General features: G+C 38.9%; 1 long non-coding RNA gene across 1 annotated transcript; it reads right to left on the bottom strand.

The window, feature by feature from the left end:
* Positions 1 to 29183: 29183 nt before the first annotated feature.
* LOC112441999 (uncharacterized) lies at positions 29184 to 32812 on the bottom strand. Its single transcript, XR_003029955.2, has 2 exons — positions 31672 to 32812; positions 29184 to 29316 (listed from the first exon to the last, which is right to left on the bottom strand). It is a non-coding gene; the product is annotated as an uncharacterized lncRNA (long non-coding RNA).
* Between the last annotated feature and the right edge of the window lie 111367 nt (positions 32813 to 144179).

Here is a 144179-nt window from a genome sequence, read left to right on the forward strand (position 1 = left end):
TATACCATGTTCATGGATCAGAAGAATCAATATAGTGAAAATGAGAATACTACCCAAAGCAATCTATAGATTCAATGCAATCCCTATCAAGCTACCATGGTATTCTTCACAGAGCTAGAACAAATAATTTCACAATTTGTATGGAAATACAGAAAACCTCAAATAGCCAAAGCAATCTTGAGAAAGAAGGATGGAACTGGAGGAATCAACCTGCCTGACTTCAGGCTCTACTACAAAGCCACAGTCATCAAGACAGTATGGTACTGGCACAAAGGCAGAAATATAGATCAATGGAACAAAATAGAAAGCCCAGAGATAAATCCACGCACCTATGGATACCTTATCTTTGACAAAGGAGGCAAGAATATACAATGGATTAAAGACAATCTCTTTAACAAGTGGTGCTGGGAAAACCGGTCAATCATTTTTAAAAGAATGAAACTAGAACACTTTCTAACACCATACACAAAAATAAACTCTTCTTATCTTTTGGATTTCGATTTTGTGGTGGTGTTGTAACATCTCCTCTTTACTTTCTGATTTTATTTACTTGAACCTTGTCTTTTTTTTTTTTTTTTTTGATGAGTCTGGATAAAGGCTTATTTTTCAAAGAATCAACTCTTAGTTTCATTGATCTTTTCTATTTTTTATTCTTTACTTCATTTACTTCCATTCTAATCTTTATTATGTTCTTCTTTCTATGAATTTTTTATTTCATTGCTTTTTCTAGTTTCTTTAGATGTAAGTTTAGATTATTTATCCACATCTTTTCACGTTTCATGTGTGTGTGTGTGTGTGTGTGTTAGAGCTGTATCACTATAAACTTCCTTCTTAGAACTACTTTTGCTGTGTCCATTAGATTTAGGATCATTGTAATTATATTTTAATTTGTTGCAATATATGTTTTGATTTCCTTTTTAATTTATTTGTTGATCTATTGGTTGTTTAGTATCATGCTGCTTAGCCTCCACATTTTTGTGTTTATTCCCCCAGTTTTATTCTTTTAATTAATTTCTAGCTCATTACTTTGTGTTTGGAAAATATGCTATTAAATTTATTGAGACCTTTCATGCTTTAACATGTGATCTATCCTGGAGAATGTTGCATGTGCATCATATGCATTTAAAAAGAATGTGTATTCTGCTGTTTTAGCTTAGAATGTTACATATATATATAAATTTGGCTAAGGCATCATTTAAGGACAGTGTTTCTGTTTACTTTCTGTTTGGATGATCTATCCATTGATATAAATGAGCTGTTAAAGTTCCTTACATTACTGTACTATCAACATTTGCCTTTATATCTGTTAATATTTGCTTTATGTATTTAGGTGCTTTTATGTTTGGTTCATAGATATGTATGTGTTGTATCCTCTTTTTGGATTGATCTCTTTATCCTTATGTAATACCCTTCTTTATCTCTTGCAATTGTCTTTGATTTAAAGTCTATTTTGTCTGATAGAAATATTTCTACCCAAGCTTTATTTTTGTTTCCATTTGTGTGGAGTATTATTTTCCATCCCTTTACCATCAATCTGTGTGTCTTTGGATCTTGAGTCTTTTGTAGGTAGCATATATGTGGGTACTGTCATTTTTATCTATTAATACATCCTATGTCTTTTACTTGAAACATTTATTTCATTTACATTTGAAGTAATTATTGATAGGTGTGTACTTAATGCCATTTTGTTCATTGATTTCTGTTTGTTTTTGTAGTTATTTTCAGTTCCGTTCTTCTTTTATTCTCTTTCCTTGTGATTTGATGACTTTAATGCTCTGTTTGTATTCATTTCTCTTTATTTTTTTGTGTATCTGTTATAGGTTTCTGATTTGCATTTACCATTAGATTCATATATAATGATCTATGTATATCACAGTCTATTTTATGTTTTTATGTTGATGATCACATACTAGTGCATTCTAAAAGCACATTTTTACTCTCACTGCTGTCTTTTTTCCCCACTAATTTTTATAATTTTGATGTCATATTTTACATCTTTTCGTTTTATGTATTGCTTAGCTAATTGTTTTAGTTATAGATGATTTTGCTATATTTAATTTTTAATCTTCATTCTGACTTTATAGATGGTTAACCCACTACCTTTAATATGTATTTTCATTTACCAGTTAGATTTTTTTCTTTCATAACTTTTTGTTTCTAGTTGTGACCTTTCTTTTCTATTAAAAGTAGTCCCTTCAACATTTCTTGTAAGGCCAGTTTAGTGGTGATGAACTTTAACTTTTGCTTGTGTGGGAAACTGTATATCTTCTGAAATTCTGAATAAAATCTTGAAGGGTAGAGTATTCTTGGTTGTAATTTTTTTTCCCTCCTTTTAGTACTTTGGATTTATTATGCCAGTGCCTCTGGCTTGTAAAGTTTCTGCTGAAAAATCAGCTTAATGTGGGTTAATACTAATTGTTTTTCTTTTGCTAATTGTGACTAATTGTGACTAATTGTTTTTCTTTTGCTGCTGTTAAGATTTTCCCTACCTTTAAATTTTGACATTTTAATTATAATGTGTCTTGGTATGAGTCTCTTTGGATTTGTCTTATTTGGGAATCTCTGTGCTTCCTGGACCTAGTTGTCTATTTCCTTTGCTGGGTTAGGAAATTTTTTGACCATTATTTCTTTAAATATGTTCTTAGCCCCATATTCTCTCTCTTCTCCTCCTGGGACCCCTATAATGTGAATGTTTGTAAGCTTGAGCTTATCCCAGAGGTTCCTTAAACTGTCTTCAATTTTAGCTGTTGAGTCCCTTCAGGGTATTTTCATTTCAGTTTTTGCATTCTTCAACCTAATTGGTTTGTATTTTTTTATATGTTCTAACTCTGTTGAAGTTCTCACCAAGTTCATTCATTTTTCTTTGGAATTCAGTGGGCATCTTTATACTTCAACTCTTTACTTGGTAAATTGCTTATCTCCCTATTGTTTAGTTCTTCTCTTGAGATTTTGTATTATTTTCTCATTTGAAAGATATTCCTTTGTCTCCTCATTTTCCTAAATCTCTTTTTCCAACAACACTTTGTTTCTATGTATTCAGTGTTTTAGCCATATCCCCCTGTCTTTAAAGAGGGACTTTAAGTAGAAGATGTCCCATGGGGCCCAGTGGTGTAATCCCACCCCGGACACCAGAAAAAGGGATGTCCCTTATGTGGGAAATGTGTGTACACTTCTGTTTCCTCTTTGATTGCTGTGGGCATGCTGGTGGGCAGGGCTAGCCCCTAGCTGACTCCTCCAGGCCTGGAAATAACCACTGTGGGTAGGTTGATATGTGGGGTTGGTACCCAGCATTACTGGTTGCAAAGCTTGATCATGGTTATTATAGGTCTGCAGATGAATGAGACTGTCCCCCTCCACAAGTGGAAGCAGCTTTGGAAGAGTGCCAGCGCTAACTGAGGCCACCCATAGGGTGGGGCATGGCAGGAGCAACTGTAGAGTTTTCAGCTATATTAGCACCTTTCAATCCAAGGTCAACATGCATGCTCAATGAGCAAATTTGTTGACAACATAGTATTTTTTTATTCTAAAGAGTTAAATGTCAGAGTTCATAGTCTTTTAAGAAAAGGATTGGGTAATACCTGATGCCATATGTCTGCAAGATATGATGTCTCTCAGGAATATATTATTTTTAGTGAAGAGATGGCTATCCTAATAAATAAACATAGTATAAATTATGTCAGGTTCAAAGAGGTCTTGAGGGTAATTTTGTGTGAGTTATGTCCAAGATTCCATCCAATTTTAACAAATTAAGATAATCTTTCATCAGGAATGTCAAAGTTGAGGTTTGAGAATTATATTTTGAGAAAAAATCTGTTCTTCCTATTTCTTTTTCTTTTTACCTGGTTATTTAAACAATAATGTGATTCTACATTAACTGAGAATGATTTTGTTTATCACAGTGTTTCAAAAAGTAATTGGAGACAAACTTCTCAGTACATTTTCCTGTATGGGCTACAATTTGTTTTAGAAGTGTAATATATGCATATTTTTTATCCTTTGCCTATTGATTAACCTCCATATATCTGTTGGAAGGGTTTAACTGCACATATATTTTTAGACAACAGCAAAATCTTGGAGATTAGGTCATCTTGAACATAAAATAAAAACCAAGTTAAGATAAGCCATTCTCAAGTGGACCCTGGAAGGATCCTTTAAAGTGAAAGTTGCTCAGTCATGTCCAGCTCTTTGTAACCCTATGGACTATATAGTCCATGGAATTCTCTAGGTCAGAATACTGGAGTGGGTAGCCTTTCCCTTCTCTAGGGGATTGGGAACAACCAATCCCCCTGGGTTGTTCCCAGGGATCGAACCCAGGCCTCCCGCATTGCAGGGGGATTCTTTATCAGCTGAGCCACAAGGAAGGATCCTTTAGTAAACAATTTTTTCAGCATCCCAATCATACTCCTATCAATTCCACTACCAGAATGTAGTTTTACTATTAAGAATCCTTAAAAAAAAAAAAAAGTCTAATATGGTAGATTTAATCCTTGGTGGACACAAAAGCATGGTCTTTCTTTCCTTGTATAAACTCCAGTAACTCAGTGTGTTATCAGTTATGATATCTTCCCTGCCAGAGGAGTGGGAAATTGATATTTACTGACTAATAACAGTCCTGTCCCAGTAAACCTGGGGACTGTCTAGCTTGGTCACATGATCCAAGCAGAACTAATCAAGGCCCTTTTAGGGATGATTATATGTACGCTGAAAGAGAAAGGGTTTTTCTCCTTCTAGGACTGTAGATAGTAAGCACCATACAAAGCTTACTGCTTTCTGGATACTTTTTTGCTCTTCATAGGTAGAACCTGCTTGACAATAAAAAATAAATAAATGATATATGTGAGACGAAGATTCCTAATGACATCACTCAAAGTACTAGACCCTTCTGTGCAAAAAAGTTATACAACCACTTGGATTTCCCATAAAAGAGCCAGTAATTTTTCTTTTGGCTTAAACTAGCTGATCAGGGCATTTATTACCAGAAGAGCTGGAGGGAGAGGTTATCGCAAGCATGCACATTGTCCAGTAAGGGTATTCTGGAGAATTCATTGGATTGGGAGCCTTGAAGAATCTGAGGTAGACCATGGAGATACTCCTTGGGTTTTGGGTACCAGAAGAAAGAGGAGGAGTAGAGAAAGGAATTGAAGGAGCCATGAAAATCAAATTTTGGTATAAACAACATGCTGCTATAAAAAGCCTCAGAGAAATCCTATATATTTTTCTTTCTCTGCATTTCAGATACTTATCAAATAGTAAATACTGTGCTCTTGTAACTTGTGCTTTTAGAGTTGTCTAATTCTCTGAATTTTGGCAATGAGCAAATAAGGAATAAAAATCATATGGATTGTAACACTGTATTCCAGAATTTTTGTTGTTTTAACATTTTTTTTAATTTAAGAAATTTTGACAATTTAATCGGGAAAATTCCATCAGCTTCCTTATTTAATAAGATGGAACCTTTAGTATTTCAATTAAATATGACTTTTTTTTTACATCTGAGGACATATTAAGATGATAAAATTATTCAACAGAATGTACATGAAATGTATTCAATAACCTAATTTCAGTAATAAAAAGTTTAATTGTTATATTCACAGAAATTGTCACCTTTATCATATAAATAAGTATTCTAAAGCTAATTTTAAATTGGTAACATCTTGTAAGAAAAAAAAAAAAAACTGCTTTTAGGTCCTCCACCCAATAATACTGTGAAAAGCATAAAAGTTATTTTTTTTCTCTAACAAAAATATGTTTCAAACAATACATGTAGCCATTCAAAATCTACCTTTTATTACTATGTGTTATGTATTGCTTCTAATTGTCTAGATGTTAAGCAGAATGCATTCCTTCTCAGAGTGTTGACAAACGGGCAGCCAGAAGCAAAGGCTGAGATTTCATGGGGAGGATTAGCATTTGGAGGAAAATTTAAGGGAGCGGAAGATAATTAAACCAGAGCTAATAGCAACAGAATCGAATTTCAGCGGGCCACCCAGATATCTTATTCTCTATCACTCTCTCTAACGTTTCACTTTCTCATTTGAGAAGGTTACCAGTCAAAACTTTTCTTGGCATGTAGGCAAACCTTTGCATTCACTTATTTGTGTTTAAAAATCACAAGTTTTATTTTTAGCATTTAAAATATTTAGCTTTTTTCTAAACCATTTCTTCTTGCCATTTTTTTCTTTCTCCATCTTGTTTTTATTTTATTTTTTTAAGTTGAAATAGTCTGGGAATCATTAAGTGCCAAACATGTTTCTCAGGCCCATAAACAATACAAGATTCCATAGCAAATCCAGTTACTTCTTGGGAAGTTTCAACAAAACACATTTTTACTCATTCAGAGCTGGGGGAATAAATCTTGAGGTCTTTCAAGAAAGGTGCACTTGAGACCCTAAGAGGCTGACATAGTACTGGATTTCACGCAAAAAGATCACAAAGCTATCCTGCAGGCTCAGTAAATTCTGGAGGTTCTTGAAAGATTTGACATTCATCTCAGTGATGGAGCCATTTCTCTTAGCTTTACTGTTTTTCTCTTGACCTATCAACTTGGATAAAATGAGAGAGCAGAGAGCAAACTTTCAAGAAAATATCTAGCTTTAATCAAAGAGAATACAATTGAGGTCAGGTTATCATCTGAGGGAAATGTCAGATTGATGTGTTATTATTTTTCAATGTCATAATTTTACACTTACTTTTCTTTCTGACAAGTATATTATGTACTTTTATCTGTGGCTTGTTCTACATTATGATAATTCTGTGGGTTCTAATGTGCAAATTAATGCCATTTCAAATTTTTACCTGCTCTGATATGGTAATTAGGGGCACAATTATGCAGTAACTAATAAATGAAGAAGTAAATACCAGTAAACAAGTTAGTGCCAGTTTATATGCTGATGGGACCATCAGTAGAGGAATGTATCCTGAAAGTAGATTCTTCCCAATATTCTCATGATAGAAATCACCACTATGCTTTCTCCTGATAGAGCCTCTACTGATTGCCTAAATGCACAGGAATAATGATGTGAAACTAAGGAAAACATGATGACATGCAGTACAGGTGAGAGGTCAGTAATTTTCACAGTGTTGTAATTCAAAGACCACCTATCTCAAAAAATCTGTGGTACTTTAAAAAAATTTTAGACTTCTTATCACTCCAAACCCTGTGATTTGATGTTATCAAGTGCTTGGTACCAGGAATCTGCATTTAACAGGCTTCCCCATGTGATCCTGATTTTCCTCAAAGTTTAAAAGCTACTAATGTGTATTGGAGGAGAAGGCAATGGCACCCCACTCCAGGACTCTTGTCTGGAAAATCCCATGGGCGGAGGAGCCTGGTAGGCTGCAGTCCATGGGGTCACTAAGAGTCAGGCACGACTGAGTGACTTCACTTTTACTTTTCAGTTTCATGCATTGGAGAAGGAAAATGGCAACCCACCTCAATATTCTTGCCTCGAGAATCCCAGGGACGGAGGAGACTGGTGGGCTGCCGTCTATGGGGTTGCACAGAGTCGGACACCACTGAAGCGACTTAGCAGCAGCAGCAGCAGCAATGTGCGTTGGTGGTATTGTTATCAAGGTTGGTTGGATTTGCCATGTCTTTGAACTGGTATGCCTTTGAAGGAGCAGTGAATAAGAGAGCAGCTAGCCTCAGAGAGTCATGGTTCAGTGGCTATTTGCACATGTCCTTAAGAGTCAGTTCTGGATTTCTTTGCAGTAGCAAGGTGAACCCATGAAGCATTAGGCCTAAAAAGGACATCAATGATTATGCCCATAGTAACCTCTCAGAAGTGCTTCTCAGTCCACTTTCTTCCAGGGATAAGTTGGCAGCAAGAGAGAACAATCTGATCTACTAGTCTGGAAACCCTGACTACAGAGAAGCTAAGAGTCCAGGAGATGGGAATACCAGACCACCTGACCTGCCTCTTGAGAAACCTATATGCAGGTCAGGAAGCAACAGTTAGAACTGGACATGGAACAACAGACTGGTTCCAAATAGGAAAAGGAGTACGTCAAGGCTGTATATTGTCACCCTGCTTATTTTACTTCTATGCAGAGTACATCATGAGAAACGCTGGGCTGGAAGAAGCATAAGCTGGAATCAAGATTGCCAGGAGAAATATCAATAACCTCAGATATGCAGATGACACCACCCTTATGGGCAGAAAGTGAAGAGGAAGTCAAAACCCTCTTGATGAAAGTGAAAGAGGAAAGTGAAAAAGTTGCCTTAAAGCTCAACATTCAGAAAATGAAGATCATGGCATCCAGTCCCACCACTTCATGGGAAATAGATGGGGAAACAGTGGAAACAGTGTCAGACTTTATTTTCTGGGGGCTCCAAAATCACTACAGATGGTGATTGCAGCCATGAAATTAAAAGATGGTTACTCCTTGGAAGGAAGGTTATGACCAACCTAGATAGCATATTCAAAAGCAGAGACATTACTTTGCCAACAAAGGTCCATCTAGTCAAGGCTATGGTTTTTCCTGTGGTCATGTATGGATGTGAGAGTTGGACTGTGAAGAAGGCTGAGCGCCGAAGAATTGATGCTTTTGAACTGTGGTGTTGGAGAAGACTCTTGAGAGTCCCTTGGACTGCAAGGAGATCCAACCAGTCCATTCTGAAGGAGATCAGCCCTGGGATTTCTTTGGAAGGAATGATGCTAAAGCTGAAACTCCAGTACTTTGGCCAGCTCATGTGAAGAGTTGACTCATTGGAAAGGACTCTGATGCTGGGAGGGACTGGGGACAGGAGGAGCAGGGAACGACAGAGGATGAGATGGCTGGATGGCATCACTGACTCAATGGATTTGAGTCTGAGTGAACTCTGGGAGTTGGTGATGGACAGGGAGGCTTGGCGTGCTGTGATTCATGAGGTTGCAAAGAGTTGGACACGACTAAATGACTGAACTGAACTGAACTGAAGAGTCCAGAAAAATAGATGTTCAGAATTATTCCCCAAATAGTCCTTCCAGAAGACACAAATAGGTACATCCAACTGAAGAGTTTATGACTGAGATGAACAACCCTAAGATGCAGCCAAAATCTCAGAGTTTAATTGAGGATACAAACAAATTAATCATTCAGTGTATCATCATCAGACCAGGGACATAAGACAAGACATTCTCATAGAAATGGTAGCACACTGAACTAATGCCAAAGTTACTTCACCCTATAACTATTTGTAGAAAATGGTTTCAGCTTGTTTCAGGCAAAGATTTAATGTTGAGGGCAATGTAAATTCAAGTCAATTAATTGAAAAAAGAAAAAAAAACTAGAAGAAATTTCACAGAGTATGTGTGGACATGAGAGTTAGGAGGATGACAGGAGAGAGGCATTGGGGGGTTAGTGCTTGTGCAGGAAGTAAAGGTTGGAAATGAGGGTCCATGACTTGTGATATATGTTTGTTCTAAGAATTTGCCAGAACTTGCAACTTTGCTTTTGAAAAACGTTCATACTTAAGCATCCATGGCAGTTAATCTGGTTATTGCTTGACTTTATCATTATCATTACTATTTTTTTACAGTATGCATCTACTTTCCTGGACATTCTTGGCTACAAAAAAAAAAAGTTCTGGTTTTCTTATGTGTCTACTTCAGGAAGGGTCCTTGCCAAATATTTGATAATGGGTTACAAGGTCATTTACATGGAAAGCTATTACTGTCACACCTTAAAAAAGTGAAAGTCACTCAATCCTGTCTGACTCTTTGCAACCCTGGGGACTGCAGCTTGTGACCCCATGGACTGTAGCCTGCCAGGCTCCTCTGTCCATGAAATTCTCCAGACCAGAATACAGGAGTGGGTAGCCATTCCCTTCTCCAGGAGATCCTCCCAACCCAGGGATTGAACCCAGGTCTCCCATATTGTAGGCAAATTCTTTACGGTCTGAGCCACCATGGAAGCCCAAGAATACTGAAGTGGGTAGCCTATCCCTTCTCCAGCAGATCTTCCCACCCCAGGAATTGAACCAGGGCCTCCTGCATTGCAGGCAAATTCTTTACCAGCTGAGCTACCAGAGAAGCCCTCACCTTAGGAAAGGGATAGTCAATGGAAGACAAATGATTCAAAGTTCTCAATGCAATGCCAGACTTGAATGAAATAATTTATGGGCAGGACAGAGGCCACATTAAAAAGCATGATTAGGTGGGAATACTGCCCACCCAGGAGCTAACACAGAATTTGCAGTATCGATAAGAAGAAGCATTTCCATTGCATGAAATTTGTAACATCCTGTATCTCGAGCTTTTTGTAATTTTAAGAGAAGATAATAAATCCTCCTTTCTTTTCTTTCTCCCTGTGCCTGAGTTTTCTTGTATGTGACTCTGTTTTATGAATGTAAATGTGGTGTCTGATATGCAGCACTAGACCAGGAGTCAGAGATAGGCAGCTTCCCTGAAATTACCTGTATCATCATGGTCTAGTCACTTTGTCTTTCAAGTTTGAGTGGACTTCCTCTTGAGAGGAGGAAGACTTGAATAAACCTCTTTCATTAAATCAGATAAGAAATTTCTGAGTAGCAGGTCATAAAATGAGCAGGAAACACGCATTCCGCAGGAAATAACTTTATGACAAGAGATAAACACGACAGTAAATGTTTTTCTTGAAGAATGTCAGAGCTCTTAGAACTGAAAGTGAAAAATTCTGGTTGCTCCTATCACATCCCATGGGAAAGTTCCCACCTCTCCCATTTCTGGAAGATACATGTCAACATGGTCAGTTTTGGTCTCAGGTTTGGGGTCTGAGTTCCTATTCCTTCTGAACACTTGATTTAGCCTAAATTTAATCTCCTGCGTCTATTCTGTCTGCTGAAAGGCAGCACACAGAACTTGTTTCATTACAGTCTCTACTCAAGACTCAGGTCTCAGCCACAGCACTGACAACATGTGTGAACTAGCCAAGGACCTATTTCTTAATTCTCCAATTTGTAAAATGGGATAACGGTTGTTTCAGTTACTAGCGTTTTGTGAAAAGTAAATGTGATTGTTCAAATACTTAAAGTAGAACATGACATATTATAAATACTCAAGATATTTTTTTGCTCTCATCTTTACAAGTCACTTATACTGGCATTTGTGTACATAGCACATACTCTTGGGGCAGGGCGAGTTAGGAGAGTTTATTACTTTGTAGAAACAGAAACCCTGGGCTGTTATTAATAGATATCTTTGTTTGCTAAGGGCACATCTGTTGAATTTTTTAACTACCCCACAAAAGTCCATTGTAAAACATCCAATTGTACAAGATACAAAAACAGAGGGAGTGGTGGTAATTAACTGCTTTGGGAAATGGGAGATGAAGGATTCAAGTGATATTTGCATTAGGTTTTGATGGGTGAATAGGAGTTTATCAAGCCAGAAAGTCACAATAGAACATTACGAGTAGAGCTAAAGTACTATACAAATGCTGTAAATTTTTCCTTCTCTTAATAGTTTCATTGAATATTCCTTTGGCATCCAGCATGGGGAAGGCACTTTTTAACAGCTGGGGTTTCAGCAGAAGATATAATACACTGATCCAAACTCTGAAAAGGGGCTTTCTTTACAAGGACAGAGTCAGGGCCCCTGGGAAGTGTACCAGGAGGTCCTAACCTGGTCTGAGGTCAGATTTCCTTGAGGATGTTACACTTAAGTTGGGCACTCATATCCAATCCCTCAATCAGTCCCATCTGCTCTACTTTCAAAATATGCAGACTCCTGCACTGTCTCATCACCCCCAGCACCACCACTCTGGTACCCCAGACCACCATCTTTATGGATGCAGCCTCCTAAGCCCTCTCTGGCCCCTCCTTGCAGTGTATCCCCAATATGGCGCCCGGCCCCTCAGGAGTCCTGGTGAAACCTGGAGTCAGTTTATGACACTTGTTGACACAAAGCCCTCTGACGCCACATGCTTTACTCAAGCAGTCAACCCAATGTTCAGAGCACCCATCAGGGTCCTTTGCAGGCCACGTGGTCTTGTTTCTTCTCTGGGTGTTCCTCCCCACCCCCTGCTGCATGCTCCTCCCTTGTGCCTTTCTCCACCCATCCTGCCAGCCTCCCAAATCCTCAAACCTAACAGCCAGCTCTAGCCTCAGAGACTGTGATTGCTAGAATGCACAAGTGACTGCCCCCATCACCTCTCTGTCAATGTTTTCCCAAATCATCACCACTGTCCCAGTATATCATCTCTCCGCCCCCAAATCTGAATCATCATGGTACTTATGACTCTTGTTTATCTCTATGGGCCTCTGTCCCTTTCCTGGAATGTGAATCCTATGAGCTCCCTGGTGCCACACCTCCATCCCCACAGTGCTGGGATACAGAAGGCTCTCCTGAAGTGTTTGCTGAGTGAAAGGATAGAGGCATGGGATGTGCTTGGTAGGTTGGCTCTGGACACCTGAGATAGAGAGACCAGCACATCCATTGATTCAGAGATGGTAAAGATCTAAGGAACTGGAAGGAATAAAAAAGCTCAATGTGGATGAAGCACCAAAAGCAAAGGAAACAAAGCTTAGGTGACCTTCTCATCTCTACGATTCTGCTACAGTGATGAAAAATGAAATTCTCTTATCATGTTTTAGATTTTGTGATGGGAGGTAGAAGAGGACACAGGCTTAAACAGTGACGAAAATATAACTATACAGCTGAATATTTTCATTGTAAAGAAATGCTGCCATATTTTGCTGATGTTGTAGATTCAGTAAACTTTCCTGGAATAAATTGATGTTCTTATTTGATGGCGAATACTCTACTGGGGATGAATCTTTTAGATTGCCAAAATGGAAAATGTGGCTCTCTTAATCCACATTTTTCTTCTGTCCAATTTTAGAGACTGTCCTTTCATTGTGTTTTGTACTCAATGTCTGAAAGCATTTTTGGAACGGTTTAAAATACATATTCTCTTTTCTTGTCTGTGAGAGTCTTTCTTTGCCTCTTTCTTTCAAGTAGCCCAAGGAGTTTCCTTTGAGGGAATGGCCCCCTTGGCCAGGTGATGAATGCATCCTGTCTGGTTTGGGGACCAGAATTCAGAGCCTTGCTGGGGAATCATGGCACTTGGGCTGGTCACCACTTGAAATGGAAGTTCACTTTGAAAAACACATGGTGAAAGAAACAGTTATATTTATTTAGGCATGCAGGTAAAACATAAGAGAAAATATATTCTCCCAAATGAGAACTCTACTGAAATTACTGAATTAAGGGGAAAATAAATGTATACATTTGCTCATGAAGCTAGGGAGTGTTGCTAAAATAAAGTATACTGAGAACTTTTGAGTTCCATCATATTATTTCAGAAATGCTTACTGGCTACTTTACTTGAGCTTAAGTAATTTCTTCATGGAGCAAAAACTAAATGCTCTTTGATTTGGAAATAATTGCAATCTAGCCAAGAGAAGCTAGAGGGATCAGAGAAATTGAGCTTTAAGTCCTAGTTTTGTCAGTTTGTCCATAAGTCTGCTGGGATCTCACCTGCAAGGCTGCCACTGCTAATGCTGGTGAGCATGGGCAAAACCAGGGTAAAGTGAACAGAAATCTGGCTATAAGGAAGGGGTTGAACTTGGTCAATGTGTCTTAACCCAAGGATGTGGCAGACCTGACTTTCTTTCTGATAAATCACTGTGATAAAAAATCAAGAATTGCATATGGGATCCAGCATCATATTATACCAGATAAGTTATTTGTAGATAGTTAGAGTTTGCAACCAGAGAAGGTAATGGCACCCCACTCCAGTACTCTTGCTTGGAAAATCCCATGGACGGAGGAGCCTGTTAGGCTGCAATCCATGGGGTCGCTAAGAGTCAGACATGACTGAGCGACTTCACTTTCACTTTTCACTTTCATGCTTTGGAGAAGGAAATGGCAACCCACTCCAATGTTCTTGCCTGGAGAATCCCAGGGACAGGGGAGCCTGGTGGGCTGCCGTCTATGGGGTCACACAGAGTTGGACACGACTGAAGTGACTTAGCATAGCATAGAGTTTGCAACTGTGAAACTCACATACCTGGTGAGTAAAGCCCATCCACAGTGTGAGGGGATCATTCTGGGAAAGTTGGCCAGAACCTGCATAGAGCTCTAAGATTAGTAGGGAAAGATATTGTAAAGGAGGAAACAAATTAAGTCCTGAGATTTGGCAGGAGGGTGAAGGATGGGGTGGGAAGAGATGTATACCTGAATTATAACATAAAGGGAGGACAGAAAAGATACTGTTTTTTGAGAAAAAACACCATCACTGAGAGTGGACATCATAATCAGATCTCCATTTTACTTTATTTACTTCATAAGCAACTCAAAGGCAGGTTGTTTGGACAACCCAGAGAGGTATAGAATGAAGAGCAGACGTTTTGGAACTGGTTCTTTTCTCCAGAAGTAATAATTTCATATTCCTCTTCTTACATAATAAAGATTTAAGAAATACTCTAATTCTGCTTAGTAGATGGAGATTCAAGCATTGTGCATAAACTTAAAAAAATAAGAGAAAAATCAAATCATCATCATCACCACTGTCATTGTCATCATCATAGTAACAAAAGGGAATGGGCTGGGAGACAAAAGTGTCTGATTATTAATTCACAGCAGCAGACCAGTAGATAATTTGGAATGTATAGACTGAGGTTTAGAGGTGAAATCCAATTATATGGCTATATGAAGTCATAACCTGGAAAACTATACATTAAAGAGCTGTAGATAAAGTTGTGTTTAGAAATCAAAGTGGAGAATGGAGTGAGGACAGGAGGAAGAAACCTGAATCAAGACAGGAAGTCTGGTGAAAAGGAGGAGATCTTAATCTGTGACAGTGTAATATGGATCAAAGGTGGGCATGGTTCAGCGTGAAGTCAGAGGAATACAGTCTGACTGAGGTGTTGAAACTAAAAGACCAGTGTATTAACATGATGATCTACACAAATAATGATGTGGTTCAAGGTGTTAGGCAGACTAAAGGAAAGAAAAACAGACTCTGAGTCTCATATCAAATATGTTATGAGACATAAGGAAGATACTTATAGTCAAGTATGCAAGAGGATGCAGGAGAGCAATGACAAATTCAAAGCCAGTGTCATGTTGCTGAAAACAGGGACTAGGGATTGAAGACTGCACCAACCTTCTCACTCATATCTCAGACAGGAGACAACTGCAGGTGACGATGCTTCCCTTTGAAAGTTATGGGAACATTGCTGTTTCTTGACTCATCTAGAGTAATTAAGTAGACGATTTTAAACTGTGGTGCATAGCATTTCTTAAAATCTTAGCTTTGGATGGAAGGAGAACTGGTTAAGTGCTTGGATGAGGGACCAGGAATGAGAGAGGGTATGTCAGGGCTGAATTAATCTGAAGTGAGAGTGGAACACAGGACAACATGTGATATGCTCAAATTAAGACACAGAAAACTTGACCTGTACTTAAGACATCATCCTGGTGCTTTGACAATGATGTTTTATACATATACAAAAAAGTTTCACTCATAGTTAATTTTGAAAGTGAAAGTGTCAGTTATTCACTCGTGTCTGACTCTCTGCGACCCATGGACTACAGCCCGCCAGGCTTTTCTGTCCATGGGATTCTCCAGGCAAGAATTCTGGAGTAGGTTGCCATTACCTTCTCCAGGGGATCTTCCTGACCCAGGGATTGAACCTGGGTCTCCTGCATTGCAGGCAGATTCCTTACTGTCTAATTTGCAGGGAAGCTCCATATTTAATTTTACTCATGGGTTATCAATTTAATAATTTCTTGATTTCTAAGTTCTTAATAACCTTACCTTTAATATTGCAATTTTTAAACTTAATTTCCCTAGAATTTAGGGGAGAGAGAGAAAGGACTCATGCATACAGATGGGCATGGTAACTACCCTATGAAAATAATTCTGTGACCTTTTAGACAGGTAGACAGACATATTTTGCTAGGTATCTCAAAACACTTTTCTTGTTGTTCTGTAAATTAAACAATAAAAATACTTAGATTTTTACTGACTTCAGCTACATTTTCTTTTCTCGTTGTGATTTAAATCTTTCCAAGTCTGAAGTTTATGGTTTTGGTGCCATTTAATTTACATGAGTGGAAAGAAAATCTTAACAGTATTTTTTATAACTGGAGAAGCATATTTCTTCTATGCTTCCATAACTCACAAACAGCCAGACAGATTTTGCTTAAGCTTTCAAAAGAAATTCCATTTTAGACTAGACACTAATATGGAAAATCTGAAGCCAAATGATTCCACTACTTCAGGTCTTATAACTCAGAGAGAAAGACAGAGAAAGAAAGGAGATAGAGAAAGAGAGACCAAGAGAGAGACAGACAGAGAGAGACACAGAGAAACAGAGTGAGATGGTGGAGTTAGGGGGAGGCAGACAGACAAAGAGAAGTCAAGTAATTTATGAATTAATTGGAATGCTTTTCTGAATCATTCGTCTAAAGTTTACATATGTATGTATATTTTAACATTTCCTTTCCAGTCCTCTGAGACGCTTATCATGCTTACACGAGCATAATTTTCTTAAGACATTGTGCTTTTCATTTTAGTTGAATATTTTTGTTTCTGGAAAGTATGCAGGTTAACATTTCCTCTGAATTATACCATTTAGATGCAACTTCTTATAGCAGTATGAAGAAAAGCAGAAGATAAAACAGGGATATATATTAGTTCAACATTAAACCTTTACAGAACGTGGGGGGTTGAGGGAAAGTGAAAAAGCGAAGACCAACCTCACCAGACACAATTCCTTCTGAGTCGAGCTCCTGTGGACTTCAAAGGGTTTACTGCTCAAAATCCAGACACACCACTCAGGGGAGGGAGTGAAAACCAGCCGACAATTGCCAGTCACAGAGTCTTGGCCAATTTTAACTTGGAAGTTGTCCTCTCTGATTTTTTATCAGTGAAAAATGTCTGGAATGAAGGGAGACACTTCTAAAGTTTTTCACTTCTTTATGTTTTTGCAGACTAAAATAGGCTGGAAAAACTAGAATTTCATTAAACAGCTCCCAATTATAATGTAAAGTGTTCATCTCTGTATTTTCTTCAGGGACAACTAAATTAAAAAAAAAAAAAATCTAGGTATAGTATATATCAAAATCATAGTATTTTAGGCTTCGAAAGCTTCTAGCAATTACAGTGTAAAGTTAGCATGTTTTATAGGAGAAAGTATTCGCAGCTGCCTTTTCACTTGTGTTTTCACACTTCGTTCCTTCTTCCTGCCCAGGGTGCAATCTGCTTCCCAACTGTGGTCTGCTTTCCACCGGGGAAACAGGATCCTCAGATGTCCTCACCAACTGCTTCCCTTGATTTTGAGCCAGTTACTTGACCACAGTAGGAGAAGAAAGGTGAGTTTGACCTACAGGCCACGGGGAGGGTTAGTCTTGGTGGAAACCATCCCCATGGAAGTCTAGAACAACCAAGCCTGTGTTCTGTTTTTTTTTCTTTGGAACACAAGTACCTATAGAAGGACCAAAGAAATCAAAATGATAAACCTGAGAAAACCTAAATAGACAACAAGAACAAACATTGTCATTGTCAAGAGGTTATCTTATTGACCATCACATTTGCTGGACAAAACATGCTTGAGAGAATTATTTTTTTGGAGTAATTTACCTAAATCACAGTTAAACATAAATGTGTCCCTGTTTTTTATCATAAAATGCTGCTCCCTGTGTGTTTTCAGGTCTGTGTTTGTGTGGAAAGTTCAGAATAGCTTAAGGTGGGTCTGTGGTAATGGCATTTATAGAAACAACTGATCTCTCTTGCCTGTAAGCCTAATGGATTCATGCAAAGCCAATGAGAAGACAGAAGGAGATACATGTCTATGTTTTAGGATGCCAAAACAGTTTATTGGAGCATAATGGACTGGTTACTAGTTTAGCCTATAAATTGCAAGATAAACAGCTAATTTCATTTTTGTCCCTTGAATTTGGAGTTTTCTTCTCTAACCTGCAAACAGTGCAATATATATATATATATATGTATACATATATATATATATATTTTTTTTTTTTTTTTTGTAGAGAGAGCTTTAGCAGGTTCCCTCTCCTTCTGTTGTGTTGATGGCTGTGGTGAGTACACACATCTGCCATATTGTTGTTATGTGGTCCACAGGCACCCATCATAGCAGCTGTTATTGGCAGATCATTTCAAGTATCCTGGTGCTGAATGGAATATAAATGATCATTGCACAATGTGTATGAATCTGGAATTATGTCTTGTGACACTGGCTTATTATCAATATATTCTATGTTTTATTCCTAGTACTTCTGTGATGCTAGTATTTGCTTCCAAAAAAAGGTTTGTTATCTAATTACTCAAACATTCAAGAATGCTCCAATGTTGCTGGTGTGACAGGTTAGTGCCAGAGAACTGTTTTGCTATAAAACAGTTTTTGTGTATGGTGCCTACTTGAAATATATCACAATCTGTATTTCATAAATATTATTTATTTATTATTATTATTATATATTATTATAATATATTATATTAAATAATAAATATTATTTATTATTTTATAAATACAGATTATGTATATATATATACACACACATAAATATACATTAAAATATAAATTATATATAAATATATACTATATAAATTATATAAAATACAAAATAAATATAATATATTATACAATATATTGTGTATATTATATATAATATAATGATATATGGTATTATAATATAATATATAGCAACATATATGTAGTAAAATATGTAAAAGTATACAAAATAATTGGAAAAGGAAATGGCAACCCACTCCAGTATTCTTGCCAGGATAATCCCACAAAGAAAAGGAGCCTGGTGGGTAACAGTCCATGGGGCTGCAAAGAGTCGGACACAACTGAGCAGTAACTGAATGTACACACATACAAAATAATATATTGAAGTTAGTACATTGGTAAAATTCTAGTGTTATATAATAGGCCTAACACTGCTTTAATGTTATTTAAAAAGTCCCTCTCTCCCCACTCTGTCTCTCTCTCTCTCTCCCTGTCTCTCTCTTAGACCAGAGAGAACCATCCTAAGCTATTGGGTATCCCAAGTCCTGTGTGTGTTTTGTCACAGCTTTGTTTCTACAAAATCAATGGTTTTGAGCAAAGTTAAGAGTGTTTCAGGAGTTCACATTAAAATGGGAATGTATTAAAGACACAACCACACCGATCTATAGGGCTTATAAGTAGATTTATTCAATTTACTTATAACTAAAGAAAGCCTTTAAGTGAAACCATGGGTTAGGTGGATGAATTACAAAGACAGGAGATATTTTGGGGTAATTATTAATTAAGGAAGGATTATTGGAAGTAATTATGTGCTTTTGTACATATAATTCTTTTCACCGTTTACCATTCTTTGACTGACATTATCACAATCAAACATTAATTTGTGAGAAAATCTTCCATAAACAGATATCCCCAGAACTTAGAATTTTTAACCCCTTGCCTTTTAGCCACATGTGGGAAAAAGAGATACTTTATGAAAGGATGATGCCAGGTTTAATTTGTCTGGTACCAATTCTATAAGAATAGCATATTTGAATCCATGTTATTGTTCAGTTGCTAAGTTGTGTCTGACTCCTTGTGACCCTGTGGACTGCAGCATACCAGGCTTCCCTGTCCTTCACTATCCCTTGGAATTTTCTCAAACTCAGGTCCATTGAGTTGGTGATGCTATCCAACCAGCTCATCCTCTTTCATCCCCTTCTCCTCCTGCCCACAATCTTTCCCAGCATCAGGGTCTTTTCCAGTGAGTCAGCTCTTCACATTAGGTGGCCAAAGCACTGGAGCTTAAGCTTCAGCATCAGTCCTTCCAATTCGTAGGAAATTCCTATCTTTGAAACTGTTGCTTCAGAACATGTTCATGAACAAAGTCCATGCAGTTCTGAGTTCCCGTTTGTTTTCTCTAGCTCACAATCTTTTTTGTGGTCTTGTCCAATCCTCTGTGTGCTAATAATTTGGATGTTTATTTCCAGCCCTGACTTTCTTATAAACTAACACCTTCGTCTCACTATTTATAAACTCGAACCCAAAACAATAAAGTAAATGGCAACGGGATCATACTTATCAGTAATTACCTTAAACGTAAATGGGTTGAATGCCCCAACCAAAAGACAAAGACTGGCTGAATGGATACAAAAACAAGACCCCTACATATGTTGTCTACAAGAGACCCACCTCAAAACAGGGGACACATACAGACTGAAAGTGAAGGGCTGGAAAAAGATTTTTCATGCAAATAGGGACAAAAGAAAGCAGGAGTAGCAATACTCATATCAGATAAAATAGACTTTAAAACAAAGGCTGTGAAAAGAGACAAAGAAGGTCACTACATAATGATCAAAGGATCAATCCAAGAAGAAGATATAACAATTATAAATATATATGCACCCAACACGGGAGCACCACAGTACGTAAGACAAATGCTAACAAGTATGAAAGGAGAAATTAACAATAACACAATAATAGTGGGAGACTTTAATACCCCACTTACACCTACGGATAGATCAACTAAACAGAAAATTAACAAGGAAACACAAACTTTAAATGATACAATAGACCAGTTAGACCTAATTGATATCTATAGGACATTTCATCCCAAAACAATGAATTTCACCTTTTTCTCAAGCGCACATGGAACCTTCTCCAGGATAGATCACATCCTGGGCCATAAAGCTAGCCTTGGTAAATTCAAAAAAATAGAAATCATCCCAAGCATTTTTTCTGACCACAAAGCAGTAAGATTAGATCTCAATTACAGGAGAAAAACTATTAAAAATTCCAACATATGGAGGCTGAACAACACACTGCTGAATAACCAACAAATCACAGAAGAAATCAAAAAAGAAATCAAAATTTGCATAGAAACGAATGAAAATGAAAACACAACAACCCAAAACCTGTGGGACACGGTAAAAGCAGTCCTAAGGGGAAAGTTCATAGCAATACAGGCACACCTCAAGAAACAAGAAAAAAGTCAAATAAATAACCTAACTCTACACCTAAAGCAACTAGAAAAGGAAGAAATGAAGAACCCCAGGGTTAGTAGAAGGAAAGAAATCTTAAAAATTAGAGCAGAAATAAATGCAAAAGAAACAAAAGAGACCATAGCAAAAATCAACAAAACCAAAAGCTGGTTCTTTGAAAGGATAAATAAAATTGACAAACTATTAGCCAGACTCATCAAGAAACAAAGGGAGAAAAATCAAATCAACAAAATTAGAAACGAAAATGGAGAGATCACAACAGACAACACAGAAATACAAAGGATCATAAGAGACTACTATCAACAATTATATGCCAATAAAATGGACAACGTGGAAGAAATGGACAAATTCTTAGAAAAGTACAACTTTCACTATTTAGGAGACATTTTCCACTAGGATCTAGACGTAGCTCATCAAACTATCCTTCACCTAGCCCACAATTTCTATGGATTTCCTGTTTCTCAAAGGGAAAAAGCCTGTTGTACAGATTTCTTGGGCCAAACAATTTAGATTATTCTTTATTCATTTTTAAATCCCATCCAATCCACCAGGAAGCCACATTGTCTCCTCCATGAAAATATACCCAGCAGCAAATCACTTCTCAGCCCTGGCATCCTGCTCCTCCATCTCTCCTAAGAAACATTGCAATGGCTTTCTAAAGAGACATTTTCCCTTTCACAGCAGTCAAAATTTTAGAAAAGCTTTCATTCAAAAACTTGAGTCAGACTGAGTCATGCCTCAGCTTATCACCTTGTAGCTTCCTCTTTTATCCTGTAAGTAGTAGCCGGAGTTTACACCACAGATCATGGGCACCTGGATGCTGCATGAAACCCTTCTTTATTCCCTGTTTTTCCTTAAATATGCTGGGTGTGTTTCTGCCTCAGAACTTTTTCACTGCCTCTCCTTCTGTCTGAAATATTCTTTCTTCTATTATTGAATAGATGGGTTTACTCCTTCCTTTGTGTTTACAGGTGTAAGATTTTCTCTGATTCCTGTACCCAATTCAGCTCCACCCCCACCACCTTACTTTGTGCTATTACTTGACATTAAACTCTCTGCAACATCTTTTTAACCACAATCTGTTGCCATAGTCTGTATTTCTTCACCAAAATAAAAATTCCATGAGTCTGGATTTGTTTTGTTCTCCAATATAACTTCAGAGTCTAGAAGGGTATGTAGACATTCAATAAATATTTGTTGATTTAAATTAAGTTTACTGTTTTAATGGAATGCTCTGAGTAAGAATACTGGAGGGGGTAGCCATTCCATTCTCCAGGAGATTATCCTGACCCAGGGATTGAACCCGGATCTCCTGCATTGAAGGCAGATTCTTTACTGTCTGAGCCACCAAGGAAGCCCTTACTGAATGCTAAGTGTATTCAAAAGATTGCTATAAGAAGAAGAAATAAGTAGTTTTGTCAAGTTCTCATTTACAACAGAACAGATGTGGACTTTTTTCCCCAGTAAAGACAATAGTGGTCTTAATTCAATCAACACTCTTCTTGCTGGCAAAGGAAAGTTTTCTGTGCAGAAAGAAGAGGCAACTTGACCTCTAAAAATTCCTTCCCCTATCCCTCATAAACCAAAAAAGAAATGTATTTAAATCAACTACACTTCAATTTAAAAGAAATGTATCACAGAAACACAAATTTTAGAATATGCCCAATTGAATTAAAATCTCCAACGGAAAACTGAGATTAAATGTTTTAAAATACTGGGAAGAGTCAATATATTCCTGTATGTTTTGCCTTTCTTTCCTATCAATGTAAGATAATTAATGATTTTTTATCAAATACACTATTTTAAATCTGGATCATAAATAAACACTTTCAGGCAAAGAATGAGAAAGAGGAATAAACATACTATAGTATTATAAGGGCCAAGATAAGTATATTTTAAAAGTTTTATATTTTATCATCAAAATATATGGATTTTGTCCCTCATGTCTCTGATTGATAATTTCTGAGATAAATCCAGGAATAAAATAACTCTGAAGTGTGAGGTCAAAATAACCTGATTTAGTGCAGAAGGTGAATAATAGAAACATTTTTTGACACTCCGAATTCTGTTTTTTGGATCAGATAGATACTTTCCTTTTCAGACACCCTCCTATGCATGCTGTGGGGTGTTTTGGATTTTGCTGCAGATGATGTAACCATGGTAAGTTACCTATTGGTGCATCCAGAGTACAACTGACTCACAGGAAGAGATTTACCATTTGAATGCAATTATTCACCACATGTGCATGAAATTAAAGGTCCCAGATTGCTCTGATGATCCATGTAAGATCAGTTTTTCTGAGTGTAGAAAGTAGCAGAGTTAAGAGGTTTTAAGAACATGTAAAAATGATCCTGATGACTTCTAGGGAGTGAAGACATAGTCTCAGAAGTGAAGGAGCCTGAGGACCTGGATCCAGGGTTCATCCACATAACCTCTTAGTGACTGCCTGGATAGCTTCCCTTCCCAGTTGCTGCTGCTTCATGTCAAAATGGGGACAATAATCATTATCTTGCTTAACTACAGGTTATGGTGAATATTAAAAAGCGTCATAAAATATTTGGTAGGTGCTAAGAAGGGATCTGTACATTTTTATATGAGTACAAGTTCACAGCAGACAGTAATATGGAGATTACCGGATGTTCTGGAGTTTACTGGAGATTACTGGAGTTCACAGGATGGAGAAATACCAAAATTGCAAGTTGAATGATAAAGCCAATGCACAACTGATGTCTGCAAAAGCAACATAGACAAACTATTTCTAGCTGGAAACAAAGCAATCCTGGTCAAATGAGCTTGCTTCAAGCCAGTCAAGGAAAGTTCATTTCAGAATGTGTTCTGCATGGGAAGTCCGGTGTCTTGGCTGGGGTTCCCCAAAAAAGACCTTAGATGAGGCTTCCCATACTAGTTACCCATTGGGAAAATTCCCTGACAATTGTGGAGGCATTGGGTATGTAAGATGCATGGAAAAGAGGGGAGGCAAAACTGTGCCATCAAATCAAGACCCATAAGGTTAACTGCACTGAAGCCAACAGCAGAGGTTTGAGACCCGCAGGTCACACGTGGGACTTGGGGAGCAGGGGAGTGAGACAGCAGTTCTGTTAGAGTGCACCTCAAGGGGACACACTGCACACAAGTCTGAGCAACTGAAGTCAGACCCCACTGATGATTTTGTAGCATGGTTGTAGAGATGGATGGACGTTGTTGACTCCTCATCCACAGAGCCCTCCATACAGTCTGTGGAATGTTATGAGTCACACTCTGGGGGAGGGTCCAAAGGGTACTGGAAAAACTCAGCATGTGGCAGGGAGGATGAAATTAGAGGAGGATTCATAACAAACAAGGCTGAATATTATGGTACCTCCAGGGCGTTACCTGGATCCTGCCATGTATTGCTGCTGCTGCTAAGTTGCTTCAGTCGTGTCCAACTCTGTGCGACCCCATAGACCACAGTCCATCAGGATCCACCGTCACTGGGATTCTCCAGGCAAGAACACTGGAGTGGGTTGCCATTTCCTTCTCCAATGTATGAAAGCGAAAAGTGAAAGTGAAGTCGCTCAGTCTTGTCCAACTCTTAGCGACCCCACGGACTGCAGCCTACCAGGCTCCTCTGTCCATGGAATTTTCCAGGCAAGAGTACTGGAGTAGGGTGCCATTGCCTTTCCCATGTATTACTGAAGAGATAGCAAAGCAGGGAATAACCTTATAGTGCTCCCTTGGTTTCAAATTCTGACTCCATCATCCAACCTTGTGTCACCCTGGTCAAATGCACTAACCTCTGTGCATCTGTGTTCTCATAATGCCATGGAGATGACTCCCCCTAACTAGTTTGTTTTTTGTGAAGATTGAGTGACACAATGCATTGAAAAAGAAAAAAACAGAACACCTTAGAAGACTGTTAGGAAGTTTATGTCTATTTCTAATGAATATTCACCATATACAAACAATCTTCACTTTTCTGATTCTGCATTTATGAAGAATCCTGAGTTTACAATGGATTTTTCATCCGCATCTGCAAAGTGGAGGAAAGCAGACTGGCGAAAGGATACAAAAGGTTTCATCTCCCAGCATCTTTCTTGCTCTAAATTGAACTTTTTTTTTACATACCTGTAGCAAACTAAAAAAAAAAATGCATATATAGATATAGATATAGATATAGTTTAACATCTTTACTGAAATCTACAGCAAGATGTGTCTGGGATTTGAAGAACAATTTGCTGCTTGATGTGCACACTGGAATGGCCTTGAACAATACTGAATAACTATATAAATATTCTTTTTCAGATTATTTTCCTTTATAGATTATTACAAGACACTGAGTATATTTCCCTTTGCTGTACAGTAGGTCCTGGTTGGTTATCTGTTTTATATACAGTACAGTGTATATGTTAATCCCAAACTCCTAAGTTATCCCCCTTCCCCTTTCCTCTTTGGGACCATAAGTTTGTTTTCTCTCTAGGCCAAGTTCTGATTCACTCATATTATCTTTTAAGATTTTACCTATAAGTGATGTCATATGATATTTGTCTTTCTCTTTCTGACTTATTTCACTTAGTATGATAATCTCTAGGTCTATCCATGTTGCTGTAAATGCCAGGATTTTTTTTTTTTTTTTATGGCTGAGTAATATGCCATTGTGTATATGTACCACATCCTCTTTATCCATTCATCTGACATAGAATTGGAATTCCAAGTTAAGTTTACTTTTACTGAAATTCACTCACCACCTTTCCTCTCTGGTATTTTTCACTGGGTCGGATTTTTTCATGTCTTTCTTTGTAACTTCTTTACAGGTTATACAGCAGGAAGCAAATCTTTTAGAACATGAGTTACCTGGCTTTTCCATTAGGTATTTTCATAGAATTTACTTTGAGTAAGATTTTATTCTTAATCAGATTTTTATCTTTCAAATATGCATCTTTGACCTTGAGTTATAAAATTTTCTTAAAAGAGCATCACTACCATTTCCAAGAAATGCATCTGTGATTGCTTTGAGGTAAATGAGAAAGAGAAAGCATGGCAGAATAAGACCCTGATTCTTATTCTTTTCAAAAATATTCAGAGGTGAGAGGCAGTGCACAGCTCTAACATCAGAATAATGATTTCATGCATATTCATAAAACCATTTCAAAAATCCTCTCGAAAAGCCTACAGTGTCTCCAGGAGTAGACCATGCCTTCAAAATATATTGAACTATAGAGGGAAGAGTAGGGAGATAGTAAAAGGCAGTAGAAATTCTAAAGCACAGATGTTAGAGAAAGCTCAGGGTAGAGCCTCAGGAAAATGTAGGTTTCCTGGTTGACTCTTTTTATTCTTTACCTTTTAAGGTGAAGTTACTCTTTACCTTTCTGCCAAAGAGATCTTTTAAGTTTATTTGACTCAGCAACATTTTTTTTCCAAACTTCTCAGAAACCCAGTAAGTGGTGAGCTCCAGTGGTGCACAGTTGACCCACAGTATAATTTAAAAACCCATTAGTCTTAACCTTGATCTATTTTGGCATTTCCTCCAATTCTTTTCTGAGGATGTGGTGAGCGTTTGCCATTTCAAGATCCCAACCTCCCATCCCATGTTTGTGGCAATGGTACCTCATCTTGCCTATGATGAATGACTCCATTCTCCCCTCGTCACCACCACATGCTATGAGTCGCTTATATTTATGTAATCCCCTTGAATATCTGCATTACACTTGGTTATAAATTATGCCCTTGAGGTAAACCTACTCTTTTGTCCCATTTGTACATTTAACATTAAGTACCTTGGACAAATGGTACCTGCTCCAGTACCCTTGCCTTGAAAATCCCATGGATGGAGGAGCTTGGTGCAGGCTACTGTCCATGAGGTAGGAAAGAGTTGGGCACGACTGAGCAACTTCACTTTCTTTCTTTCACTTTACCTTGGAGTAAAGAGTAATCTGAAGTCCTCTCACTCCTTTTATTTGTGGTGGGAGTGCAGCTGGGAGAAAGAAAAAGAGGTGGGTGATACTCTCTGATCTCTTAGTCAACTTGACCTCTGGGTCATAGGCTAATGTTATTTGATAGGAAGAAAAACCCTTAACTCTGAGGTGCTATTCATAGGATGCCCTTAGGTAAGGATGTCCTAGAAAAGTAAAATCCAAGATCTGCCTTCTGAGAAATGTAGGTGATTCACTCCCTGGAGTCTGTGCATATTTTAAATGTTCTAGCTGTATGAGCAAGCCCAGTTGTATAATGTATCTATTCTGATCCAGAGTCTAGGGATCTGCCATCAATGGCTCAGGTGCCTTGCTGTTTTGTCTGAACTATGTGCTTGCCTGCATCCTTGGAATTACTTAGTAAAGCTTGATACCAAATAACATCTTTGATTCCTGTGAGTTGGGTTTGACAAGCAGTTCTGTGAGTTAGTTCAAAGACCTAAATCGGTAAAGAAAAGTTTGACTGTATCATTACAGATGCCAGCAACCATGGTGTACAAGGGAGTTCAGCTCAGGTCTCAGAGTCTTGTGTGAGTAATGGAACATGTTTCTTTTGTGTCTCCTAAGAGCATGACTGATTAATATGTATGGCTTCTCTTCCTACCTTTCAAATGTATAATGTGTAGAACAGCTTGTTAAAGTGGGATTATTATGGCCACATTGTTGAATGAGGCATAAAGCTCACCAACAAGACCATCATGGCAAGGAAGGTACCACTACTTTCCAAAGTGATATGCTGGTCCACCCATACAAGACTTGAGAAAGAGATGAAGACACCTGGCTTGGGACCTCTGACCCTTCGTTGATTTAGAGGATGTGAAGTTGGAGCTGAAAGTCTGGAGATGTTGGAAACCAAGTCTTTCTTTGGAGAACACTGGGTCCTATAAATTCCCATGGGAAGGAAACATGTCTCCCTCATCTCAAGCCTAGTGGGAAGGCTTCATAGGATTAGTCAGGACATACCTGAGGCTGCAGAGGATGGTGGGAGTGGGGGGATGAGGGGAAGTGGGGCTTGCTGAGTGCTCAGAAGCTGCACTTCCATCTACACCAGAAAAGCTCTGTAGACCAGATGTAGCCCGTGTGGAGAGAGAGCTGGCTTGCCACCACCTAGGTCTTCTGAAGGGTTAACCACTTGTGATGCTGAGAAGAAATCAATAACAGCTCAGTGCTCAGGCAAGTACAACTTCCCATTACTTTAACTCTTCTCCTTGCTAACTAAGTTGCTCCTGAACTCTCCTGTGTTCCTGCCCCTTACCCTGAAAACAGCAGAAGTCGGAAGCAACAGACATCCTGGGGCTGGAGATGGGGAGAAGCCAGCCTAGAATAAAGAAAAATGAAGTTCACTCATTTTTCTTCTCTCCTGCAGGTAGCTCATATGAAGGGAATAATATTCTGGGAAGGTGAGAATTTTAACCCTAAATTAAACTCTGAGTGTTTTTTTTGTTTTTAATGGTATGAATCTTACTCTATGAATTAGTGAAATGGAATCGAAGTGCAACAGCAACTAGGAGCGACCAGAGGACATTCACATTTGCTGAGGGCGACCTGCCCATGTGTCAGCCAGGTTATGTTCCTGAAAATGGAGGAGCAGTGCTGTTGGTGGCAAAGGAGCTGTCTGAACTTAATATGCTTTTTTTTTTCCCCCTTATTGTCACCAATCAACATATACTTGTTATCTATTTCTTTCTATAATTTTGGCAGCATTGTCCACTGTAAGAAAAGACAAGTGAAATGTAAGTGTACACATGGGGTAGGGAGGTAGGTAGAGCTAACTGTTATAGCTGAAGGGCTCAAGGTCATGTCCTGTCCCAGGAAGTTCAGTGCAATGACCAGCAGACATGGGCTATAAACTTCTGAATCCTCCTGCCCTGTGGGGAGATCCAAGAGGGGCCATCTGAGCCTTAGCGCTCCTCAGGGGCTGACGGAAGACTTTGCTGGAACTGTAGGGTCCCACCACCTCCTTCGGCCCCTCCTTTTTACTTCCCTGGAGTCTAACAGGTGTCGATCACAATGGCCTGTCCTCATGTCCCTCCTACATCCTGACTTCTACCTTTCACTCAGAATCTGCTGCCCAGGAACATGAACCATGACCGTGGTCATCCTGATGTTTGCCTCAAGCTCAAGAAACTCACAAAGAAGCAGGAGGCATGTTGACTCTTAGATGTGTTAAATAACAATTTGTCTAGTTTTTAAGGATTATATTTATTTTCCTAAATGCTTCCTTAAAGATCATGGAAGAAGAACATATTATGACAAGGTCATAAATTATTTTATGAGAAAGTATTTCAGAGGAAAATTAATACCAATGTCATATGAAATAAAAACATTTTTCTTTTTATTGCCTTAAAAATACATAATCATACATGATGTCTTCCTGGGTATATACATTATTTTGTTTCTTTTAGCCAGCATCTTGTTGTCCTCAACTCTGTCTGAAGAAAGAAAGCTTGCAAGAAAAAAAAAAAACAAAACTGATTTACCCGAAGCCACAAATAACAGAAAGTTAATAGAAAAACTGTCCAAATAATCTTCCAAGGATATATCAGTTACAAATACTATTCTGTTGTTTCTACAACAGCAAAGACAGTACAGTAACCCAGTTTCCCTGACAAAGGCAGAAAATAGTTTTTGTGTTGAGCTATATTGATCTCTGAAACACTAGCAGCCCCTGAACTGAGAACCATAACAGAATTAAGGAAAGATGTTTCCATCCTGGAGACCAGACATTTGGAGGGCAGCCACGGTGAGCGTAAAATGTGAACCTGGCCGATAGCTTTACTCCTTATTGAATTCCTGATGGTTTCTGATGCTCATCAGGTCATGAGTCATGACTGACTGTGTATTTGCCCATCTGCAGACACTGCTTCTGAGGGAAATCTCTCCGGGGACCCATGCTGCTTTCTTTTGAACACATCAATGTGGGGCGGGGATGGGGGTGGGGGTAGGGACACGTCAGCCCCAGAAGCTGCAGAAGCAGGGGTTCTGGTTCTACCTGCCCAGTCAAGGGCCGGAGTCACATGGAGAGAGTTTGAGGTGGGGCCACTGGTCACTCCAGAATTGCATCACAAGCCCTGATGATCTTGAGAGCTTCCTGGGAAGCAGCATGGAATTGGGGTTAAGGTTATGGTTTGGTTAGGGCTTTCCTGGTGGCTCAGAAGTAAAGAATCTGCCTACAATGTAGGAGACGTGTGTTCGATCCCTGGGTCAGCACGATTCCCTGGAGGAGGGAATGGAAACCTACTCCGGTATTCTTGCCTGGAGTATCCCTATGGACAGAGGAGCCTGGTGGCTCCGGTCCACGGGTCCCAAAGAGTCAGACACGACTAAGTAACTAACACATTCACTTTGTTACAGTTATGGTTAGGGTTCTGCAAAGGACACAGGACGGGGCGTCAGCAGCCCTGGGTTTCAGTCTTGGCTCACTCCCATCCAGATGTCAAGTTGGGCAAGTCATGTAAGTCCTCCACCCTCAGGGTTTCTTTCGGTAGATGGGGGAGTGCCATAAACCTGGTGGTGCAATGAGTGGACATGTCAAGGACAGTGGGAGTTTTATGTGAGATCATCTAGTTTTAAGTGCTCTATTAAATTTAACTTTTGAACTCTACAGAACTAAAAAAGGCATCAGATGAGACTCCTTCTCTAGGGCAGGCCAAGAACCATTCCATATTCCTTCCTTGGCCTTCCTTCCTCGACTTCTTAAAACAGCCTGTCTCCAGTCTGTGTCTGTTTTTCAATCTTCACACACCTTGCACTGAGTTTGGCTCCATCCCCCTGTTAAAAGCATCTCTGTAAAAATCCGCAGGCAGGCAGTTCCCTAGACACGGTGGATATTTTCAGTGTGGATCTTCTCTGACCTCGGAGGGCACCTGCACATCCCAGGCAGCCCTTCCTTCTAGAAACACCCTTTCCTGGGCTTCCTGGACACAGGTCCAGCTTTCTCTCTCTGGAAGAATCCCTTTAGGAAGGCGACTTCCTCCTTCCTCTGATCTTTGTACATTATACTTTAAGGCTTCCTTCCTGGTCTTTTCTTTTTTCACCCTCTATTCTCTTCCCACACATAAATTGTGTCCATGCTCACGGTTCCACATACCTCTATGCCACTAATGACTCCCAAAGGTATATCTGTGGGCTACTGGAGTCAACTGTTTTCTAAATATCTCATTTTTAGGCAATTCAAGCTCAACATGCCTTAAAAAATTATGATATTTTTCCCTAAAATCTGGTTTTACCTCAGGGTTTCACATCTCTTTCTGTGCTCAATATCATTATAGTAATTATCACATATTAATGTTTATCCTATATTATTAACTTTATAATAATTTGATTATACTAGTATTAACCATGTTAATATATAATGATAATATTATATTATTATCTATTATTATCCAGTCCTGAGAGGTAGAAGCTGGGGAAGAAACTAGCATTCCCAACTCCCTCTTCCCACCTTAAATTTCCAGTCTCTGGGCTGACACAACTCTTAAATCATCTACACTTCTCCATCTTCATGTTGTTCTCTTGATCTCAGTGACAGTCCCCTCTGTTGAGATAACTGTTTCCTTTTCCCCTTCAGTGCATTTGACAGCCAGATTGATTTGTTAAACAAAATCTGATTATGTCCTTTTCCTGTTAAAACCACTCACGGATTGTTAACTTTCCGGGGAGGTGAAAGCTTTTTCAATTTTATGGCTCTAAGACCAGTTTACGATGCAGTCTGACCTTCCTGTCCCTCAGGAGCTTTTTTATGGATTGATCTTCATCTTTCCCTCCACCCTCTGGCCCTCTTTCTGTTACTGAAACTCACCAGGGAATTTTTTGCTTTTTTTCACCAGCACCACACACTTAGTCCTTCAGATCCTTCATCTCCTGAACTCACCTTGCTGACATGGTACAAACAAGACTTTCAGGGCGAGACTTGGCTGCCCCCCCCCCCCAGCCTCTGCCTTGAGAGGCTTCTCCTGGGTCCGCAGGGCTGTTCCCCTTTGGGCACTTGCTGTTGTGTGATGTCACACTGATGTCACTGTGTGGTCATCCTGCTCTCCCAACTCATCTGGCAACTCCACTAGGAATGGTAATATATACCTTTTTGTTCATAATTCTATGCCAAATGCTTATCATAGTTCCTGGTATTTAGAAAAACATTAGTAAGCGCTAACTGTGGGAATAAATGCATGATTTTGAAGAAGTTTACTTTTACAGGTTAACATTTTACATATATTTAGAAATCACAAAGGTTTTTTAGTGGCCCATGATAATTACAGGCTGTCCCCTCTCCCAGCAGGCCTTGCAGTGGATCACAATTCACTCTGCTCTGCTTGCAGCAGGCTCAGCACCTGGAGCCACATATATTTGGACATTAGATAATCCTTTCCTTCTTTATTAAGGCCCTGACCTTGCAGAAAGTGTTTCGTTATTTCAGAGTGTGGAACAAGTGTCCTTGCTTCAGGAAAGAATCAGGGCCCTTTCATTCAAGTGTTCATGTTTCAAATACTCAACGTTCAAGCTTCAGTGTTAATCTGATCTGCCTGTATCCTCCTCTCTCCCTTCACTCTCTTCTTCCTAACAAATAGTTTTCTCTCTGCCCCCATTCATAGGTATTTTGATGGAAAACTTTCATTGATTCACATTTTTTTCATAAAAGTTTTCAGGCTCTTGAAACTGCCTTATTACCTAGTGACCTTCTTGGATCACTTTCTTACAAGCCCAGTTTACATATTTGGTCCATGATTTAAAAGAACCCCCACCACGAGTTCAAATCACCTGCTTCCTCATCTTCATGCCACCTTCCTGATGTAACCTTAGCATCTGTATTACTATGATCATTACTTGTGAGGATCCAGAAGGACATTTGGAAGCATCTCAGCCCGAGGCTGGATCTCAGCGTGGCTGGGAAATACCTGCGTGTGGCCATACTGACACCCTTTGCCTGCAAAGCTTGCCCTCCATCCTGCCCTCAGAAAATGAGAAGGTCACTCTTCTTCTTCACAAAGGAAAAACATCTACACTTGATTAGATTTTTCCACATTAAACACAAAGAGCTCTGCCTGGGGTCTTTGTCCATCTCTAATGTTTAAAAGACGATTATTCCTTGGAAGGAAAGTTATGACCAATCTAGATAGCATATTGAAAAGCAGAGACATTACTTTGTCAACAAAGGTCCGTCTAGTCAAAGCTATGGTTTCTCCAGTGGTCATGTATGGATGTGAGAGTTGAACTGTGAAGAAAGCTGAGCGCCAAAGAATTGATGCTTTTGAACCGTGATGTTGGAGAAGACTCTTGAGAGTCCCTTGGACTGCAAGGAGATCCAACCAGTCCATTCCAAAGGAGACCAGTCCTGGGTGTTCTTTGGAAGGAATGATGCTAAATCTGAAACTCCAGTACTTTGGCCACCTCATGTGAAGAGTTGACTTTTTGGAAAAGAGTCTGATGCTGAGAGAGATTGGGGGCAGGAGGAGAAGGGGATGACAGAGGATGAGATGGCTCGATAGCATCACTGACTCGATGGACATGAGTCTGAGTGAACTCCGGGAGTTGGTGATGGACAGGGAGGCCTGGCGTGCTGCGATTCATGGGGTCGCAAAGAGTCAGACATGACTGAGCGACTGAACTGAACTGAATGTTTCGTTTTCTTGCTCTGCTGTCTGTCAGGGAAGTGCCTATATTTTAATGCATTGTCCGTTTCATTTTCTCTTCCCAACCAGCTACAATCTGACTTCTCCTGCAATTTTATTTTCCAGTGGAGGTCACTTGTATTCCCCTAATTGCTGACTTCTGCAATATATATATAGATATTGACCTCTGAACTATTTTAACACCTACTCCAATGTTCTTTTTTTAAATCTCTCCCTTCACCTGAGATCTTTGACATCAATTTTCTACTAATTTTCTTTTAAACTCTCAGCTGCTCTGTCTTCTAAGTCTGTCTCTTCTACCTTTTTTTTCCTTTTTAACTGAAGCCAAGAATCTGTATATTTATTTACTTATTTTATTGTACTAATAGTTGACTTGCAATGCTATGTAGTTTCAGGGATATAGCAAAGTGATTCAGTTATACATATTGATACATATATGTGTGTGTATATATTTATTCATATCCTTTTCCCTTATACTCTGTTGAATAACACTGAAGAGAGCTCCCTCTGCTACACAGTAGTCCTTGTTAGTTATCTGTTTTAAATATAGCAGTGTGTACATATCTATCCCAAACTCCCAGTTTATCTCCCCACCTTTTACCTTTGATAACCATAAGTTTTTTTTCCCCCAAAGTCCCTGAGTCTATTTTTTTTCCCATATAGAAAGTTGTTTTTTTTTCTTTTTTTTTAAATTTATTTTATTTTATTTTTAACTTTATAATATTGCTTGGGTATGGTGCACTGGGACGACTCAGAGGGATGGTACGGGGAGGGAGGAGGGAGGAGGGTTCAGGATGGGGAACACGTGTATACATGAGTCTATTTTTGTTTTGTAAATAAATTCATTTGTATAATATTTTAAAATTCCACATATGTAATATCATATTTGTCTCTCTCTGTCTGACTTACTTCAGTTAATATGACAATTTCCAGGTCCATCCATGTTGCTGTAAATGGCATTATTTCATCCTTTTTGTGACTGAGTAATATTCTAATGCAGGTATATGTGTGTGTGTGTGTATGTGTGTGTATGCATATTTTCTGCTGATGGACACTTATGTTGATACCATGTCTTGGCTACTGTAAATAATGCAGCATTGAACTTTGGGGTGCATGTATTTTTTTGAATTATGATTTTAGCCTGATATATGCCCAGACATGGGATTACTGGATGATACAGTAGTTCTATTTTTAGTTTTCTGAGAAACTTCCACACTGTTCTCTGCCCCAACTTATATTCCCACCAACAGTGTAGGAGAAGTCCTTTCTCTCTACCTGCTCCAGTATGTCTTATCTTCTACTTTTAAAACACGGGACTTGTATTGCTCTTTTTCAGCTGTCCTGTGGTCTTACTTTTACAGAATCCTGCACTTTCCTTCCCTGTGTCTGGTGTTTGATCACTTACACCTGTGGCTCTGCAGTGTGTCTAATAAGGCTTGCTCTTCTGGTAAGGTTTTCTCCCCAGAAAGTATTCTCTACAAGAATACTTGTGCTTCCACATCTTTGCTGAACGCTCTCCTGCTGCTGCTAAGTTGCTTCAGTGGTGTCCGACTCTGTGCGACCCCATAGACGGCAGCCCACGAGGCTCCCCCGTCCCTGGGATTCTCCAGGCAAGAACACTGGGAGTGGGTTGCCATTTCCTTCTCCAATGTATGAAAGTGAAAAGTGAAAAGGAAGTCGCTCAGTCATGCCCGACTCTTAGCGACCCCATGGACTGCAGCCTACCAGCCTCCTCTGCCCATGGGATTTTCCAGGCAAGAGTACTGGAGTGGGGTGCCATTGCCTGCCATTTCTCTGAGCAGGTCATATTTGAAATGGGTTATTTTATTTATCTTTTTAGCACCATTGGGCAGCTTTAGTCTCCAGAACCCAGACAACAGCTTTTCTAATGTTTCTTTAATAACGGAGGGTACAGGACACGGGTGGTGCAGTGGAAAAGAATCTGCCTGCTAATGCAGGAGGGCTTCTCTGATGGGTTAGCAGGTAAAGAATCCATCTGCAATGCAGGAGACAAAGGATATGCAGGCTTGATCTCTGGGTCAGGAAGATCCCGTGGTGTAGGAAATGGCTACCCACTCCAGTATTCTTGCCTGGGAAATCCCATATAGAGAGGAGCCTGGCAGACTACAGTCCATGGGGCTGCAGAGAGTAGGTCACGACTGCGTGACTGAGCATGTGCACATGCCCAAGAGACACCCTGCAGCAGCTGCTGCTGCTAAGTCGCTTCAGTCGTGTCCGACTCTGTGCGACCCCATAGACGGAAGCCCACCAGGCTCCCCGTCCCTCAGATTCTCCAGGCAAGAACACTGGAGTGGGTTGCCATTTCCTTCTCCAATGTATGAAAGTGAAAAGTGAAAAGGAAGTCGCTCAGTCGTGTCCGACTCTTAGCGACCCCATGGACTGCAGCCTACCAGGCTCCTCTGTCCATAGGAATTTCCAGGCAAGAGTACTAGAGTGGGGTGGGGTGCCTAGACTTTGCCAGTCTGACTATTTCTCCAAGCCCGTGACTCAGAGTAACAGGATCCTCTGGCAGTGGTGTGTGGGGTAAGGAGTGGGTAAGGATATCCTTTCCGGATGCTTGTGCAGGAGTTCAGACCGCAGCACAGAGGTCTGGCTCTTCCGAGAGTTTGGGTGTTTGTGGACAGGTCTGCCCTGGGAGCAGTAGCTTTGTCTCAAGCGCAACTTTTACTCCAGTGAATCTGGGGCCCTTGAGCTTGTGGTTTGCAATGCTGATGCCAAGCCTACCAGGAAGAGTGAGAAGCTAATAGCTCTTAGTGGATCCCTTTTCTGCTCAAATAGCGAAAGTGGTTTTGCCGCAGGAAGTTGCCCTTCCTCCCTGATTAGATGCTTCCTGTCTTGCTCCTCAAGCCTAGAATAACATCGCCTAAAGCAGTCAACATGAAAGGGGAAGGGAGATTCTCCCAACGACATTATTTCCCTAAAACCACCTTGAAATCTTTAGCTCTAGAGCTAGAATCAGTGCCCTGGGGTAGCTGTGGAAGTCTTTAGAGAATAAATCGAGAACGACAAGGCTTGCACACCTAAGGGTTGTGCAGCATTGTCAATTTATATAACAAGAGCCTAGGGGTGATGTATGGGACAGGTTCTGTGCCTATTAGGTCAAGAGAGAAGCTTAATGTTAAACCAGGTTAAGTTTACTGATAGAGGCTCACATACCAGCACTGGGAGTGGTTCTAATTGTTCCATTCATTGATTGAAGTCTTGACTTGGCCACCAATGCCAAAATAATTCCATGTGCCAAAAATACCTGGCATCACCCAGACTGAGGGTCAGCAATTTATGCCCCTGGCAGCCCAATTTGATCACTGGCTTGTCTTTGAGTTTTACTTATATATATACTTTATAGCTCGTGAGCTCAGATTGGTTTGTATGTTTTAATTTTATTAATTTATTTTATTGAAGTATAGTTGACTTACAATGTTGTGCTAGTTTCTGCTGTACTGCAAAGTGATTCAGATATATATATATATATATATATACACACTCTTATAGGTTATTATAAATTACTGGGTATATTTCCCTGTACTATACAGTGGCATCAGTTTAAATGATTATATAAATATCCATGTTTTATCCTTAATTTTGTCTTGTAGTCTAAAATGTTTACTATCTTGTCTTTTAAGGAAAAGTTTCCCGATCCCTTATCTAGGATCCAAAGGAGGAGTCCCAAATTCATGGCAATGGAGAAGATGGACTGGCTGAGTTCTCCACAACTCACTTACTTCCTGCTCTGATTTGTACCCCAACAGGTCTTGCTTCCTGTTACCAACATGTGTGGCTGGTATGTAAATGGGGCAGGAGGGACTGAGTCCAGAACAGAGGGTGTACCATGAGAAGGTCCAACGATAAAAATTAGTAGAGCATTATAGCATGAAGGCAGGACCTCTTCACTCTGACCCATGAGAATGAAGGTCTGGGTTATCTCACTGGGGAAAGAACCTGAATTTACTGAGTAGCCAGCTGAGGACAAAGTGGCTCAGAGAAAGAAAGAGACAGGTATGAGAGTCTGAGCCTTTTGACCACTTGCAGCATCTACTATTTCCTTCATTTATGTGTCATGTACGCACTTAAATATTCTAACATCTTCCTCTTGACCTGTCTATTTTATATGTATGGGCAGGGGTTGATGGTGAGAAACATTACATCTTGACTTGAGTTTATAGAATATCAAGCAATAAGAGAGGATCATGGTGGAACTACAGAGAAAAAGCATGGTTCCAAGATCCTAGACTTGACCCTATTTGATGAGATTTTGTACTCTCTCCCTTTGTGGTGTGTGGTAGTTATCATTTGCAGAGTGACACTTTTTTTTTGTTTTCCCCACATTTAAGAATATTGGCTCTTCTGTGGCATCTCAGCTATCAACATTTGCAGTGTAGGCAACCAGGCCCAAAACTTGGGGTCTTAAAAGAACAATCATTTCTTAGCTCACTGTTCTGAGTCTGAATTTTTCTCTTAGCTTCACCTGGGCTTGTCTATATGCAGTCATCTGGCCTTTCAAAAAGGGGCTGATTGTGCCATATTCGATAACCTCCCAGTGGCCAAAGCAAGTCACATAGTAAAGCCCATATCTAATGGGTAAAGAAATAGAATCCACCCCTTCTAAAGTCACAGCACAGATGCTGTGCAAATGGAGATGGAAGAATTTGCTACATGGTTTGCAATCTCACTTACCAACATAGAATGTTTTCTTTCTTTCTGTTTGTTTTTTTGTTTTTAAATTGAAGTATAGTTAATTTACAATGCTTCAGGTGTACAGCAAAGTGATTCAAAATATGTACTTTTTTAGATTATTTTCCCTTATAGATTATTTTAAGATATTGAGTATAGTTCCCTGTGCTATACAGTAGATCCTTGTTGTTTATTTTATATATAGTACCGTGTATCTACAATACACAGTATAATAATGTGTACTGGCCGACTTCACTTAGTCTGATCATCTCTAGGTCCATCCACGTACCATGAAGTGTTCTCTGTATATTTAACTGTCAGAATTTTGAACGGACCTTCTTAGAACTGTCTATACCTCTGAACATGTTTTCTCATCTAGATTGCTATTTCTCCTTAATCCTCCTGGATATTTGCCAATTTAGTCTTATTCCTACAGTTCAAGATTCCATCTCTTCATGACATAATGAATGCATTGATTTTTATCTCAGTTCCCACAAAATGTTGTGGATCTATTACTTAGAGTACTGATTCCATTCCACTCCATCATTAAAAGTCCTAGTCATTAGTGAAAGTCACTCAGTTGTGTCTAACTCTGTGACCCCATAGACTATACAGTCCATGGAATTCTTCAGGCCAGAATACTGGAATGAGTAGCCTGTCCCTTCTCCAGTGGATCTTCCTGACCCAGGAGTCGAACCAGGGTCTCCTGCATTGCAGGCAGATTCTTTACCAACTGAACTATAAGGGAACAATCATTTCTTCCCTAGTCATTAAAGGACAGCAATTACCAGAAAAGGAGATCTCCTCACATCCAGCACAATGGTAAGCTACTCATCTGCTAAACTTCTGCTGAACCAGCTTAATCCCACACTGCTGAGTTCTCTTTAGAGCTCTTGAGCCATGACTTGTGTCCTGGCAAATCTGTCTGCAGAACTGCAGTGCTTGAAGGTTTCTGGGAGGAATTCCTATGCTAAGGCCATGCTAGCATGGTAGCTATGGGAGGCATAAACTTTTTTTGTGCTCCTCACAGTGTTCATCCAGCTTCTTTTTTGTTTTCTTAATTAGAGGATAAATGCTATGCAATGGGTTGGCTTCTGCCATACAACAATGTAAATCAGCCATAAGTATACATATGTTCCCTCCCTCCCATCCTCCACCCCATCCCACCCCTCTAGGGTGGCACAGAGCACTGGATTGAGCTCCCTGTGTTATACAGCAATTTCCCTCTAGCTATCTATTTTACATGTGGTAATGTATACATTTCAGTGCTACTCTTTGAACTTGCCCTACCTTTCCTTCCCCCATTGTATCTACAGTCTGTTTTCTATCTCTGTGTCTCTATTCCTGCCTGCAAACAGGTTCATCCATTTTTCTAGATTCCATATATATATGCATTAATGTATTTGTTTCTCTCTTTCTGACTTACTTCACTCTGTATAGCAGGTTCTAACTTTACCCATCTCACTTCAACTGACTCAAATCATTTCCTTTTTATGGCTGAGTAATATTCCATATATATATATATATATATATATATATATATATATATTGAAACTTTTGTATCCATTCATCATCCAGCTTTTCAGCTATAGCCAAATCATTGAGCTAGAGGTTTTGACCCTAGAATACTTCTGAAGCATATTCTAATCACCACAATGATTCTAGTCCCTCCTTAATAAATCAAGAGAGACTATAAAAGCCAATCCCATTGTCATACACCCATCCAGATGATTTGGGTAGTTGTGGCTTAAGCTGAATCTTATTTTTGCCTAGATTTATTTCAATGTTTTCTATTTTACTTCTTGTTTTAGAAAAGTCCAGTTTATTTCTTCTAAGAAGGACAGCCTGCTTGTAAGCTGTTTATTTACTCTTTTTCCTTTCTCTGAACTCATTGAAGTTGGTGAGATACAATCCTTTCCAAAGAATTAAACTAAAAATAAGATTTCATATATCCTGGCTTCTCTCTTACCCCAAACAAAGACAGGAAACCATTCAGAAATCAGAAGGCCGTTAAAGGGACTTTCCCATTTTCCTAGCGTAGCCAAAATATTTTGTTCCTTTCCCCTTTCCCTTCCCCCATCTTTCCTCCAAATCCAAGTCAAATCAGACAGTTGTGGACAGAGAAGATGTCCTTTCCTCACCCTCCTTTTAATGGGAAGATGGAAAACACTCTGTTGGTCAGGTTTGGGCTCCTGGCAGCTGCTGTGTTGGCAACAATCAGGGGAGATTTTGAACTGAATGTCTGGCTGCTGAAAGTTTTTGGATTGGGGGTTTGATGTTATCAAAAAATCCATCTGGTGAGTTGCAAGGACATATTGTTTAATCTAGCAGGAATGCCAGCAGGTTGTCCTGCATGGAGCGTTTCAGAGCACATGGTCTTTTTTGTGGTCAAGCCTACAGCAATTGCTCTGTGTAATCTGAGAAGGGTCTGTCTGGGGACCCAGTTCTCCAGTGCATTTCAGTGGAGTCTGTTTCAACCCTTAGGCAGATTCTGAAGCAATTTCTCAAACGAATGAGACCGTGGTTAAGTTTCCTAGTTTCTTCTGCAGAGTCTAAATTGTTATACCTAACTTAAGCTAATCCTCTTGCCTAATAAGATTTCAAATATTTAGTTCAGGAATCGTTTTCACACACACCCTGAATGACCTTAATATGGGGATTCATTTATTTTACTCAGGCAAAGTAGTTTTATTGGTTGAAAAAATATTATTTCTAATAATAAACTATTTTTACCCAAATTCACTGATTGTTTATGTCTGTTCTGTTATTTAACTGTATCATTTTAATTGTTAATAAATGTATAGAACTCACCAATTTAGTATATACTATCTTGATTGTTTTTAACTTAAAGATTATAGTGCATTGGACAAATATCTTTTCTAAACTCTGAAGCATACAATTTTCAAGTCTTTATTAATGAGAAAAGCATTGCTAACCTTATTTATGAGAAAATATCATGCCTAGATTAATGCGTCTTCAGATATAAGATGTGATTGGTAAGAGCCAGAAGACAGGTTATACTGTGAGAAAAAATAACCCTGACACTAACCCTAACCCCTAATATATTTATTCCTTGATCATCTGAACACAGATGTATCTAGCTTCTCTTTTACTGTTTTTTACTTTTCCTACAGTTAAAGTCATAACATAGCTAAGATGTTTGGTTCTTTATAATTTCTACAAGCAGGGTATTTTTTTGGACAGCATCAATCTTCATGTGTTTAAGTATGGTTTCTTTTGTAGTTCAGGGCATAGACTATCTTTAAACTTTTCAGGCCATTTAATTATGGCTTAAGAATTGGATTAACTGTTTTTTTTTTTTTTTAAACTGCAAGAAAATTTTTCCCCACTTACATTTGACTCTGTATCCTTCTCTCTGATTATTTTTCTTTTAATCTGGTATTTGATAGTTTTATTTGGTTTATTCATTAAACAACCTTAATTGGCCTGCCCTTTATATGACTGTCTGTGCTGGTTCATATTACTAAAGCAGTAAGATCAAAGTCATCTGACAGCTTTTCTTGAAGTATGTAACTTTCATATGGCCAAAGATGTTTTTAGATTCTTTATTGCTGGCTCTTCATACCAATGGCCAAATAGGACATTGTGGAATGTCGGAGGATCCATTTCAGCTGTGACTATAATTTCTGGTTCCTATAGAACCAAAAAGTTAAAGCATAGAAAAGTTAGACCGATATTATTCTTTGATCTCTCTACTTCTGCTACAGTAGTATGCAACAAGATGAAAAACATAAGCTAATGGTTACTTGAAGTATTTAGAAGTATCAAATGTCTGGAGAGTTTCTGAGAAACTGCAACTCTGAAATGGAAGGCTCTGTGTGTCTTACAAAGTACAATCTTGAAAAACAAAGTGTATGGGTGTAGCAGTAACTTTAGGAAGGTTTGATTGGGGTTAATTGTTGCATAAAGCTGCCTTATGCAGCTCAACCTGTCCAAATTTGAGTTTATTTCCCCTCCCCCCCACTTTAAAACAACATTTTTCTTATAGTAAATTCCTTACTGTTGTTAGTGGATCACAAATTCCTCCAGCTTTAAACCTCAGATTTGATTTTGATTCTGTGATATCCATTCATGATACTTATCCTAACATCAATTCTTGTTCATTCCTGTTTTGAAATATGTTTTAGATCCCCAATTCTTTTCCTCTTGTCACCATCCATTCAGAACTCTGTTGAGTCCTGCACCGATTAGCATAGCTTCATCATTCTCTTGCTGTTTTCATTGGTCACTTTGTACCTTCCTCCAGTTTGATCTTCCTAAAGTGTTCTTTGATGACATCACTCCACTGGAATGATGTTAATGTTCCACCCTTGTGTTCCCCTCTTTTTTTGCTTGATAGACCCCTTTAGTTGTTACGCTCCATCAATTGTACTTTTTAACTCAATTTTTATTTTATATTAGAGTGTAGTTGACTTGCAATGTTGTGTTACTTCTAGGTGTACAACGAAGTTCAATTATACATATATCCACTCTTTTTCAGATTATTTTTTCCCCATATAGGCCATTAGAGAATATTGAATAGGTTTCCCTGTGCTATATAGTAAGTTCTTTTTGGTTATTTGTGGTATTATTCATGAACACCTTCTGCCAAATGGTCACATTGTCCTTTCACACCACACAGCCTGTCAGATTAGTCTTTTCAATCAGCTATGAGAGTATGATTTTCAGTGGATACACATAGAGTGCATCGCATTGTCTGAGGCTTCCAGGGCGTCTGCCTCACTGAGGGTGCCATTCACCCTTGTAGACTAAGCATTCCGGGCAAACTCAACTCTCAAGTTTTGCCCCTGCTTCCCACCTCAGCACTTCTGCTGGGCTGTTTCCTCCACTCAGAATGAGCTTCCTCCCAACACCAGGTCTATTTTCCTTTTTACTGTCTATGAACTGCCACTGTTCATAAAATTGCCCTCTTATCTTCAAAAATCTCTACTTTTTCTGAAGTCCTGTAACATTTATTTTTACAATAATAATTTTCTATCTTCTATTATAGATATTTGTGATTAAGGTATATCTTCCCTATAAGCTCCTAGTTCTTAGGATTTGGGATCTTTTAATCTGCTCTCTCTTTATGATTCTTATCACAACTCAACTTTGAATATGACAGATATGAAGTACATTTAATGAAATTTTTGGATTAATATTTCATAATACCTTCACTGCCAATAAAATAGACTTCATTTCTATTTTATTTCAATTGCAGTATAGTCAGTTTACAATGTCATGTTAGTTTCAGGTGTATAGCACAATAATTCAGTTATACACAACATATATTTTTTCAGATTATTTCCCTTATAGTTTATTAAAAATATTGAGTATAATTCTTTGTGCTGTACAGTAGGTCTCCTTGTTGGTTAATATAGTTGTGTATATATGTTAATCCAAAGCTCCTAATTTATCCCTCTTCCACCCCCTTTGGTAACCATAAGTTTGTTTTTTATGTCTGTGAATCTGTTTCTGTTTCATATATAAGTTCATCTGTGTCATATTTTAGGTTTCGTATATAAGTGATATCATATGGAATTTGTTTTCTTTTTCTGACTTATTTCACTTAGTATGATAATCTCAAGGTCCATCCATGTTGTTGCAAATGGTATTATTTCATTCTTTTTTTATGACTAAAAAGAGTTGATTTCATATCTTCAAGGCCATTTGGAGCCAAATCATGTCTTCAGCTTTACTTTTTTCTACTCTTTTGACAACGAGGGCTTTCCACAATTAACAAAGCCTGCCAGTCTCATTTTCTTCTGGTTTCTGCCCTCTTACTCCTGCTTGAAGCGTTGCATGTCATGCACATAACGTGCTTCCATCCTACATTCTCTTCAGTTCAGTTCAGTTCAGTCGCTCAGTAGTGTCCGACTCTTTGCGACCCATGAATTGCAGCACGCCAGGCCTCCCTGTCCATCACCAACTCCCGGAGTTCACTCAGACTCACGTTCATCGAGTCAGTGATGCCATCCAGCCATCTCATCCTCTGTTGTCCTCTTCTCCTCCTGCCCCCAATCCCTCCCAGCATCAGAGTCTTTTCCAATGAGTCAACTCTTCACATAAGGTGGCCAAAGTACTGGAGTTTCAGCTTTAGCATCATTCCTTCCAAAGAAATCCCAGGGCTGATCTCCTTCAGAATGGACTAGTTGGATCTCCTTGGAGTCCAAGGGACTCTCAAGAGTCTTCTCCAACACCACAGTTCAAAAGCATCAATTCTTCGGTGCTCAGCCTTCTTCACAGTCCAACTCTCACATCCATACGTGGCCACAGGAAAAACCATAGCCTTGACTAGATGGACCTTTGTTGGCAAAGTAATGTCTCTGCTTTTGAATATGCTATCTAGGTTGGTCATAACCTTCCTTCCAAGGAGTAAGCGTCTTTTAGTTTCATGGCTGAAGTCACCATCTGCAGTGATTTTGGAGCCCAAAAAAATGAAGTCTGACACTGTTTCCATCGTTTTCCCATCTATTTCCCATGAAGTGATGGGACCAGATGCCATGATCTTTGTTTTCTGAATGTTGAGCTTTAAGCCAACTTTTTCACCCTCCTCTTTCAGTTTCATCGAGGCTTTTTAGTTCCTCTTCACTTTCTGCCATAAGGATGGTGTCATCTGTATATCTGAGGTTATTGATATTTCTCCCAGCAATCTTGATTCCAGCTTGTGTTTCTTCCAGTCCAGCGTTTCTCATGATGTACTCTGCATATAAGTTAAATAAGCAGGGTGACAATATACAGCCTTGACATACTCCTTTTCCTATTTGTAATCAGTCTGTTGTTTCATGTCCAGTTCTAACTGTTGCTTCCTGACCTGCATACAAATTTCTCAAGAGGCAGGTCAGGTGGTCTGATATTCCCATCTCTTTCAGAATTTTCCACAGTTTATTGTGATCCACAGAGTCAAAGGCTTTGGCATAGTCAATAAAGCAGAAATAGATGTTTTTCTGGAACTCTCTTGCTTTTTCTATGATCCAGTGGATGTTGACAATTTGGTCTCTGGTTCCTCTGCCTTTTCTAAAACCAGCTTGAACATCTGGAAGTTCACAATTCATGTATTACTAAAGCCTGGCTTGGAGAATTTTGAGCATTACTTTATTAGCATGTGAGATGAGTGCAATTGTGCGGTAGTTTGAGTATTCTTTGGCATTGCCTTTCTTTGGGATTGGAATGAAAACTGACCTTTTCCAGTTCTGTGGCCACTGCTGAGTTTTCCAAATTTGCTGCCATATTGAGTGCAGCACTTTCGGAAGCATTTAATAAAAAGTGGTTAATATAACTGGTGATGAGGTGCCTGGGTTCAATCCCAACCCTTCTGCCTGAGCACTGGTTTAATAACAGCCCCAACCTGTAGTGTTTCATTTGTTAAAATAGGAATTTCATAGTATCTACGTATTATATAGGAAAACCATTCAGCATAGTGATTGGCCTATACTAATACTAAATAAATAACTTTAAACTATTTATTCTCTTGGCTCTTTGTCCTCTTTATTTTCCCCTCTATCTTAATGGGAAAGAAAGATTAAGAAATATGTATCAGTACTATGCTCTAAGCCTTATTTTATCATTAGGTGAACATATGAACAAGCCATGGTCCCTGCCCTCAACCTCACTCACCATTTTTAAGGGCTTATGTCCTCAGTAAAAGATGGACGATTTAAAAACTAAAAATAGAGCTACCGTATGACCTTTTAATCCTACTTCTGGGCATATATCCAGAGAAAAGCATGGTCTGAAAGGATACATCCACCCAGTGTTCACTGAAGCACTGTTTACAGTAGCCAGGGCATGGAAGCAACCTAGATGTCTATCAACAGATGAATGGATACAGAAGTTGTGGTACATATATGCACTCAGCCATATAAAAAGAATGGAATAGTGTCATTTGCAGCAACATGGCTGAACCTAGAGATTGTCAATTGCGAATTAACTATCTCTATTGAATTGAGAAGAGAGAAATAAACATTTGAAAGATTAAAAGGCTTGGAGTGAAAGCTAGAAAAAGCCAAGAAGTCATCTGAAGTCCATGACCATGATAGGTCATATTGGTGATGATTATAAAGAATACTGTGTTTACATGTAATTTGACAACTACACAAGATTAAATGTGAGTTCCTAAATGAAAAAAAAAAAAAAAAAGATGAACAACTAAACGTTTGTAAAGGATGGGCTTGAAAGTAAAGACGCTTACAGGTGTGTGTGGCAAGGGTGGAGGGACTTGAAATATAGGAAATTGAAAGAGTTTCTATGTTCTTTGTGTTGCAACATACTGGAAAAGTTTACGAACACCCTGAAGGTAACAGAGCTCAGTTTGGACAGAAGCATGTAGGAAAGTCAAGGTGAATTGGAAGAGGAGTGTATTATAAATAACTAGGAGGGATCTCATGGAGACCACAGTAGAGATGGAGTCTGTGACAACATCCACCACTGATAGGAGCAAGAGAGGGGTGACCAGCCTCAGAACACGAGGGCAGGGCCAGGATGGGAGCTCTGGTTTAGTGAACCATTCTAGGGTTTGGGGCACTTGCCACAGAAATGCTGGAGTGTTAGTTAGACCAGGAAGATGGATTTAGTTGAACCAGCATTTCTTGAGCTTCCTCAGCATTCTGGACTCAGCGTCACCACAGTGTGATCCATGATGGAATGCCCTAGGGGTTAGGTGGGGGGTGAGGGCTTGGTGCAGGTTGAGAGTCAGGAAGGACCGCTGGGAAAGATGGACTGGGGCTGGCTGCCCAGTGGGCTGTGAGGAGACAGAGGCTAACACTGTGAGACCCCAACTCTTACAGTGGCTCTGGGAGAGGAGCAGAGGTCACTGGGGTCATGAGAATGCTGGGCTTAGCCAGGGATGCACTTTCACCACGGATGCCTCCGGCTTTTGATTGGGATAAAGTTTATCCTGTGAGTCAGTTGAGGAAGTCCTGGTAGAAGGGGAACTTAGAATTTGAGTAGGAAGAATAAAAAATTGGAGAACATTGCCAAATGGCCAGGGCATCAAAGAAAGGCAGCCTGGGGACTCCCCTGGAGGCCCAGTGGTTAGGATTTTGTGCTTCCACTGCAGGGAGCATGACTTAGATCCCTGGTCAGAAAACTAAGATCCTGCAAGCCAGTCAGCACAGCCAAAAAGAAAAAGATGGACTTTTTTTGTTGGAGGGAGTGTGGTGGATATTCTGATTTTGGTGCTCAGAGCGATGATCTTTCCCTTCTGTGACTGCATGTAGACCCTCAGCGATCCTCTGGGGCACAGCCTCCTGCTCCTCCAAGGCTCCACACTTTCCCTGGAGTTTAGTCTGGGGTGACTTACCCATCTGGATGTGTACTCAGGCCCAGCATGTTTTTGACCATGTCATCACTGAGCCTTTTGCTTCCTAAAGCTGTGACTTTCCTCAGACACTGAAGTCTCCATCCGATTCTATGGAATTTGGTGCTATTCACATAAACCTTATATTCACTTCATCCCTCTGAGCCATTAGGGTGTCTGCAGCCACGCCAGCAATCAGCAGGCAACAGACAGAAGGATCAAGACAACTTGGAAGCTAAGAACATAGAATTAACAAAAAACCAGGTAGAAACAGGTTAGAACAAAAGGGGATATTTGCGTTTTAGGAGAGATTTGCAGAATGATGGAGTTGGAAAGAGGCCCAGACTGGTTTTTCTGGCAAAGTGAACAGTCCTGGGATCAATGCTGCGTCTTCTTGCATGGTAAGGTATCCAGTTACTAAGGGGGCATATTGTTTTGGCCAAAAAGTTCATTCTGGAATGTTAAAAATTTTTTTACATCATACACTTTTACTTTTTTTTAATTGGAGGAAAGTTGCTTTACAGCGTTGTGTTGGTTTCTGCTGCATAAAACCACCAGTCGGTCATAATCGTATCTTAACATGCAATGGAAAAAAAATCCCAGTTGAACTTTTTGACTAACCCAATATAATAAAATGTGTTTGAGAATTTCATCAGATATACTTGAGTCTGAAATGGGCTGGTAAAAAGTATGGCAGAATCGCCATTCACGAGACAAGTGAGGTATTCCTGGATGCCTATTAGGATTAACTGGCTATTCTCCTTCAAGACACTAAGAAATAAGCTAGGTGTGCTCTTGAACTCATGAGCATTTTATTGGGAAGTCTGTGAGAACAGAATTTATAATTCATGTGACTAGTTTTCAAAGTATTTGCTATCCCCCTGTTGTTTTTCTGAGATCATCCCAGATTTACTACCTCTGTAGAGCATTGATCTCCTGGTATGAAACTGAGAGGGTCTCCCTGCCGGGTGAAGTAATTGTTGTTTATTAAAATATAACTGGGTAAGTTACAGGATGATTGATCCTTTTCAAGTGGAAGCAGGCTGTCTGCTAATGGATGCCTGATTTCCTCCTAATTCCTCCTGAAAGCACAAAACCATGCATGTTGCTCCTCCGGCCACTAAAATGCTCTGATCATACTGTCATGACCAACATGTAGACTTTATTTTGCAATGGATGACATTTGCTATATTTAAAATGGATAACCAACAAGGCCTAATGTGTAGCACAAGGAACTCTGCTCAGTGTTACGTGGCATCCTGGATGGTAGGGGAGTTTGGGGGGGGAATGGATAGATGTATTTGAATGGCTGAGTCCCTTCACTCTTCACCTGAAACTATCACAACATTGTTAATCTGCTATACTCCGATACAAGATTAAAAAGTTTAAAATATGGGTAAAAAGGATTAACTTTTATGGATTGTTCTTTCCCATTTTTACCTCTTAGACACCTAGTTTCTGGAATACTCACTCCCCAATGAAAGGGAGGCTTGTGGTTTATTTTAATCCAAGTTTGCTAGTTCTAAGTGACTCTAACCAGGTGTTTATTATATTTCTCCTCAAAACTCAAATGTAACTCCAAATGTGTTAAAGGATAATGTAGAGTTTGCTAAATGTTTCATGGAAAGGAAAAGAGATTTGCATTTCACACTGAGTATATGTATAACTGAATCACTTTGCTGTACACTTGAAACACACACAATATTATAAAGCGACTATGTGCACGTGTGTGTGCATGCTCAGTCACTTCAGTCGTGTCCAACTCTTTGTGACCCTACCCTGCCAGGGTCCTCTGTCCATGGGATTCTCCAGGCAAGAACACCAAATTTGGTTTGCATGCCCTCCTCTGGGGGAATCTTCCTGACCCAAGAATCAAACCAGTGTCTCTTGCGTATCCTGAGATACAAGAGAATTGGCAGGCCAGTTCTTTACCACCAGTACCACCTGGGAGACATGCTACGTTCCTTGTTAAGTGGCCTTTTCACTTGCAGCTTGCAACACAGTAGTTTCTTTCAGCAGTACAAGCAAGTGTAAAGAGACTGGGAGAGGACAAGCAAGACAGAAGTGGCAGACTTTTATAGTAGTCTTAACTCAGAAGTTACACTTTCTCACTTTGCTATGTGCTGTAAACTTCAGGAGAGCGTTTGTTACCCATTGGTATGCAAGCCAGAGTGGATCCAGTATTTCAATTACATGTTGTTTAAACCATCTGACATCCTTTCTCCTGATTTTTTTTTTAAACTTGTGATTAGCACATCCATGAAACCTACTAAATTTAATCGATCCCTGTTCAGGGAACTAAGGTTTCCCAAGCCAAGCCACACGGCCAAAAGTAATAAAAATAATATTTAAAAGACTGGATTAGACAAACATTCAAATTACTGATCTATAATTATAATGAGTAAAGTCAATATGTCATGTCATAATAAATATTGTTTTCCTTTCAGACAGCTTCTTTAGAAATAAACTTCTTTTCACTGTGGACACAGACTTTGGTTTGCTGCTGTATTTCTCATGTCTGAAACAGTGCCTGGCACCTAGGAGACACTCAATAAATCCATTTGGAATGAAAAAAAAAAAGAAATAAACTTCTTTTAGTATATTTTGCCATTAAAAATTTTTTGACGTATAATTTTTTTCCCTTTGGGTTTAATACTTATTCACCTACCCCTTTTCTCCAGTTTACTGTTGTTTTTTAGTCACTAAGTGAAAGTGAGAGTTGCTCAGTCATGTCCAGCTCTTTGGGAACCCATAGACTATACAGTTTATGGAATTCTCCAGGCCACAATACTGGACTGGGAGCCTTTTCCTTCTCCAGGGGATCCTCCCAACCCAAGGATCGAACCCAGGTCTCACACATTGCAGGCAGATTCTTTACCAGCTGAGCCACCAGGGAAGCCCAAGAATACTTGAGTGTAGCCTCTTCCTTCTCCAGGGGATCTTCCCAACCCAGGAATCGAACCAGGGTTTCTTGCATTGCAGGCAGATTCTTTACCAACTGAGCTATCAGGGAAGCCCATTTAGTCACTAATTTGTGCCCAACTCTCTGCGACCCTATGGACTGTAGCCTGCCAGGTTCTTCTGTTCATGGGGTTTCCCAAGAAAGAATACTGAAGTGGGCTGCCATTTCCTTCTCCAGGGGATCTTCGTGATCCAGGGATTGAACCTGCCTCTCATGCATTGGCAAGTGGATTCTTTTTTATTTTTTTTAATTTTTAATTTTTTTTTTTTTTTACTTTACAATATTGTATTGGTTCTGCCACACATCAACATGAATCCGCCACGGGCATAGGTGTGTTCCCCATCCTGAGCCCCCCTCCCACCTCCCTCCCCATACCATCCCTCCGAGTCATCCCAGTGCACCAGCTCCAAGCTTCCTGTGTCAAACCCAGACTGGCGATTCATTTCATATATGATAATATACATGTTTCAGTGCCATTCCCCTAAATCGTCCCACCCTCTCCCTCTCCCTCTCCCACAGAGTCCAAAAGACTGTTAAGACTGTTCTATACACCTGTGTCTCTTTTGCTGTCTCACATACAGGGTTATCAATACCATCTTTCTAAATTCCATATATATGCATTAGTACACTGTATTGGTATTTTTCTTTCTGGCTTACTTCACTCTGTATAATAGGCTCCAGTTTCACCCACCTCATTAGAACTGATTCAAATGTATTCTTTTTAATGGCTGAGTAATACTCCACTGTGTATATGTACCACAGCTTTCTTATCCATTCATCTGCTGATGGACATCTAGGTTGCTTCCACGTCCTGGCTATTATAAACAGTGCTGCGATGAACACCGGGGTACATGTGTCTCTTTCAGTTCTGGTTTCCTCGGTGTGTATGTCCAGCAGTGAGACTGCTGGGGCGTAGATCAGATCAGATCAGTCGCTCAGTCATGTCCGACTCTTTGCAACCCCATGAATCGCAGCACGCCAGGCCTCCCTGTCCATCACCAACTCCCGGAGTTCACTCAGATTCACATCCATTGAGTCAGTGATGCCATCCAGCCATCTCATCCTCTGTCATCCCCTTCTCCTCTTGCCCCCAATCCCTCCCAGCATCAGAGTCTTTTCCAATGAGTCAACTCTTCACATGAGGTGGCCGAAGTACTGGAGTTTCAGCTTTAGCATCATTCCTTCCAAAGAAATCCCAGGGCTGATCTCCTTCAGAATGGACTAGTTGGATCTCCTTAGAGTCCAAGGGACTCTCAAGAGTCTTCTCCAACACCACAGTTCAAAAGCATCAATTCTTCGGCGCTCAGCATTCTTCACAGTCCAACTCTCACATCCATACATGACCACAGGAAAAACCATAGCCTTGACTAGATGGACCTTTGTTGGCAAAGTAATGTCTCTGCTTTTGAATATGCTATCTAGGTTGGTCATAACTTTCCTTCCAAGGAGTAAGCGTCTTTTAATTTCATGGCTGCAGTCACCATCTGTAGTGATTTTGGAGCCCAGAAAAATAAAGTCTGACACTGTTTCCACTGATTCCCCATCTATTTCCCATGAAGTGATGGGACCAGATGCCATGATCTTCATTTTCTGAATGTTGAGGTTTAAGCCAACTTTTTCACTCTCCACATTCACTTTCATCAAGGCAGTTCTATTTCCAGTTTTTTAAGGAATCTCCACACTGTTCTCCATAGTGGCTGTACTAGTTTGCATTCCCACCAACAGTGTAAGAGGGTTCCCTTTTCTCCACACCCTCTCCAGCATTTATTGCTTGTAGACTTTTGGATCGCAGCCATTCTGACTGGTGTGAAATCGTACCTCATTGTGGTTTTGATCTGCATTTCTCTGATAATGAGTGATGTTGAGCATCTTTTCATGTGTTGTTAGCCATCTGTATGTCTTCTTTGGAGAAATGTCTATTTAGTTCTTTGGCCCATTTTTTGATTGGGTCGTTTATTTTTCTGGAATTGAGCTGCAGGAGTTGCTTGTATATTTTTGAGATTAGTTGTTTGTCAGTTGCTTCATTTGCTATTATTTTCTCCCATTCTGAAGGCTGTCTTTTCACCTTGCTTATAGTTTCATTTGTTGTGCAGAAGCTTTTAATTTTAATTAGGTCCCATTTGTTTATTTTTGCTTTTATTTCCAATACTCTGGGAGGTGGGTCATAGAGGATCCTGCTGTGATTTATGTTGAAGAGTGTTTTGCCGATGTTCTCCTCTAAGAGTTTTATATTTTCTGGTCTTACATTTAGATCTTTAATCCATTTTGAGTTTATTTTTGTGTATGGTGTTAGAAAGTGTTCTAGTTTCATTCTTTTACAAGTGGTTGACCAGTTTTCCCAGTGCCACTTGTTAAAGAGATTGTCTTTTCTCCATTGTATATTCTTGCCTCCTTTGTCAAAGATAAGGTGTCCATAGGTGTGTGGGTTTATCTCTGGGCTTTCTATTTTGTTCCATTGATCTATATTTCTGTCTTTGTGCCAGTACCATACTGTCTTGATGACTGTGGCTTTGCCGTAGAGTCCAAAGTCAGGCAGGTTGATTCCTCTAGTTCCATTCTTCTTTCTCAAGATTGCTTTGGCTATTCGAGGTTTTTTGTATTTTCATACAAATTGTGAAATTATTTGTTCTAGCTCTGTGAAAAATACCATTGGTAGCTTGATAGGGATTGCATTGAATCTATAGATTGCTCTTTACCACTGAGCTAACAGGGAAGCCCTTCTCTCCAGTTAAGTTGTTCAAATACAATAAGTTTGCTTTTATAATAATAAAGAAATTGCAGACTTTTATAATCTCATGGCAGAAGTGATTGCTTCTCACTTGGTTGTGTGCTGTTGAGAATAAAGGTCCAGCCCCCAGGAAAATAAAGGGATTGTGAGAGAAGGTTGTGACCATTGGGATCACTTGGAGGTGCATTTTAAAACAACCCTCCCCCCCAAATATAACCCTAGATATTTTGGCTACACATGTCTATTTGTGAGTTAGTTTAGAGCACCCACATACATGATAGGGCTTTGACTGTCATCATGTCTCAGGCTGTAACATCCAAGTGGGAAACCAGGATGTCCATTGGCTCATGCTATACAGGTCTTATCACAGCTTTGTTAATTATATGAAGGCAGGAATAGGATATCTTGTCATCATAAACACAAAAGCTAAAACCAGAATCCAGAGGGACAGATGTGAAAGGGCTTACATGCTGAACCAAAAGAAAAGGAACTTTAGCTAATGAGGAATTAAAAATTTATAGGATTATGTGTTGGTCAGTGCCTGTTAGTCTAAACAACAGAGCTTGTTTGGAATAATCTAAGCAGAAAAATGTTCTATTAGAGGTTACTGCCAGGTTGACCAGAGAGCCAGATTTCAAAACTACAGACAAGGCTGTTTCCAGCCACAATACAGAGACTTCCCAAATGGAAACACTGCTGTTGTGTCTGTGAGAACCTATGAATGCCAGCAGCTGTGCACTTGCAGATCCTGAGGAGCAGAAGCTCCCCCAAAATCACTGGTTAGACAACCAACACTTCCCTCAGTATCTCCTGCATGAATCCAAGTATCACCTGGGCAAGTCTGATCAGCAGGACCTAAGTACTGTGCTGCCAGGGAACCCAAAGATGTGAGTTTTCTGGTCTTCCCTTGGGAAGGTGGGACTCAATGTGGAAAATAGCCAATGAATCAAGGACATTTTATTTCACAGATGTTGAGCAGCTTCAAGTGATGGATGTAAAGCTTGCCACATGAAGTGGAAAGGGCTAAGATTGCTTCATGGCTGCCTATAACTGTGGTAACCCCTGTCCATGCATAAATGTGATCGTCTTGATTTCCACAATCTCAAGGACCTGATCACCAGGTCCTTCCCTGATGCCAAATCCAAGCCCTCTTGGTCTGGTATATTTTGATTTGAAATCTGATGAGTTTTTGGTTGGGAAGCACTTCTGTTAAAACCAGATTAAAGAAGAATGCAACATGCTTGGAAGGAGTGAGTGTTCTTCACCCTCTGGTCAACCACAATACAGAAATAATATTCTAGATGAGCCTAAGTGCTCCTGAACTCACATAAATTATGGCAGAAACTGTGTGACATGTTCTGGAACATCGTTTCCCCAGCTGTGATAAAAGAGCAGTCGGTTTCAGAAGCTATAGGTTCCTTTCAGGTTCTAGACTGAGAAACCAGTTGCCCATCCCTGCAGCAGTGGACAGGCTTAGCCTGGAGGAGGAGATAGGGAGTAGCTGTCTCTCAAGCTTAGCTATGTCAGGAGAAAGAATGGAGGGCCTTTCCGAGGGGTGTTAAGGATTGCATCACACTTCAAGTGCATGTTTTCTTTATCCCTCTGTTCTTTTTTCCTTTTCTTTGAGGAGGTAGGTAGGGGCCTGTTAAACATCATTCAGTGTGTCTTGAGCTTTATAGAATTTCCAACTAGGATGTTAAATTCTTCATCCAAGAGCTTTTTTTAATTTTTATTTTTCTTCTCCTTCACTTTGCATGATGAGCTTGGGAAAAAACCTGCTAATCGTCTCTCACAGTCCCTAAATTTTCAAAGTGGTCTATCATATATATCATTTTCTGCACATAGATTTTTCTAAGAAAGGAACGATCTAACCACAGAATAATTGTACTACATGAAATATTTTGCTATGTTCTTAATACAAGAAAAATGACTCTGCCATGCCTAGAGAGTCCAAATATGGGTAGTAATGCCAGGAAGAGAAATAGTAATTCACTGATATCACGTTGTCAGATGTTGTTTTCCTGGGGAATGTTCCAAAGTGGACTCAGCTGCATCTACTGTGACTCATAAAGCAGCGGGAGGAGCAATTGCAGGTGAGGGCAGGCAGGTCAGGGTGGAGCCTGGAGGAGGAAAGCATAAACTGTAAGGGGAATTTAAGGAGGAGGAATGGCTGACCATCACAGGGAGACTCTGCCCTCAAAGGTTCACTGCTCTATCTGCAGAAGCCTCGCCTCTCTGTACCTTCAGCTCCATCCAGGAGCAATTTCCCTGAGTTCTCAACATGTCTAGTTCCTGAGAGAGTTCTAATTCCTGAGAGAGTTCTAGGTCTCTCTTGGAAGGAAAATGGGTGTGATTTGGCTTTGTGCGACTCTGTTTAATTTGCTGGAACTGCCCAAAAAGCATGAGTGCAAGACATGGAAGGACAGGGTTCTAAGTGGTGGTATGTCAGCCACTGCAGCAGACTGGGGGCTTATCTGGGTGCAATGGCTCCCTTTCCCCAGTACCCCCTGTCATACTTCATGGCCATTGTTTGTCTTCTAGAACCAGTACAGAGAGCTGCATTTCAAAGGACAGGTCAAAGAAGAATGTGATCAGGAGCTGTATAGTCAGAAACCAGAAGAAATGCTTGATTCTAAGATTCTCAGTCATCTGACTCATGTTGATGAGAGTTGTAAGTAGGAGTTGGTTCCAGTCGACTGATGATTATTAATAGGACAACCAACTGACCTACTGAGAGTCTGATGGTGTATATGGTAACAGGATCCTGTATTTTCTGTTACATATTTTTTTCCCCCAGTTCTAGTTAAAGTAGATATTTCTCAGCAGGAAAAGGCAGCTTTTGGAGTTGCAAAACTGCATTGGTCTACTTTTATGAACAGTACAAGTGTGAATTTAAATATCCCTTTCTATCAAAAACCCATTGAATTTTGTATTCTTTTTTTTTTTTTTTGAGGCACATGAACTGTGAAGGATGATGTATTTTTGTTTCAGTAGGACTGATGTTCATGCTTTGATAACAGGACAACACTTTAAAAATGGGATTTGCCCACAATGCTTCACTTCTATCACCATTTTCATCCTTGATGCTGGGTAGGGAAATCTAAGTGTGGAAGACGTAAGTGAATACTGGGAAACATGCTTATCTTTCTGAAAGGAGTATATTTTAAATACTTTCAAGTTATGAAAAAATAAGAATATAAAATTATTGCTTAAATATATCAAGTTCTAAAGGAAAATATATGTTGGTGAAATGTCTGTCATAGTTTAAATGAAAATAATTAAATGGTTAAATTAGGCTTTATGTATTAGCTAAAGGATAGATTTATTTTCCAATATCAATTGATCATTAAATAATAATAAAATATATGATTAATAGTAGTTAATTCATGGTTAATGTCTTATGTGGACCATCTTCAGTGTATTGGGGGTAGAGGAACACCGTTATTACCCTTTTGGTTCTATGGTAACTTTGGCAAGTGACCAAGCCAACTTGCCTAATAAATTTGTCATTGTAGGGCTCATCATCCCTACTTTTTCAATACTGATTTTTCCTTTTGATTGAATGGTGCTTATGGCCAAACTTCATAGAAAGTGGTTATTACATGTGTAACATTTGGCTATATTTATGTTTTCCAGTTTGGAGAGCCTATGAATTTGCTAATACCTCTTGATTTTCTGCTGAATTCTTAAACCATAGGACAGAAATAGCTTTTTGTCTTATTTTGGTAGTTACTTTTCCTGGCACAAGTTGAGACAGGAAGTGCTGGAGCCCATGAAAACATGATGGAGAAAAAAACAAAAACAAAGTGATGCCTCTGAATTTCTGGGACATTTGCAAATATTTAGTTTATGTCAAGATGTGGTTATTGGGAAGACTATTAATATGCACCAAACTTTCTTAAAAAATATTCCCCTGAACACAGGAAAATAAATCTTCAATTGGAAGGGTGCCACAGGTGTTAACTTATAACTTTGTTGACATCAGATCAATTGAAAACATCATTATGGATGATTTCCCATATGAGAAAATTGACGGAAAACGCGGGATCATATTTAAATGTGACCAAGAACAGTTGTAGAAACAACAGTTTAAAAAATAATGGCAAGGGACTTCACTGGTGGTCCAGTGGTAAGACTTCACCTACCAATGCAGGGGGTGCAGGTTCAATCCCTGGTCTGAGAGATAACCATAACTTGAAACAGAAGCAGTATTGTAACAAATTCAATTAAAGACTATAAAAATGGTCTGTGCTGTGCTGAGTTGCTCAGTTGTGTCCAACTCTTTGCTACCCCATGGACTGTAGCCCGCCAGGCTCCTCTGTCAATGGGGATTCTCCAGGCAAGAATACTTGAGTGGGTTGCCATGCCCTTCTCCAGGGGCTGTTCCCAACCCAGGAATCGAACCCAGGTCTACCGTATTACAGGCAGATTCTTTACCGTCTGAGCCACCTGGAAAGCCCAAGAATACTAGATGAGTAGCCTATCCTTTCTCCAGGGAATCTTCCTGATCAGTAATCAAACTGGGGTCTCCTGCATTGCAGGCGGATTCTTTACCAGCTGAGCTACGAGCAAAGCCCTAAAAATGGTCTATGTCCATAAAAATACACAAAAAAATAAGTAACAACAAACATTATTATGATAGTGACACCCTAGTGTTTGGGTATTTGGATATTATATGCTTTCTTATCATACTGTCCATGGGGTTCTCAAGGCAAGAATACTGAAGTGGTTTGCCATTCCCTTATCCAGTGGACCACATTCTGTCAGATCTCTCCACCATGACCCGCCCATCTTGGGTTGCCCCACGGGCATGGCTTAGTTTCACTAAGTTAGACAAGGCTGTGGTCCTAGTGTGATTAGACTGACTAGTTTTCTGTGAGTATGGTTTCAGTGTGTCTGCCCTCTGATGCCCTCTTGCAACACCTACCACCTTACTTGGGTTTCTCTATAGGATACTGAAAGAGGAACTCCCCAGGTCAGTAGGTGCCCAATATTCTACTGCAGATCAGTGGAGAAATAACTCTAGAAAGAATGAAGGGATGGAGCCAAAGCAAAAACAATACCCAGCTGTGGATGTGACTGGTGATAGAAGCAAGGTCTGATGCTGTAAAGAGCAATATTACATAGGAACCTCGAATATCAGATCCATGAATCAAGGCAAATTGGAAGTGATCAAACAAGAGATGGCAAGAGTGAATGTCGACATTCTAGGAATCAGCGAACTAAAATGGACTGGAATGGGTGAATTTAACTCAGATGACCATTATACCTACTACTGCGGGCAGGAATCCCTCAGAAGAAATGGAGTAGCCATCATGGTTAACAAAAGAGTCTGAAATGCAGTACTTGGATGCAGTCTCAAAAATGACAGAATGATCTCTCTTCATTTCCAAGGCAAACCATTCAATATCACAGTAATCCAAGTCTATGCCCCAACCAGTAATGCTGAAGAAGCTGAAGTTGAATGGGTCTATGAAGACCTACAAGACCTTTTAGAACTAACACCCAAAAAAAGATGTCCTTTTCATTATAGGGGACTGGAATGCAAAAGTAGGAAGTCAAGAAACACCTGGCGTAACAGGCAAATTTGGCCTTGGAATACGGAATGAAGCAGGGCAAAGACTAATAGGGTTTTGATAAGAAAATGCACTGGTCATAACAAACACCCTCTTCCAACAACACAAGAGAAGACTCTACACATGGAAGTCACCAGATAGTCAACACCGAAATCAGATTGATTATATTCTTTGCAGCCAAAGATGGAGAAGCTCTATAGAGTTAACAAAAACAAGACCAGGAGCTGACTGTGGCTCAGATCTTGAACTCCTTATTACCAAATTCAGACTTAAATTGAAGAAAGTAGGGAAAACCACTAGACCATTCAGGTATGACCTAAATCAAATCCCTTATGATTATACAATGGAAGTGAGAAATAGATTTAAGGGCCTAGATCTCATAGATAGAGTGCCTGATGAACTATGGAATGAGATTTATGACATTGTTCAGGAGACAGGGTTCAAGACCATCCCCATGGAAAAGAAATGCAAAAAAGCAAAATGGCTGTCTGGGGAGGCCTTACAAATAGCTGTGAAAAGAAGAGAAGCAAAAAGCAAAGGAGAAAAGGAAAGATATAAGCATCTGAATGCAGAGTTCCAAAGAATAGCAAGAAGAGATAAGAAAGCCTTCCTCAGCAATCAATGCAAAAAATAGAGGAAAACAACAGAATGGGAAAGACTAGAGATCTCTTCAAGAAAATCAGAGATACCAAGGGAACATTTCATGCAAAGATGGGGTCTATAAAGACAGAAATGGTATGGACCTAACAGAAGCAGAAGATATTAAGAAGAGGTGGCAAGAATACACAGCGGACCTGTACAAAAAGATCTTCACGACCAAGAGAATCACGATGCTGTGATCATCCACTTAGAGTCAGACATCCTGGAATGTGAAGTCAAGTGGGCCTTAGAAAGCATCACTACAAACAAAGCTAGTGGAGGTGATGGAATTCCAGTGGAGCTATTTCAAATCCTGAAAGATGATGCTGTGAAAGTGCTGCACTCAATATGCCAGCAAATTGGAAAACTCAGCAGTGGCCACAGAACTGGAAAAGGTCAGTTTTCATTCCAATCCCAAAGAAAGGCCAATGCCAAAGAATGCTCAGAGTACCACACAATTGCACTCATCTCACATGTAGGTGAAGTAATGCTCCAAATTCTCCAAGCCAGGCTTCAGCAATACTTGAACTGTGAACTTCCTGATGTTCAAGCTGGTTTTAGAAAAGGCAGAGGAACCAGAGATCAAATTGCCCACATCCGCTGGATCATGGAAAAAGCAAGAGAGTTCCAGAAAAACATCTATTTCTGCTTTATTGACTATGCCAAAGCCTTTGACTGTGTGGATCACAATAGACTGTGTAAAATTCGGAAAGAGATGGGAATACCAGACCACCTGACCTGCCTCTTGAGAAATCTGTTTGTGGGTCAGGAAGCAACAGTTAGAACTGGACATGGAACAACAGACTGGTTACAAATAGGAAAAGGAGTACGTCAAGGGTGTATACTGTCACCCTGCTTATTTAACTTATATGGAGAGTACTTCATGAGAAATGCTGGGCTGGAAGAAGCACAAACTGGAATCAAGATTGCCAGGAAAAATATCACTAACCTCAGATATGCAGATGACACCACCCTTATGGCAGAAAGTGAAGAGGAAGTAAAAAGCCTCTTGATGAAAGTGAAAGTGGAGAGTGAAAAAGTTGGCTTAAAGCTCAACATTCAGAAAACGAAGATCATGGCCTCTGGTCCCATCACTTCATGGGAAATAGATGGGGAAACAGTGGAAAGAGTGTCAGACTTTTTTTGGGGGGGCTCCAAAATCACTACAGATGGTGACTGCACCATGAAATTAAAAGACGCTTACTCCTTGGAAGGAAAGTTATGACCAACCTAGATAGCAAATTCAGAAGCAGAGACATTACCTTGCCAACAAAGGTCCGTCTAGTCAAGGCTATGGTTTTTCCTGTGGTCATGTATGGATGTGAGAGTTGGACTGTGAAGAAGGCTGAGCGCCGAAGAATTGATCCTTTTGAACTGTGGTGTTGGAGAAGACTCTTGAGAGTCCCTTGGACTGCAAGGAGATCCAACTAGTCCATTCTGAAGGAGATCAGCCCTGGGATTTCTTTGGAAGGAATGATGCTGAAGCTGAAACTCCAGTACTTTGGCCACCTCATGTGAAGAGTTGAGTCGTTGGAAAGACTCTGATGCTAGGAGGTATTGGGAGTAGGAAGAGAAGGGGATGACAGAGGATGAGATGGCTGGATGGCATCACTGACTCGATGGATGTGAGTCTGAGTGAACTCTGGGAGTTGGTGATGGACAGGGAGGCCTGGCGTGCTGCGATTCACAGGGTTGCAAAGAGTTGGACACGACTGAGTGACTGAACTGAACTGAACTGATACTTTCTTATTAAGCCCTTAGTTATTTTTTAAACTTGGTATTATTGTGTTGTAAACATTCAACAAAAGAAGATCAAAACATTTCTTTCCGCTTCCTGTTTCTGTCTGATGTTCTTGATTCAGCTGATCTCTTGCTTCTTCCTCAGAGGATGATTCTTGGACCTCAGATTTATTATTGAAGCTGAACAGAGGAATGGAAAATCTTATACTGCATTGCAGATGCAACCAGGAACTCCAGCAGATATTAGATTTCACACGTCACTTTCATTTTCAGCCTGGGTCATTTTCTAAGTAGAATATGAATAACTCTGACAAGTTTCCTATTTTCTTTAGAAATCAACATTTTCCCTTTAAACCTCTGCTATCACTCATCGGATCTGAAAATCATCTGCTCAGCTCATATCTAGGATTAGACATTTCTGAGTCAAATCAGCCTTGAAACACTGAATATGACAGAGTGGCATGAAGCAAAGAGTATATTTCCTGCTAAATATGTCTCCAAGTGGACTCCTATGTGGCATTAGAGATGGGCGGAGAGGTCAGGGATGCAAATGTGCTCCTTCAAACAAGCATCAATCCTCTGAGGGTGGCATAGGCACTTCCTGAGACTCTAGACACGCTGCAATCAGAAAACCAACTCAGGATGCCCGAGTCAAGTGTGTCTACAGGGGACAAGAAATGTATTTGCAACATTCTGACCCAGGGCTTTGCAACATTCTGATCCAGGGCTCCGTTCATGATCCCTGCTGCTGGTTGGAGCATACTGGAAAGGAAGCATCAACAATGTAAACTGAGAGTCACAGCTCACAGCTCTCACGTGACTTTCTAAAATGAGAGATGAACCCATCAGAGGCACTGGCGGTCATAAGTCTGGTGGGTCAGGGGATAGAAGAGGGATTCTTGGCTCAAGTGAGCAGAGAGCTCCACAGGCTCTGCCATATATGGGTGAGAAGCAAGATTTTCAAGCAGAATTCCTATGATCTCAAAACTTGTGCTACTCAGACAGCTGTCTCAAATTCCATTCAATGTCAAAGTAGTACCTTAAGCTGCTTTATCTGGTTTGGCTTTGAAGTGGCAATAAAAACCAGGAAGCCTCCTGACCTGGGTCATTGCTAAAAAGGGTTGTTTTCTTTTTGCTTTACCCATTTTAAGAGCAGCTACTTACAGGTATGTCTGTGAAACAGGGAGGTGAAGAGACCATTTACTAACACAGGAAATGTGAAAGTAGCCCAGGAATCTTCCGAGTTTATTGTAAAGTTGGGCTTTAGATAACTACAGTACAAACAGTGGATGCAATAGTGTGAAGGAAACATCATTTTCAATCAGATACCCCATACTCACATGCTGAGACAAACCTCACTGATTTTACTCTTCAGTGACCTTGTTCCACTCAAAGGACATTTTGGGGATTAAAACTCCATTACCCTGCAAACAGACTGAACAATGCATGCCATGTCCCATTTTGCAGGCAGAGGTCTTTCAACTTTTTGGCAAGTTAACTATCCTATTTGGGTGTGTTCTGCTCCCAACTGGTCCTTCTGGAGAACCTAAAGTGTCAGTTACCTTTCATAGGAGTCTTAAAGAAAGGCATCATTTCCAAAATGGTTGAAAATCAGCTTTGGAAAGAGTTATGCAGCAGTAGTAGTTTTTGGAAAATGTAATTGCTGTCACTTATCTTTGCAGCAATAAATGGTTCACTTCATCTATTTTTATACTTTTTTTTCCCCTTTTCAGCTTGTTTTATTTCTGCTAAAAATATCTTGGTTAATCCACTACTCATTACACATAGGAGAAGTGATATAAAAACAAGTTAGTTTTGAGGTTTTTTTTTAATTAGCTTTTTAAAAAGAATTATAAAGAAAGAGATTTTTAATTAATTAAAGTAAGTTCTTTTGTAGTTAACAGGAATCCAGTACTGAAGGATTCCAGCAGAACTCTCCCTCAGGGTCCACTTTACCTGGACCAGGTGATTACACTGATGTAAACCGTACCTGGCCTATCCTTGATTCCATTTCTCCAGGACTTTCATGGAATAATTGGATGAGAAGTACTAAGCTGCCTAAAATAAAATTCTTCTTTAAATGGGAACCAGAGTGATTTAACCAAAGACATGACTAGATCTGGGGCAGTTCTGGTACCCTGCCAATGGGTGGAAGATATTTGAATGGGGAGATGGCTCTTTAATGTATCTCAGCTTCCCTAATCAAGTCGATCCTGTTCTCTAACACTACTGTTATTTTGGCTTACTTGCCCCCCAAATTACAAACGATGTAAAATTGACTATAATTTGTTACTTTCCATTTTGCATTAACCTCATGGGCAATTGCTAATAGTCCCCTTTTCTCTCTTCTTCTCAATCCTCATATCAACACACTAAAGAATATAAGCATTTTCCTACAAAAGTTCTTTTAGTATTTTCATCTAATACATTTCTTCCCCCCAGCCCCAGAACACACTGAAAAGGCAGGCTGAAATAATCAGTGTCCTCAGGTCCTTTTTGTTGACTCCGATTTCCTTGAGGTTGGCTCTGACTTTAGTCCTAATGATGGGAGTCATTTGCTGTTTTTGTGCTCACTACACACACATCTGTCAGTAGATGGCCTGGAAGCCTGGTTTTCTCTGTGTATGTGTAGAAGATGCAGAATTTCTCTGGACCTAGAAATAAGGAGTTGTTGCAATAAGTAGTTGTTGCTTCAAAAATCAATGACAAAAAGCATCTAAAAATACCCTAGAGTGAATATATGTATATGTATAACTGAGTCACTTTACTGTACACCTGAAATTAACACAACATTGTAAATCAACTAGACGTAAATTAAAAAAAAAAAAAAATGATTCCTGCAGAAGGCAACCAATGGGACAGTCTAACAAAAGTTCCCTCTATTTGTTTGGAAGCTGTTTCTTCCAAGAGCCAAATGTTCATAGTTTATCTCTGGGCTCCTAATTTTTGAACATCACTTGGGTTTTGCCTGACAGTGTCATCAGGCAGTGAGAAGTCTGCTTCCATGGAAGCACTAGGTTTATTTTCTGAAGCAAATTAGAATTCATTTCAGAGGAAAGCATTGTGGGAGTTGAGTTAATATTCTGGCAACATGCATGAGAAATTTTCTTCCTGGGTATTTCTGATCCCCCTGGGGAGGAACATTCTCATTAGGCTTGGGACTTGAAATGCACACACCCACAGGCTCCGACAAGCATCTGCAAGAGCCCCGTTCTTGCAGATTTCCATCGTTTGGTAGGTCTCCTTTATCACCTGTGCTGATTTCTGGGCTGGACAAATCTTGCCTGCTCCATGAGAAGCAAGAAACAATGAGAGTGAAAGGGGAAAAGCGATTGAAAGGCACGCCTTTTTTTTCAAACATTGAAACAAAATCAGGTGAAAATGTCAGCATACAACAGATAGACCTTCCATGGACAGGATTCTACCTGTTCCTGTGTGGAGAGACCACAAAAAATCACTTTTTGAAAGAGACTTGCTGCATTTGCTGCATGTACATTCTAAATTCGTTTTCCTCATGAGATTTCTCTCTTCCTTCGTGGGCTTCACTGATTCTGTAGAAAGGTCTCTCTAATATCTGTTAGTGGGTGCTTCAAACAACCAGCCCCATGCTCAGATGCTCTGGATGGTACAGTCAAGCTCTGAATCAAGTTGAGCAGAAAATGTTTTTAATTTAATTTTTTAAAATTGAAGAATAGTTAATTTGCAGTGTTTTATTAAGTTCTGCATACAGTAAAGTGAATTAGTTATATATATATACACACACGTTCTTTTTTGTATTTTTTTACATTATGCTTTATCACAGGATATTGAATATAGTTCCCTGATCAAAAAGACCTTGTTTAAACAGACTTTTAAATAAAAATCTTTTAATTCAACATCTTTCTTAAAGATATATTGTTTAGTTAATGGGCTAAACCCTGAATTTTGGCTCCAGAATTTATGCTTTTAACCACTACCCTGTGTTGTGTGTGTGTGTACGTTTTGCAAATAATGGGTTGGTCAAAAGTTTGTTTGGGTTTTTTGTCATATTTTATGGAAAAACCTGAACAAAATTTTGACTAACTCAATAGCTTTACAAGTCATTGTTTGAAAGAAGAAATTTACTTTTATTCCTTTTCATTCAGCTATTTGATGTTATTAAATGCATTAGTTATCTTTTGTTACTTAAAAAATATATATACCAAGACTTCCTGGCATAAAGCGACCTCACAATCTCTACAAGTCAGGTGTCTGTATACATCTTGGCTGGATCTCTGCTTCAGGGTCTCCTGTGACATCTAGTTACAACATTGGCAGGGGCCGCAACCTCATCTGAAGGCACAACCAGAGTTCTCCCGCCTCCTCTCCTGGCTGCGGCCAGCCTCCAGCTTCTTGAAGACTGTTGCATCAAGGGCCTTGTTCCTTCCTGGCCATTGTCATTGTCCACACTTACCATGCAGGCCTCTCCACAAGCAGTTCACAGTGTCAGCTAGCATGTGACATATTACAACACATTTGAGATATTTGCTCTAGCTGTAGACTTGTTTTATTAAAATGAGTTTTTACTGTGTTTTTTTTTCCCCTGTGAATAAAAAAATTTTTTTAAGTGAAGAAAAATTGCTTTACAATGCCGTGTTGGTTTCTGCTGTATAACAATGGGAATTGGCCATAATTATACATATGTATATATGTATATATATCACCCCACCCTCCTCAACCTCCCTCCCATGTCAATTGCACCCCTCTGTGTTGTCACAGAGTGCCAAGCTGGGCTCCCCGTGCTATACAGCAGCTTTCCACTATCTATCAGTTTTACACATTGTAGTATACATATGTCAATGCTACTTTCTCGTTTCATCTTACCTCCTCCTCCTGCTGTGTCCATGAGTCTATTCTGCGGCTCTACATCTGTGGCTCCATTCCTGCCCTGCAAATAGGTTCATCAGTATCATTTTTATAGATTCCATACATATGTGTTAACATACGATATTTGTTTTTCTCTTTCTGATTTGCTTCAATCGGTATAATAGGTTCTAGGTTCATCCACCTCAGTAGAACTGACTCAAATTCATTCCTTTTTATGACTGATTAATATTACTATATATTTTTAAAGCCCACACAATTAACTACTTAGTAAAATAAATATGTTAGAGTCTGGTGTCCAATGACAACAAATATATTTAGAAAGTCTTTTATTACTTTTGAGTAGACTAGACCACACAGTGGCTGTGAAATTAACCCATATTAACTAATTAAATTCACTGATACATACAACCCAACTGAGCCCAGTGTATTTGAGAGAATAAAAAATCATACTCTAAAGGAATATGGCATATTTATTTATTTACGTATGAAACATGTGAAAAGACATGTTTAAATTTCACTTTGACATTCTCAAATATACAAGCATTGCTAATGTGCTTTAAACTTTCTCATTTTGGAGTCTGGACAGCTTTTCTTTTTATTGTGTGTGCAATAGTGTGTTTGTGTGTATATTTCAGCATAGTATAGCCAGTTATAAAAACAACTTTTCAGAAAAGATAGATGAAAAATATCGTCTGTAATATAGAGCATTTGCAAGAAATATTTATTTTCTGTCATTTATTGAGAATTTCTATGAGTGAAGATACATGTTCTGCTCTGTGGGAGAGATTCGAAAATGAATCAAAGAACTTCCCTGAAGGCTCAGTGGTTAAGACACCATGCTTCAACTGCAGAGGGCACAGGTTTGATCTTTTGTCGGGGAACCAAAATCAGGGAACACTGAGCAACACAGCCAAAAAAAAAAGAAAAGAAAAGATAAGTAAATAAATAAAACAAGATAACAAGAAAGATACTAAAAAGTGATTTCAGTCTCTACCTTCATCAAAAGAGTTTGGACTCTGAAATCAGAGAAGAATGTAAACTACCTTCATTTTTCTGGGCCTCAGTTTTCACATCTATATAATATAAATAATATTCATACAAAGTTACGAAACACATGTAATGCTTCTTGGACATCCTAAGTTTTTGACAAGTACAAGGATACTGTCTACCATTCCCACGTCCCTGTACTTGCTGCCGTGGGGCTTTATAGGGAAGAGTAAACAGCAGCTCAAACAGCTGAAGCACAAAGTATAGAGAACACATGCCACACGGGAGTGGATGAATGGCCACAGGGCTTCAGAAGGTAGAAGTAACTCTCTTTGAGTTACTTTGAGATGGTGGACTGAGTCTATTACGTAGACTCTGGCTCCCCCAGTAGACGTTAAAAAACAGAAAATATATTATTTAAATTAAGTTCAAATTGCATTCAAAATAATTGGAGTAATTGGGAAAGACTGAATTTTTTTGTGTGTGTGGCTTTTGCAAGCTACATTTCCTGTCTGTCCTGGGGTGAGGAGTTTCTCCATATGCTGAGTTATTCTGTTTTGCCCTGGGTGACTTAATAACATTTCCCTCCTCACTAGAAAACAAGGTGGAAGTGTTGCAGATATTTATTAGAGAAATAAGAAAAAAGGAACAAAATGAGGAAGCAAACATAAAACAAGTAAAGACAAAGATCAGCTTCCATTTGGACAATTTATAAACTCAATTCAGTTAGAATTAAAAATGGCTTTTGAAATGTAACCATCTACCTCCTGTCATTTGCAAGTTAATAATAAATATAAACATAAATGTGTGGTGTAAGAAATAAACTTTTGATTTATAGCTTAAATCCATTTTCTAAGAATAAATATAATATAAATTTTAAATGTTCTTGGCTGACATATTTTCTTTGTGCATCTGTCGTGCAGAGTCACAGTGTAAGCAGAAAGCTGTAAGTTTTTGAAATTGGTGTAAAGAGTTTTCTGATTTCAGTCCTTTTTCTCTTCAGCTATTTATATGTTTTAGGAATGAAAACATTGATTGTTTGAACTGATTGTCAAAGTAAAGTCTGATTGAAGTGCACAATTATCATGCTTCTGGTTCCTTCCATGCTTTGAGGGTGATGTGATAAATAAGCTTGTGCTGAGTGTCAACAATGAGGTATAATCGGAAGTTCTGCACCACTGCTGTCCACAAACCTGATGTTTGTGAAAGTGGCTCTGTAGCGAGTGATGATGCTGGTGAGGACAGTAAGGATAACCCATTTCTGAAAACTTGCCATGTATGTCAGGCACTTTTCCAACTGCTTTAGGTATAACTTAATCCCCACGTGACTCCTAGGATGTGGCTGATATTCTTGTTCTCATCTTACAAATGAGAAAACTGAGGCACCGGAAGCTCTTGTATTTGCCTTTAAAGAGCCATTTGGTGACTAGCAGACCCAGAAGTCTGTGGTCTGTGGCCTAAGCATTTACCTCTAATAAACACTTCTATGTGTTGAAAAGGGGGATAGTAGTCCCCAGGGGGATCAATGCTCATTTATTTTTTTTCTGATGGTTTCTTTTTATTTATTTTTTATTAAAATATAGTTTCAGGTATACAGCAAAGTGATTCAGTTATGTATATATTCTTTTTCAGATTCTTTTCTATTATGAGTTATTACAAGATATTGACTATAATTCCCTGTGCTATACAGTAAGCCCTTATTGGTTATCTATTTTATATATAGTAGTGTGTATATGTTAATTCCATACTCCTAACTTATCCCTCTTCACTCCCCTTTCTTTTTGTTTTCTGTGTCTGTGAATCTATTTCTGTTTTGTATGTAGGTTCAGTTATATCATTTTCAATATTCTATATATAAATGATATCATATGATGCTTATTGGTCTCTTTATGACATATTTCACTTAGTGTGACAGTCTCTAAATACATCTGTGTTGATGCAAATGGCATTATTTCGTTCTTTTTTATGGCTGAGTAATATTTCATTGTATAAATGTACCATATCTTCTTTATCCATTCCTTTGTCAATTAACACAGGTTGCTTTCATGTCCTGGCTACTGTAAAATGTGTTGCAATGAACATTGTAATGCAAGCACTTTTTCAACTTAGAGTTTTCTCCAGATATGTGCCCAGCAGTGGGATTGCAGGACCATAAGGTAGCTCTGTTTTTAGTTTTTTAAGGAACCTCCATACTGTGCTCCATAGTGGCTGTACCAGTTTATATCTCTTGACCCCTCCCCTGTACTGCCTCTCCAGTAAAGGGTCTAGATGTTAGATTACACAAGAACATATCTAACTAACACTTATTTTAGATTAAGGGTCATGTTTTTCATACTAAGGCTTCTTGTTATCATCTGTAAATATTCTTTTGCTTTGGAACACTTTTACACTCTAGACTAGGATAATGAAATCTCAGACACCTTCTGAGTTTGCCAAGGTGAGTGATCATGCACAGACTGAAATTTTACTTCTCTCTCATGTGTACATTCCTTCCATCCAGCTGGGGCAGGGGAGGACTCGGATAAAGGGCAGGATCTTTATATCCTTGAAACATGTCAGAGAATTCTCTTCTCCCATGAGAACTGGATGATAATGAAATGCCGTCTTCCATTTCGTTCCATTGCAAATGTGCTTTAAGACTGTACCACAAAGAACCTGGAAGTCTTCCTCGACCCACTGAGTACAGTTTCGAAACAGAAGGCATGCATGTGTATATGCTAAGTCGCTTCAGTTGTGTCTGACTCTTTGCAACTCTGTGGATTGTAGCCAGCCAGGCTCCTCTGTCCATGGGACTCTCCAGGTAAGGATAGTGGACTGGATTGACATGCCTTCCTCCAGGGGATTTTCCCGACCCAGGAATTGAACCCACATCTCCTGCACAGGCAGGCGAGTTCTTTACCACTGGCGCCACCTGGGAAGCCCCATGGAAGACATGGCTGACAGTTTATTCTTTCCAAATGCTGTTCTATTCATATATGTGTATCTGTGAAGGATGCCCCTCTCTCTCTTTTACTCTGGGCTTAATCTCCCCTAGTATAAGCTATGACCATCAACATTCAGAAATGAATTCTGTATTTTGTGCTTATTAAATCTGTATTTTAAAGGTGCAACCTTCAATATCATTTGGATATTAGAATGCACAATCTAGGAAACTTTATTTGAATAGGTTACCGTGAGCACCTGCTCTCTCTTCTGCACCAACCACCTCCCCACTTGCACTTTAACGCTTTACTGTGCTGGAAGCACATCCATATTATAAATGACCAGACTATTGGACTGTTACCAAGGAATATGATTTTCAACTCTATTCTAAAAAGTTAAAATTACATAAAATCAATGCTATTCTCTGTCATTCTGTATACCCAGCATTTTATCCAAGAGAAGCTAAACTAAAAAAAAGAAAAAAAAATAATTATCTGATGTCCTGGAAAGAATTGAAAAATTATTTAAAAATTACCTCCAAGAATGCCAGAAGGAAGTTTCTTTTCCTTTTGGATGAACAAATGATTAACTTTCTACAGAAGCCAGTGGGAGTTTATATTTCCACTCCTGCTTTGGGAAGCAGGGTGAAGTCTTACAGAACTGAAATGCACCTGCTCAATGATCCAGCAGATCCATTCATAAGACCATCGATAGACAAACCCTGGTAGGTATGGGACAAGGAAACGCTTGAGTGTGTTTTCAAAACAACATTGTTCAGGGACTTCCCTGGTGGTCGAACAGTTAAGACTCCATCCTTCCAATGCAGAGGATGCAGGTTCAATCCTTGGTTAGAGAACTAAGATTCCACATGCCATGGGACCAAAAAATAAATAAAAGACATTTAAAAATGACACTGTTCGTAGCCGCCTAAACTGGACTATCAACAAGGAATTAGAATCATTATTATCATTATATCACAGGGTTAGCCAAAGGAAATCTTAACAACTGAATAGAATGGATAATGTAAGTTGCAGGGAATACACTTTAATATCACTTATATCAATTCACCATATATACAGAACTTAAAAATTTGTTAGAGATTCATATAGTAAGAAAATAACCAAAAGTGAGATCTTAAACAAAACAATTCACAGTAGCAGCCACCCTTGTAATGGAAGGGTGTTCATGAGGGGCACAGGGTCACTTCAGAGGCGCTAGAAATGTCCTATTTCTTCAGCTGATGGCAGGTCGAGGGATGTTTGCTTCATCATTCATGACAGAGTATGTGAAATAGAAAGCAGGTTGTTAATTCACCTCCTGTAGTCCTGAGAATGTTATTTCAAAGGCGCATACATTTTTATTTTCCATCTGGGGAATGTACTTGGGGAAGGTAGATACCTTGTTGAGGTGCAGTATTAAATAAGGCTTTTTAACTTCAGAGTTCATTGTATTCCACTATGCATGCGTATCAATCCTCTAGATTTCTAGTATCATCTGGAGATGCTAATATTGAAAATTTTCTATACTGAGAAAATGGAGAAAGTGGAAAACAAACAATGTTTTGTTTTTTTACAAAAAAAAAACATTTTACTGGGCAGTTTAGAATGAAAGTGGGGCTCAAACACTTTCTGGTCAATGGAAGCCCAAGAGTGGCTGTGTATCTTTACCCAGGACCACAGCCAAGGGCGCACCATCAGTAGCGGCACCGAGCCCATGAAAAACAAAATCCCTAGACTCTTAGTCCAAGACTTTTGGATACACAAAAATAGACTCTGTCTTTTAATGATATTGTCTTCTTATTTTTCTTTTTATTCCTATTTCATAGTTTTGTCTGCTCAAGTCAGGGTGGAATCTGAAAAGTATAAAGAGTGTTGAAGAGTTCTTTTTTTTCTTCAGATACTGCTAAAACAAAGTGAAATGTACGGATTAACTCGATCACACTAACAGGCCTGAAATATCCTGTTTACCCCAGGTTTTGATACAATGGGTCTTTCATAATTTTCTAGAGGTATGTGGAAATTGTCAAGAGTGATGCCGGCCTTTAAGGAGGAATGTTTTTTCTTAGACAGATAAGGATCAGGTTTGTACTTGCGGTGCCAGAAATAAGATGAAGTTTCACTTCAGAGCCTGAGCTATGTTGATCTACCTATTCTCATTACACAGAGCCATTTATAGCCATCAGGAGCCGCAGACTGACCTGTGACAATTGCTTTCCTGGGAACTTAAAAAATGCACTAGACCTTCAGCTGCAGGGACAAGCAACAGCACCTTGGATGAACTGGCCACGCGAATAGCACCACCAAGTACCTGCTGGCACAATGCCGTATATTTTTCAAAGGAAATAAGGCAATTATAAGGCTTCTTTCATAAAGTCAGTAAATGGTATTTGACCTAAGGTGAAATCCCTATGTTTAATTGGAGTCTGGAAACTCTTCATTTTTTTTTCCCTTTGCCCTACTTATATTTATTTTTTTAGAGAGTTCATGGCAAAATTTTTGTATCCTAAGCAACAAAAACACACTTGCTTTTGACCTCCTTCTTTTCTTGCTGTTCACTTTGATAATAATTATTCCAGCTCTTGAAAAGTACTGTATTTGGTCCTCAGCCAAAGCTGACATTTATTTATGGAAATAAAATTGTCCAGCATATGCATCCACTTTAATATTCATTTTGTTAAAACTTGCCATGAAGACAATTTTCCTAAGATGAGACTTCATACTAACATCCTGGAGATCATGTACATTAATTTTGCCAAATTCAAAATGAGAAACTGGATTTTCAGATGAAGGCTTTCATAGTAAGTCAGTCTTCTGTTCGTGTAATAAGATAGAAGTTCTTGGGTTGCACGGCATTCAGCAGTCTTGTTAAACAGATCTGAAACCTGAAGCCCAAGTAAGGTATGAACTTCAGGAAGACTTTGGCAAAAAGAGACCACACCTGTTCCAGCTTCTAGTAAAATAAATCATGGTTGTGGAAAGACCTGACCATTAGCAGTAAGAGAACACCCTCCAGTGCAGCTTCTACTATTCAAAGTGAAAACTATGACACCAAATTCTGTTCTGCCCTTCACTACTATACAAGCAGTTTTTTGCTATTATGAAAGCCACTTCTTAAATATAACACATAATTGTAGTCATTTTCCATCTCTTATTGTCCTAGCAGTGTCAACCAAAATCCTTTAAAATATTCAAAGTGCTTAGATATTCTGAGACCAAATGTCTTAGAAATGTAAGGTATTATATTGTCATTTGGGGTCCAGACTTCATCAGTGTAAGTCTGTCACTCAACTTTTCAGTGTTTATGATGACAAATTGGGATGTAACAACAGGATGAGAAATAGATAAATATTTTTATTTTAGCAACGCCATTTTAGCATTGTTTTGATAGTGATCACCAGTGGGGTTATACAGTTTGTTTTCCCTTCACCCTTTCTTTATGAGAGATGGTAACAGATGCCAGAAATAATTCATGAACCATAGAACAGTTAATTTCACTCAAGTCTTTCTTAGGCTAAAACATTAAACAGGATCATTCTCAAAATAAACCACATTTTCCCATTTCAAGGAGCAATTTCATTAGAAAAAAAAAAAAAAAGACCAAATCATTAGCACAAACCAATCTATTACAGGAACCACTCAGAAGCTATGCCTTAAACATATCAAAATAATAAAGGCATATTATAAAGTGAAATCACAAGAAAAATTGCATGGCTCTTGCATTATATTCATGATGGAGCATTTACATGATTGCTATATGAGTCACTCTTTTTAATATGTCTGCTATTATAACTAGTACATTAAAAAACCTATATAAATGTAATTCCACTACATCATAAACCTAGGCTCTAAATCACACAAAAATGAATGTCAAATGCTAACACTATTAATAAGAAAAACCTAGAAAGTGAATATACTATGTTTAATTAAAGACAAAAATCATTTGTATCAGACAGTGATTAATAAGTATAACTGAAGGAAAATTTATGAACCAGATGGACTAATTTTTTTTAAAGTTTCCTCATCACACCTTTTACCCTTTCCTACCCCTCTTTCTGTTGGAAAGCCTATCCTATTTCACTAAATAGGAAACTTAATGTTCAACATATTCTAGATATTTTTACATTTGTTAAAGTTGATTATTTTGTAGATTTTTAAAAAAGACTTTTATTTTGTATTGTGGTATAGCTGATTAACAATGTTGTGATAGTTTTAGGACAACAGCCATACATATAAAGGGAAGTCGCTCAGTCGTGTCCGACTCTTTGCGACCCCATGGACTATAGCCTACTAGGCTCCTCAGTCCATGGAATTTTCCAGGCAAGAGTACTGGAGTGGGTTGCCGTTTCCTTCTCCAGGGGATCTTCCCAACCCAGGGATTGAACCCGTCTGTCTCCCGCACAGCAGGCAGACGCTTTACCGTCTGAGCCACCAGGGAAGCCCTAGGCATAAATATACATATATCCATTTTTCACCAAACTCCCCTCCCATCCAGGCTGCCACATAACATTGAGCAGAGTTAAACCATTATAAAAGCATTCTAGTTGAGTTATGTAAGCATTATGGCTTGTTATAGAAACAGAAATTTCTCTAAGTTCATTGCCTAAAAGAATGTCCTTGCCCTATTGATGTCACTTTATAATTCTTATTTCAAGTGTTCAGTCACGGGAACTTTATTGTTGGCATAAATTTTCTTCTTTTAAAACAGATTGGCTCATCTCCAAATCTGCAGCTCTTTGTAGAGAATGCTTGAAAGGTTGAATGAAAGTCAGAATGTCAATATATTTATTGGCAAAACGACAATCACCTATTACCTTTTCTGCAGCACTTTCATTTTCTATAAGGAATTTAGTGTGATTGTGTTTGTTTTTTTAGTTTGTTTTATAAGAACCATTTAAAGAAAAAAAAATTATACAAAATTTCAAATGCTCAAAGCTTCCTGAGAACATTGGACCTTTATATATTTTCCACCAGCTAAGTGAAATTGCTGATTTACTCTTAGGAGTTACTCAACTGAGTAACCCAGATTACAGGCCTCATTTAAACCCCAGGCACTTCTGTTATACTTCCTGGTAACCTAAGTTTTTAGGGAGATAATTGAAGACATATGAATTTGCTTTTGCCTGTATTTACCCAAAAGGTACTCAAAACCTTCGTTTTTAGAAAGAATTAAATAAACAGGCTTCATAATGGCAGTGGTAGGCAGTGAGAAAGAGAATCTTGACTCCTGACCTCAGTTTATACTGACTATTGGAGAAAATAAAGAAGTAATCGCAATTCATTTTCAGATTGTTTTCCTGTATAGATTATTACAGAATGTTGAATAGAGTTCCCTGAGCTATATAGTAGGTCCTTGAAGATTATCTATTTATTAAAGACCTAAATGTAAGGCCAGTCACTATAAAACTCTTAGAGGAAAACATAGGCAGAACAATTTGACATAGATCACAGCAGTCCTTTATTTGATCCACCTCCTAGGATAATGAAAATAAAAATAAACAAATGAGATCTAATGAAACGCAAAAGCTTTTGCACAGCAAAGGAAATAATAAACAAAACAAAAAGAGAATCAACAGAATGAAAAAAAAAATTGCAGATGATGCCTCAAAGGATTAATCTTCAAAATATACAAACAGCTTCTGTGGTTTAATATAAAAAAAAAAAAAAGCTGATTGTTTTAATAGTGAAATTGCTAAGTACTTAAGGATGACACACAAAGAGAGGAAGCTAACTTAGTTCCAAATGTATTAGAAAAGTCTAGTAAAGGAGTTTTTAAGGTATAATCTGAAGAGAGACTGCTGAGTGGAAAGTAGCCAGGAAACCAGGGGAAGGAGGAAGGGAAAGAGTTAGGATGGAAGGGGAGACTGAAGCAATGTCTGCAGAGTAACCCAAGATATGAGATGCTGCAGTGGAAAGCTTTGGAAATCAGGGTACAGGCAGCAGGAAGCCACGAGGTAACAGTGATCTATTAACATAAGCGTTTTACTACCCATAGGCCAAACTGTTGAATGAGCAAAATAATTTTGCTTATTCACCCTATCAGGATGAAATTTTGAGTTCTTACCTTCAATTCACTGAAATATACTTAGTTTCTTTGTAAATTATATAACTGTACTTGATTGTCAATATCTCAAGATCCAGTGTGTATTTAGGCTAAAAGCTCATTACTAAGAGATCATTGAAATTCTATCTGATCCCTTGTCAAATTTGATTGGATTAGTACTTTACTGCAATAATGCAGATAAGAAAAAGCTAAACTTAGAGTTTTAAACTCTGATATTTTCTTATCCTGAGTAGATGATCAAAACTTTACACACTTTTCAAAGGGTGGTGCCTGAACCATTAGTAACAAAATCACCAGAAGTGATGTAAACACAGATTTCTGTGTCCTACTTTAGTTTTGTTGATATAGAAACTTTTAGGATATTGGACAAGCAGTTGAATTTTAAACAAATTTCCCAGGTGAGCCTGATGCTTTCAGTTTGAAAGTCATTGATCTAAACAGAACTTGGCATTAAACTTCCGCTGCAGATGCAATGTGGACCCCCAGAGACTTGGAAGGCAGCCGATCTATTATGCGCCTTCTGGAACAGGAGCTACTTTATCATGTTATCCACTCATTATTTTGTCTGAAGCTTCTCTTATCTCCAAGTCCTCCTACCTCAAATTCTAGAGAACCCAGGATGTATCTTATTTAGTCTACCAATAACCAATTAACTTACAAAAAAGAAGCAAACTTTTAGGATTTAGCTATTATTACAAATTATTTGATGATGCAAGTCATTGTATATAATTTTGCATGAAGTATGATTCCTTTACTGACCACTCCTAGATGTGTCATCAATGAAATACTGACAGAACCCTTTCATAGAGCATGTATAGTGCAGCCATTTCTCTGTACATTACAATGAAAACTTGTGATTATTTATATATATATATTTATGGAGAGTTTCTTCTTGATAAAAGAGATTTCATTTTTATCTACCCTCCTTTGATTTGAGATTGCTAAACTTTTACAGTGATAAAATATACACATTTTGTTGATGTGTTTTTTTTAAACTACAATTGATTTACAATGTTGTGCTCATTTCAGATATACAGCAAAATCATTCAGTTATATACACACATGTATCTTTCTTATATATGCATTCTTTTCCAAATTCTTCTCCATTATAGCTTATTACAAGATACTAAATGTAGTTCTCTGTGCTGAACAGTATGTCCTTTTTTTAAATCTATTTTATATATAGTAGCATATATATATTCATCCAAACTCCTAATTTATTCCTCCCCCTCCTTCTCCTTTTCTGGTAACTGCAATTTTGTTTTCTATTTCTGTGTGCCTGTTTCTGTTTTGTAGATAAGTTCCTTTGTATTATTATTTTTTAGATTCCATATATAAGTGATATCAGATGATATTTGTCTTTTTCTGTCTGACTTACTTCACTTAGTCTGATAATCTCTAGGCCCATCCATGTTGCTGCAATAGCATTATTTCATGTTTTTCACAGCATTTGAAAATATATTAAAAATTAAGTAAACTTTTGACTTTCTCTGGATGCTTGAAATTTACAGAGACTAACTTAAATGATAAATTTGTTTGCACTCGTATGTGTTACTTCTTCATATTTAGATAGTTTAAGGCAAAAAATCCTGTGTACAATGGAGGGATTTCTGACGGAGGTGAAAAGAGCTCAGTAGTATTTGAAAGTGTCCAGCACAGCTCCAGTTCACTTAATTTCCTTTGGAGAACAGTTTGGATTGTTTTGGAATTAATCATGAACTATTTAGTTGCAAATGCTCAAAACACAAACCCACTGGAGGTCTTTGAAAACTCAGGCCTAAGTCTCCAAATCCTTTAGCTCAACTTTGCACAGAGAATAATATCTGAAAACATGAATGCTGTATTCTCAGGCCAGTCTCTCAACCCATTCTTGCTGGGATTAAGGGAGGGGCTGGTGTTTTCAGAGCTCTCACTGCCTGGGTTTGAACCACTCAGCAGCATGAACTGCCTGTGAAATGTGGTTCAAGTCAATGTGCTTCTCTCTCTGTGCCTTAAGGTCCCAACTTTGCAGGTGGTTGTTGTAATGATCATATTCGTCTTATTTTTATCATAAGTGTTAATATATGAAGCCTGACTCACCATCAACATTGTTAAACCTAGATGGTCCAGGGAAAAGGAAAGGATGGTACAGGGTGTTGGGGTTAAGGTGTCAGGACTTCTCTCCTGAAAGAGCCAGGGTCCTGGGTGCACTGCTCTCAGGCAGCATTAGACACAGAGTGTCTCTTATCTGTCCTGTGGGTTGGGGGAGGGACAGACAGGGAGAGGAAATGGTTAGAAGTGGGATATGTACTTGTCCAGTCAGTGTAGGTGGAAAATCCCATGGACGGAGGAGCCTGGTGGGCGGCAGTTCATGGGGTCGCTAAGAGTCGGACACGACTGAAGCGACTTAGCAGCAGCAGCAGCAGTCAGTGTAGGGGCTTTTGAGGCAAGATTCCAACTGGGACCACCAGTCAAATTCCAGCACCAAATGGTTTTGTTTGTTGTGGTTGTTTAGTTGCTAAGTCATGTCCAACCCTTTTGCAACCCCATGGACTATAGCCCACCAGGCTCCTCTGTCCATGGGCTTTCCCAGGCAAGAATACTGCAGTGGGTTGCATTTCCTCCTCCAGGGCAAATTCCTGACCCAGGGATCGAACCCACGTCTCCTGTATTGCAGGCGGATTCTTTATGACTGAGCTACCAGGGAAACCTCACAGGATATTTTATTCCTGTGACTCTAGAACTGAGCTGTTTCTACAGAATTTGAGTGTAGCCTTCTCTGCTGCAGGGACCCTCACAGTCCTTGACCAAGTCCATTTGTTAAATCAGTCCCTCTTCTTCTAAGTTCAATCACCTACACTCTCATTCTTCCTTCTGTGCATCCAAGCTCAGAGTCAGGGAATAAAAAGAATGTTTCTCTCCAATAGTCCCCTGCCCTCGGTTCTTCAATCTTCAGTTATTCCTTCCCTATAGGCTTATTCCACTCAGCTTACAACTGTGCTTTTGCCTTTCTAGTTTTTAAAAACAAATGATTTCCTTCTTTTTGTCTTTTCAAATGATGCTTCATCCGTTTCTTCCCACTCTCAAATGCAAAATACATTAATTTTAGAATCAATCAACAGCACAAGCATCCAGCTGCCCCTCCTCTCTCCTTTTTCCTGGTCCCATGCATTCTGGTTTGCCTTCCCTCTCTGTGAGCATCCCTGAGACCTGTGGGAGCCAAGATTTCCTCTTTGGAGTTCATCCTGCCTGACTCTGCAAAACTTCTCACCCGGGTGGCCATCATCTTCCTGAAGCCTCCTCTTCCCTGGATTTCTGAATTAACACACCAGTAATCCCCTCTACTTCTCTATCTGCTTTTCTATCCTTGTCTCTCTCTCTCTTTAAAAGTTGAGATGTAGCTGGTTTACAACGTTTCAGGTGTACAGCAAGTGTGATTTGGTTTATATATATATATATATATGCTGCTGCTGCTGCTGCTAAGTTGCTTCAGTCGTGTCCGACTCTGTCGACCCCATAGACGGCAGCCCACCAGGCTCCACCGTCCCTGGGATTCTCCAGGCAAGCATACTGGAGTGGGTTGCCATTTCCTTCTCCAATGCATGAAAGTGAAAAGTGAAAGGGAAGTCGCTCAGTCGTGTCCGACTCTTAGCGACCCCGTGGACTGCAGCCCACCAGGCTCCTCCGTCCATGGGATTTTCCAGGCAAGAGTACTGGAGTGGGGTGCCATTGCCTTCTCCGATATATATATATATATATATATATATATATATATATATATATATATATACACACACACACACACACACATATATATACTTAGTTATATATATAAGGATTTAGTTATATATAGACATATATATAGATTTAGTTTATATATATTTATATTTATTCTTTTTCAGAAACGTCTCCATTATAGGTTATTACAAGACACTGAATATAGTTCCCCATGCTATACCGTAGGCCCTTGTTGTTTACCTATCTTATGTATAGTGGTGCATATCTGTTAATCCAAAATTTCTAATTTATCCCTCCTACTCTTTTTCCCCTTTGGTAATCATAAGTTTTCTTTCTATGTCTGTGAGTCTACTTCTGTTCTGTAAATAAGCTTATTTGTATCATTTATAAAGATTCTACACATATATGATATCAATATGGCATTTGTCTTTCTCTGCCTGGCTTACTTCACTTGGTGTGATCATCTCTACATCCATCCATGTTGCTGCAAATGTTACCATTTTTTTTTATGTCTGAATAATCCTCTCCCTGTCTCTTGACTGACTTCTCTGCCTTTATAAGCTTCCCTTCTCTGAAGCCCCATTTTCTGTCTTCAAAGCCTGGCTTTATGTTACTGTCCTGGTTTCCTCCATTCATCCTAATGCACCATTGTACATTCCCCAACTTCATTTTCCAGCTTCTGTCCACCAGTCTGCTTTGCTCTTCCTCCTCTAGATCCTGGGCTAAATTACACCCATTTACACTCTCCAACCATTATGAGAGTATCACAAGACTTCTCCTTCACCCTTCTCTGTCTTTAGTTATGTTTTCCTCCTACTGAACACATCCATCCTTTCCTTGTTTTCTGTACAAACTCTTATTTATACATTATGGAAAACTTTTTGAGGTTTTAGTAGCAGAGACTGTCCCTTAACATTAAAGGCAGAAATGTAATACCTTTGTTCTTCATGCTTCCACCTCTTTTTTTACTACTTGTATATTATTATATGGTTGATTACAAGAGGGTATTTTCCTAGCTGCTATTTTATTTCCTTATGTAAGAGCTGTGTTCATCTTTTTATTCCTTGGAACTGGAATAGAGCCTAATATATGGTAGCTTTTTCAACACATATATTTGCCTAAGTATTGTATATGTGTTGAAAATAAGACAAACAAGAATTTTTGCCTATTATGGTTCCCAGTGATAGAAGAAATAATAACAAATGAAATTTCTAGTGTCTGCCTACTTTGATGGATTTAATTCAATAAATATTAACTATATACAAGCTGGAATCAAGATTGTTGGGAGAAATATCAATAACCTCAGATATGCAGATGACACCACCCTTATGGCAGAAAGTGAAGAGGAACTAAAAACCTCTTGATGAAAGTGAAAGTGGAGAGTGAAAAAGTTGGCTTAAAGCTCAACATTCAGAAAATGAAGATCATGGCATCTGGTCCCATCACTTCATGGGAAATAGATGGGGAAACAGTGGAAACAGTGTCAGATTTTATTTTGGGGGGCTCCAAAATCACTACAGATGGTGACTGCAGCCATGAAATTAAAAGATGCTTACTCCTTGGAAGGAAAGTTATGACCAACCTAGATAGCATATTCAAAAGCAGAGACATTACTTTGCCAACAAAGGTCTGTCTAGTCAAGGCTATGGTTTTTCCTGTGGTCATGTATGGATGTGAGAGTTGGACTGTGAAGAAGGCTGAGCACGAAGAATTGCTGCTTTTGAACTGTGGTGTTGGAGAAGACTCTTGAGAGTCCCTTGGACTGCAAGGAGATCCAACCAGTCCATTCTGAAGGAGATCAGCCCTGGGATTTCTTTGGAAGGAATGATGCTAAAGCTGAAACTCCAGTATTTTGGCTACCTTATGCGAAGAGTTGACTCATTGGAAAAGACTCTGATGCTGGGAGGGATTGGGGGCAGGAGGAGAAGGGGACGACAGAGGATGAGATGGCTGGATGGCATCACTGACTTGATGGACGTGAGTCTGGGTGAACTCTGGGAGTTGGTAATGGACAGGGAGGCCTGGCGTGCTGCGATTCATGGGGTTGCAAAGAATCGGACACGACTGAGCAACTGAACTGAACTGAACTGAACAATTAATAACTTGTCATATATCAGTTTTGAAAGTAGAAATTTGAAGAAGAAGAACGAAATTGCTCTAGGAAAAGTGAATACATTGCAAGAATTTACGTTAGATTTATGGGTTATTTTTAGTTTTCAAAGTCCATTAAATTACACATTTTATCAGATTTTGTCTGAAACAGTTCATTAGACTTCTAATCTGATCCTTCAATAATAAGTATCTTGATATTATAATCACTTGTACTTTCATATGTGTCTTATCTTTTTTAAGTTGTTTTTTATTTTTATTTATTCATTTGTTAACTTTTGGCTGTGCCGGTCTTCATTACTGCATGCAGGATTTTCTCTAGTTGTAGAGAGTAGGGGGCCCTCTCTAGTTATGGTGCACAGCTTCTCATTGCGGGGGCTTCTCTGTAGTGAAGCACAGACTCTAGACACACAGGCTTCAGTAGTTGTAGCACCGTAGCATGTGGAATCTTTCTGGTCCAGGAATCTAACCCATGTCCCCTTCATTGGCAGGCAGATTCTTATCCACTGTGCCACCAGAGAAGCCCTTTTCTTTCAATACAGCACTATAGAAGCTGTTTGCTGGGTGTTATGCTTTTAATATATATATGTGTGTGTATATATATATATATATATATATATGCATGTGTGTGTATATTCTAAATTTTTCCACCTTTCACTCATTCCCCAAAATGTCATCCATCTTATGCACTCATTACTAAAATTATTGAAATTACTTTTCTTTGTTTATTTTTTTATTATTTAGTTTTTTTTACTTTACAATATTTTATTGGTTTTGCCATACATCAGCATGCATCTGCCATGGGTGTTCACATGTTCCCCATCCTGAACCCCGCTCCCACCTCCCTTCCCATACCATCCCTCTGGGTTATCCCAGTGCAAACAAAATATATACCAAAAGTCTACACACTGTAAGTGATGAAATGTCATAAAATAAAAGTACCTAGGTAACCTGCACTTTGGTTAAGAAATAGGACATGGCTAGCCCCACAGAAAGCACTCTTATAACCCTTCATAACCACTAACGCATGTCTTTCTCTTCCCTAAAGACAACCGCCATCATTGCGTCTTGTACTATAGGTTAGTTTTGAAATGTGCACAATTCAAACCTCACAGGGTGGTCGTATGGAGTTGGCCTATGCAAATGCTTCTCCAGGAAATACTCCTTGTTGGTGCCAGGAGTGTGCTCAAGGAGACTTCTAGCTGTGGCCCTTTTGCAGGGTCTGCCTCAACTTTTGAGCCAAGGCACATCATTTTTGGCAATAGCCTATGTGCTACATCAGGTGGCAGTAGCTTCAGGACAAGCCCTTCTTGGAGAATGTGTGTGCTCAGTCGCTTCAGTTGTGTCCAAGTCTTTGCGACCCCATATACTGTAGCCTGCCAGGTTCCACTGTCCATAGAATTCTCCAGGCAAGAATACTGGAGTGGTTACCATGCCCTCCTCCAGGGGATCTTCCTGACCCAGCGATTGAACCTGCATCATTTATGTCTCCTACATTGCCAGGAGGGTTCTTTACTACTAGCACCACCTGGGAAGTAGCGCCCAGGCAATTACTGCCCAAGTTGGTGGCATGAGGGTCCAGCTGTTTCTTCTCTAAGCAGAGGCACCAGTGGTCAGTCTTGACTCCAGAGCTCCCAGGGGCAAGCAGAAAGGTTGCCGGATATGCACTGTGCTCTGAGGTCTCCCTTTGCTCCACCCAGAGCCCTCTTGTCCTTCTCCTGTGTCACCCCTGGCAAAACTTCTGCTTTAACACAGAATCTATTTTTGGCCTTTATTATTTTGTTCAATATCATATTAATCTCCTGATGTTGAACATTTGGGTCATTTTTTCTTTGGACTATTATAAATAAAAATGCCATGAACATATTACAATGTTTTGTGGACTTATGTTTTCAGTTCTTTGGGCAGGTTTACATTTTTGAATGGAACTTTTGGATTTTACTGATCTCAAACAAGCAACGTATGAGAATTCCAGTTGCTTCATATCTGTACCACTGTTTAATCAGTCTTTTAAATAGATGGTATGAAGGCATATCTCATTTTCCTATGGGCCAGTAATGTTCAGCACCTTTTTTATGTCTATTTTCCATTTACTTATCTTCTGTTCACATATTTTGTCCATTTTCATTATATTGTTCAATTTTTATTTTTAAATTGAAAAAGCTATTTATGTTTTTTGGGCACAAGTCCTTTGTTAAATATATGTTTTTTATTAACACTTCATGAGTTGATCTTGCCTATTAATTTTCTAATGATTTTTTAAAATATGTAGAAGTCTAAACCTAGATGAAGTTCAGTCTCTTGAATTTGTCTTTTATATTTTATTTTGGTGTGTTCTAAGAAACCTGTGTCAAATCAAAGTCATGAAAATATTCTCCTAGATTTTCTTCTAGAAGCTTTATAGCTTTAGCTAATATGTTGAGGCATAGTTATCTACCTCAAATTAATATTTTGTGTATGAAATAAAGAATCAAACATCTTTTGATAAAATTATTTTTTGTGTGGTTTTCTGAACGTCTCTTTGAAGTATAGAGTGAAAGTTGTACCTAATTTTTGCTTTTTGGCCACACTGTGCATCATGTGGAATTGTGGTTCCCCAAACAGGGACTCAGCCCATGCTCCCTGCATTGGGAGCTTGGAGTCCTAACCACTAGACTGCCAGGGAAATCCCCAGATCATACCTAATTTTTATGTGGTGATGAAATTGAGTTGAGAGGAGGAGAGTGCACTAAATAAATGAATTCTTGTTAATATTCACATGTCTCAAAAGAGGGAGAGACACACAGATATCCTTTCAGACACACACATATACACACATATTGAGAAAGGACAATAAGATAACTGGATACCAGGCCTCCAGTGAGCCAACTGGAGAAGTGAGTATGATGTTCAGAACTGAAGGGGACTTGAAAAAGAGGAGAGAAGATACAGATGATGTTGGTTCAGTCAGGGTTGTTCAAACATACCATGAGCAAAGATGAGGAGAAAGGACTTGACCATATAGATAACTCTTTAAGATACAAAATTGTGTTTCAGGGTCTTATTTATTTATTTTCAAGCTAAAAATATGGCATCAGGCTTCCAAATGATTAAAGTATCCTCAATTTGGGACTCAGAGATACAGAGTTGTTCAAAAGAGGAGGGGTCATTGTGATTTAAAGGTTAATATAAAATCAGGGCCTATTATTTTGGAGTTGGGCTTTTAGAAGTGTCTAACTTTTCACATAAGATTAGTTTATTTATTTTCAGATTAGAGCATTTAAAAGTCTTAAGGGCTATCCTCTCACCTTTCTACTCAAGAATTCCCCTTTAGAGATCAAAGAAAGAATAATGCATTTCCTGCCTTTGATGAAAAACATGCTATTTCTTTGTCATCACAGAGACAAAGAGCATTAGATCAAAATAATTGGGAGCAAATCCCTCTGGACAACTGCCATGTCAAACCTGACATGCCCTGGCTTTGATGAGAGAGAGAGAAAGAAAAAGATAGAGAGAGAGAAAGAGAGTAGAATCAAGTAAATACTTGTGTGAACTCTTGCCCTGATTAATCATGGTCCCTAAAATTTTTATATATTTAGAGCTATCTTTAAGTAAATAATGATTGAGGATTTTGAAGCAAGCATTTGCAAAACTAGTGCTCATATTTTGTAGATATGGAATGAAAATATTTCAAATATTGAAAAGAAATCATACACGCAATTTTCTCCCCAAGTGAAAAAAGAATATTATGAGTTCTTGCTCTACGAATTTCTAAGGTGCTTTATCATTATGCACCTTAGAAGTTAAATCAGTAAATCAGTCCTTTTTGATAGCATATTGTCCAAGAGTGCAAACTAAAAGCACAATGTAACGATAAGGTTGTTATACAATATAAGGTCATGAAATTCCTTGCTTCAAACACTTTTTTTGGCTTCTGTAACAAAGCTAGGGGGAAAAAAAAGTTAAAAAATAAAAGCTGCTGAGGTGATTGGGCTGGTTCATTAGGAATCTTTCTTATTTAATTTTCCTCAAAGTAAACTTTTTGTAGCACCAAGGTTCAGAGACCAGAAAGAATGTGCCAAAATATAGTGTTGGAGGTAGAACAATGAAGTTTATCTATTAAAACAACTTTAAAAAAATAAAAAAGAGGTTGGGTTGGCCAAAATATTCATTCAGGTTTCCGTAGGATGTTCCAGTAAATCCTTAACAAGTAGTTTGTCCAGCCCAATAATTTGAAGGAAAATTACTTTATAGTTATCTACATGCATGAAAATCATTTTGTAGTCTGTTATTCATTTTCATCTTTTCCTCCTTTTTAATACAAGGAGATCAAATTTTCAAAAACCCATTAATTCTGTTTTTTAAAAATGTAAAATCATAAACTGAGAAGAAAAAATCATCCGCGCACAGAAGATGTACAGATGTAGGTACAAGGAATTAGCAGGAAGAGTGTGATGAAGTGGGGTAAGGAGAGTAAGCTAATAATTACAGGCTTCTGAGGGGAAAGGGGCCAGAAGGGCGGGGTGGTCATCGGCCCTGACCTCTGCGGACACTCTCTGCAGCCGGAAAAGGAGGGCTTACCTTGGAGCTGAGAGGCAGGGTCAGTGGTCCTGAGGAAGGGTTCACGTAAAGAGTGTTCTATAAATTACAGGTGCAAAAGTGGAACTACTTTATTAAAATCAAACCACTTCAATATTGTGTAAAAACTTTTGACATTAATCACAAAATTCTGTGATTAATGGCAAAAGGGCAAAATGCATCCCTTAAGATTTATTTTCTCGTTTATACCTTTATTTGTATTAAAATGTGAGTATCACTGATGTTTATTCCACTGCTTTAAAGAATATTAAGTGTAAACAAAGTGCTACTCTTTCAACTATTCATACTTGTGAAGCCTAGCGGGTCAGCAGGGCACGTTGACCCAGAGAATTTCATTCATCTGGAATTAGTGCTCAATTGGCAGGACCAGAGCTTGGAGGAAAAAGGCCCAGGCATGCAGATCCAAACGTGTTAAGTGTTGGCATGTCTGAAGAGGAATTTGTGATATATTTGGGAAAGTTAACAAAAGAGGCTTGAAATACTTTGGAGATATGCAAGATAATTTACTGTCAATTCCATTTATTTGTTCATAAGTTTACTGAGTGCATTTTGGTGCCAGAAAGTGCTCAGGATGCTGGGAGCCAGTAATGACAAAACCCTCTGCCCTCAGGAAGCCCCCCACCCTCCTTCCACATTGTGATCATAATGGGCTTACACTGGACTCCCAACTCCTAAGGACAGGCAAGTCAGGCAGATCTAGAGGAGCCTGGGAAAGTGTGGAAGAGAAAAAACAAACCCAGTGGAATTTTGTACTAATTTCGTATGACTGAAAAATACTAGAATTAATATAATAATTAAAAAAAAACAGAATTAATGACATCAAATTTATCTAAATATAAATTAGCAAATTATATTAACTAGTCTCACTCAAAAATTAAATGTTAACATTATATAAAATATAGATAATTCTTTTATTAAAATATATCTTTAAAGAACAAAGGATACAAGAGTGTCGTGGTTGGATTTTTATAAATTTCTCTAGCTTAGAAAAGTACTTAAAATAGTGTTTTTTGATCTTAAAGTGGTCAGAAGAATAAAGAGAATATAGTTGTGAGTCAAGTCCAAATAGTTTGACCTTTTATGCTTCAACTAGTTTTATTTTTTTTGATAACTTTTAAGAAGTATTTTGTGGATAATCATCTTCCCTTGCTATATTTTTTTAATATACTTTGTTCTAATGAAAGAACTACTGATTTTCTTGATCTTTTATTTAATCACTCATGAAAGAATTTGTGTGCACAGTAGCTATTAGTTTCAAGATCTATTGGTATCCCTCTAATTTGGAAATCTTTGAGAAAAAAGAATTATTCTTGTAATAAACACCGTGGTTTGTCAACTATCATTTTCTCCTTTTAAAAATTTGCAGAAAAATACTTTCTAAATTAGTTCACTTTTGCTCATTTGCAAATTTTAAGGGAGTTAATTGTGGAGAATGGTTTAATTATGGAGAAAGATTAAAATGGTTTATATTTCTTTAGATTTTTGCATTTAAAGTTTTCTATATTTAAACATAATGTGGAAAATGGGGTACCAAAAAGCGTTAATGCCATTAATACCAGTCTTGCCAAAACTTTGGATTTTGGTTCTGTAGGAAATAAAACTGAAAAAAAAAAAACCTCTAAGGAAAAAAGAACTCTTTTATGGAGTGCTGGAAGAAAACTAACCTGACCAGGATGATGGGTGATAATTGGTGAAATGTGTGTGTGTATATATATATATATATATATATATGTATACACACACACACACACATACATAAGTGCTGTGCTAGGTTGCTTCAGTTGTGTCTGACTCTTTGCGACCCTATGAACCGTAGCCCACCAGGCTCCTCTGTCCATGGATTCTCCAGGCAAGATTTCCATGCTCTCCTCCAGGGGATCTTCCCAACTCAGGGATCAAACCTGAGTCTCTTATGTCTCCTAACATTGGCAGGCAGATTCTTTACCACTAGTGCTGCCTGGGAAGTATACACACACACACACACACACACGCACAGAGAAAAGCATACATGTGCCTCAAGCATAACTTAGTTTATATGGGTAATAGTGAAGGTATTAAAGACTGCTGAGAATTCCTGTGGGAAGTACATACAGTCAACGAAGCTTTGATGCCTAATTTTTTTTTTAATTTAAATGTATTTATTTTAATTGGAGGCTAATTAGTTTATATTGTATTGGTTTTGCCATACATCAACATAAATGTTTATATAAGTGTAAATATAGAAAAAGTCTCCCATCAAAGGTTAATTTTTACATATTTTGGTCATCATGTTTCATATTGGGTCTTTCAGTTAGTTGTCTGACATTAATAATTCTGTGTGCATGAGGGTGTTATGTGTGTAATCTAGTCTAGGTGGTGTACACTTTCCATGCCTGTGAAAGTGAAAGTGAAGTTGCTCAGTCGTGTCTGACTCTTTGCTACCCAATGGACTGTAGCCCACCAGGCTTCTCCATCCATGGGATTCTCCAGGCAAGAGTACTTGAGTGGGTTGCCATTTCCTTCTCCAAGGGATCTTCCTGACCCAGGGATCGAACCCAGGTATCCCGCATTGTAGGCAGACGCTTTTCCATCTGAGCCACCAGGGAAATCCATGTCTGTGGGGCTCAGTAATTCACAAGGTGCTTCTATTCACTCACCAGTGCTCACTTAACCACATACTGTCAAATAGTATGCTGAGACTCTGCATATACAAGAGATAAGAAGCAGGTTGATCTGGTCCATCAAGAGACACAGATAAAAACAAATGAACAACCTAATGTGTGTCTTGGCTTAAAATGACAGAGGAAACAATAGCATCACAAAAGAGATTCTCAAAGACACCTTCCTAGAAAAGTGTTCTTGAGATTAAATTAGAGATAAAGCTATAAAGCTGGAAGTAGCAAGGTAAGGAGCAAGTGTAGGCAGTGATGAGGGAGACTGATTTAGTGTAGCAGAAGGTGTTCAGGATTCTGGCATGTTTGTTATCTGTGCTGAAAAAAAAGCAAGCCTGCTGCCTGGAGAATCCCAGGGACGGGAAGCCTGGTTGGCTGCCGTCTATGGGGTCGCACAGAGTCGGACACAACTGAAGCGACGCAGCAGCAGCAGCAGCTGCCTTGAACAGGGGAAATTGAAGAGCTAAGACAAACCAGACCATGCAGGTTCTTCAGGTCTAAGTCAGGGATCTGAGGTTTATTAGAAACTATTAACATGTTTTCAGTAGAGAAGTGATATTATCCAGCTTGTGATTCCCTTTATATAGAATGGGTGGGTGGATGAAAAGATTAGCTGTGGGAAGACAGATGAGTAGGCTATTAAGGTGCTAACTTATAAAATGTTTAAGAGGAACTTTTTATAATATTTATAAATAAAAATTATGTTAAGAATTGAATTATGCTTAAAATACCACATTTTCAAATAATTTATACATATAACTCAAAGTTAGTAATTCACTGTTTATAAATTTTACACATTATTTTAAATTATCTAATTTAATTTAAGAGAAATCTTTTGAGGAAGATAAATACTTGTTGTACCAGCATTTCTTTGTATCATCAAAACTAATACCTTGTACACATTTCTCATGTTCATGACTAAAGGTTAAAATATTGGATTGCTGAGGAAATTGATCTTCAATGTGTAAATTGAATGTCTTGGGAGAGAATTTATTCAGCTGTGAAGCACATTAATTACAATGTTTGGTAAATTTCCCATGTAAGAACTGAAGAAGAAAACTTCAAGATTATCTCTGTGAATTGGGAGCTTAGGCTTTTATACACGTTTCCTGGATTTTCTCAGCCTTTGTCTGCAAAACACAGAACAGCTGGAAAGACTGGAAATTATCTCATTATATTCACTGATAATAGAAAAAATTCAATATGCAGTCCTAGATCTACTTTCGGAGAAGGCAATGGCACCCCACTCCAGTACTTTTGCCTGGAAAATCTCATGGACGGAGGAGCCTGGTAGGCTGCAGTCCATGAGGTCGCTAAAAGTCGGATGACTGAGCATCTTCACTTTCACTTTTTACTTTCATGATTGGAGAAGGAAATGGCAACCCACTCCAGTGTTGCCTGGAGAATCCCAGGGACGGGGGAGCCTGGTGGGCTGGTGTCTATGGGGTCGCACAGAGTTGGACATGACTGAAGTGACTTAGCAGCAGTAGCAGCAAATCTACTTTCAGGATTCATATTATTTGCATCATTTTTATAGCTGTACTAAGTCAGACACTACCTCTAGTAGTGGTATTCAAACTTTGTTTTTGTTTGAGCATGGCCTCATAGAATTTTGAGAATATGTTGATGTGTTTCCTTTTGCACCCTTTATGCTGACCTCTAAAATATATGATTAGATTTTTAAAATACAAAGATATGCTTTCCACTGTATTATAAAAATTGAGATTTTAATATAAATCTGTTAAAACTCTTTTATAAATGTATACTATGATCTAAGAATCATAATGATTTCATACTCACGAACACCTATTTTAAAAGTACATTGTAAGCTCTTCCTTAACAGCTGGAAAATTTACTTGGTCCTTTGCTTTTATTTTAAGTGATTTTTACATTCCACTTCCTTAATGGACCTCTGTTTTAATGTAATATATATTTTATGGCTAAAAGTATTTTGTTACTCACTTTGTCCCAGTTCTCTGCAACAAAAAATAATGTATATATTTTGAAAATGTTAAATAGTTTAATAAGACTATGTAAAACTTTTGTGATTGAATTATGCTTACTAGTACATACTATTTTGATTTTTATTAAAAATATAAAGTGATATTATTGGAAATATCTCTCTAAATAATTTGATTGGAAGAGATTTTTATATTGCTTTGAATAAAAGAGATGCTGCTAATAATAAACTTTTAGAAAGAGAAGTGAAGAAAACAACTCCTCTTAGAGTTGCATTAAAAATAATAAAATATCTAAGAATAAATTTAACCAAGGGGATGAAAAACATGTACGTCGAAAACTAAAATATATTCAAGAAAAAATGAAAAAGACACAAATAAATAAAAATATATATTTTCATGCTCATGGATTTGAAGAAATAATATTGCTAAAATGTCAATACTACCAAAAGCAATGTACAGATTTGATGCAATCTCTAACAAAATTCCAATAGAATTTTTCACAGAGACATTAATAAAACAAACAATGCTAAAATTTGTATGGAACTATAAAATATCTCAAACAGCCAAAGTAATCTTGAGAAAGATCAAAGCTGAAAGTATCATGCTTTCTGATTTCAAAATATTTCACAAAGCTATAGTGATTAGAACAGTATGGTATGGCATAAAAACAGATACATAGAGCAATGGAATAAATTAGAGAGCCCAGAAATAAACCTTCACACACATGGTCAACTAATTTAAGAAAAAAGAGTCAAGACTGTGCAACAGAGAAAGTCTGTTCAATAAATGGTGTTGAGAAAGCTGAATAGCCACATGCAAAAGAATAAAACTGGACGACTGTCTTATGCAATACACAGATATTAACTCAAAATGGGTTATAAAGTTGAAAGTAAGACCTGAAACCATGATACACTTAGAAGAAAATATAGGGGGTAAGCTCTTTGACACAGGTCTTGGTAACTATTTTTTTTTAATTTGACACCAATACTGAAAGCAAAACAAGCAAAAATAAACATCAAACTAAAAAGCTTCTGCACAGCAAAAGAAAGCATTAAAAGTGAAAAAGGCAATGCAATGAATGAGAGAAAAAGTTTTGCAAATTATGTATCTGATAAGGGGCTAATTTCCAAAATACACAAATAACTCAACTGAAAGAACTGTTTTAAAAATGGGCAGAATATCTGAATGGACATTTTTCCAAAGAACACATACAGATGGTCAACAGTGCATGAAAAGATGTTCTACATCACTAATCATCAGAGAAATGCAAGTAAAAACCACAATGAATCATCACCTCACATCTGTCAAAGGACTTTTATCAAAAAGAAAAAAAATAACAACCATAGCCAGGATATAGAGAAAATGCAACCCTCATACACTGACAGTGGGATTGTAAATTAGTGCAGTCACTGTGAACAGCAGTAAGGAGGTTCCTCAAAAGTTTAAAAATAGAATTTCACACAATCCAAAAATTCTACTTCTGGGTATTTATCTGAAGGTAATAAAAACACTAACTCAAAAAGATATCTGTACCACCATGTTTATTGCAACATTATTTACAATAGCCAAGATATGGAAAAACTGAAGTGTCCATTGATGGACAAATGAAGAAAGAATTGTGATATATAGATGTATATATATATATATATATATATACACACACACACACACACATATATGTGTATATATATTCATAACACACATATATATGTGTGTATATATATACATGGACATCACCAGATGGTCAACACTGAAATCAGATTGATTATATTCTTTGTAGCCAAAGATGGAGAAGCTCCATACAGTCAGCAAAAACAAGACCAGGAGCTGACTGTGGCTCAGACCATGAACTCCTTATTGCCAAATTCAGACTCAAATTGAAGAAAGTAGGGAAAACCACTAGACCATTCAGGTATGACCTAAATCAAACCCCTTATGATTATACAGTGGAAGTAAGAAATAGATTTAAGGGACTAGATCTGATAGATAGAGTGCCTGATGAACTATGGAATGAGGTTCGTGACATTGTACAGGAGACAGGGATCAAGACCATCCCCATAGAAAAGAAATGCAAAAAAGCAAAGTGGCTGTCTGGGGAGGCCTTACAAATAGCTGTGAAAAGAAGAGAAGCGAAAAGCAAAGGAGAAAAGGAAAGATATAAACATCTGAATGCAGAGTTCCAAAGAATAGCAAGAGAAAAGAAAGCCTTCTTCAGCAATCAATGCAAAGAAATAGAGGAAAACAACAGAATGGGAAAGACTAGAGATCTCTTCAAGAAAATCAGAGATAGCAAAGGAACATTTCATACAAAGATGGGCTCGATAAAGGACAGAAATGGTATGGACCTAACAGAAGCAGAAGATATTAAGAAGAGATGGCAAGAATACACAGAAGAACTGTACAAAAAAGGTTTTCACGACCCAGATAATCACAATGGTGTGATCACTGACCTAGAGCCAGACATCCTGGATGTGAAGTCAAGTGGGCCTTAGAAAGCATCACTACGAACAAAGCTAGTGGAGGTGATGAAATTCCAGTTGAGCTATTCCAAATCCTGAATGATGATGCTGTGAAAGTGCTGCACTCAATATGCCAGCAAATTTGGAAAACTCAGCAGTGGCCACAGGACTGGAAAAGGTCAGTTTTCATTCCAATCCCAAAGAAAGGCAATGCCAAAGAATACTCAAACTACTGCAAAATTGCACTCATCTCACACACTAGTAAAGTAATGCTCCAAATTCTCCAAGCCAGGCTTCAGCAATATGTGAACCGTGAACCTCCTGATGTTCAAGCTGGTTTTAGAAAAGGCAGAGGAACCAGAGATCAAATTGCCAACATCCGCTGGATCATAGAAAAAGCAAGAGAGTTCCAGAAAAACATCTATTTCTGCTTTATTGACTATGCCAAAACCTTTGACTGTGTCGATCACAATAAACTGTGGAAAATTCTTCAAGAGATGGGAATACCAGACCACCTGACCTGCCTCTTGAGAAATCTGTATGCAGGTCAGGAAGCAACAGTTAGAACTTGACATGGAACAACAGACTGGTTCCAAATAGGAAAAGGAGTACGTCAAGGCTGTATATTGTCACCCTGTTTATTTAACTTATATGCAAAATACATCATGAGAAACTCTGGACTGGAAGAAACACAAGCTGAAATCAAGATTGCCAGAGAAATATCACTAACCTCAGATATGCAGATGACACCACCCTTATGGCAGAAAGTGAAGAGGAAGTAAAAAGCCTCTTGATGAAAGTGAAACTGTAGAGTGAAAAAGTTGGCTTAAAGTTCAACATTCAGAAAATGAAGATCATCGCATCCGGTCCCATCACTTCATGGGAAATAGATGGGGAAACAGTGGAAACAGTGTCAGACTTTATTTTTCTGGGCTCCAAAATCACTACAGATGGTGACTGCAGCCATGAAATTAAAAGACACTTACTCCTTGGAAGGAAGGTTATGACCAACCTAGATAGCATATTGAAAAGCAGAGACATTACTTTGCCAACAAAGGTTCGTCTAGTCAAGGCTATGGTTTTTCCTGTGGTCATGTATGAATGTGAGAGTTGGACTGTGAAGAAGGCTGAGCACCGAAGAATTGATGCTTTTGAACTGTGGTGTTGGAGAAGACTCTTGAGAGTCCCTTGGACTGCAAGGAGATCCAACCAGTCCATTCTGAAGGAGATCAGCCCTGGGATTTCTTTGGAAGGAATGATGCTAAAGCTGAAGCTCCAGTACTTTGGCCACCTCATGCGAAGAGTTGACTCATTGGAAAAGACTCTGATGCTGGGAGGGATTTGGGGCAAGAGGAGAAGGGGACGACAGAGGATGAGATGGCTGGATGGCATCACTGACTCGATGGATGTGAGTCTGAGTGAACTCCGGGAGTTGGTGATGGACAGGGAGGCCTGGCGTGCTGCAATTCATGGTGTCGCAAAGAGTCGGACATGACTGAGCGACTGATCTGATCTGATATATATATACATAACAAACATATACATGTATATATATATGTAGAATATGTGTACATATATGTATATATCATATACATGCATAATGGAATATTATCCAGCCATAGCATGAATGAAATCTCACTATTTATAGCAACTTTTGCTAATTGAAATAAGTCAGAAAAAGACAAATATTGTATATCAATCACCCCTGTATATGGAATCTGTAAACAAGCAAATTAATAAATACCAAGCTCATAGAAAAAAGAAGAGACTGCTGATGGCCATAAGTTGGAAGTTGAGTGGGAGAAATGGGTTACCTTTTTTTGTGGTTTAAATAAATATGAAAAATGAGACTTTGCTGACACCAGTATTCAGTTGTTATTTGATGGTGTGGGGCTGCAACATAATGGCCAATCAGCTTTCAAACAGCCAAGCAAGCTGGGTGCTCCAGTGGTGACTCCTTAAACCAACCCTTCCCCTAGGGAATTGCCTGTCCACAGAATTTCCTGTTTTCAAGCTACTGACAAAATGAACCATTTAATGTTTGCATTCCCTCTTCACACCGTTAGTCACAGAGAAGTAATTTTCAAAGCTGTACTTTTGATACTACAGAGAAAAATTATATCTATTTTCAAAAGTGATTTGAATACTTCTGGTCCATTTTTAAGGTTTAAATGGATTAATATCTTTCTCATATGTGGGAAGAGAAGCACAGTTGCTTTAGTGGAAACCCTGAAAATTATTAGGTGACATTTAATTTTGCATGCTGGATTATTCTGTTACTTTTTATATTTCCACTAGAATTTTTCATATTGTATAAGTTGTGTAGCTGTGGCTTTGGTTCCTAGCTCTCTGAGCAATATTCTTATTCTCCACCTTATTTTACTGATCTGTACCTCTCCTTAAACTTCCATCTTTATTTCTCACTGACATAACAATAATAATGATGTTTACTCACCTTACCGAAATATTGTGAAGTTTCATTGATTTTTCTAAAGTCCTAAAACTCTTTAAGTGTCTTGGAAAGAGATTGTATTTAAATATGGTTTGTTTTTCCTATGTGTGTCTTTTTCCAAAGTGCAACCTGATCAATATGCTTTGTGAATCAGATTTTCAATATTACTGTTGAAATGTTTAGGAAAATTTGCATAGTACTACTACTCAGAGGGGAAAAATGTGAGAAGTGTACTGGCCTTTATATATGTATGAGTACAGAATCAACTAATGGTTGTGAAGTGAGTGTTTAGAAGAAAAAACATAGAAAGTTAAATTCCAACTAATTTACTCTACTGTGAATTTGACTTTAAAATGTTCTTCTTTTTTATATGACTTTTGCTTTATCCTCTTCTTCCCAATACCCTAATGTAAAAGTCTTTTAATAAATGAAAAGTAGATAAAATTTTTAACCTATCTGGAAATCATTCTCTCTTCCTCTTGGTTTTATCGCTTTGCTGGGGAGAATAGAACACGTTTATTAAATACAACATATTTTTAAAGAACAACTGTATTTGCAAATAAGCCTGCGGGCATTCTTATATGTAATAGATCTTTGAATCTTAAAGCTGACTCTTACTTTAGGATATGTACACAGGATTGCAGATTGGTATATAAGGAATCCATAATTTTCTGTGGAACTCCAACCAAAGGAGAAGAAAGGCAACCCCAGAGACAGACATTAAGCAAAAGAGGTTACATTATTTTCAAGGCAGTTTTTCAATGTGTTCAAGGCAGTCAGGACATGTAGCCCTAATGTTAAATGTCGTTAGACTCTAACAACCTATTTGCACATAAACACAAGGAAAATGGAATCAAGTTGACAACATTTAACTTCAGCAAGAAAAAGAGAAAAGAATAGCCTAGTGATAAGATGCTTTGAGGGGTAATATGGAAAAATATCTACTAAGGGATTTCAAGGCATTGAAGCCGTTGTACAAATAAAGGTGCAGAGAAAAAGACTGAGGTCAGCAGTAGTAACAAATGACAAGTTTTACATATTTCATTGTTAACTATTCAGTAATGACTGATTTTCATCTTCTTTACCTTGTTTTAAACAGCAAGTGCATTTTGTTTCTATCTCCAGAGAAGGAGATAGACACATGATTATCACCACAAGGAAGACTTTTCACTTTTGTTGTATTTTTAGCTCTGCTTACAACCAATAGCACCATAAACCTACTGTGGCAAATCATGATAGAAGGTCGAGGGTACCACGCCCTCTTGCTTCCACTAAGGACAAAAGTCACTAGTGCTAATTAGATTATAAAACCTCTAGTTAATCTTTGACATTTCTGAGCGGGAAATGAATGGACTACAAATGTGGCTTGTTTGTGACAATCCCTGCTCTGTTGTTACCCAGGCTTAATAATTCATAGCTCTTCCTTTCAGGATCTGTGGTACCCTAATTTTTACACGACACCTAATTTGGACAATGAATGGTATATCCATCCCACTTACAGATGCAAAGAGGAATTAACACCCAGCCCAAGATCTGTGGCTCAGATCATGTGCGCCCCTTATTGCAAAATTCAGGCTTTAATGAAAGAAAGTAGGTAAAACAACTAGGTCACTCAGGTATGACCTAAATCAAATCCCTTATGATTATACAGTGGAGGTGACAACTAGATTCAAGTGAGTAGGTCTGATAGACAGAGTGCCTGAAGAAGATATGTAACACTGTACAGGAGGCAGTGACCAAAACCATTACATAAAAAAAAAAGAAAGAAATGCAAGAAAGCAATGTGGATTTCTGAAAAGGTTTTACAAATAACTGAGGAAAGAAGAGAAGTGAAAGGCATGGGAGAAAGGGAAAGATATACCCAAGTGAATGCAGAGTTCTAGAAGAATAGCAAGGAGAGATTTTAAAAAGGCTTCTTAAATGAACAATGCAAAGAAATAGAGGAAAACAATAAGATGGGAAAGACTAGAGATCTCCTTAAGAAAACTGGAGATATCAAGGGGCATGATAAAGGACAGAAATGGTAAGAACCTAACAGAAACACAAGAGATTAAGAAGAGGTGGCAGGAAAATACACAAGAACTATACAAAAACTTCTTAATGTCCAAGGTAACCACGATGGTATGTTCACTCACCTGGACATGGTTGTCCTGCAGTGTGAAGTCAAGTGGGCCTTAAGAAGCATTGCTACAAACAAAGCTAGTGGAGGTGACAGAATTCCAGCTGAGATATGCCGAATCCTAAAAGATGATGCTGTTAAAGTGCTGCACTTGACATGTCAGCAAATTTGGAAAACTCTGCAGTGGCCACAGGACTGAAAAGGCCAGTTTTCATTCCAATCCTAAAAAAGGGCAATGCCAAAAAATATTCAAACTGCTATACAATTGAAACCATTTCACTTGCTAGCAAGGTTATGTTTAAAATCCTTCAAGCTAGGCTTCAGCAGTATGTGAACCAAGAACTTCCAGATGTGTGAGCTGGATTTAGAAAAGGCAGAGGACACAGAGATTAAATCTCCAACATCTGTTGGATCATGGAGAAAGCAAGGGAATCCAAGAAAACATCTACTTCTGCTTCAGCTACACTAAAGCGTTTGACTGTGTGGATCACAGCAAATGTGGAAAATTCTTAAAGAGATGGGAGTACTAGTCCGCCTTCTCTGTCTTCTGAGAAAATTGTACGTGGGTCAAGAAGCAACAGTTAGAACCAGAGATGGGACAACAGACTGTTTCAAAGTTGGGAAAGGAGAACAACAAGGCTGTATGTTGTCACCCTGCTTATTTAACTTCTATGCAGAGTACTTTATGCTAAATGCCTGGCTGGAGGAACTCCAAGCTGGAATCGAGATTGCGGAAAGAAATATCAACAACCTCAGGTATGCAGGTGATACCATTCTAATAGCAGAAAGGGAAATGGAGCTAGAGAGCCTCCTAATGAGGTGAGTGAAAAAGCTGGCTGAAACTCAACATGAAAAAAAAAAAACTAAGATCATAGCATCTGATCCCATCACTTAATGGCAAGTAGAAGGGGAAAAGTGAAAGCAGTGACACGTTTGATTTGGGGGGCTCCAAACAAAGGTCCGTCTAGTCAAGGCTATGGTTTTTCCATAGCAAGGAGAGATAAGAAAGACTTCCTTAGCAATCAATGCAAAGAAATAGAGGAAAACAACAGAATGGGAAAGACTAGAGATCTCTTCAAGAAAATTAGAGATACCAAGGGAACATTTCATGTAAAGATGGGCTCGATAAAGGACAGAAATGGTATGGACCTAACAGGAGCAGAAGATATTAAGAAGAGGTAGCAAGAATACACAGAAGAACTAACTGTACAAAAAAGATCTTCATGACCCAGATAATCACAATGGTGTGATCACCCACTTAGAGCCAGACATCCTGGAATGTGAAGTCAAGTGGGCCTTAGAAAGCATCACTATGAACAAAGCTAGTGGAGGTGATGGAATTCCAGTTGAGCTATTTCAAATCCTGAAAGATGATGCTGTGAAAGTGCTACACACAATTTGCCAGCAAATTTGGAAAATTCAGCAGTGGCCACAGAACTGGAAAAGGTCAGTTTTCATTCCAATCCCAAAGAAAGGCAATGCCAAAGAATACTCAAACTACCTCACAATTGCACTCATTTCACACACTAATAAAGTAATGCTCCAAATTCTCCAAGCAAGGCTTCAGCAATACATGAACTGTGAACTTCCTGATGTTCAAGCTGGACTTAGAAAAGGCAGAGGAACCAGAGATCAAATTGCCAACATCCTCTGGATCATGGAAAAAGCAAGAGAGTTCCAGAAAAACATCTATTTCTGCTTTATTGACTATGCCAAAGCCTTTGACTCTGTGGATCACAATAAACTGTGGAAAATTCTTCAAGAGATGGGAATACCAGACCACCTGACCTGCCTCTTGAGAAATCTGTATGCAGGTCAGGAAGCAACAGTTAGAACTGGACATGGAACAACAGACTGGTTCCAAATAGGAAAAGGAGTACTTCAAGGCTGTATATTGTCACTCTGCTTATTCAACTTCTATGCAGAGTACATCATGAGAAATGCTGGGGTGGAAGAGGCACAAGCTGGAATCAAGATTGCCAGGAGAAATATCAATAACCTCAGATACGCAGATGACACTTCCCTTATGACAGAAAGTGAAGAAGAACTAAAAAGCCTCTTGATGAAAGTGAAAGAGGAGAGTGAAAAAGTTGGCTTAAACTCAACATTCAAAAAACAAAGATCATCGCATCTGGTCCCATCACTTCATGGGAAATAGATGGGGAAACAGTGGAAACAGTGTCAGAATTTATTTTGGGGGGCTCCAAAATCACTGCAGATGGTGATTGCAGCCATGAAATTAAAAGATGCTTACTCCTTGGAAGGAAAGTTATGACCAACCTAGATAGCATATTGAAAAGCAGAGACATTACTTTGCCAACAAAGGTTCGTCTAGTCAAGGCTATGGTTTTTCCAGTGGTCATGTATGGTTGTGAAAGTTGGAATGTGAAGAAAGCCGAGTGCTGAAGAATTGATGCTTTTGAACTGTGGTGTTGGAGAAGACTGTTGAGAATCCCTTGGACTGCACGGAGATCTAACCAGTCCATTCCAGAGGAGAGCAGTCGTGGGTGTTCATTGGAAGGACTGATGCTGAGGCTGAAGCTCCAATACTTTGGCCACCTCATGCGAAGATTTGACATATTGGATAAGACTCTGATGCTGGGAGGCTTTGGGGGCATGAGGAGAAGGGGACCGCAGAGAATGAGATGCCTGGATGGCATCACCGACTCGATGGACAAGAGTTTGGGTGAACTCCGGGAGTTGGTGATGTACAGGGAGGCCTGGCGTGCTGCAATTCATGGGGTCACAGAGTCGGACATGACTGAGCGACTGAACTAACTAACTAACTAACTAAAATCAATTCAGACTGTGACTGCAACCATGAAATTCAATGATGCTTGCTCTTTGGAAGTAGAGTTATAACAAATCTAGACAGTTTATCAAGCTTATAAAAAAAAAAAAAGCTGAGACATCACTTTGCTGAAAAATGTCAAAGCTATGTATTTTCCAGTATTCATGTATGGATGTGAGAGTTGGACCATAAAGAAGGCTGAGCATTGGCGAATTGATGCTTTTGAATTATAATGCCTCAGAAGACTCTTGAGAGTTCCTTGGACAGCAAGGAGATCAAACCAGTCAGTCTTAAAGAAAATCAACCTTAAATATTCATTTGAAGTATTATTGCTAAAGCTGAAGCTCCAATACTTTGGCTACCATATCTGAAGAGCCAACTCATTGAAAAGACCCTTATGCTGGGAAAGATTGAAAGCAAAAGGAGAAAGGGTAGCAGAGAGTAAGATGGTTAGATAGCATCCGAACTCAATGGACATGAATTTTAGCAAAATCTGGGAGATAGTGGAGGACAGAGGATCCTGGCATGCTACACTCCGTAAGGTCACAAAGAGTTAGACAAGACTTAGGGACTTAACAACAACCAATAAAATTCAAATGTTCAGAAATAATTCTTTCATAGATTAGAGAGTATGAGAGTTAGCTGAGTAATAAAAATAAGACCTACTTTCTAATTTATTAGCATGGCATCTCAAATAAACTTGAATAAAAAGTTTTGTTTCATTTACATACATAAATATTGGTGTATCTCAGCTCACGAAATAGGCCATCACAGATTATGAAACGCTTGTTATGTGTAAGTGGAAATTTCCCCATTTTTTGTATTTGTGAACAGCAAAACCCAGGAAAGTCATTTTATTATCCTTTCTGTGATAACTTTTAAGATGTACAGATTTACAATTTTCCTGCCATCTGAACAGCTGCAAGTTCAGAGATAATAAAAATGTTCACCCGTTACAAGGAATTTATATTATTAATATCTTTGATGCACAATTGCTGCAGAGGTTTCTCTCAGAATATTATGCATTTTGTTACATAATGAAAAGAGGAGGGATTTTGTAGGTGTTGTTTACCATTTTAAACTTTGTACATGGAACAGTGTCTGACACAGAGGTACTTATTAATTGATGATTGAAAGAAAGTGCCATAAATATCATATTTCCATTAACCTTGGCCCATGGTATATAGTTATCCCAGTTTTTTATCTCAGTTCATGAAACAAGTCACTGCAGACTATGTCACAGGGACCTTGCACTTTACCTTCCAAGATCACACTGGGAGTAAGCTCACAGGCTCTGGGTAATGTCAGCCTGCTTCAGAATCCTAGTGGCAGGTGTAGCTTTTGGCAAGTTAACCTCTAAACTGTAATTTTCCTACTTTCAAGGTAGAGTTGGAAGGTAGTAGGAAGGATTAGGTGCTGAAATTCTTGTTAAAAGCTAAGCATTGTCTGGCACGTTGTGAATTTATAATGGTGCCTGTTTCATTATAAATCTTACTTTATCCTCAGATTTGGGTCTAGTGGGAGTAACTCATATCCTCGATAATAAAGAGTCAAGTTGTTTTTTGTGCTCTTAATTCCCAACGGATGAGCTAAGTCTCAAGAGCTTTCCAAAGCAGATCTGACCTATTTAGCAAGAAAAATGAAGGACACCAAGTTCATTTTGAATGTCAGATAAACAACAGATATTTTTGGTATGAATATATCTTCTGTATTTTTATCCGAATATCCTATCCTAGTAGCTCAGCTGGTAAAGAATCCCCTGCAGTGCAGGAGACCCCAGTTCGATTCCTGGGTTGGGAAGATCCCCCAGAGGAGGGCATGGGAACCCACTCCAGTATTCTTGCCTAGGATAATCCCCATGGACAAAAAAGCTTAGGGGGCGACAGTCCATAGGGTCACAAAGAGTCAGACACAACTAAGTGACTAAGCACATACCATCCTAAAGGCTACTTAAACATGCAAAAGTTCCTTTAGTTGTATTCTCTATGAAGACTTGGACAAAAGATGTGCCATGAGAAGAGACCTTAAATGGGAGAGCAATGTTTAGTTGTTTATTTAATCGGATATATCATATATAAAAATAAGTGATGTTTTGATTTATCTATAAGGATATAACCACTACAGTAATAAATGTATTTGAAAGAACCAATATGTTAGGAAAAAGCACAACATTGTATATCATTACTAAGGAAAATTGTAAAAAGAGAAGAACATCATTGTTACAATGTGTTGATAGTGAAAGGATAAACTTGTTCTTTTAAATTACCATAGAGGCTTTAACTATGTATATGATCAAGAATTAAAGATGTTCTTCAAGTATAAGATGAGATACAGATTTTCCCAGATAAACACAAACTGAGAAACTTCACTGGTTCTAGATCAGCATTAAATGAAATGATAAAGTCACTTATGCTATGCTAAGTCACTTCAGTCTTGTCCAACTCTGTGTGACCCCATAGACAGCAGCCCACCAGGCTCCCCCGTCCCTGGGATTCTCCAGGCAAGAACACTGGAGCGGGTTGCCATTTCCTTCTCCGATGAAATGAAAAGATGGTTAACAGTAATGTGAAATAACTCAATTAAAAATGGAAAAGGGGCTTGAAGAGACATTTCTTCCAAGAAGACATATAAATAAAAGATTTATAAAAAGATGACCAACATCACTAATTATCAGGAAAATGCAAATCAAAACCATAATGAGATATCACCTCACACCTGTTAGGATGTCCATTAAGAAAAAAAAAATCAAAATAACAAGCATTGACAAGGAGTTGGAGAAATTGGAATGCTTGTGCAATGTTGGCTGTTACAGAAAAAAATATCAAGTTCTTCAAAAAACTAAAAATACAATGATTGTATAATCCAGCAATCCCACTTTTTGGAGTTTATCCAAAAGAGTAGAAAACAGGATCTCAAGGAGATATTTTCACATCTGTATTGATCTATGTGATCGCCACATTATTCACTCAATCATGAAGCAGAAATAACCTAAATGTCAGATGAACAAAGCAAGTTGGTATATCCAGACAAAGGAATAATAGTCATCCTTCAAAAAGTAGAAAATCATATCATGTGACATAATATGAATGCACCTTGAAGACATTAAGGAAAATAAGCCTTTCACAGAAGGACACCTACTCTTGATTCCACTTTTATGGCATTTTTAAAGTAGTCAACTCAGAAGTAGAAAGTGGAATGAAAGTTGCCAGAGCCAGGGGATGGTAGTTCAATGGGGAAAAAAATAGCAGTCAAGCAAGATGGATAGATTCTAGAAATCTGCACATACCACTTGTAGTTCACAATACTCTACTGTACCTTTAATACTTTGTTAAGAGGGGAAACCTTGTGTTATTTTTTATCATAAAAAAGACTTAAGGACAGCAAGCAAAAAGCTTCCTTCTCATATTTGGTTTTGATTTCTCTTTTCCAAAAAAGTAAGTTTCCTGTATTGGGATTCAGGATGTTTCGCATGTGATACTGCTTGACTGAGACTAAATGCCATTCAGTGACTGTTTGCTATTGGACCGTCAAGTCTGTGTGACTGCAGTACTTGCGACAGCACGGAAAGGTCTGGCTACTACATAAACACAAGAGTCACTCTAGGGTTTGCATGATCTTAGCATTGAATTAACACAGCTGTAAAAATGGCAAAGCTGAAATCTCCCTATGATCTGCAGACTGAACTAAACCCATGATGAACTAAACCCAAACATCAGTTTATGGGTTTCATTTTTTGGGTCACATAATATGATGATAATGGACTTTTTTATTCTCTAGTTTAATCAGACTTGCTACTTGGTTTGAAAAAAAGGACACAAATAGATACTCAGTATTGTTTGTTTTTTAGTATAGTTAATTTACAATGTTGTATTGGTTTCAAGTATACAGCAAAGTTATTCAGTTATATATATGGTGGTGGTGGTGGTGGTTTAGTCGCTAAGCTATGTCCTACTCTTGTGACCTGATGGATTGTAGCCTGCCAGGTTCCTCTGTCCATGGTATTCTCCAGGCAAGAATACTGGAGTGGGTTGCCATTTCCTTATCCAGTTATATATATCGATAGACACATAGATTCTATTTTAGATTCTTTTCTATTTAATCAAAATTGTCCCAAATAGAACATTTAAGAACAATTAAGTGAAGAGGAACTAAAAAGCCTCTTGATGAAAGTGAAAGAAGAGAGTGAAAAAGTTGGCTTAAAGCTCAACATTCAGAAAACCAAGATCATGGCATCTGGTCCCATCACTTCATGGGAAACAGTGGAAACAATGTCAGACTTTATTTTGGGGGGCTCCAAAATCACTGCAGATGGTGACTGCAGCCATGAAATTAAAAGATGCTTACTCCTTGGAAGGAAAGTTATGACCAACCTATATAGCATATTCCAAAGCAGAGACATTACTTTGCCAACAAAGGTCCGTCTAGTCAAGGGTATGGTTTTTCCAGTGGTCATGTATGGATGTGAGAGTTGGACTGTGAAGAAAGCTGAGTGCCAAAGAATTGAAACTTTTGAACTATGGTGTTGGAGAAGACTCTCGCGAGTCCCTTGAACTGCAAGGAGATCCAACCAGTCCATTCCAGAGGAGACCAGTCCTGGGTGTTCATTGGAAGGACTGATGCTGAGGGTGAAGCTCCAGTACTTTGGCCACCTCATGTGAAGAGTTGACTCATTGGAAAAGACCCTGATGCTAGGAGGGATTGGGGGCAGGAGGAGAAGGGGACAGCAGAGGATGAGATGGTTGGATGGCATCACCGACTGGATGGACATGAGTTTGTGTGTACTCCGGGAGTTGGTGGTGGACAGGGATGCCTGGTGTGCTGCAATTCTTGGGGTCTCAGAGTCAGACACGACTGAGTGACTGAACTGAATTGAATCTTGTTTAGGAAATAAGACAGCACAAAAATACATACCAAGTTCTTTCAGATTTAACTTTGGAAGTCAAAATCTTAGGAACTCAACAATTTGACACTCTTTCTTAGGCAGATAAGAGACCAATAGGTCCTCACTTTCCAAACAGTCTAAGGAGGATAATCTTACTAGCTGCAATGACAACAGTAATAATCCTTGTCTCCAAGGCTCACCTCTTGGATGAGAAGATGGTTATCCATTTGGCAAACACAAAATGTCTTTAAAGAAAGAAAAGGAGTATGAACACTGGTACTGTAATTTGGTTATAAAAATAGACTTTGGGTTTATCTACTGTTATTAGAACCAACCTAGCAACCTATGAATACATTTTTCTTGTAATCTTACAAGAGAAGATGGGCAGAGAAGAAAGGGAGGATAGAAGTGAGATGAGGGCTTTTAATACAAAATATTGAAAAAGAGGAAATTATTTCAGTTAAAATTGTCATGCAAAAGATTATTTTTATTTTAATTATGTGGTGATAAGGTGATTTGAAAAACAAAAACAACAAAATCAACCTACTAGGGAATTCTCAGCTATTTTGGAAAACAGCAACAAGTTCAAATATGAGACTAGGTCTGAATTCCAACATTTCCTTTTACTAGTTGTGTCACTTTGGACATAATATTTAATTTTTCTAAATATGAGTTGTTTTCATCAAAATGGGATAATAGTACAGACTCACTGGATTATCCTGATTATTAAATGAGACAGTGTATGCAGAGACTTAGTAAATCTCAGCTCTTATACATGTATATTATCTTAGAGCTCAAACTCAAAAATCAAGATAATATTAATACTTAGCCTCCTTGTCCACAGCCTAATTAGTAAGATTAGTGAAATTATTTAAATGTAAACTGTCTAGAAGATTAGGTGCTATTATTGCAATTCTATACAAGTTGAGATACAATGGTGTAGACTGTGGGAACAGCAGGGTAATTTAAATCTTCAGATAAAATTCTCTTGTGAATACTCACTCATTTTGTTCTACAACACTGCAAGGCCATAGCTTATTCTTCAATTAATTACTAAAATATAGTGTTTGGAAAAATGCAACTGTGAAAATGGACCTTTCTATCTTCATAGAAGCTGTTCTGTCTTTTCTTTATTTGGATTTATGTCTACTCTGAAACACTGAAGGGTCCTTCTTTAGACTCAATCCATTTCCTAGACCACAGACTAAGACAAGAAACCCTGAAGCTGGATTAGACTTTTAAAATTAGATTAGACTTTTAGAAGATCCCCCTCCTTCAGTCTCCTCCTCTGCTGTTTCTACTCTTGGAAGCAAACTCATACACAGAAGTGTTACTTTGCTTCCTGTTTCACAAAAACAAACAAACAAACAAAAAAAAACACAAATTGTCAACATTTGTCTATGTATCATCTGTCTTATACCAAGATATATAAACCTGTCTTGTTGTCTATAGATAAAAATCCCAGTGAAGTAGCTCATTCAATTAACAAATATTTAATGAGTGCCTGCTCTGGGCCTCCACTGGATATCAGACGCTGCAGGTAACATAGTCAGATGCTATATGGAGTTTTGGCAATAAGCCTTTTACAGTGTAGTGGATGAATGATATGACCAAATATCAGGATGCCAATAAAGGTGGTACAGGGTCACATAGGAGTAAAGTCAAGCTGAATCTAAGAATGAAGAAAGCTATCATTGAAATATTCCATGGGGTAGATTCTGAGTCTATATTTGAAGAAAGAGTCAGGTGGGTGGTGTGTTTTAGGGGCTCTGGGGTTGCAGTGTGGAGGGTTCCAGGCCAAGGACGTAGCTTGCCTGCGATTCCAGAGTTGAAAGGATGTGGCATGTTTGGGAACTGGAGGAAGGAATCCGGGTGGAGCAGAGAAGGGCAGGGGGGATGGAAGGTAAGGACAAGACATCAGACCTCAGAGGACAAGAGTCGGATACTAGAGGGCCTTGAGTGCAACGTCAGAGGATTCAGATCCTATTGCCAAGAGGGATGAGCCTTGTCAAACTTTACATACTTGTGTTTTAGAATCATCTGGAAGCAGACTGGAAGGATGAACTGTAGTTGGTTACAACTAAGGCAGGAAGACCCGTGAGGAGCCTATAGTGGACACTGAGCTGGGCTGCAACAGTGCCCTGAGCTCGGGTGGAGCTGTGCCGCTGGGGGAACAGACCAGGTGTGAGGGGAGAGATGGGCCATGGAATTGGGAATGGCTGGGTCTGGTCCGTTGGGAAACAGGAACCTTCAGTTCCAGTGTGAACCAGACACATCACAGTGCTTACAGACAGACATGTACTCAGCTTTCAGTCAGTGCCTTTCCTGTTCTGAAAAGCTTGTCGAAACAGGCAGATATACTTGAAAGTTCAAGTGCGTCCTGACATTTTTGCATTAACTCTGGTGAAGTTATTAGACGTTTATGAGCGCTTGCTAGGAAGGTATATGAAGTCGGAATGATTGAGATCCCTTTCTCACTGAGCTAATAGTTTTCTGGGAAACAGTGACAAGTAAGTTAGCGGTGGAGCAGGATGAGAGATACAGTGAGACCTGCATGGAATTTCAGATGGGCATTTGGATGTTGAAGGAAGACAGCCTTGCCAACTGCCATTTAGCTGTCAAATGCATCTCCTGGAATCGGAATTGGACCTGGATGCCTCCTCCACCTCCATTCCCACCTCCTCACCCATCTCTGAGTCCCTCTCTATACCAGCGGCTACGCGGGCTCTTTTTTTTTTTTTTTTGCTTCTTTCTGTGCATCCGGTTCACTCTGCTCTTTATCCTTTTCTTTGTTTTCAAGTGAAAAGAGATAGGACTTTCACTTTTGTATTTCGTTTTCTAGGTCTGAATAACCAAGCACGCATACAAGATGGCAAACAGACGTTTACCCTAACTCCTCTGAGTCGGACACGACTGAAGTGACTTGGCAGCAGCAGTAGCAGCAGCTCTGAAAGCTGATGATCCAGGTGCCAAGAGGCTGCGCCTCCTGGAGGCCGGGGGAGGAACTGCTGCTTGGGTCTCTCCTGGCTTCTGGGAGTTGCCTGCAGGGCTTGGACCTTCTGGGGGACTGTATCTGAACCCCTGCAGTATCAGCCTTCACGTCCACGCAACCATCATACAAGACACTACTCGAGAAATTTATGGCCCGCTCTGATTCAATAACCTCAGATATGCAGATGACACCACCCTTATGGCAGAAAGTGAAGAAGAACTAAAGAGCCTCTTGATGAAAGTGAAAGAGGAGAGTCAAAAAGTTGGCTTAAAGCTCAACATTCAGAAAACAAAGATCATGGCATCCAGGTCCCATCTTTCATGGCAAATAGATGGGGAGACAGTGGAAACAGTGGCTGATTTATTTTTCTGGGCTCCAAAATCACTGCAGATGGTGATTGCAGCCTTGAAATTAAAAGACACTTACTCCTTGGAAGGAAAGTTATGACCAACCTAGTCAGCATATTAAAAAGCAGAGACATTACTTTGTCAACAAAGGTCCATCTAGTCAAGGCTATGGCTTTTCCAGTGGTCATGTATGGATGTGAGAGTTGGACTATAAAAAAAGCTGAGCACCGAAGAATTGATGCTTTTGAACTGTGGTGTTGGAAAAGACTCTTGAGAGTCCCTTGGACTGCAAAGAGATCCAACCAGTCCATCCTAAAGGATATTAGTCCTGGGTGTTCATTGGAAGGACTGATGTTGAAGCTGAAACTCCAATACTTCAGCCACCTGATACGAACAGCTGACTCATTTGAAAAGACCCTGATGCTGGGAAAGATTGAGGGCGGGAGGAGAAGGGGACAACAGAGGATGAGATGGTTGGATGGCATCACCAACTCAATGGACATGGGTCTGGGTAAACTCCGGGAGTTTGTGCTGGACAGGGAGGCCTGGCATGCTGCGGTTCATGGGGTCACAAAGAGTTGGACACGATTGAGCGACTGAACTGAACTGACTCAGTACGACCTTCGCTTAACTTGATTACATATGCAGAGACCCTAATTCCAAATAAAGTCACCTTCACAGGTACGGGGGTTAAGACATCAACCTATCATTGTGGGGGAGGGAGTTGAGGGGGAGAGACAAATCAACCTATGGCAAGCAATTCTTCTCAGATAAGAATCTGTGTCTCTCCAGGGAGTGATTCTGTTGACCAATAAGTCATATCCTCCTTTTCTTTGTGTCCAAGTGTAAGAAAACTAGAAGAGATAGAGCATGCTTTTATTTTTATTTATTTATGTTTTTGCTGTTGAATTCCTGTTGATTCCTCTGGCTTTCAGATATGTTGGTATTTTGATGGCTGCTATGACAATTCAAGTAGTCAGCTGGTCTGGTGAGGGGACTCCAGTGGACTACCCTGTGTCATTGAAAACAGCTCCACTAACTGGGCCATTCACGTGAGAAATGTGAATGAGACCATGAGAATAGCATAATTGCTTGGTGTCAGGTGGAGGGGTAACATCTGCAAACACAGAAGGTGGAAGAAAGAATGCTACAGTAGCTGGGTCTCTTGGAACATGCAGCCTCAGACATAACGTCAACAGCAAGGCTGTTGATGGAAGACCCACCCCATTAATGTGTGGCTAGAAGGAGATGGGTCCCTCAAGTTCAAAATGTTCTCCAATGATAACAAAGGCCCTCCAAGAAACAAGTTTGAGAAGTCACAGCCCTTATGAGAAGTTTCTACAAAATACTCTGTTCGCCTGGAACCAAGGGGATTAGGCAGGATGCCCAGGGCCTGGTGCCATCTGAGTTTCCAGAAAGTGTCCACCATCTGAGCTGTAGACATGTGGCATTAAGGGTTTCCTCATGAGGGTGGCCCGCAGAGCAAGTCCTAGTATAAATACCAAGTGAAATGACAGTAATCCTTGTTGACAAGCAAAGTGTGTCAATCTTACATCTGGACATCAGGAGCACAGCACAAATTCTCATATCTCAGAAGGGGATTAATCTGCCTTTCCAGTTCATAAAGAGGTTTTTAGTAGATATTTTGGCTCTCAGAAAAGCTTTAGCCTCAAAAACTTAAACAACCAGTCTCAGATAGAAAATGCCTCAGTTAGAATAGATCATGATATTTTACTTCTAAACACAATTTTGTATAAAATATTCTTATAACCATCATCCAAATAAACTGTCATCCAATTTTACTGAAGCACCTTCAGCTCCATCAACAGCATGTCGATAATTCTGTAGTAAGATGTGCTGTGCTATGCTTAGTTGCTTAGTCGTGTCCAACTCTTTGCCACCTGTGGACTGTATCCCCCCAGACTCCTCTCTCCATGGGATTCTCCAGGCAAGAATATTGGAGTGGGTTGCCATGCTCTCATCCAGGGGATCTTCCCAACCCAGGGATAGAACCCAGGTCTCCTGCATTGCAGGCAGATTCTTTACCATCTGAGCCACCAGGCAAGCCCTTGTAGTAGGATACGTGAGTTTAATTCTGGAAAGAAAAAAGGGGATACAGAGAAACTTTTCCTATCCACTGCTGTCTGGAACATTCTCCTTTGGCAGTTCAGTAGCTTTTGCAAATTTAACATTTCCAACATTTAAAAATCTCCTACAGGGACTTCCCTGGTGATCCAGTGATTAAGAATCTGCTTCCAGTGCAGGGGACATGGATTTGATCCCTGGTCAAGAGACTAAGCTCTTACATGCTGTGGGGCAGCTAGCTACCCCTTGGAGCTGCAACTACTGAGCCTATGAGCTCTGGAGCCTGTGATCCACAAGAGAAGCTGATCAACCACAGCAAAGCCCAGTGCAGCCAAAATAAAAAATAATAATAATAATTAATTACTTAATTAATAAATATTAAAAATTCCTACAAATAGTTTCTTTCCATAATTTCTGAAGTTCATGTCTCCATTTTCTCAGTCCATAAACCTTGGCTCATCTCTTTCTATTGAATCCATATCTTCTTCATCAATTCCTTTCAGCTCTGACTTTTTCCCCCACTCTGGTTTTGCATGTGAATGTAGAATCACTCTCTTCTAGGCTAAACTCTTGCAACTTATTTGGCACCTGAAGCCCGGGGTTATTTAGATCAAATTATGTCACTGTTTGTCCAGTATAGCCCAGCGGCATTCTTTCTCATTCAGATTCAAGTTCCAGTTCTCACCGTGGGTCCTGGGGGCCCAGTGGGACTTTACCACTGCCTTTTCCATAGATATCCCCCTCTGTTCTCCTCTTCCTCAGCTCCCCCTGCTCCCTCCATCCCATTGCCTCCACCCCTAGTTTCCGTGGATGACCCAGGTCCCCTCAGGTTTTTGGCCTTCTCAGTCATCCAGCCCCTCATCCAGGTCTGCACAGACTTTACCTCCTCACCTGCTCAGCTCTGTGCAAACATTGGTTTCATGGAACAATTTTAATAAAGCTGTGATGTCATCCATTTATGTTTCCTTTTCCTTACTTTCTTTTACTTCTTAGCATTGCTCATCACCCTACATGTTTATATATATATATATATATTATATATATATATATATATATATATATATTTTGCACTGAGCAAACAGACATCAAACCAGTATAAATGCATTTTTGGTCTGTCTCCTGTCTGCTCTCTGCAGTGCAAGCACTGTCATAGCAGGAACTGAATTTTGTTTGCTGCTGAATCTCATTCTTTCCTGACGACAGTAGCGCTTGGCACATAGTAGATGCTTGAGTTTGTCGAACATATGAGTAACTGATTTACTGGCTAAATAAATAAATATGTAACAGGAAATTTCATACAGATGCTAAAATTTTACTGGAGCCTTTTCCCTCTACTTCAGTACAACAGAGACATCTAAAGGTGTAAAAAAGAGTAAAAAGCAAGACTAAAACAGGACTATTACAAAGGTCACTGGTTTCATTGGGGAATATTAGAGTCCATGAGCACACTTTCTGTGAGTCTGAGATACAAAAAGCCTAAAATGCAACCTTCAGTTCAGTTGCTCAGTCATGTCTGACTCTTTGTGACCCCATGAATTGCAGCACGCCAGGCCTCCCTGCCATCACCAACTCCCGCAGTTCACACAAACTCACGTCCATCGAGTCGGTGATGCCATCCAGCCATCTCATCCTCTGTTGTCCCCTTCTCTTTCTGCCCCCAATCCCTCCCAGCATCAGGGTCTTTTCCAATGAGTCAACTCTTTGCATGAGGTGGCCAAAGTACTGGAGTTTCAGCTTTAGCATCATTCTTTCCAAAAAACATCCAGGACTGATCTCCTTTAGAATGGACTGGTTGGATCTCCTTGCAGTCCAAGGGACTCTCAAGAGTCTTCTCCAACACCACAGTTCAAAAGCATTCATTCTTTGGTGCTCAGCCCTCTTCACAGTCCAACTCTCACATCCATACATGACCACTGGAAAAACCATAGCCTTGACTAGATGGATATTTGTCGGCAAAGTAATGTCTCTGCTTTTGAATATGCTGTCTAGGTTGGTCATAACTTTCCTTCCAAGGAGTAAGCGTCTTTTAATTTCATGGCTGCAATGCAACCTTACAGATAACCATTTACCTAAATGTACAAGGTAAATAAGCAGATTTAGATTATGGAAGGTTTTAAAGCCACGTTGCTTGTGTTTGAATATTTTTGTACCTGATAGATATTTTCCAAGTGGGGATCAAATACATGTAAGGTGCAGTTTGAAACTACATGTTAAAAAGATAAAACAGGTACTGGCTTTCCAAGGATTTCAGCTTGTTGAGGTGGCAAAACACAAAGCATGTACCTGAATATCACAATGAAAAATTAAACTGATAAACCCTAAGAAGTGATCACATGAGGAGGTCATCAAATGCATCAGATGTGCTTTGAGTCCCTTAGGTGGAGATGCACATTCCAGAGCAGAGTGTGAGAGCAAGTATAGGGCAGGAAAGGAAAACACTGGGTACATTGACTCAGTGAGCATTTGTCTAGCACTTACTATATACCAGGGCTTCCATGGTGGCTCAGATAGTAAAGAATCTACCTGCAATGCAGGAGACCAGGGTTCAGTCCCTGAGTTGGGAACATGCCCTGGAGGAGGACATGGCAACCCACTCCGGTATTCTTGCCTGGAGAATTTCATGGACAGAGGAGTCTGGCGGGTTATATGTCCATGGGGTCCCAAAGAATGGGACACGTCTGACCAACACTTTCACTTTTCTTTACTATTTTAATGGGCAATAGGCTAGGCATTGAACATTCAAGACAGAAAAAATAGTCTGTGTCCTCAACCTATGGTGAAATAGATGCATAATTCTCTGATTTCTTAAGAAAGGGGAGTATTGTGTGGTCGACCTTTGACCAGAGGGTTGTGGGGACACAACAGGCGAGCTGCCTCCACCTGAGAAGGAGTAAGGCCAGGAGAATACCACCACAGCTTCCATGTAGGGGATGGGGGAGGCTGGGAAGACAGTATGTGTGTGTGTATATGTGTGTCCAAGAAGATGGAGAATAACATTTAGTGCAGAGGCAAGAAGGGCTGTTATCTTGGGGGTGGGGCACCAAGAGCTTGATGCTGCCAAAGCAAACATCTTCAGAGACCCGGAAAAGGAAAAGCAACAGGTTTTGGTAATATTACTCGAGAACTCTTTTTAAACCTTATTTTCCTTTTCTTTCTTTATTTCATTTATTTATTTTTACCATTTTGTCCATTAGTAAGTATACACGTCAGTGGCGTTAAGTCCATTAACAATGCTGTACAACCATCAACACCATCCACCTCCAAAACTTTTCCATCCTCCCCATACACAGTGGTTCCTCCTCCTTCCAAGCCCTATTTTTAGAAATTGAAGTGACATAGGGGCTATAAATTGGAATGAGAAAGACCAGTCAGAAGAATATTGCAACTCTGATTGAAGCTATTGTGTTTTTAGCTATTTTTCAGGAAATATCATGTTGGTAAGTCCTTTTGATGTCAAATTTATGGTCAATAAGATTTTAAGAAAAGTGTCATTTTTAATTTGGTATGGATGGAAAATATTTAAAAGCTTTTAAAAAACTAGAAACTCATATTCTTGGATTTTTAGTGAGAAATGCTTCACTTTTAATTGAACTAGGCTAGTTTAATAGAAGGAGAAGGCAATGGCAACCCACTCCAGTACTCTTGCCTGGCAAATCCCATGGACAGAGGAGCCTGGTAGGCTGCAGTCCATGGGGTCTCTAGGAGTCGGACACGACTGAGCGACTTCACTTTCACTTTTCACTTTCATGCATTGGAGAAGGAAATGGCAACCACTCCAGTGTTCTTGCCTGGAGAATCTCAGGGACGGAGGAGCCTGGTGGGCTGCCATCTATGGGGTCTCACAGAGTTGGACACGACTGAAGTGACTTAGCAGTAGCAGTAGCAGTTTAATAGAAAAGAATTTTTATAAGTTTTGAAATAAAAATGGTATCCAATCTTATAAATAAAAGACTGTATTTCTGCCAAATTTTATTTGATGTAAACCCAAGTTCACAATTAGCTTTGATTAAACTTTCAGTCACCCTGTCTTGTTTTGAGTACAAATATGTTTAAGGTAGTTTAAAATTCATATTTAAAGCTTTATTTATGAAAACTAGTTTTCTGAATTTTCTGATGATAGTTTCAGAATTAGAATTGCTTTGCAAAAGCTAAAATATTGAAACTATTTTAAATTAAAATTTACATTCATGGTATATTTGTATTAGAATGCATGTATCCAATCATATTTGGTGAAATTTACTCTATTTGGAAAGGTGTATTTTAAAAACTTGATTCAGATCAGATCAGTTAAGTCGCTCAGTCCTATCCGACTCTTAGCGACCCCAGGAATTGCAGCACGCCAGGCCTCCCTGTCCATCACCAACTCCAGGAGTTCACTCAGACTCACGTCCATCGAGTCAGCGATGCCATCCAGCCATCTCATCCTCTGTGGTCCCCTTCTCCTCCTGCCCCCAATCCCTCCCAGCATCACAGTCTTTTCCAATGAGTCAACTCTTCGCATGAGGTGGCCAAAGTACTGGAGTTTCAGCTTTAGCATCACTCCCTCCAAAGAAACCCCAGGGCTGATCTCCTTCAGAATGGACTGATTGGATCTCCTTGCAGTCCAAGGGACTCTCAAGAGTCTTCTCCAACACCACAGTTCAAAAGCATCAATTCTTCAGCGCTCAGCCTTCTTCACAGTCCAACTCTCACATCCATACATGACCACAGGAAAAACCATAGCCTTGACTAGATGAACCTTTGTTGGCAAATTAATGGCTCTGCTTTTGAATATGCTATCTAGGTTGGTCATAACTTTCCTTCGAGTAAGTGTCTTTTAATTTCATGGCTGCAGTTACCATCTGCAGTGATTTTGGAGCCCAGAAAAATAAAGTCTGACACTGTTTCCACTGTTTCCCCATCTATTTCCCATGAAGTGGTGGGACCGGATGCCATGATCTTCATTTTCTGAATGTTGAGCTTTAAGCCAACTTTTTCACTCTCCACTTTCACTCAAAAGTTCCTCTTCACTTTCTGCCATAAGGGTGGTGTCATCTGCATATCTGAGGTTATTGAGATTTCTCCCGGCAATCTTGATTCCAGCTTGTGTTTCTTCCAGTCCAGTGTTTCTCATGATGTACTCTGCATATAAGTTAAATAAACAGGGTGACAATATACAGCCTTGACGTACTCCTTTTCCTATTTGGAACCAGTCTGTTGTTCCATGTCAAGTTCTAACTGTTGCTTCCTCACCTGCATACAAATTTCTCAAGAGGCAAATCAGGTGGTCTGGTATTCCCATTTCTTGAAGAATTTTCCACAGTTTATTGTGATCCACACAGTCAAAGGCTTTGGCATAGTCAATAAAGCAGAAATAGATGTTTTTCTGGAACTCTCTTGCTTTTTCTATGGTCCAGCGGATGTTGGCAATTTGGTCTCTGGTTCCTCTGCCCTTTCTAAAACCAGCTTGAACATTATAGTTCACAGTTCACATATTGCTGAAGCCTAGCTTGGAGAATTAAGTAGATATAAGAAAGGAAGGACAGAGATAAGTTAATTTACAATTCTAAGTAAAATAACTGCTCCTATTAAAATGTAATTCTTGATGTCATAACTGATACATAGTAATATTATCATGAAATTCACATTGCAATGCTTCCTAAGGCTTCCATGAAGTGGAGGAATTTTCCATTTCTAACTGACCTTCCATTTTGTTTTATTCACATATTACCTCCTTCTACTGTCTCTTCGATAGCCTCTAAAATTTTAAAATTTCTGTTATATATGTATATAAACAAGTCCCTAAATTTCCTTATTTCTCTTCTTTCCCTCTCTTCTCTTTCCAGCAATGGTTGGAATTCACTTTGATGGATTTGGGTACATCACTAAGGTCACCTTGTGGTCAGGAAGTAAACATTTCCTGGTATTTTTATTTCTGTGCTGGATATCTGCATCAGAGCATCCAATGGATGACCCCTAGAATCTCTGCAAGAATCTGTCAAAATTCTGTCTCCTCATCCTCAAAGCTCCATCACTATCACCTCTATCATGTGGTCTCCAAGTCACTGGGTCCAAACAGTTTTTGTGGGGTCTCCCCTACTTGGCCCATCTTTACTTTCCTCTTAAATCTCTGTAGGCCTTAGTCTTGCATTCATGAACAGGGTCTAATTTTTCTCTATTTATTTCCTGGCTTTATCCCTTGAAATCTATCTTATTTGCTATATAAAGACTGATCTTAATGAAGTATGAGTGACTAATGCAGGATTTTTTTTTCCTGCCACTCTGCAGATATGACAACTAATACACCAAAATGAGCTCATTATCTTATCCAACAGCTAGTTTCCCTTCTTGCATCCCCAGTGGGAACTTGAGACAACATCCCCAGTAGGATGAGAACTACATGTTTGTTTTGCCCCTTGCTGTGTCCTCACCTCCTCGAAGAGTCTTTATCATCATTAGGCACTGAGTATTTTATGAACAAATGAACATCATCAACTTCCATCCTCCATCTCTGTAACAATCACTGAATTCCATGTATTTTATTCCCTTAGTGGTTCTCTTCTATCCTTTCTGTGCTTTTTATCATCAGTCTGCTCACTGTCATTATTTCTTGCCAAGAGAATGTGTCCATAACCTTTTTACTGATGGAAGTTTTATCTCATGAGTAGTTATAACCATGCCTTTTCTCTGTCTAGAACACACCAGTGTCCCTTGGGCCCTGAATTTTTAGCCTTGAATCTGAACTCTCTATGGCCTAGCATGTGCCTAATTTGCAGTATTATTTTCTGCTACTCCTTGCAGAACTTTATATTCTGTCTAGTTAAACTTACAGTCTTCTTCTCATCTACCTCTTCCCAACCAACTCTCCCAATATGTCTAGGAACTGGGGGTTCCCAGAACTCAGATTATTCAGCTCTAGAGTTGGGAAAGTTCCAGGAGAACCAGGACCACTTTAACGTGCTCTAGCCTCTGTGCCTTTAGTCCACAAGTCACCTTTTCTTGGAAATCTATGTCTGCTCCTCTTTGTCTAAACTGCACTGGTCCTTTAAAATCGTGTCGAGTAGTTTTTAAATAAGCCCCCTTCACTAACCCTGGGCCAGGATAACCAGGCAATGACATCCCAGTGCTCAAAATCTGTCATGTTTATCTGTGAATTTCTAGCATCTCATGAAATGCTTCATTTGTATTTAGCGGTTAATAAATATGCATTGAATGAACAAATTGCCTTCTAGCAGAATACATTCTAAAGTCCACAGTTTGACTTTCAAGACCTTCATGAATATGCCTAACCATTAGCTCATTTGAATTTGTTCAATTAGATTCAATGTAATACAAATTCAACTTAAGATTTATGAATGTCTACAATTTTACAGTCTTAGTTCTCATCTGTTTACTTTTTATTGCTTACTCCCACTTGACCCAATTTTTGCAAATGTACTATGCCTTTCCTTTTGTTTTTTGTCTTGACTATAAGACCACCCTCAAAAGATAATTACTGAATCTCTGCCTGTCCTAATCCATCACATTTGTTACGGTCCAGATTAACTACAACTGCCCCCCATGAGCACTTATCATCAGTCCAGAGGAATTCCTTTAATCTTGCACCTTTCTTGGAATATTCTTACACTCCTGATGCCCTTGGAGTTCTACTACATTGTTTGTCATCTTTATCTTTCCTTCCTTACTGATTGAAAGCAATCATCTCTGTATCTTCATCATTTTCTAATTCAATGCCTGGTGCAGGTATTGAACAAAATATTAATTTGTGTTTTAAAATTATAAATTAAAAATGCATGAATTTTGAAATCCAAATGAAAGTGAAACTATCTACTCCTATTAAAGATGAAAGTGTTGTGCTGCAGACCATCTAATGAGAAGGAGGCAGATTTAGAAGCATTTTACTTTAATTTTTCTAGGTATGAATTCAGACATTTCTGGGATAGGTCACTAAGTGTGACCTTGACAGCAAGATTTCCCTTATTTATTTCAAAGAATACTTTACAGAGAAAGAATTGTTTGATTATTTAGCTACTAAAAGCATATATACTTCCTTTGAATTTAAAATTAGCTTATTAAGTTTCTGTACCTCTAAGTTGTTGCCATGGAAACAATGTCTCCACTCTTTTGTCTTCCTCTAAATATTATATCTGCTATCTCACTGTATGTAAGGATATCACATACAGACATAGAAAGCACACATTTACAGCTTATGGAAGATCAAATTTAATACTTCATAATGTAAATACACTGTCCTTTATATTAGTGGCTCTAATATTTGGGAAATAATTGGGGAATGGTAAGACAGTCTCGTTTAAAAAGTTTTTAATGGAGGTAGTTTATAATCTGAAAATAAGAGGTGATATTTGTTTTACTAAGGTGTTACATTCCAGGTTCAGCACATGGCCACAGAATTCTGTTATTGTGAAGGGCTTTGTGAACTTACATCTGCCTTTCCACTTTAGTAATGTAAATAATTGCTCCTTCAAGTCATGTCAGTTCTATCAAGACTTCACTCTTCCTTGAATTCCCAGTTGAGCCTTTGCATGTCTCTCACACACAAGGAGACGAAGGAATCTATCCTTTCACCATCATCCTGCCATCTAATTATGTTCTTAATTCCTTTCAAAGATCTTGACTTAGTTTTTTATTTGCCTTTCAGACAAAGCATATGTCATCCTCACCAGGTAAAAGGAACAGGAGAAAGAGCCAGAGATCAGACGTGAGGAATCCTGATGGGTAGGGGTTGTGTTGAAATATGAGTGTTCACCATTCAGAGGAATCAGCAAGGATTAATATCCTGAGGGTCTTGTCTTTAAAATCAATTATGTGTCCAACAGTACTGATTCACAGCCTCAACCTGGGTCAGCAAATCTGTTATCATTAAACATTCTCCTTCTTACCTGGAATCTTGTGGAATGTGAGTACTGTGGGGTCAGCAGGGTTGTAAATAATTTAGAAAAGGCTGTGTATATAGATGAACTCAAATGAATGGTGCTTTCTGTGAGTGGCTTTTTTAGTAAACTGAACTAACAATGATCAGATTCATTTACTCAGAAAACAAACATCATCTAGACACATTGTAGTGGGGAAGCTCTATGTTAGGAAGGCATGGTATTGAATTTCAAGTGTATTTAGCACAGTAAGACAAGGTAAGATGGAGCCCAAAAGCATAGTAAATCAAACCTTCATAAGTGTCACAAAAATATTTTAAACAATTCTTAGGAATTCAGTGGCTTACTTCTGACTGGGAGGATCAAGAAACAGCATGAACTAGGGCATGGAGGGGCGTGATGTAGAGCCTCAAGGCTTGACAGGATATATGGATACCAATTATAAACATGACAAGCGGGAAGGAATTTCTGGTTAAGAGGATATCCTTCTAGATATGTTTTCAGACACGTTAAGTTTGATTTGCTCAGGAAATATTCAGGGAGATCTCTCTAGCACACAGTTATGAAAGCAAAGGGGAAGTTCAAGAAAGAGCAATGTGGTAGTCTATGGCACTGACACCCTCATTGGAAATTCAGACCATTGGTTCCTGAAGGAGGATGGCATTTAGATTGATAAGAAGATAGTACAGAGGTTGTTAAGGGAATAGAGGATAAGCAAATAGAAAACTCGAAACCTTGGAAGTATTTATAGCAAAGAAAAGGGGAAGAAATCAGACTTAGGCTGAAAATCGTAGAAGTACAGTAGGGTGGGCATCAACAACAGGTATGGAGCCATGTATTAAGGAAAGGGCAGGTTAAGCCCATCACTTGGAGGATGAGGACAAAGTGACACTTGGTGATATTTTAGATATCAGATTTACTGGGATACAAGGAAAAAAGGTTGTTTGGGCTGTAGGCTGAGTGAAGGAGCAAGCACATATATACTACCATTGGAAAAGTTTCAACGAAAATTGAAAAATATAACAGATTTTCATGAATAGTGGAAATTGGATGATCACAAGGTTTTGTAATTATCAGTGGAAAATATAGAGTTTTATTCTTATGTTTTCAATTTCTGATTCCTTTTCTGCTTCTGGTGTTTAATTATGGCATTGTCCATTTTTTTTTTTTTTTTTTGTACAACTTTGGTCATTCTAGCACAGTTATTATTTTTATGAGGGTATGTGCCTGCATGCTCAGTCACTCAATCGTGTCTGATTCCTTGTGACCCCATGGACTGTAGCTTGCCAGGCTTCTCTGTCCATGGGATTTTTCAGGTAAGAACGTGGAGAGGGCTGCCATTTCCTTCTCCAGGGGATTTTCTCAACCCAGGGATCAAACCTACATCTCGTGTGGCTCCTACACTGGCAGGAGGATTCTATACCACTGATCCACCTGGCAAGCCCCTTCTGTGGGTATAGTTTGCATTATTTCATAAAATGGTATATTTTAGGATGCCTGCTACATATCTTACCATTTGGCCAATGTACTGGATTGTAGGGTACAGATCTCCAAGGTCTCCTATAAAAAATTGTAATGGCCTTGACTGGCCAAGAGTATAAGCTTTCCTCTGTGCTAAAGATAAATAACTTATTTGTATCTGAGTATTTCTTTGATGAATTCATAGAAGAATTTGCTTTCTTTTCCTACCTGTCATTTGTCTGCTGTTCAGCTTTTATTTTAAGAATTCCAGATTCTTCTTCAGTGAGAACTCAGCAAGTATCTCAGTTTTACCTGAAAAGGGATGATCTTTGTTAAGTAAGGTATACAATTTCAGCACAAAAAAAATAACATTGAGGGAAGATAAAGAGCGGGGAAGGAAGGAAAATGTCCTGTGTTTTTTTTTTTTTTTTTCCCTCGTGTAGCTCATAGAGCACGCAAGGTTTTAATTAAAGTCAATTAAAAATTTTTCCCAGGCTTCAGCACCTGAGAGAACCATGGAAGTCTTTAGAGCTCCAGTGAAAGGTTTTTTTTAAGCTTAAAAAATGGCTTTATTGAGTTGGCTCATCCTCCCTGCAGCCTGAAAGCAGCTCCCTTCACTCTTTGAAGCTCCCACTAGGCGCCCTGCCAGGTGCGAAGCGGACCTCATTCCTGGGCTGAGATTCTCTTCTTTTGTGTTTGTGGCTCGGGGCAGGTTTCAAAACTGATAGATCAAGTTCTTGGTTTAGCCAGTCTTTAAAAACCAGGCAATTTATAAACGAGCTATTTCAGCCCTGAGAAAGAAGTGTTTGTTGGATCATTACTTTCGAAACGTTCTTATCTTCAATTCTCTACGTATTTCATACAGTTCCTGAATCCTGAATTATTCACTGGGTTTTATAGAGTAGGAGCAAGAAGCAGCAATTAAATATTTTTTTTTGCTTTGATTTATCCAGTCTGTCAAAGAAAAAAAAAGTGTTGGAGACCTTCAAAAATTACTATTGGAGAAAAGGCTTTAAATGTTTTCTATGTCTGTGAATCTATTTATGTTTTGTAAATAAGGTTATCTGTATCATTTTTTAACCAAAGGGGATAGTGGGGTGTGGTGGGATGGAAAAATAAGGAATTTAGGGTTAGATACATGCTACTATATATAAATATATAAACAACAAGGACCTACTGTATAGCACAGGGAACATACTCAATATGTTATAATAACATACAATGGAAGAGGACATAAAAAAGAGTGTATATATATATATTTATAACAATCACTTTGCTGCACAACAGAAGCTAACGCAACATTGTAAATCAACTATACTTCAATAACTAAATATTTTTAAAAGTGTGATTCCAAATTTGTGCTGTAAATATGCATCATGTGTATCCTGCCAGTCCTCTGGACCTGGTAGCAGAGGGCAAAGCCCATGATAGGAAATAGTCTATGCTTTTGTTTCTCAGTGGAGGAGAAGGAAGGTTCTGGGGAAATGTTTAAAGGTTAAAATGTTCATAAATGTAAAAATCAAGAAAAATGAAATGTTTTGAAAAACTGTACATAATATTTGGTTTGAAATACCTTCAAAAAATCTCAAAACAGGTTATGCATTATGGTTCAGTAGTGAAGAATCCACCTGCCAATGCAGGAGATGCAGGAGATGCAGGTTCAATTCCTGGGTCAAGAAGATCCCCCGGAGTAGGAAATGGCAACCCACTCCAGTATTCTTGCCTGGAAAGTCCCATGGAGAGAGGAGTCTGGCGGGCTGCAGTCCATGCGGTCACGTAGAGTTGGACATGACCCGAGTATGCATGCATGCATACAAGCATGCAAAAGAAATGAAATGAGGTGAAACACCTTGAATAATTTAGGGTAAGAAGTAGGTGAGTCAAAAGCTAAATCCTACTGGGATTTACTTGCTCTCTTGAATGTTAGAGACATAAATTTAGTATTTTTGACACTCTGTTCGTCCTGCCCAACTCAAGTGGTCTGGGAACAGATTTGTCAGCTTCCACAGAAAGCTGCATTCTTAATATTTTTCAAATAGGTGTTGTTATACTTGGACTTCCCTGGTGGCTCAGATGGTAAGGAATCTGCCTTAGTGCAGGAGACGAGTGTTCAATCCCTGAGTTGGGAAGACCCCTGGTGGAGGAAATGGCGACCCACTCCAGTATTCTTGCTGGGAAATCCCATGGACCCAGCAGTCTGGAGGACCTCAGTCCAAGTGGTCACAAAGAGTGGGACGTGACCGAGTGACTAACACTTTCACTTTCTTTGCTATACTTATCTATAATCATGAAAAATCTAAGTTTTATTTTTACATAGAAGATCTTAAACCTGGTGCGGTTTTTTCTATGTAGCGTAAAGAATTGTTTTTATAGCAGATTCTACTGTATTATTTAGAACATTTATTTTTGCCTTAAAATTTTAAACACTGTCATCTTTGTTGTTGGGTTGCTTTCACTTCTAAGTAATGACGTGATAGGACTCAGTTATGAGTGATGTTTGGATCATGCAAACGTCTGTTCTAAGGCAGGGTCTTGCTGACACTATGATGGATTGTTCAAACCCAAATGTTTTTAAGGAAAATAAAAAATCTGTGTTCAAATAGGCTGACATTTATTGAAGGAATCATTTTACACTCTACCACTAATTGTTTTCCTTAATGGCACCCCACTCCAGTACTCTTGCCTGGAAAATCCCATGGACAGAGGAGCCTGGTAGGCTGCAGTCCATAGTGTCGCGAAGAGTCAGACATGACTGAGCGACTTCATTTTCACTTTTCACTTTCATGCATTGGAAAAGGAAATGGCAACCCACTCCAGTGTTCTTGCCTAGAGAATCCCAGTGACGGGGGAGCCTGGTGGGCTGCTGTCTATGGGGTCGCACAGAGTCGGACACGACTGAAGCGACTTAGCAGCAGCAGCAGCAGCATGATTATTATTATCAAAATTTTTCAACCCTTTGGAACTTTCCAAACTTTTGAATCAGATGTGATATTTTTATTCTAGTCACTGGAAACTCAGTGGTGAATGCTAATTTGGGGATTCATCCAAGATTAGTTGTTTATGAGATTATAAATAAACCCCTGACCCTAAACATCACAGGTTTTCTTGGCAGGAAATCTATTAAAGGCTTATAAAAGGAAATACATCAAAGCAGAAAAAGGACACTTACATATTTTATGGTTTTAATATCTCTCAGTAATACTAAAAAACTATCAAAGGCATCACATTTCTAGTAACATTTAAAAAGAAAAGATATTTTTCTTACTTCGAAACTTTTTTATCCACATCTTCTGCCTTTTAGATATTTATCATTTTTATGGAATTTTTCAATTTCATTTTGTTCATTAGATTTCCTCTTTAATTCTTACCCATTTTTCATGTGATTTAAACTTATTGAGAAACTTTTTAGTGCTTAATTAATTAAATAAATCAGTTTTGTTTTCCAAAGTTTCTGAAACTATTTAAGCTTCTATATTACCTAAATTCCAGATTTGAAATCAGATTTGAAAGAAAATTTGAAAGGTTTTTAGATTCAGCAAATATTTACTGAAAAACTACTGTGTTCAGTCTTTACCTAATACCACAGATGCAAATAGAATAATAGTCACTCAAGAAGCTTGTAATATATGTAGTTGGAGCATTTTATCTGAAATATGAGTCAGAATAGGCGAACTGCCATTATATAGGGGTTTTTAAATGGTTGAAAGGATTAGAAGAGACAACTTGGTAGGAGGTGAAATTTGAACTGCTTGTAACTAGGCCTTAGTAGAATTGATGTGATGTCTGAAAGGGAGAAGGTGATAGAAGGCATTCCTGGGGATGGATGGAGCGTGAGTAATGTCTCAGAGGAAAGTGACGGGGGCACACTGGTAGTGGAGTTTAACTGGATTAATGGATATTCACTGGAGATCAGTGGGGTATGAGGCTGGAAAAGGAGACAGAGACCACCTTGGAGAAACTTTATGTGATTCCAGGCACTCAGTGAGGTGACTGAGTGTCCTTAAGAAGAGACGTGGTGACTAAAAAAATAACAACTGGGCATTGATGTTTCCAGTGGATTAGAGCAGAAAGCCTTGCAGGCGAGAAATCAATTTATGAAGATGTGTAAAACATTGTGGTTTAAGTGGAATCGAAAGGCCCTGTGGATTTTTCAATTGTGTGGTCATGGCCCAAAATGTCATAAATGATCAAAGGCTTGTGCCTTGGTGAGTGAGAGAATAGAGACTTTGAAAGAGCCAGAGGTCAGAGGAGGCCTGAGCTCTGGGGGTGAAACGCAACATCTGCTCTGGTCCTGAGAAATTCATGGTGATGTGGAGGAGCCCAACAGGCATTATCTGATATTCTGTTTAACCACAGGCTCTTGTCTCTGGAATAGAGATGGGATGAGGGAGCTGTTCCATAGACAGAACTGTCCCAGACTATGAGGACAGATAGAAAACCTGGGGTAGAACCCAGAGGGAGACAAAGTCAACCTGGAGAAGTGTGTTTCAGTGAGCGGAGGAAGGAGGATGAAAGTACAGTTAAAGAGCAACTGAAAAGGAAAAGTCAAAATTGCATGGGGAAAAAATAAAATCAAGATGCCTTGCAAGTGATGTGACTGTGGTGCAAAGACACTGGGTGATAGCCTGGAGGTACACAGAGTGGAAGGACCACATGAAATACCTGCACGTGTGGAAAAGCAGTGCTGAAAAAAGAATTAGGGGAGTGGGAAGGAGCAGAACTGAATTAGCAAACTCCTTAAGGAGGGAGAGATGCAGAGCACAGGAGGCTAAACTGTGTCAGAGACCATGAAGGGCAGCGTGTGTGTGTGTGTGTGTGTGTGTGTGTGTGTGTGTGTTTGGCTAAACGGTGGCTTTTCCTCTACAGTGATGACTCTATATAGACTCCAAGGTCAGTAAAGTTGGGTATAAAATCCCCGAGAGGCTGGAGATCCCTGTGAAAGGATTTTAACAGCGTTACAAGGAGCATCGGTCTGGGGACTACACTGGAGTCACAGGTCACTTCCTTACTTTGATCATTATTATTTTTCTACTTTGTTGTTACAGGCTTCTGATTATGATCATAAGAGAAAACAAGTCATTTTAAAAATAAATCCCAATAGTGAAGAGATTATGTGTGTTTACTGAAAAAAACTCTTGATTTTTTTTCTTTTGGTGATTCTGGCCAGAATTGAGAAGTAATTTTTACCTCAGTTTGCTTTGTGGGTATGTTATTTATGAGTATGTGCACTTACTTCATTCTTAGAATGGATGGAGTCATACATGTTGCTGCTCAGTCATTTCAGTCACGTCCTACTCTGTGAGACCCTATGTGCTGTAGCCTGCCAAGCTTCTCTGTCCATGGGATTCTCCATGCAAGAATACTGGAATGCATTGCTATGCCCTCCTCCAGGAGATCTTTCCGACCCAGGGATCAAACCCAGATCTCCTCTATTGCAGGCATATTCTTTACTGCTGAGCCAATATGTATGATAGCCAAATAGTAAGTAACTTTGTACATAAAACCACAGAAAATATCCTAAATATCAATTTAAATTGTATGTATGTGTGTTTGTGTGTGCTTAGTCATGTCTTTGTGACTCCAGTATAAATTATATGTTATATATGTATATATACTCAGTATAAATTAATTTTTAGTCCAAAATCATTTAATTGCTTTTATCAAAACTACTATGATTGTCAAGAAATGCTATTATATATGTTAGAGACATTTTACTAAGAAGGCTTTAAAATCTGGAAATTGTTACACACATGCACACACATATAGACACACATATGCACAAACACATACACACACATGTGTACACACACACACACACACACACACACACACATCCAGTTCCCTTCAACTTTTTAACTCACAATATTCCACACCCCCTAGACTTCCTTGTATCTTAGTGGAAATGTGTGGTAACTCTGGGCCCATGTTTTACAAGGGGAAAAGTAGCACCCCCTGCATCTCCAGGCCCAGCCTAAAGCATCCTCCATGGTCACTCATGTTGTCTCTCTAGTCAGCTCACCTAGAAGGATAAGGACTCTGAGATGGAGAAGAAGGAAGGATGCAAGGATACCAAGTACCCAATGCCCCTCTCAGAGGACAGCTCCCTGAGGAGACACTGGGCGAAGCTCATCCCACTGTGGACTTTATACTAACATGAAATAAACACTTGACTTGCTAAGCCACTGTCACTTCAAGGTTGCTTATTACAACAGCTAACATTACTGACTCTGATTCATGCAGAATATCTCAGTAAATTCCATTTCTCACAGGAAAAAAATAAACAAAAATAAAAACCCTTTAGAATGTGTAGGTATTTTTTTCTAAACAGAGCATTTTTAATTATCAGATCAGATCAGTCGCTCAGTCGTGTCTGACTCTTTGAGACCCCATGAATTGCAGCACGCCGGGCCCCCCTGTCCATCACCAACTCCCAGAGTTCACTCAGACTCACATCCATTGAGTCAGTGATGCCATCCAGCCATCTCATCCTCTGTCGTCCCCTTCTCCTCCTGCCCCCAATCCCTCCCAGCATCAGAGTCTTTTCCAATGAGTCAACTCTTCGCATAAGGTAGCCAAAATACTGGAGTTTCAGCTTTAGCATCATTCCTTCCAAAGAAATCCCAGGGCTGATCTCCTTCAGAATGGACTGGTTGGATCTCCTTGCAGTCCAAGGGACTCTCAAGAGTCTTCTCCAACACCACAGTTCAAAAGCATCAATTCTTCAGTGCTCAGCCTTCTTCACAGTCCAACTCTCACATCCATACATGACCACAGGAAAAACCATAGCCTTGACTAGACGAACCTTTGTTGGCAAAGTAATGTCTCTGCTTTTGAATATGCTATCTAGGTTGGTCATAACTTTCCTTCTTACCCTAAATAAACCGAAAATTGTTAGAAAAGCGATGTTAAATGTGTTTTTCTTTATTTTTTCCTATAAGCCTTCTTGAAATCTGAGATCATTGTAAATATTCAACAAAGAATTATATTACTATTCCTAATTGTCTTTGTCTGATGGAACACTTTGATGCAAACTTACCTTGATACACATGTACTAGACAATATTCTGCACAAACAGTTTGCACTAGGAAGATGGAAATTAATTAATATTACTACATAATATTATCAAAAGATAGAGTCTTCAGTTAATTTTAGTTATACTGAGATATACTTTTCAGACCCTAATTTAGAAATAAAAATGCTATTGAGAACATTTTTATTATATCTATAAAGGATACACAAATACTTAAAAGTGTAAAGTATCCCTTAAATAAAATGTGTACAGTGCAGACAGATCATAAAGTCTAAATGTAAGTTGGTAATTGTTGCTGTTCAGTCACTAAGTTGTGTCTAACTCTTTGTGACCCCATGAACTGCATCATGCCAGGCTTTCCTGTCCTTCACTATCTCCCGGAGTTTGCTCAAACTCATGTCCATCGAGTCAGTGATAAGACCCTAAGCAGTAGGTTATAATCCAAAAGTGGACTAAGCAGTCAGAGCTGACAGCATTCATGTGAGGACCACTCCTGTTTTGATGGTCTCCTTGCATTATTCAAAACATTTCCAGTGTTGTTTTAAACAACTTTATTTCTCAGTGATTGTATAGAGAAAATAGACTAAAAGATAATGCAACTACATTATGTGTGTCTAATTCTATGAATCCCCTGAAATTTACCTTGAACACCAGGAGAAATACTATTTCTCAACCCCATCACCACTGTCTAATTCTGTTGCTTCAGTAAAAGAAAAAAAAAAAAAGATTGTGGAGAGAAGACAAAGGATACAATTCCTTCCATTCCATTTATATACCAGAAGGACGTTTAATGCAAATAGCTGAGAAATACGCAAATTCATTTTGACATCTTCTTGTAGACTGACTCTTAGAGAAGAAAAACAAAAAACAACGCATTACCTTGTAAATGTCTTCCAATGAGACAGTTTCCCAGTTATGCTCCAGAAAAAAAAGAAAAAAAAATTCAGCTTCAAAATAAATCTTTTATTTTCCTTTTCCTTTTAAGATAACATGTTTCTCCTATTTTACAGCTTTTTTCTAGACCTCTTCTTTTCTGTGAAAAAATTTCAATTCTATTATCTTAAAAAATGTTTTTATTTGGAGGATAACTACTTAACAAGTTTGTTTAGTTTCTGCTGTATCACAATATGAATCAGATATATATATATATATATATATATATATATATATATATATATACACACACACATATATCTCATCCCTCTTGAGCCTCCCTCCCACCTCTCCATCCCATCTAACCCTAACCCATCTGTATTGCTGATCCTGTTCACAATGCCAATTGCCACACTGTGTGCACTGTTTGCTGAAATGATGGTAGGCAAGAAGTGGGCTAAGAGGCTGGAAGAAAATGTGAGGAGCCGTAAAAACTACAGACGTGTTTATTCTCTCCTGACTGGCATGGGAGCCATAACACAGCCTCTCTCCTGGCTGACACAGCAGCCAGAGCAGCAACCATAACAAAATCATAATGTAGCCATAACATAGCCATAACATAACCTCATATAACATAATCATGATGTCACTCCAACATAGCCCCAATGCAGCAGCAGTCAGGGCTTTCATGATAAAGCTCATACAGAGATACCACACAAAGTAGCCTGTGACCAAATGAGTACTTTGTGATGGGCATGCACAGTACTATAAATTATCTCAGCTCTTACATAAACCTTATGATGTGCAAAGTCATTGTTTACAGAACATGGGGTGAGAGGGCATGAAAGCCTGGAGCAAGAGAGCCTGACTGGCACCATCTTGTTAATGTCCCCACACCATCCCTAGCTCATCAAAGAGCACTGAGCAGAGCTCCCTGTGTTATATAGCATCCCACTAGCTATCTATTTTATACATGGTAGTGTATATCGGAGAATGCAACGGCAACCCACTCCAGTACTCTTGCCTGGAAAATCCCACGGACGGAGGAGCCTGGTAGGCTGCAGTCCATGGGGTCACGAAGAGTCAGACACGACTGAGTGACTTCACTTTCACTTTTCATTTTCATGCATTGGAGAAGGAAATGGCAACCCATTCCAGCGTTCTTTCCTGGAGAATCCCTGGGATGGAGGAGCCTGGTGGACTGCTGTCTATGGGGTCGCACAGAGTCGGACACGACTGAAGCGATTTAGCAGCAGCAGCAGCAGTGTATATATCTCAATGTTCTCTTTTTAAAGTCTGCTCTGTGTGTTGTCGTTCAGTTGCTAAGTCATGTCTGATTCCTTGTGACCCCATGGACTGAAGCACGCTCAGCTCCCCTGTCCTTCACTACTTCCCAGAGTGTGCTCTGATTCATGTCTATTGAGTTGATTACACTATCTAACTATCTCATCCTTTGTTGCCCCCTTCTCCTTTTGCCTCCAACCTTTCCTAGCATCAGAGTCTTTTCCAATGAGTCGGCTCTTTGCAGCAGGTGACCAAAGTATTGGAGCTTCAGCATCAGTCCTTCCAATATTCAAGACTGATTTCCTTTAGGATTGACTGCTTTGATCTCTTTGCAGGAGACTAGGAGACTTTCAAGAGTCTTCCTCAGCATCACAATTTGAAAGAATCAATTCTTTGACTCTCAGGCTTCTCTATGGTCCAACTCACATATCTGTACATGACTACTGGAAAAATTGTAGCTTTGATTATATGGACCTTTGCTGGCAAACTGATGTCTTCGATTTTGGATGCACTGTCTAGGTTTGTCAAAGCTTTTCTTTCAAGGAGAAAGTGTCTTTTAATTTCATGCCTGCAGTCACCATCTGCAATGATTTCGGAGCTCGACAAAAGAAAATCTGGCACTGTTTCCACTTTTCCCCCTTCTATTTGCCATCAAGTGATGGGACCAGATGCCATGATTTAAAGTACAACCAAATCCTTTTTCATATTTTGCTTGTTTTTTCTTCCATTTATATTGAGTTATAATTGCCACATAGCATCTTATAAGTTTAAGGTATAAGCATAATAATTTGATTTATATACATCATGACATGATTCACACAATAAATTTAGTGAACATCTATCATCTCATATAGATAAAAGTTTAAAAAATAAAAAAAAAAAAAAACAAGTTTCTTGTGTTAACTCTTAGGATTTACTCTCATAGCAACTTTCATGTACAATATACAGCATATATATATATACATATATATATATATATAAATAATTATATTTATGTTGCACATTAACACCCTTAATACTTATTTATCTTATAACTGGAAGTTTGTACCTTGAGACCACCTTCACTGCCTGCCTCTGGACACCACAAATCTGATCTCTTTTCCTGTAAGTTTGTTCATTAATTTCCTTGCTTTTGAAGTAGAATTGACCTATAACACTGTAAGTTTCTGTTACCCATCATAGTGACACCATATATCTATAAATTTCAAACTAATCCTAACAATGTCATTATTATATGTCACCATATGGAATTATTGGCTATATTCCCCATACTGTATATTTCATACTCAAGATTCATGTATTTTACAACTGGACGCTTGCACCTCTTAATCTCCTTCAGCTATTTCTTTGTTCCTCACAATCCCAATCTCTATGACAACCACTTGTTTGTTCTCTGTATCTATAATCTGTTTCAATTTTTTAATGTTTGTTCATTTGTTTTATCTTTCTAGATTCCACACATAAGTGAAATCTTAGAGTATTTCTCTTCCTCTGTCTGGTTTATTTCACTTCACATGGACCCTTTAGGTCCATCCATGTTATTTCAAATGGTGGAATTTCATTCTTTTGTGGCTAGTACTCCATTGCGTATATACACAACATCTTTATCCATTCATATGTTGATGGACACAGGTTGTTTTCATGTCTTGACTATGATAAATAGTGCTGCTGTGAATGCTGGGGTGCATGTATCTTTTCCAATTAGTGTTTTTTTTTTTTTTTTCAATGAATAACTAGGACTGGAATTGCTAGGTCATGTGGTGGTTTTATGACTAATTTTTGAGGAAACTCCATGCCTTTCTCCTTAGAGGCTGCCACATGTACATCCCCACCAACAGTATACAAAGATTCCCTTTTCTCCACATACTCATCAACATCTGTTCCTTGTGATGTTTATGGTGATAGCCATTCTGGCAGATCTGAAGTGATCTCTCATTGTGGTTCTGATTTTCATTTCTCTGATGATTAGTATTATTGAGCATCTTTTAACATACGCATGTCTTTGGAGAAATATTTATTTAGATCGTATGCCATTTTTTAATAAGATTCTTTGATTTTTAGATATTGAGTACACTCAAACTAATAACTTAAAGATATTGAGTTCTTTCTATATTTTGAGTATTAACATCTTAGACATATTTTTGAAAATATCTTTTCCCATTCAGGAGATAGTCTTTTCATTTTCTTGTTATTTCCTTCACATGCAAAAGCTTTTTCATTTGACATAGTCTCATTTGTTTACTTTTGCTTTTGTTTCTCTTGCCCATGTAGATATAGACCAAAAAAACTGCTAAGATTACTATCAAAGGACACACTGCCTATGTATTTTCTAGGAGTTTTATGGTTTGAGGTCTTACATTTAAGGCTTAAATCTGTTTTTTATTTTCATGTATAGTGTGATAAAGTGGTCCAGGTTGATTCTTTTCATGTCACTATCTAGTTTTCCCAACATCATTTACTGAAAAGGCTATCTTTTCTCCATTGTATATTCTTGCCTCTGTTGTCATAGATTAATTCCCAATATAAGATCAGTAGCATAATTCCATGGACTGAGGAGCCTGGCAGGCTAGAGTCCACAGAGTCTCTGCCTTTAGGGCTTCCCTGGTGGCTCAAATCGTAAGGAGCCTGCCTGCAATGCAGGAGACCTGGGTTCAATCCCTGGGTCGGGAAGATCCCCTGGAGAAGGGAATGGCTACCCACTCCAGTATCCTTTCCTGGAGAATTCCATGGACAGAGGAAGCTGGCGGCTACAGTTCATGGGGTTGCAAAAAGATGGATATGACTTAGTGACTAAAACACTAGTCAGTCTAGAAATTAAAATCTAGTTTAAAATAATAACTATTTCTATGATTAAGAAAGTTATTTAAAGTTAATTTAAAGTTAATCAAAGTTAATTTAACTTTAAAGTTAATAAAAGTTAAATTAAATTTCCACCAGTTTATAAAGTCAGAGAATATTAAATAGAAACTTGAGTGCTCACTTGCTCAAATGAACCTCTTCATAATGTTTCGACAAGTGGTCAGAGAAACCCCTTCACGATGAGAAGGTTTCTTCCATAGGGAGAATCAATTACTGCCAATGTGGCTTATTTGTAATTTATTTGTGGAGAGCAGCTACATTTGTCAAAAACATCTTCCTTGTGTTAAAACTAAGCTTTGCCTTAATTTTACACCTGTGTTCAGGAATAGCTGAGGGAAAGTCTAATCCTTCTTTCATGTAAGAACTATTTGTCTGAAGACAGCTATACTACATCACTGAAGTCTTCTGTTCACCAGGTTAAGTAACTCCTTTTTTGGAATCTATTTCTCTTACAACATTGTCCCAATTATCTTACTACATGTGGCTTGCTCCTGTCTGCAAGTCACCTTGCAAATGAAAGTTTCTAGCCTGTGATGCAAAACTCTAAGTGTGGTTTGACTCAGGCAAAGTTTTATTTGGAGTTCCTCTGGGCACTGCTAGAGGTATAGCCCTGTCTTTCTTGGAAAGTACTGATACATTAAAGGGAGTAACATTGAGCTTTCAACAATTCAAGCATTTATTGATAAATTATGTATCTCCCTTCTAATATTTATGAAGTTGAAGTTGAGTTGTTGATTTGAAAATACAATATACTATAGTTATTAAATTCCACTTTCACAGATCTAGCCAATTATACCAGACTGTTGAATATTTTTGCTCCACTTCAGACAACCATTAAGGTCATCAAATATGCAGACTAAATTCAGCTCCCCTCCTGACCTGACCTGACTTTTAAAGGACCTTTCATTGTAACATAACCGTATTCATTTTCTAATATATATCATCTATGGCTGCTTTCACACTAAAAGAGAAACTCAGCAAAGTTGAGTACTCTTGGCAAAGAGTATGACCCACAGAGGTAAAATATTTACTATCTCATGATTTATAGAAAACACTTTCCCAGTCTCAAAACACATCAGTTATCCCTACTTTCCTGAAGATTTTTTGAGAATGTACTCATGAAGACCAAAACGTTGGGTAGAGTAGGATCATGACAGGGAAGGCTCCAACTGAACAGACATACTGAACAAATCACCACTATTCTTATATTAATTCATTTAAGCTGGTGTGTTCTCAAGTAATGAAACTGTCCTGCAGCCACATTTCTTACTGTCCTGATGAAAGGCCCTGCTGGGATACAGGGTGCTCTCTGCTCACTGCCAGACACCCCAGTAACACACTGATCCTGGGATTGTCTAAGCTAAAGGACCTCTCACTCAGCCCATGTTTGCTCGTAGAACTCACCATTTCTCTTTCTACATGCCTGTACCAGCTCATTTTCTCCCACAGATATATTTCTCAGAAAACTAGTCCTTGAGGAACCTTTAGTAAAAAGTGCTCTAAAGTGATGCAATTTGCTGGGATACTGCATTCTACACACTTTGGAGACACGATGCACATAGCATCTTCTAAAGATTCTAATATATAACGAATATATTATATATTATATTATATATATATATATATATATATATATATATATATATATATTTACTTCCTAAGCAGTAAATATATCTGCTTAGGAAGAACAACTCACTCCTGCCCCACATTATTTAACCACAGTAGTGGTTTACTTGCTAAGTCTTCTCTGACTCTTTGAACACCATGGACTGTAGTCCTCCAGGCTCCCCTGTCCATGGAATTTCCCAGGCAAGAATACTGGGGTGGGTTGCCATTTCCTTCTCCAGGGGATCATCCTGACTAGGGATTGAAACCAGCTCTCCTGTATATTGCAGGCAGATTCTTTACAGACTGAGCCACCAGGGAAGCCCATTACTTATCCGTAGCACACTCTTTTCTTCTATTAATGTTATCCAGAAACTTTGGTGGAAGAAACGTTAGAAAAATGTATAAATTCCCTTTTGGAGAATGTAAAACCAGTTACTTTTAGATGTTGAGACTGTTTTCTGTGGGCTTTAGAAGTTGGTGAACGAGCAGGGGAAAGAGAGGGTGGGACAAATTGGGATAGTAGCACTGAAATGTATACACTACCATGTGTGAAGTAGGAACTAATGGGAAGCTGCTGCATAGCACAGGGAGCTCAGCCTGGTGCTCTGTGACAACCTAGAGGGATGGGAAGGGGTTGGAGTGAGGTACAAGGGGACATGTGTATCCCTATGACTGATTCTGGTTGATGTATGGCAGAAACCAACACAACATTGTAAAGCAATTACCCTCTAATTAAAAATAAACTTTAAACATAAAGAGAAAAGACAAGGAGAACTATATCATGTTCACTGGGAACTAATATTTTTTATATCAGAAATATAAAATATTTTGCCATGGAATATTAGGATGTATTTGAGCTCAACTTAAAAATATCTCAACTGAAGAAATTATATATGTAGTATCATTTGAAAGAAGTATTCCAATTACTTTTCCATATAATTCTAATTTTTAATCTATAGCCAAGGAGGACTTTCAATAAACTGAGTTTAAAATCAAAAAAAGAAAGAAAGATGCCATTTCAATAGCATCAAAGTGCAAGGGAAAACACCAAGAGCTGTTGTAGAAACTGCAAGTTACCCAGAAGATCTAGCTAAGATAATTGATGAGGGTGGCTACACTGAACAACAGCCTTATATTGGAAGAAGATGCCATCCAGGGCTTTCATAGCCAGAGAGAAGTCAAGACCTGGTTTTGAATCTTCAAAGGACAGGCTGACTCTCTTGTTAGGAACTAATGCAGCTGATGACTTTAAGTTGAAGCCAGTGCTCATTTACCATTCTCAAAATCCTAGGGCCCTAAAGAATTATTTTAAATATACTCTGCCTGTGCTCTATAAATGGACCAACAAAGCCTGGATGACAGCACAACTGTTTACAACACAATTTACTGAATATTTTAAGCCCTACTCTGCTCAGGAAAAAGAAGATTCCCTTCAAAATATTACTGCTCATTGATAATGCACCTGGCCACCCGAGAGCTCTGATGGAGATGAACAATGAGATGAATGTCATTTTCATGCCTGATAACACAGCATCCATTCTGCAGTTCATGGTTTAAGAAGCAATTTCAACTTTCAAGTCTTATTATTTAAAAAGTACATTTATTGAGGCTATAGCTGCCATAGACTGTGATTCCTCTGATGGATCTGGGCAAAGTTAGTTGAGGACATTCTGGAAAGGATTCACCATTCTAGATGTCTTTGTGATTCATTGGAACAGGTCAAAACATCAACATTTTCAAGAGTTTGGAAGAAGTTGATTCCAGGCCTCATGTCTAACTTTTAGGTTCATACTTCAGTGGAGGAAATAATTGCAGTTGTGGCGGAAATAGCAAGATAACCAGCATTAGAAGTGAAGCCTGAAGACATGACTGAATTGCTGCAGTCTTGTGATAAAACTTAAACAGATGTGGAGTTGCTTCTTATGGATGAGCAAACAAAATGGTTTCTTGAGATGGAATCTAATGCTGATGAAGATGCTGTGAAGATTGTTGAAATGACAACAAAGGATTTAAAATATGACATAAACTTTGTTGATAAAGCAGTGGAAGGGTTTGAGAGGCTTGAATCCAATTTTCAAAGGTTCTTTTGTGCGTTAAATATGATCAAATATCATAGCAAGCTACAGAGAAATCAGTGACAGGAGAAGTCAATCGATGCAGCAAACTTCATTACTGTCTTATTTTAAGAAAGTGCCACCTCAACCTTTAGCAACCACACCCTGATCAGTCAGCAGCCATCGAACATCATGGCAAGACTCTGCACCAGCAATATGGTTATGACTCACTTAAGGCTCAGATGGTGGTTAGCATTTTTTAGCAATAAAGCACTTTTAAATTAAAGTACTTTTTCAGTTCAGTTCAGTTCAGTTCAGTCACTCAGTCCTGTCCGACTCTTTGTGACCCCATGAATTGCAGCACCCTAGGCCTCCCTGTCCGTCACCAACTCCCAGAGTTCACTTAAACTCATGTGCATCAAGTCAGTGATGCCATCCAGCCATCTCATCCTCTGTCTTCCCCTTCTCCTCCTAACCCCAATCCCTCCCAGCATCAGAGTCTTTTCCAATGAGTCAACTCTTCACATGAGATGGCCAAAGTATTGGAGTTTCAGCTTTAGCATCAGTCCTTCCAACGAACACCAGGACCGACTGGTTGGATCTCCTTGCAGTCCAAGGGACTTTCAACAGTCTTCTCCAACACCACAGTTCAAAAGCGTCAGTTCTTCGGAGCTCAGCTTTCTTCACAGTCCAACTCTCACATCCATACATGACCACAGGAAAAACCATAGCCTTGACTAGAAGGACCTTTGTTGGCAAAGTAATGTCTCTGCTTTTGAATATGCTATCTAGGTTGGTCATAACTTTCTTTCCAAGGAGTAAGCGTCTTTTAATTTCATGGCTGCAGTCACCATCTGCAGTGATTTTGGAGCCCCAAAAAATAAAGTCTGACACTGTTTCCACTGTTTCCCCATCTATTTCCCATGAAGTGATGGGACCGGATGCCATGATCTTCATTTTCTGAATGTTGAGCTTTAAGCCAACTTTTTCACTCTTCACTTTCACTTTCATCAAGAGGCTTTTTAGTTCTTCTTCACTTTCTGCCATAAGGGTGATGTCATCTGCATATCTGAGGTTATTGATATTTCTCCCAGCAATCTTGATTCCAGCATGTGCTTCTTACAGCCCAGTTTTTCTCATGATATACTCTGCATGTAAGTTAAATAAGCAGGGTGACAATATACAGCCTTGATGTACTCCTTTTCCTATAAAGTACTTTTTAGATATATGCTATTGCATATCTAACAGAAAACAGTTTAGTGTAAACATAACTTTAATTTCCACTGGGAAATCAAAAAATTCCTGTGACTAGTTTTATTTGATATTTGCTTTATTGCAGTGTCTGGAACCAAACCCACTTTATGTCTGAAGTCTGTCTGTATGTCCCTTCTGTATCCTCCATCTTGATTTCCATGTGTATTCCATGAGAAATTATTAGCATTATTTTGACTGCAGGTTTTTTTTTAAGGAATGAATCATACTTTCCTGTGCTTGCTGCCCTCTCCACTCAATATATGTCTTAGAAATTTCCCTCTGGCCCATGACTACTGCTACTAATGTTGATACCTTTGTAGATACCTTTGTAGATAGTGTCCTATGACCATTGGTAGTGATACCCATAAAACTACCAAGGCAAATTATATACCATTTAACTCTCTGTAATGTTTCATCTTAGTAGCAAATCCCATCTTATATAAAAGCTCTTTTTAATTTATAAGCCATTTGGCTACTTGGGCTTCCCTGGTGGCTCAGTGTTTAAAAGAATCTGCCTGTAATGCAAGAGACATGGTTTCAGTCCCTGGGTCTGGAAGATTCCCTGGAGAAGGAAATGGCAAGTCACTCAAATATTCTTACCTGGGAAATTCCCTGGAAAAAGGAGCCTGGTGGCCTCAGTCCATGAGGTCACAAAGAGTCAGACATGACTTAGCAACTAAACCACCACTACAACTAGGCTGCTTACTGTTTTACACTTTACTAAGAACACTGCAATAAAATAATTGCTCCTACTGTACATATATGATAATTTCACCCACCAAGAGTCTAGAATGTATACTCAAATGGAGTCTCTTGGCCACTTGACAGGATGGCTGTCCTATTCCTAGGTTCCTGCACCATAACTACTGAGCCTGAGGTCTAGAGCCCAATCCTGCAACTACTGAAGCCTACATGCATCTTTGGGTCCATCCTCTGCAACGAGAGAAGTCACCACAGAGAGAAGACTGTGCACTGCCACTAAAGAGGAGCACCCATTCGCCGCAGCTAGTGAAAGCCCGCATGCAACAATGAAGAACCAGCAAAAGGCAACAAGTAAATAAACAAAAAATAAATAAAACATATTTTTTTTAAATTATGATGGTTATTAGATCCTTCTATATATTTTATTTTGTAATGTCTTACTGAGGAAGAATGCATATCAGAACATCAATATTTTAAAGCAATATTTTGGTAAATGAATTTCAGTATACTTGAATTCTTTTATCCTCCTAGGCATTTTTATGCTTTATCCTGATAAGGAGATCACAGGATTCACAGAGCTTTATGGAACAAGAAAAGTGAAGAATTCCATTAAATGTCAGCTCTTAAAACTTCCTCCACTCTTTCTACTTCCTGGGAGAGTTTTCTTTAATCTCTCAATGTACCAGAACTGTCATGTCCTGAGAGAAATTTGTTAACTAAAAATGAAGTGATGACATTTTTCTAGTAGCTTCATGTTCAGCTGTTGGTGTTGAACCTGGATCTTATTGGAAATCACAACTTTGAATGTGTGAGTAGCACCACCCCAGGATTCAAAGGATCACACTATGATTCTCAAATTTAAGTAGAAGTAGAAGGAAACATGAAGACTTGAAAAGATGCAGTGTCAGTTTCCTTGGTAATGGCCAATTTAAGAAAACAGTCTTTCATCGGAATCTCTGTTTCCCCACTCAGTGTCTTTCATCTCTGTTTATTCTCATTATTTCAGGTGGTTATTATCCTGTTCCTGAATTCCTTCTATGATTTAGAGTTTTAAGGGAAACTACATAGGTACATCTAATTGCAGTGATTTCAGTTAAATTTTATAGTCTGTTTTATTGACTAAACAACATAAGATATTGTATAAGTTTAAGGTGTATCACATGCTACTTTGGCACATTTATATACTGTAATACAATTGATACATTTATCAGTATATACTGCAATAAGGTTGCCATGACATTTCACACATTAGTCCTACTTATAGGACAATATTATTGTCTATATCCATTACAGGGTGTGTGACATTGTTATGCTTTAGTTACTACTCACTACAAGCACTTTTTCCATTTTAAAGAATATATTTCTCGCCCAGTCACCTCAGGAAGTATTTGGTCTTCTTACCCAAGGTCATTGTAATTTATATTGTTGATGTGTAGCTCAAACAAGAGTGTCAATCTTACCAGGACACAGTGTGTAGGAAGCCAGCTCATTCTTTCAGCAACTCCTAATTAGAAGTTTTCATACCATCCCACTGCAAACTTTGGCAAAGATTAAACTCTGATAATATTGTCACAGGCCTTCATCTCTAGCTGAGACCTCAAGCTTTGTCAGGAAGCTGTCCCAGATGGTGTCTCATTCTTGGGACCTCACACTCATCACACCATGCCACTGGTTTATCCAGGGTCTCTTCCATTGTCTGTCCCATTGAGAGCATCACCCCCTGTGTATTAGGGCTTCGTTCTCCAGAGAAACAGAACCAGTAAGATATAGTCAATATAAATATATATGTTAATAAATAATTTATTATAAGGAGCTGATGCACATGGTTATGGCAGCTGAGAAGCCCTGCCATGTGCAGTGGGTGAGCTGGAGCCCAGGAGAGCTGGTGGTGAAGCTCCAGTCCACGTCCAAGTCCAAAGGTGGGACATGGTCAGAGAGTGACTTCTCCCCTCCTGAGCATTTGTTCTACCCAGGCCTTCGGTGGGTGAGATGGGGGCCACTCCCTTTAGGGAGGGCTGACCCACATCAATTCAAATGCTCATCTTATCCCAAAACACCTCCAAGGTACATCCAGAATGATGCTTAACCTCATATCCAGGCACTTAACCCTGACTCCCACCCTCATGGCCCAGCCATGTCCACACATGCAATCAACCATTAAAACATGAATGGTTGTACTTTTTCTGCCAGCTTCACAGTGAGCAAACATTCCTGTCTGGTTTCTTTAGAGAATGCTCAATAACCCCTCCACACTCACTCCTTTCTATGTTTTGAGACCTGGAGCTCATCGAGTTTCCAGAACTTTCCTTCCAAGTCCACCCAAACCCAGGGTGTTGAGTCTTCAGACGACAGAGGTGTTCTTTAGCTCTCCATCGAGAATTTCAACAATGATCACACTTCCTTAGCTGAGGTTTCTGTCACAGACATGACTCTTCGAGTCCTTTTGGTGGTCATTTACAGACTACACCCTCTACATTCATCTAGGATTTTAGCTTCTAGAATATCTTGTTTTCCTTTCTTGTGATCCATTTCAGTGACTTTAATGTTTTTTATATGATTAATTTTAGTTTCAAATTTACAGGCATACCTCAGAGATATTGCAAGTTTCATTCCATCACAATAAAGCAAATATTATAATAAAGCAAGTAGTAATTGTTTTTGGCAACCCAGTGTATAAATTAGGAGTTTAGGATTAACAGATATATACAACTGTATATGACATAAACAAGGATCTACATTATAGCACAGGGAACTACTTTCAATGTCTTGCAATAATCTAGAATGAAAAAGAATCTGAAAAAGTGTATATATGTGTAACTTAATCACTTTGCTGTACAACTGAGAACAACACAATATTGTAAGCTAAGTATACTTCAATAAAAGTATCTATTTACAATACACTATAGTCTATTACGTGTGCAATATTATTATGTCCTCCAATTAAAATAAATAAATTTAAATAAAAAAATAAAAAATAATGTACACACCTTAATTTTAAAAATACCTTATTGCTAAAAAATGTTAACCATCACCAGAGCCCTTAGCAAGGTGTAATCTTTTGCTGCTGGAAGGTTTGAAATATTGTGGGAATTATCAAAATGTGACACAGAGATATAAAGTGAGCAATTGCTGTTGGAAACATGGCCCTGGTAGACTTGCTCAAGGCAGGGTCACTACAAACCTTCAATTCGTAAACAGTGCAGTATCTGTGAAGCACAATAATATGGAGGTACACCTATACAATACTTTTATGGTCTAAAATGTTGTCATAGTTAGTCATGACTATGACATGACTGACCCGCACTTATAGTGGATCCTGGATATTGCTATTAGTTCATTTTTCAAATTATGAAGTGTTAAACTCTAGTATTCCCATCTTTCACCATATTGTTCCGTCATTCCCAATCTTCCTCCTCTCCACCTCAGACATCTGTTCTTTATTTACTATTCTTCTGGACCTGTCTTTTGTCCCTGCCACTAGGTTTCCCTCAAGACTCACTGATCCAGTTGATTGAGTCTGGATAACTAATTCAGTCTGCTTATTGCCAACATCTTCAATGCCTTCACCCTCTAGATTTCCAGAACACTTTCTGAAAACTCCCAAATTTGAATTATTCTAACAACTTGCAGTTTTTGTCTCTATAAAGGGGATGTTGAATGATGCTTGAGGAAAAAAAAAATTGTGATGTGGACTGCTGTCTCTACAGATATATAAACTGAACCCGCTAAAGAATAAAGTTCAGCCTCTTAACCAAACATAAAAGGAGTCCGTGCTGTGACCCCTGCTTTCCTCCTTTTCTAGATACATTGTTCAGTAAATCCCTCTTCATTTTCCTGTCAAGAACCAGAAAGTCAGATTTTCCCTTAATTGCAAGCTAATAGGTTAGCCTGCCACACTTTCACGGATGTTGGCAGAAAACATGAGACCCCTGGCTTAGGGTGTGTAGTGAAGAATTTAACCTTGTCCAGAGGTCTGGCTTCTGTTCTCAGTTCCTGGGAGGTAATCTCTAAGCTCTTGGAATGCATTACTTGAAAAAAATATGTTTGCTTACCCGTGAGCCTCAAGCCATGTTGGGTGGTGTGATTTATGATAGGGGTTTGGGTCTTGTCGTATCAGCTAGTCTCCTAGAGGAATTGAGAACTAAAGTAGCTCATGTGAACCCTCCTTCCTTCCTTCCTTATCTCCCAACCCTCCACTCTGCCAGTTTTACAGAACAATTCCTTATACCTTCTTTTGCTGCCATGTATACATGACAGACTCTACGCCTTGGGGCTCAGGTGAGATTCTCTAGTTAGGGAGACTCAGTGCCTATTATCATGTGTCATTATTGACAGGAGCAAGGACACCTCTGGCCCACTGGGAGAAGATAGCTGGAAGCTCTGCATCTGGGACCCCTGTCCTTTCCCCCTCATCACCCCTCCATCATGGGGGCACTTGGAGGGGTCTCAGTGGATGCTGCACACACAGTGGCCTTGAAGCACAGCTTAAGAACCTGAACTTGTGAACTTTCACCTTCTATACTGGAAAATAAACATGCTTGCCCAGAAAACTCTAATCTCTCATGCCTGAACACAAACCTGCCTTTTGCTCTGGAAGGAGTCCTACCTGTCTTTCCCAAGTTTATTTGCATTAGAAGAGAAGTGATTTGAAGTGAAGTGAAAATCAGTCAGTCGTGTCTGACTCTGCAACCCCGTGGACTGTATGTACCCTGCCAGGCTCTTCTGTACACGGAATTCTCCAGGCTACAATACTAGAGTGAGTTGCCATGTCCTCCTCCAGGGCATCTTCCCAACCCAGGGATCAAACTCAGGTCCCCCACATTGCAGGTGGATTCTTTACCATCCTTGCAAAGGTAATTTGAAGCAAAAGGGCAGTGAGAGGGCTGAGACGTGAGAGACTCCACACTTCTTTCACACCGCACCTCTTATACACGTCCTAAAGTACTTTTCTGGATTTTGTGTCTATTTTATTCATATTTCCCTCCTGTTAAAAGCAAAAGAGACACTGATGTATAGAACAGTCTATGGACTCTGTGGGAGAGGGAGAGGGTGGGAAGATTTGGGAGAACGGCATTGAAACATGTGAAATGTCA

The sequence above is a fragment of the Bos taurus genome, chromosome 17 (genome assembly GCF_002263795.3).
Source record: "Bos taurus isolate L1 Dominette 01449 registration number 42190680 breed Hereford chromosome 17, ARS-UCD2.0, whole genome shotgun sequence".
Classification (NCBI taxonomy): Eukaryota; Metazoa; Chordata; class Mammalia; order Artiodactyla; family Bovidae; genus Bos; species Bos taurus.